Source organism: Centruroides sculpturatus, unplaced genomic scaffold (genome assembly GCF_000671375.1).
Source record: "Centruroides sculpturatus isolate CEXI.00-Female unplaced genomic scaffold, Cexi_2.0 scaffold155, whole genome shotgun sequence".
NCBI classification, from domain to species: Eukaryota; Metazoa; Arthropoda; class Arachnida; order Scorpiones; family Buthidae; genus Centruroides; species Centruroides sculpturatus.
In genome coordinates, this window is record NW_019384386.1 from 843408 (window position 1) to 972465 (window position 129058).

At 37.3% G+C, this 129058-nt stretch overlaps 1 protein-coding gene and 2 non-coding genes across 8 annotated transcripts; 1 reads left to right on the forward strand and 2 right to left on the reverse strand.

Annotated features, from left to right (window-relative positions):
• Positions 1 to 10722: 10722 nt before the first annotated feature.
• Positions 10723 to 108646, forward strand: LOC111618093 (homeobox protein cut-like). 6 transcript variants are annotated; one of them, XM_023359539.1, is made up of 17 exons: positions 10723 to 11229; positions 36582 to 36692; positions 40644 to 40770; positions 83410 to 83547; positions 87276 to 87343; positions 88838 to 88916; positions 89181 to 89247; positions 89321 to 89393; positions 97703 to 97873; positions 98127 to 98201; positions 98905 to 99181; positions 99899 to 100399; positions 101374 to 102329; positions 104614 to 104881; positions 105332 to 105657; positions 105726 to 105906; positions 106186 to 108646. In XM_023359539.1, the coding sequence occupies exons 1-17, from the start codon at positions 11152 to 11154 to the stop codon at positions 107268 to 107270; spliced, it is 4581 nt and encodes a 1526-aa protein (XP_023215307.1). In that variant the 5' UTR covers positions 10723 to 11151; the 3' UTR covers positions 107271 to 108646. The 6 variants fall into 6 exon arrangements, with proteins under 6 accessions (XP_023215307.1, XP_023215308.1, XP_023215310.1 ...); XM_023359540.1 differs by lacking the exon at positions 97703 to 97873; XM_023359542.1 differs by lacking the exons at positions 10723 to 11229; positions 36582 to 36692; positions 40644 to 40770 and adding an exon at positions 67339 to 67419.
• Positions 108647 to 114788: 6142 nt separating this feature from the next.
• Positions 114789 to 114861, reverse strand: Trnav-uac. Its single transcript has one exon. It is a non-coding gene; the product is annotated as a tRNA-Val (tRNA).
• Positions 114862 to 115177: 316 nt separating this feature from the next.
• On the reverse strand, positions 115178 to 115250 carry Trnav-uac. Its single transcript has one exon. It is a non-coding gene; the product is annotated as a tRNA-Val (tRNA).
• Positions 115251 to 129058: the final 13808 nt, after the last annotated feature.

Genomic DNA, 129058 nt, shown 5'->3' on the forward strand with positions numbered 1-129058 from the left:
TAATACGTTGTAATCGGGAGCAAATTCATAATCTGTAGTCGGGAATGAATTTCTAAATAATAGATACCTCTTTAGGGAATATTTCGAGATATCAATTTATCGTTTTCAAATTATTTACGTTAAAATTAAGGTTTTGAAACCGTAAGCCATACGCAGATACTTTAATGTACTAAACACGTGCCATAAACGGGGGTAAGAATTTTTAATTGTTTTAATAATTAAATGTAAATAATAATATAAACACAAGAGGAAATTTGAAAATGCCGTTTTAATATATATTTTTATTATATTTATTGTTATAAATTATTAATAAAATGCTATTTTTTTTTGTGCACTTCGGAATCGAAATTAAGCTTTAAATTAACATATTAAATAGTGATTTATTTTTAATTTAATGTTGAAATTGTAGATTATTAATTAATTTATTTATTATTTTCCGAAAAATAAATAAATAAATAGTATGGCGCTATTTGGAAATTTGTATCCGAGCATCACTGTTAGCAAGTATCGCTGCTAATCGCACGTTCTTAAATAGATTTTCGTATTTACGTGGAAAAGATCTTAAAACTGTAGGTTTTCAGTTGTGGAAATTCTAAACCTCGTAATCTGCAACTGAATAAAGATCGAGAAGATCTCCCTCTTAGTATAAAAGATGTTATAGGAAGAAGTTAGATATTTCGATAGGTTCGACGATCGTCTCTCGAATTTCTCAATTGTAAAAAAGAAACCACTTTGGGGATTTGTTCTTCCCTAAGAAGAAAGCAATATAGTCTATTAATTTAAGTATATCTTCGGGCAACTTCCGCGTATCGTCTTTCGTGAGATCGAAAAAGAAAATAAATTTCGGCATAGAAACTAACAAAGTCGAGGGTTCCAATCCCACGGTTTGTTCTTAAACAAACCAATTAGTTGCTTTGTTAAGTGAAGAAGAACATTCCCTTAATTGATTTTCTCCATTGTCTCGTATCTTATAAATTTTTTTCCTTCTCCCGGTGTGAAAGTCCAAAGTCTCACAGGATCGTTCGATCGCTTTTTAAATTTCTTTCCATATTAAAATTCTGGTCGGCTCATCTTTATTTTCGATCTTACAATTCGGGGTAAAAAAAAAATTAATTGGATATCCGTTCGCCAGATGGAGCCAGAGGGAAGGTTGGGATTTGCGGAGTGAGAATCAATCCTTCCTTAAAATGAAAAAACAAAGATAATTTTCATTGTTAACCTTTTATCCTAAACCTTTCGACTGTGGCGTGAAATTTTTTACAACACTCCTGACCTAAAATTTGAAGTTTAAACAGGAAATTTCTTACAAAAAGTTTTAAGACAGTTTAGCGAAAAATAGATCCGTAGGAGAAAGGTTATAATTAATTTCTTAAAATATTTGGAATATTTCGCGTAATTACAATGTTTTTTTCCATACGAGGAAGTGGAAGTGTTCTTTATAACTTTTTTGCTAAGAAACAGAAAACTTATCGTAACCACGGCAGAAAATCTTTTCGGACAAAACAATTTAATTGTAAAAAGAAAACGGGAGATAATATAATATTAGCGTTAAAATTTCAAATAAGAGAAAGATATAAAAGTATGGAGGAAATGGGAGAAAATAAGTGAAAAAGGATTCGAACATTTCTCATGTATTATGCTAGGGAAAAGACAAAGAGAAGAGTAAATGCTAAAGTTATCAACTTAAAAGTTTGCGGAGAAAGTTTCTGCGTCTTGGTCTAATTGCTGTTATTTGTCGAGAAGAAGACTAATTGAAGGAAATTGCCAAAGCCTTATCGAGGCTTTGGGTCACGTGACCAAGCAGCGTATTTCCATCAGACCGAAGCTTAAAGAGCGAAAAGGTCAAGAGATGGAGCGAGAGAGTTTTGGAGAAGTATCCCAAACACAAATTGCATGGCTTTGAGCGAAGTGGTCGACGGGGAAAAATTTTCATCTAATATTCACGAAATCCTGAATTGTATTCCGTTCGAGTCGAAAACCAAGCGGGGACATAATTAAATTGTGTTCTTATTACGTGCTAATTTTGTCTTAATTTTCCCGGTCGGCTATTGTCTTACTCTCACAGATTAGGTCCCGCCTAAAAGTTGGACCGTTGCCATCAGGACGCAAAAATTGAAACGAATGCTTCGGTGTGGCGCTTAAATCGAATTTCTCTCGGGAAAAAGATTGACGACCAGACATCACCTTATACTTAATTGATACCGATTCGCCATTCTTACTTCCTTCTCTTAACCCCACTCTGCCAACTCTATCGCTGCTCGGCAATTTCTTTCCGCCCATTTTGGACGACGGGTTCCACAATCTTCCGTTTACCTTTATTAACTCGCCTTATCAGTAGAATGTAAAATGAGGCTTCTCTCAACCCGAGGTTCGCGCCATCGTCTTAATTCCCAGTCAACGTTTATTCTAAAGCCATAATTCATTTCGACATAAACTTTCCGTTCCTTGCAAGTTTTTTTAAAAGCTTCTTTTTAGAAGCGGCATTACCCGGGAGGTGGTTCGCGATCCACCAGTTGGGAAATGCGACGTGGCGAAATTAAGAAGAAGCGAATGGTACGGCCATCATCGAGGCAGAGTCTATAAACTCCGACTAGCAAAAAGTCTGACGTCATCAGCTTAAAAAGCTGTGTAAAGTTAATATTTTCCCCACCGGCTCTAATTTAAGCCTTTAGAAATTTCGAGAAAATTTGCAAACCAAATTAATAATGAATTAAAAACTTTTGATAATTAATTCTCCAGATTGCGCTAATCAACGTTTTAATTTTTAAAGAGCACGCGAGCAATTAGAGTTTAATAGATAAGGAAACAATGCATGCGGGACGCGTTTCCCGCAATTCATTTTTCAGTTACTAATAAAAAAGGTTGGAATTAAAACTAATATCTCTCCGTTATATTTCTACATTTTACAACAAACTTTCAGTTAGTTACACTTGTTTCCGGAGTAATCTACAAAAATCTCTCTCTCGTTTCGACTGCGCTTAAGGGAATTGATGCCCGATCTTTCACAAATCTGTATCGGGATTCGGCCATTCTAAAGAGAAACTCTCTCTCTTTCTCTGCCTTTAAAACTTCCTGCGGGGATCGACTTAAAAATACATTCTCGGAAAAAACCAAGCTAAAACAGATGTCCTCGACATCATACTTAAGCGAGATTCCTAATCAAAATCCCATTAATTAAGTCAATTTGTTCTCGAAGAATTTTATCCAATTAAAAATCTCATAGCCTAAACGAATAGGACCTTATTCTAACTACGTCTATATGAAGTAAATTTCAGCATTTGGGCTCGATTTTTAGTTAAATTGTTTCACTTAACTATTCCCGAAGAGTTTGGAGAAAAGGAATAAGTTTCGATTCGATTAACGAATCGTACGAGAAACGAATCCGAATAAATTGAATCTACGTTCCTCCAGGCGTTTTTCTATATTTCATAGAGTAGGTGTTTTATATATTAATGAATTTCTCGTGTGAGAAAACGACTTGAATGTTATCTGTGTCGAAAATAAGATTTATACGTATATTAAAAATAGAAGTTCATATATTTCTTTTGAAAGGATAATGAATAATTACCGAGATTGATGAAAAAAAAAGAGAACTCTTCTTTCAAAAAATATTCCAATAGCCGTGATATTTTATTTACTTTTAGTTTGTTATACAAACGACTGTTGTTAGTGGATAGAATACTGTAATTGAAGGAGAAGACCACGTACCGGGCATAGATCAACTCCTCTTTGGATAATAGGCCTATTCTTTATCACCTCGATAAAATTCATAAGTGCTTTTTTAAAAATAGCATTTCACTATTTTTGGACGATAATTTTTCATCGGATGTGTTAATGAAATCCTTTAAAAATTTCAATTATTATTATCTACAAATGAATTTCTCTTAAAATGGTGAAATGATTTTTATCTTCCTTATCTAAGAAATAAAGAGTGAATTGATAATTCTTTCTTTATTTCCTAGAATATAAACATTATTTATTTGCGAAAAGTATTATAATAGGAGTCTTAAAGGCAAATCGTGATTGATAAACGGCTTTTAAAAAGGATATCGTGATTGATAATCGTTGTCGACTGATTATTTCTTCGGTAAACAAGATTTGGCCTAGTATTAAGCTATTGTTTTATATTTCTGAATTGTTTGTATCTTGTTCTCCATTCTAATGAGCTCTTTATTTATTTGTTTGTTTATAGAATAAAAAAACTGTGTTAAATATACGAGACGAATTTAAGTAAACGATGGAAATCGATAGGGGATGGTTTCGCGGATCGTAGATTTAATTAAATAAAGAGGTGAAAATATTAACGTTTATTCTAATAAAGAATCACTATTTTCTAAATGAAATTCTTCTCTCTTTCCCTACGAAATTATATTCTATTCATTCTATTGACACGCTAAAGTTATATTCATTACGCAGATATAAATATGAATTCATTTATTTTTTACGCGGAAATCGAAATCGTTAAGAAAACTTTTATAGGTTATTCCCCATGAAATTTTCTTCTTTCGATTTCGATATGTTTTCGGGGAAGTTTTTCATAATTCCTACATCACTCATAATCGAAGCAATTGAAAACTTTTATAAAAAAATAAACTCGTTTTGCCATTTCTCAAAATTTATTTATTCTCGTGAAATATTTACACTTAGAAGATAAATAAATATAAGTCTGTGTGATTCTCTCTGTATATGCCATAGCATAATAGAGAATTTTGCCATTCTGCGAAATCCCGATGACGTATTGTAAATCGTGATTTAAAATTTAGAAAATTAGGACGAGATAGGCCTAAGTTGTCTTTCGATTGACTTTATAATTTACAAACTACGGCAAGCTATTGTGTCCAGTGAGGCGTAACGTGTCTCTTATATGCCGAAACTCTTTGTCGTTTGTGTCAAGTGATAATAAAGCAAATGAGTTCTACATCCGGCATATTTACAATTACATAATAGTATTTATTACTAGTTAGATGTTTGGAAAGCGATCGATTGTGTCGACAACCACGACCCCTTCATGTCTGTAAAAGTAAATTGCGAGTCCAACCAGCTTATTCTTAATTCACTTCCTCCGACGCCCAACCATGCGATGGTAACAATCGTAACGATAGCATCCTGCTTTTATTTATCTCGACATTGGTCGTACATTAGTAACGCTAGAGACACTGTACGCATTCTGTTTCGTGTACAACATTCGTTTGAGGCTTATTTTCGGTATCGACTACTATAATAAGAAGTCAATTATCGATAATCCTATTGCCTATTCATAAATCTCGTGCTAGTTGTAGTTTATTGTACAAATAGTTTTTTCCCCTTGGAAGCAAAAACAATTTAGGATCGTTTATGGGTCATTTGGAGAAGTGGCTAAGCTATTTGATTAATAATAAATTAGTCTTAGGTTATATAAATTAACCCTTGAGATGTATGTCTGGAGTTTGTAAAGGCTTCGAAGTTGTAGGAATGGATGGAGTGTGTTTATCATATTAAGAGAATTCGACTGTTTATCGAGAAGGAGTCACCGAAAATATATTTTAAATTGTTCGTAAATATGAGAATGCGTCGAGCGTGTTTCTTTATTCTCTCGTTTTTCTATAGCACACGTGTTGCTCTCCTAGGAGAGGACACGAAAAAAAAAGCGAGTAAGGGAAAAAGGAAATTATTTTAAGTTGGGTATTGTTTTTTGGAATCCGTACACCGAAGTGTTGGCGATAACATCGGAGGATGCAGAGAGGAGCAAAAAAGAAGGAACAATGAAAGACAAATTGCTTTTTTTTGGGACGATCGAATCGATTGTGCTCTGCATCGATTTCCATATCCGTCTCTTTAAATAAAACCCCATTCATTCATTCGTTCATTGTCATGTGTTTACACAGCTATTGTAGACGCGTATAAAGTCACAGTCCTTTCAGCCATTGTGATTTTTTTGCTCTTTTTCTTTCTCCACTTCAGCAAAAGTGCAGCGCAATTTGCCGAGCTATCAGATTCTTTATTGTCGTCTTCGTTCGGTAACTATTTCAATAGAGATATTTCAGATTTTTTTCCCTATTTGCTTCGGAGACGAACTAATTGTTTCTCCTTCTGCTTGTCATCTTGACAAAGCATCGAATTTTCTTGGTTTGAAATTTCATTAATACGTTGCTGTCGCATTTGATATTTCTTTCCCCCTCCACCTTTTATCTTCGGAAAGTGGGAATGAAGGAGGAAAAACTTAAAGATTTCCGAAATTCGTCGAAGCTAAAAAGTTGATTGCTGACATCGTTATTAAATCGAGAAAATTATGGCGAATGTTTTTTTGGATAAGAAATAGATCTGATGCGGTCTCCGCGTACTTGTTTAATTGATAAATCTCGTTGCCGTCGACAATCATAAGGTCATAAACCTCTTCGAACTTAAATTGATATTAATTTCTGCAAAACTTTTGGAATTTTGAATCATCTCCAACCGATAACCGGACGGTTTTCGTCCGACTTGGTAAGAGCCATAACTTATAAATGTCCAGATATTCAGGTACGATCTCCAGACATCCAGAAACAATTAAAGTTGATTCAATTCACTTCACTCCAAATGCGCTAATGGCCAGTTGTGAGAGTTTCCATTTGGCATTGTGCCACCCCCTCCCCCTCAATCGCAGGTTTCGTCATTTAGGCTTTCTAACTTATTCGATCAAATGAGAGGCGTAATCTGAGAAAGATATAGCACTTAACCTTTTTCTACGTAAATGGAAAACAAATTAAGCTTATCTTATTAAGAAGAAAATTGCAAAAAAGAAAGACAAGTTTAGATTAAAAACTACCTTTCTTTAGGTGATAGTTTCTGATGGCTATTTTCCATCTACGAGATCCTTGTAGGGGTTGAGGCAACCGCGATTCGACCCTCTTTTATTCATCGAATGGAAATATCTACCTCGATACTAAGAATGCCCTTTTCATAAAAACTGTTTCCTCAATTAGTGAATATAGGGTCATCCACATATTTAATTAAATGGGGATTCCATTACTTTGAAGTTCGGCTGCATTATTGCAGAAAGAGGTTTATTATTTAAAGAGTAATTATGCAATTGTTTAAGTCGAATGCGGAGAATATGTCACGTGATAGGCCACGTGAACGGATATGACAATTGACATGGAGGCTGAGAGGGAATGCGCTTTAACGAGACTTAATGAGTGAAAACCAAGCAGCGACAGAAGAGGCGTTGTTTTGTATGAAAAGGTCGCTGTTGAGCTACAATTTATTGTTTATTAGGACGGTCCCGAAAGAAAAACTTTAGCCATTAATTCTAGATAATTGTCGATAATGGCTGTATCGTAGACTTATGATAATTGCGAGAATAGTTTGTATTCAATTCCTTCCATAGTTTTGCAGTAATCGCATCCTCCCAGCAGATCAATGTTTTGCCTTGTTTTTCCGCTTGTTATTTTATTTTAATAATAAAATTTTCCACTCATACAAGCTCCGATAATTATATTTGACCCTTCTTAACTAAGTGAATCCACTTAAACGGTGAAAATTCTGAGTAAAAAAGCTTGTATAAGGAGTTACAACATTTGTAAAATTCTGATTTGATTTCAAGCGAAGTATGCACAAGCTTCATTCATACAAAATGGATGATTTCTTGTATTTCTAGCTTGATAAAAGCGAAAGGCGGAGGAATAAGAATATCTTAGCAGACATCAACAAATGTTGTGCAATCTACTTCCAGTTACAAAGAGAGGGAATTTAAACAAAATGCACGAATTAATTAAATAATAACAAGCTTCGTCACGAAAATGCTTGGCTCGACATTGAATCCTATTAATAGACAGGAAATTTAAATTACAGTTTTTAGCAGTTTAATAAAGATACAATAATTTGTGTATTTTCCTGTTTTATTGACTTCCTGCTCCCCGTTGCCGTCATGTTAAACAATCGGTAGAATCGCCTGTTTGCAATTGTAAAACACGCTTATTATCCGGTATTAGGGGCATCTATCGCTCTCTTCTGCCGTCGTCGTGTTCCGAGGAAATCCAGACTTTCCTCAATTCACCTAATCCGAAGGCCTCGCCTATTTTCGGTCACGTTTTTTCGTGATTGGATTGAAAATTTCCCTATTGGACAGCCTCCCGAAGAGTACATCCTGAATCGAATATTGGGATTATTATACGATTTCAAGTTTTACGATTTTAGGTTATTTTCCCGCAGTAATAGAAGGCAAACCATATTTTTTTTTCTTCTATTTCTTGCGAAATTCTCCCCGTAGAACCTTATATAACTTGTCTGTTCCACTAGCTTCTTAATTAAATTAATTTAGATGATTCGTGTCTTCGGAACCCAAGACATTTTAAATATTAAAATAAAAAAAAATGAGAAAATAAATTTTAATTCCGATATTTAAAAGATTTCCTCGGGCAAATCCCTCGAAAGTATCGACATTTGAAAATGTTTTGCGTTGTATAGGCTACACAATCATCTAGAAGAGAATCGCTAGGAAAAAAATAGGATTTTTTTTCTCGTATTGGCTTGGTTTACTTTAAGAGGATTTCTTTTTTTTTTCTCTCCTTTTTCAGAATGCTGCGGCCATGCTTAAAAAAGTGTTTAGCGGAATTTTTTGGAGAGGTAGAGTTTAAATGTTGAGGGACAATACAGCAACAGGACCAGTATTTATCGAGGCGGGTGGGGAATAAATGTCATAAGAAGCGAAAGAAAGCAGTCGGTGCGTTGTCCCCTCTCCACGATCAGTAATGGAAGGACCTTTAACAAACATAACTAGGAAATAATATAGAAGCTAATGGGGAAATGTTGTACAAAAATTAGTAGAAAAAAGCGCCTCCCTCTTCCAATCTGTATTTCATTACATCAAGCGCTTTTTTTCCGTCTGACGGCTTTTCAAATCAATTGGATCAACAGTAAATGTTATTCAATAGCATTAAAGAATGAAAGAAAGGGCTATTTTTGCCTTTTAACAAAGAAACCCATTAAGGGAGGAGCTATCAAATCTTATGGAGGGCTTTAAGAGTACATAACTTGCCTTTCTCGGTGCTGCCACCTGGTGACACGAATGTCAACCAGGCAGAAATGCGACTTTTTGACATCGACTCCGCTCCACTTTTTCATCCCTTTTTTTCTCCTTTTCTTTATAAAATTGCTGCATAGAAGGAAGTTTCGCAAGAAATTTTTAAACAATCGTCAAATTAAATTTCCCGTATCCATTATTCCGCGGTCTATTACTTCCTACATACTATCTAATTATCTATTTATCTGTATTTATAGCATTCTAAAATATCTTTAAATTACAGTTTTGTTCTAATGATTTTAAACAGTGCGTTACCTACGAATAAAAGTCGAAATAAACATGATAAATTTTTATTAATGGAGGATTCAATTTGATTAATTAATTCAAAGAAATGACTAGAGACGATCAATAGTGCTTTTTGTATGAATACCTAAGAAGAATAGGTCAAAAAAGTTGCTTAATGTTGATTAATTAACAACCGAAGCATTGAAAAGTTTTATTCTGAAAACGGTGCTTATCAGGCGTAAGGCCCGAAGTTTAAAGCCTTCATTCAGTTTAAAGCCTTCGATGGGTTAGTGTATTTGGAAAACAGTAAGAATAACAAAAAGCTTCTATTAAAAATAAAAAATTAATCTTAGACTGAAACAAATTAGTTATATCGGTATGTCTAGGGATAATGTTTTATTCGCATTAATATAAGAAGCATTAAAGGACTCATATCCATAAATCGAAGATCTGCATTAAAGAAGGGAGTGGGCCTAATCAAATAGCACGAAACCTTCTCCTTATCAAAGGGTGAAATTTCCTCGTCGAATGATCAGAAAAACAGTCGAAACTTGAACGTAGCTTTTTTCCCCTGCTTCCCTTCATCAAAAAAAGAAAAAAAAAAGTTAATGAAAACAGAGCAAATATACAAAATCGAGTTCGTTCAACAACAACAACTGGAAAAAGCATCTGTTCAATTCTCACAATGCAGTCATTACCTTTGGCCCTTTTTACTTGACATGCCTGGCCAATTTTTCATGTAATCTGATTTGAAGTTGTTCTTCGAAATCGCAGAAATATCCAAAAATACGGAATTGAAAAAAATGCATTCCAACTGTTGTCATTTAGCAGCAACAGAGGATAATTTCCACAAAATATATCACCCCACCGAATTATCAAACCGTAAACAAATAGGAGTAGGCGGGCACAGGGGTTGAGAGAGGCAGAGACGGACGGCCAGAAGGCCATAGCGCTCTTTGTGCCTACAAAGAAGGCGTTAAGAGAAAATGAATAATTAGCGAATAGCGTCGTCCTACATACCGCCCGTGATTTATAGAGAAAGGGAAAAAATTAATTAATTCTGTAGATTATACAATATTTAATCGCTAATAATTAAAGTAATAAATCCTTGGTTAAGATAGTTTCGTCTCGAATCCACCACACTGGCCACCTCCTTCCAGATTCTCACCTCCAGTCGACGATATTTAATATTAAATTTTATTCATTATTATAAGTCCTTTTATCACACCCGAATTTAATTTTTCCGGCGTGAATGAGCCAACGACTGGCATGAAGAGTCTTCCGGAACCATAAGGACGTGGAAAAGTCGATTATCTCGTCTTTTAATTCGAGCCCTGAAATGCCCTTTAACGACAGGTAACGTGTTCGACTGATCCAGATAAATGTGTAAAATCGGACGATTTAGCCATGGCCCGCCCCATTGCGGAAGAATAATTAAACCCTAACCAACCCGAATAACAGTTAGTAATATCAACCCCAACGAGTGGATATATGTGTTTATACGACGCACTCTAACGCAACCTAACGTGGCCCCAAAGCCGAATGCCCAACCAGTTAAGTTCTCAAGTAACCGCACAACGCCGCTACTCCCCAGCAGATGCATTCAGCACATCCGAAGCGTACCTGTTAGCCGTTCGTCTGCGAGCAGATCAGTCGTCTGTTGATGCATCCTCCCGTCTATCCTCAGACCAGCAGATCGGCGCGCCTGTGTTTGTTATTGGATCGCACCGAATGAATCGGAGGGTCCTGCCATGAAAATTAGCCATGGCTAGCCCGTCAATCGAACTCGCACAAGCAGTCGAACACAAGAGCGAACGAGAGTATGATCTGACGGGGAACGAGGTTGCAGACACAGAGGTATTGTCACGTGCATCGCTACTTGTCATATGGCCGGGACAAAGATGGCTACTAACTTAAGGACTTTCCTGCAATATTGGAAAAATTTCGATTTGGGAAGGTTCCAGGTGAGTTGGCGTTAAGTCGCTCGAAAGTTGTTAGGGCCGCCGCCAGTTGCCAGCCCGTCGAACGGGTCCGAGACGACGTCGATCGACTCTCTCTCTCCGCCGACACCCCGACGGACGAGGTTCGGTCGAGCCGTGGCCCCGGTCTCTCGTCCTCCTCCCGCTTCTGGTTTGTTAGTAAACACGCGGGCCGCGCCCGGGGCGAAGCGCACGTCGCTGGCCTTTGGGCTGGTGTGCGGGCCCGGCGGTGGGTTGCCGGGCTCTGGCCCGACTCGACGGACTCCCTCGCACGTGTAGGGGCATTCGGGCCGTTTAACCGCCGAGAGGTGGAAAGAAGTGGACAGTGCGTGTCCAACGGGTCGGGTCGCGTGCGTGCGTGCATTATCGGGTCCAACCCAACACACCGATGGGTGATTTGCATGCGGCCCGCAGCCCTTCTGCACACAACCGGGGGACAAGAACACGCCACGTCTGTATTGATTTTTGAAGAATTGCCTTTGTGTTTCTTTCAACGTGGTATGCATATTAAAAAGTATCGATTTTGTCCGTCCCCCTTCACCCCACCACATACGCACCGCCGTTTCGGTAATTCCACCGAACTGTACTCGCTCCGAGTAGGGTGGGAGTCGAACTATCGCGAAAATTCTGCATGTCTTTTGCTGTGGGTGTCATTAGCGGGCACGGGCGACCATCTCTTTTCTTTTCATGATGATCGCCCTTGGGGCATCCGAGCCACTGTAATGTATTCAAACGACTTGTTTTGCACTACACACACACCAGATATTGATTAGAATATTAAATTTCGCCATCGGCTGGTCTTTCTGTCTATCACGCCGTACTATTCGAACGGGACAAAAGACTCGAACATGACGTTTTCTTATACGTAGCCCTCGGGCTCCAGTAAGTTTACTGTCCCTCTCGTATACACTAACCGTGTCGAAACTCATTGTTTATAACTTATTAAATACATCCTCCAGCTTGCATATCCCTCCCTTCATTAATGGGTGTAGCGGACTTAGTCTAACCCGACTTCTTACGAGCGAAAGGAGGCTGATCCGCCGGCATTCCGGTCCCATCGGCCACCCTCTGCCTCCCCTTCAATAGGACACAAATGGGCTTCTCATAATTCCATTAAGCAATCCATTAAATCATCTCTCTGGGTGTAAAAACTCTTTCAATTGTTTTCTTCTCCGGTTTTACCTTTTTTTCCTCAAATTCGCCTTCGACAGGTGCGCATTTCGCGTTTCTTCTCTTGGCCGCCCGTTGCAAACCGACCGAAGGAACCACCTTGAATAGTGGTCATTCGTTAAGATTTCCCATCTAAGAGGCGGGCAGGAATTTTTAGAATCGTGTTACAGCCATATGTGCTTGTCGACCAGTTCAAACGATAGGAATGACACTAGTTGTCAGGAATTATGATCTATGTACGCTCTTTTGCAGCCCTCTAACTAATCTTATTTACTAAACATAGTTTAGCTAATTGCGAGTCAAAAGATTCCTTATTTATTTTTAAAAAGCTTTACTAATATAGTCGATGTTTTTATTTATTGTTTTATTTAAACGCCTTACTTGCGACTAATAAACAAAATTCGGTTAGCTTTGTTAGAAAAAAGTTCCCAATGCGCTACTAACAATAGGATCTTAAGCTAGTTTATCAGTGGAGAAGCGACAATCTTATCTGAGACGAGCCGATATTTACCTTGCGCCTTTGACAGAAGAAAATTTATGGCAAAACTAACATTTCTGCACCTGTTTTATAAATGGGACCGTCCGGTGCTATACTAAATCACTGGTCCACTTACGTCTACCCTTCAAAGGGTGAGCGCAAGGTCCCGAAAGCGCTTTTGCAATTCCTAGAAATTTTTCGCAACGAAGTATAATTTATCAGGGTATTTTAAAGATTTTGAAAACATGTTCGGGTCAACAGACCTTCTTTCTCTCGATTCTTCGCCTTGCAAAATTATTAAAATGCAGCTTGTACAACGCTACGGTTAAAGCCCGGTTTGACATTATAAAAATTGTAAATTTATTGCTCTTCTTGCCGTTTGTTTAAGAGAAGTAAAAATAATGTGACACTTTATTTATTTTAAATAAACGGGATGAAACAAACTTTCATAAACTGATTAAGCCCCGTCTTACCGGAACACAATCGGCCTCGCCTACCAAATATCCCAATTTCCTTTATTAATAATCACAATTTTGATTCTTTTACCGAATAAATTGAATCGCTTAATATCCATTCTGCCCTTGAATCAAAACAAAATGATATTTTGTTAAATTCTGCTATCTTAAACATCTGTAAAACGTATTACTTCAGTTTTTATATCTCCCATTGTTAGAATATGACATGTTTTATTAGAATTATCAATTTATTATACGAGTTAAAGCATCAAAATACGTTTGAACTGCATCTGGTTTAGCCTATTCGTAGATGCTCAAATCGACATAAAACTCTCTTCGAATTGGTTCTTTTATCATTCCGCTTTGAAAACTACATTGTAAATATCGAATTTACTATTTAATATATTTTATATTCCAAACAACATATAAAACGTATAAATAATTTACCACAAGTATTGAATTGTGCAAAGTGAAACTGCTGCCTGCTCTAATTTATTCAGCAACTATCTTTTGTAATTTTATCTTCAAATTTTAAATAAACTAATCAATATTTTCATCAATTTCCTTTTTCACCTTTTAATTCCTTCGTTAAAGACTTATCATTCTTTATCCTGGAGACACTTCATCTGATGTTCGCATTGAGCATCTTAAATTCTTAATCAGAAAAAAAAATCTCAATCTTTACAGATTTTTCTTTAAAATTATAACGTTTTTCAAAATATAAAAACATTTTGAATTCGGACGTGAAGAAGAAACCTTGGAAATTCCGAACTAGTTTTGAAAGAATGAGATTCCGATCTAAAATGACTTTATATGATAGGCTATTGTGTTTCGATAATACCGATGTAATTAACAATAAAAGAGACATCGATAACTCGACATAACATTGTTAACTCGGCAATTAACAGACAATGATATAGGCCTATGTTAAAATTTAATTAATCCGAAGTTGCAGTTGAAAACCCGGATGTTTTCCTACGAAATTACAACCGGATAAGTGGTTATCGGTGAAAAACGTCCTAAATATCCGTGGAATATTTAAAATAAACTTTTTTTTTTCTACTTTACACAGGCAACTGACAAACAATGTGAATGAATCAAGTAAAATACAACGACAACCTACCTGACCTTTGCATCAGGTCAACGGGTTTCAGGCCTAGCTTTGTCCTACTTAACTGAGTATTGGTTTCGTCACTTTTGTGTACATCTAAATTTAGAGGGGATTGTCAGTCAGACCTTGTCTTCTTTGTGAATTAGACTTATGATAGGGATTTAATGTTTGTTGACTCTTTAAACGAGTTATCTATCCTCAAACAAAGTTGAATTCTCAGAAATTTTTTCACCTAGCAGTAATTAGTGGTCTTAGCTTTTGAACGTTAACCTTAAGCATTTACAACGACTGTGTGAAAATCTCCGACCGATTTTTTTTTCTTAACATTCATGACGATACTTAATTGTTGTTTTATAACTTATATGTTAGGTAAGACCGGCCCACACGAACCTAAATTCCTGCATTCGTCTTTGTATGCCTTTATAAATAGGATTTTAATAACTGAAGCGTGTGAAGTATTTTATTTATTTTCATACTTTAAAAGAAAAATGCTCTAAAATGCATTAAGACTTTAGACATGCTTTTAATTCGCGTATCATCTTCGGTATGAATTCGTCTTCACCATTAAAAAAAAAAACAGTTATTGTGTAACAGGCTAAAGTTACTTAAGCAGAAATTTCTTATTCTTTCTGATATTAAAATTATACCATTTGAATTTTTTTAAAAAAAAATAAGTATTATTTAAACTTAGATTTATAATCACGACAAAGTTGTAAAGTTAATTTTCGAATCATAAGATAAAGCAGTAGGTATTTTACTATTTTAATTCAAGGCAATAAAAGGGAAGGTTTGATATTTGTAAAATAAGTTAGCGAGGAAACGTTCTGGTACTGCTAATCAAGTAGATATCGAAAAGCATCCTATTTCCCTTTTTATAGAAGAGAATACATTTTGACCAAATACTTCTCCTCTTAACTAATTTAATATAAAGGGACCGAGTCCGATCTGACAATAGATTTGAAAAGAGTAGATGCGAAAGAGATACGTCTAAAAATAAAGTAGAAGAATTGGATGAAGAGAGAGAGTCTAGAGAACGATCGAGAAAGTTGTTGGAAGTCGATAAAAATTCTAATGCATTCGGTCATAATCTGACATAGGGGGTCTAACATGAACACAAAGTAAAGACATCTGTCGCTTTTTTATGGTATCTCCAGTTTGCTGTCAAGGGGTATCATCTGTGACAGAAATTTCGCCTGCCATGTCCAGAACATTTGTACAAATATATAAATAGATTCCTCGAATTACAATTCGGAAATGTTTTAACAATTCTGGTATAAGTTATAGGAGACATTCTAAGAATAGAATTCCTTCGTAAATAAGAATTGTTGAGTTTTTTTTTAAAAGGGTTTTAAAAGAGTTTAAAAATATCAAATTAAGCATTTACATTGCATTAAGTTTTGATATTTTTTAAATGAAATTTAATAGCCTACGTTATTTTAAAAATGAAGATATTGTAGTTGATTTAATTCAACGTAGAAAAACCGCTATGGGGCATAAAAAAGTAGAAAAACCATTTCTTCCCATATTCATTAGTATTAAAGTGTTTAAAATCTGTTAATTAGGTAACAATAATAACATTAAACTTAACTCGTATTTTATATATTTAAAAGTGCTTTCTGGTTTTCAATATAATTATTAACACGTAATTTCTAATTAAATCTTCAGAAAATTTTATTTTATGCATGGATTCTTTCAAGTTTTCCGCGAATGCGGTTAGAAAAGTTGGTCAAAAAATAACACTAGGCCTAATATTTTTGCTTGGAAAATGTTTCTTTGAATTTAGAAAGAAGCATTTGGTGAATAAACAGTTGATTATAATTGATAAGCTTATATAATCTATAAATGCATATACTTCTTTTATGCGATTATAAGAGAGAAAATTTCATTCAGTTGTAGACAGAGTTTGATCTTTAAACTTATAAGAAATTAAAGTATAATATAAAATTGTGTAAAATAAAGAGATGTCAATAAGAGAAGACCAAATATTTCCACATTTAGTCAAAGACAAAAAGTGGATAGAAGAAAACAAAAAAGGCAAAATCCAGACCGCCCAGACATTGATAGGGATGAGACTCATCTTACAATAAAAGCAAATACGGAATACATATAAAACGACAGAAAATGAAGACGGCAAGAGGTTCTAAAAGAGCAGAGCAATTAATAATGAATGCAAATTCGCAGTAGGGGGAAAGTCAGACACCATCAATAACTTTCGCGGAGGATGATGGGAGAAGTCATAACCAAACGAACGTTACTGTTTGCACATTTCGCCATTTTCTCCGGTTTTTGTTTTTTACTCATTCAAAAACCATTCAATTCTCTGCCTTTTCCTAATTGCTCCAGTTCTTTTTGGTCTCAAAATGTGAATGTTTCATCAACACTCATTTGCAGCAACTCGCCCATTAACTTAAATGTGCAAAGTTTTACCGACTGGTTTATCCTCTCTAAATCATTTTTTACAACAAACTTTACTGAAATAGAATAAAGCTTGTTGGCTGAATTAAAAACTAATCAGCTTTTGGATGCTCCTTTTTGTGGCTTTTAATATCTTTACTGACTCTTTCTCATCCCTTTGAAAAAAGTTGTTGGATTCGTATATCTTACGCCCAAATGATTTTAATAGAACATGTTCACCATGACCTCCCCGAAAAAAGCATTCACAATTAAATAATTTCTTTCTTTTTATGTAAAATTTGACCTCTTCTTTCTTTAATTTTAATCAAGTTCCGTTTAAATGTCAAACCTTCCGAGGCCTTTGAACTGACATTGTTTATCATTTCTATCGTTTTAATCAAATCATTCAGATCATCTTCTCTTAACTCTTAGTTAAGACAAAGCTAAAATCCGTTTTACATTAAATAAAGCTTCTTTACAAAAATTTCTAATAACTTATTACAGATTATTTAGAGATTTCAAGACGTGTCTCTCTCAGTTTTGAATCTAGAAAAACATTAAAATATCTCACTTAGGATAATAATTCTGAGCTAGATTATTGAGGACACTCGTAAAAAACTTTTTTTTTAAATAATTATTTTAATAAAACAAGTTACTGTAAACTATTAGAAATAAAAATATGAAATTCATTCTAAGAAGTTTACGACTGACTATATACTGTATTTAATAATATTAATTAAAGCGAATTATATTTTATTATCAATCATAAAACTCTATACAACATAAATCAAGAAATATACGAAAGTATCTTGCTTGTTTTATTACTTAATAAATTTTATATGTAATCGATTGCAAACCCAGATCTACATGAAATATAGGTCTAGGTATGAAACAAAAGTCTACAACATCTTGTTCTTGTTCTATATAAAAGTAGTTGTTTTGCAGGAAAGAGTCACGATCTGTGTGTAACGAGAGATAACCAAAGCCTATAGGCTATTTACCTTAGACAACATTTCGTTTATTGAATAGTATAAGACGAATTAACCCAAGTAAAATACGACTGAATTGTAGATAATCAACATCAAGAAAACCTGTTGGATCTACAATTTATATTAACTGTATTCGAAGTTAATACATTTCATCTATTTGATTTGATTCTAAATTTTCATTTTAATTAAATAAAAATGTTTCTGACATACTTTGAGTAAATTATTTAATGTTTCTTTATCGAAACTTAGTAAAATTTACATTTAAAATATTAAGTTGATTATTCTAATTATAAAGCTCGGGACTTATTTAGATGAAAATAAAGTGAATTTAAAACTTACTTTAAAATCTTTAAATTCTAGATTCGCATTGTTAATTAGATGAAATTGCTTAAGCGTAGCATTAATCAACGACTGAGATCCCAGAAAGCGCATCTACATCCAAATAGGTATCTTTTCGAAGGAACCACCATTCAAACCTCTTCTTTTAACATAAATTATCTATAATGTTCATTATAATTATAGTAAGTAAAGAATAGCGTTTTACATCAATTTTTGTAGACTATAAGAAACGAATAAGAACAGCATCTGGTAATTATGTTTGGATATGGACTAAGCTACATCTTGAAATATAGACCAATAAATAATTCATGAATCCCTGAAGAAATTCATGTTGAATGATAGTTTATTTTTATCATCCGAGCAAACACAAGCTTCAATTCCGTTTCTTTAATGGATTTTGTACCGAAAGGATTCAGGTTAGCCAACCATTATTTACTTATTTCAAATCTTCAAAAATGAAAAAAACATGATTTTCTTGAATTATAGGTTGTTCTCGATTCGAAAATAAATCTCTTGCCCATTTTGTTTCTGGAATTATTTCAAAAAATTCGATACAAAAAGTGATAAAATGAAATGTGTATCGTTTATAGGAAACTTTCGCCAAGGTTTTAAAATCCTATCCAATCGAGGCGTGGTGGGAGTTTTCTATATAGGGCTAATAAATAACATTTCTTTTGATGGCCTTATGTCCTCTTGACAAATCCCAATGACCCATAGTCATTTGTCACAATCCATTCTTCTATTCTCTTCTTCCATTGGCTGTCGGCAAAGGTGTCTTGCAGGTGACTTCACACCTGTGACTCTGCCAACAACAATATAGAGTAATAGGACAAGTGCAACAAAAGCCTCTTTTCATTCTAAGACATTAAAAGCCTTTAGACCTAACGTTACGGTCTCCTGTTTTTTCATTCCTGTAGCAAGACTCAGATTCTAATAGGATCCCAGAAAACAAATAAAAACCTTTTTATTTACATTGCTTTTACGATGTTGGATTCTGTCAATTATTGACTTCTTTCTCTTCGTTTTTTGTGTAAATTAAAATTTTTCTTAAACTATAGAATTTCTCTTCCTGTTTAACTTTATTACTGATATTTAAAGCGTGAAACATGCAATGTCTAAATTTAGCCTTTCGTACGCATAACTAATGTAGACCTACTACCGTAAGATAAATTGTTATAGGTTAGAAGATTATTTTTCTTCATTTTATATTAAGCATTATATAAAACTCGAAAAACAATAGTATTAAAATTAAGAATTTCAAGCGGAAGTGCTGCAGTATAAAAAAAAGATATAGGCCTATCACAGGATTATTGCAATTTAATCTTCAAACATTCAACTATAGTTTAATTTAAGATAAATATAGAGGAAAACGAACAATTCTAAAGTTTAATACGCATCACAAATATAAACATGGGACGATTTTATAATTATTTTTAAATTCAATCGTATATGACATTCCACGCAATAATAGTTTGCGTGAAGAGATCGTGACTGTCAAACATGGCGGAACGAAGCCATCACGCGACCATTCTGTTGTCACTTCAGAACTTAGTTAGGATTAAGAACACTAAAAAAAATTATGAAAATGAAAAAAATCCCTCCAATTAGTTCAACCTCGACAACGGTCAGTTACACTCGAGAAGTCATCGTCACGCAAGCAGATGTCACGTCACGAAGTTATAAACCACCTACACGAACTTATATTTGCTTACAAAAGTCTATTCGTGTTATAAGTCATTATTCTGTCTTTTACATAAAATTTTACATAGACACTCTCGTGCAGATCGACCGTAATTCGCTATTTAGTCTGCAGGGATCCTGACCTACAACCTGAGACTAAAGTTATTATTATTTTTCTGTAAATTATACGAATAAGAATTTTAAATATTTACATGACATTGCATTTTATTAGCTAAATTCACATAAGTTTGCGAGAAGAACTCTATAAAACTTTAGAAAATGGTAGTCTGTTGGCTAGTTTATACCGAGAAATTTTTAAATATGAAAAGTACACAAAAGTCTGCTCCATAAAATTCTTTTAAGGTTTATTTTAGTTAAATTTTAATCGTATATAATAAAGAAATAATATAACTTACTTTCCAAAGACATAATTTGAATCTATTGACTTATTCAAATAGAAATTCAGTCCTCACTGATCAAACTCAAATGCCATTCTATAAATAAGTGCGTACTTCATTATTTAATTACATATTTCAGCATAAAATTATTCAATTTGTCAATTAAATTATATCCTCATAAAAATGCCTTTAAATGATAGATGGTTCATGACAGAATTTTCAAATTAATATTTAAAATTAACCAGTTTATTTACATTAAATTGGCCTACTTGTGGATCCTTTAGAATATTTTTTCCAAAGGGAAAAAAATTGCATAATTTTCAGATATTTCCCCCCTTCAATTAATGAGTCTTGTAAATAGTTAAAAGTGAGGATGTATATTTTAAGGATCTAAAGACCCTTTATCTAATTGGAGAGAATAAGAACAATACGCGTGGACAATTATATCAGCTGAAATAGGCCTTTTAGCCTATGCTAATATATCCTAATGAGCCTTGCTAATTCTGTTTTAAAGAGAAAATTTTAAAGAAATTTAACAGATGCCGTAAGGAGTTAATTAGTCTTATATTAAACTTCTTTAAAAGAATTTAGAAACTCATTTATTTTGGACAAGTAGCCTAATGAACATTCTTTAATAACCATTCTTAAAAACCTAAATTTGTTCTTAGATAAATATCTAACAAAACTTTTCTGATTTGTAAGCAAATTAAAATTTTACGTTTTAATTTCTTCATTACGTAGACAAAAGTTAGAAATTTGTAGGGAAAATGTTTCCGCTTAATTCATTATGGGTCATTATTGTCATCTCATCAACATTTTTGTCATTGATAACCCCTAACGGCATAGCCTGAATATGTCACGTAAATTAATTTCCCGATTGTATAAAATAAATATCATTTTTGTAAATATCATCAAGTTTTCCCAACAAACTTTCTTGTTTATTTTGCTGCAAACCATCTCTTTCTCCGCAATGTCAACAATTAGCAGAATATTTTTCATTACTCTTCTTTTCATCCTCACAAGAAATAAAAATCGCACCTGCAACGCTTTTATTGGTTAAAAAGTCCTCACTATCCTCCAATAACCGATAGCATTTCGCTAACTAATCAAGCTTGACCAATCGTTGCATCATCATCGTCTTTTCAAATTTCAATCTTCCTCGTCCAATCATCAAATTTCTTATCGTTTTCGTCAAATAATACAATTATCCAATCTTTACGCAGTTCGTGACGATTGCTGAATTAATCTAGCAATACGATATCGATTGAATATCGTGTAAATATTAATGTTTACTCCATCATTCGATTCGTTTTTAAGTCCATCAATTCAGATATTAAGCTACTTAATTCGAATCTCTGGTCCTTATCACGAAAGAGAAACAAACAAGGAAATTACGTCAATTTTACTGAAAAGATTATTGAATAGACCACGTGGTAGATGATTGACATTATGTTATTGTTTAGGATGATTATGAATCGAGAAACGAAAAATAATAGTAGAACAAGGGGAAAAGGGGGAGTAGAGGGACCGCGACGAGCGTACGATTCGCTCAAGCGAGAGGATCTTTGTTCAGAATTGAGGAAGTGGTTTGTCGAGAAGTCCAAATTATTAGGTTTGGCTGTCTGTCACAGTTCTGTAAACAGAAACCTGCCTAAGTTGTTCTGAAATTATACTTTCTAAAATTAAACTGTCCTCGAGTAGGCCTACATCTTACATGTTTTGTTTTCCTAATCTAATTTCAAAAACGAATTTTAATAAAATCGTTTAAAAAACTCTAGAAATATTATCATATATTTCTGTTTCAATTGTCTGGGTTCTTTCACTCTATAAAAGTTTTCGTAACAAGCTGTTCTATTATAGGCTCGGCAGAAGCTGTATCGAATCGGACATTCCGACTGCCCCGGGGAATTCACGACCCCAGATCACTTCTATTGTACATTAAATCTGTCTTACATAGAAAACGCCATTATAGAAATTTCTGAATAGAGTCGTACCAACTAAGGGTTTTGTATATTAACATTGTTTAAATGATACGAACAGACTGGAAACTTGAAATAATTTATTAAAGAATTCGTTTGGGTGTAAAAAAAATCATATAATATATATATATTTTGTTTAATAATTTTATGGTTTCTGAACAATATCGGTTAATATCTTTGGTATTACGTTAGAGATAGGATAAATGAATTCATTATAAGTCGTTAATTGTTATTGTCGATAGCAATTTGAATATTAATTACTAAGTATTGATTAGATGAAGTCGATTCCTAAGACGTTATACTTTAATGAAGAAAACGATTCTTAGCTAATAAAGAGATGTGAATGTTTGAATGAAAATTTCCTGGTTTATTAAAGTTTCTAGGTCTGATAAGATCAAAATCCTTGTAACTTAGCTTAATTGAATTAGGCTAAACGAAGAAGTTGAATCGAAGTGGATGAATAGGATAGATAAGATACAGTTATAAAGATTTAAATTTGGTAATGAAAGTTTTGATTTCTTTTGTAATTTGACTATTCTTTTTAGTAGATAATATAAGAAATTCCTGAAAACAATCCTTCTCCGGGACAATCAAACGACCTTGTCACCTACCGGGCAAAAAAGTCTAAATTGAGGACGTGCAAAGGGATCCCAGACGTCGCCCCAGGTGGCCCTTCTAACCATCAACAAATCGTTGGGGAGGATGAACAAGTACTAAGTATTAATTTTAAGTTTTTTCTTCTTTCATTTAATCCCCTCGGGGAAGGGGGGTCTTCCAGGTGTAATTAGAGTGGCTTCGGAGTTGTCGCCTGCACCCGGTGTAATTTATGTGGCAAGATACGATAAATTGCGCCAACAATAGATGACGACTTTCTGCTGAATGCAATAAATTCTTCCAATGCTTTTTCTGGGTTGATGTTGTCATCTTTACCAGGTGGCAGGAGCTATAAAAATAGTCTGCCTTCTCATCTTTAAAGAGAATAAACAAATTCAAATTTACGTTTATTATTACTTACCGTTGTATAAGTAGTCGATCTTTCGATAGGTTCTGTTGACTAAACTAAAATCTGAATTAGAAATAAATGCAGCACGTTGAAACGATTAATCAGCTATTCTGGGGCCTTTTGTGGGCTGAATGGAATGTCTAGTTCGTTTGTTTGAATCTTTTTATCAAGACAAATGAACCATCATTGTGTATTATTTAAACTATGGAACAAGTTTAAATGATTTTAAATTTTTCCTTAAGAATTTAAAATGAAACTTTGAGGTTTTAATATCTAGAAAATTCATAGTAAAATACAAATATTGGCCTACCTACACGTGTTCGGGCTTTATCAAAAGAGAGTAGAACAGCTGTAATTCAAGGCAGAATAAACGTTTAAAGCTTTGAACAATCACTTATTGAGAATAGAGTAATTGCCATATAACTGCAATATCCAATTAATCCTTCTTGAATCTATGCTTCCTTTAAAGGAGAAACAGTTAACGTTCAAAATATACGAGAATTGTTCGAATAAGATTAGATATGTTGATAAGAATAAGAGAAGAAATAGGATTTTAAAACGTAATTAATTTTCTATTTGCCATAAATCTTATAGCCGCCTACATTTTTATTGTAAGTGCAACTATCGTTTCTGTAATTTAAACTTGGAAACAGAATATATACAAAGCAAGGAAATCGACTTAATGTTGAAGTGGATAAAGATAAAAGCGAACTACTTGTCTTTCACTCCCGAGTTGACTTGTTAAAGCTAGGCAACCACCACCGTGATGCACTATTTGCGTGCTTTACTTCTCACCGAAGGGGGAAAACGATCTGTTGGATTTCTGTGACCTCCTAGGCCTATGTGAAGAAGCTCCCCTATGTCAATGCGTGACTCTGGGTTAGGGGAGCATTTCGCGTGCAAATCCCGTTACGCTATTTTAAAGCATAACATTGACACAGTCACATGTTAATTCAGTTTTTATGCCTATTTACGGGAAAAATTTCACAAATACGACAACTTCTTGTTAGTCATTTTTTTTCTCTATTATTAATTTAACGTAATTATAGGCGTACATTAAATTATTTGTGTTATTCTCGACATAGTTCGATTTGATTTGGCAGCATAAAGCAACGCAACGGCAGTTTTCTAGGACTTTCTACGGGAAAATGGCTCTTATTTAGGTGTTAGATACGTGAAGAAGATACTGNTGATTTTAAAATTTCGGTTATATTTCAAATTTAAATAAACCAATAAGAGTTTGGGAATTTGAAATATTAACTCTAATTGGATGATTTTAGAATTAACAGATATATTTAAAATTTAAATGAACCAATAAGAGTTTTGTAATATATTAGATTAATACGAATGCAATTTTAAATTTAAAAAAAATGAATAAACTTTTCGACTTCTTTCTGTAGATTATTTTAAATTAACGAAAAAGTTCCTTGACTTAAACACTACTCAGCTTTAAAAGGTTGAAATATTGAAGATTTTTATTTCTTTTCTATCTGTTAATTTACTTCACTCTATTTTATTGCTCCATTCCCTCGTACAAATTTCAATAACGAATTTGCATACTTTAGTTAAAGGATAGGAGGTCGCGACTCGACACACTTTTAAACTCAGTAACCACCTGTACAAATATTTTCCCACGAAAAGGATATTTTGTTATAAAAAACGCATATTCCTTGATTTCAGACAAGGAATAATATTACAGTTTAGATTTCCCTTCCATTTGGCTTTCTTATCTGTGGACCCTCTCACTCACCGTTTTTTCGATCACTTCTCATATCTCGAGATCGACTGTGGAGACGGTAGCATTTCTGAAGGATATTCGGTGAGAAGTCCAGCTTCCTGTAAACATACTTATAGAAATATCCGACTGTCGTAAACTTGAAGTTCTTACTACAGTTATAAACAATGTTAGCTAAATCCAACAAACAAATACAGATAGTGCTAGAATTATTGGATTGATGTCTTATGAGGCCTTTATTCACCTTTACTTTATTGGGAAAATTATGGCTCCGTTTGCTTAACGCTGAAAATTCCCCAAATGCGTATCTTTTCTGTCTTTTCTTATCGAGATATGGTAAAGATGTTTTTATAGGGATAAGGTCCCTTACATTCCTCGCAAAACTTTATACTTCCTACCATAATGCTAATACTATATAAATTAGAAATGAAAATAGGAAAAAAAAAAGTCATATTATTCACCGACAACGAAGGGCAAACAAAGTTAAGAAGAGAAACAAAACAATTTTTATATCCTCCTTGTTATCGTAATTTTGATGTTAATGAATTAATTTCGACAATTACGCTTTCCTTTGATTGTTTTGATGGATGGATGCATTTGTTGATTCCGCAAATCGCTTGCCACAAATGGCCCACAGATGCTGAAATTCTATAAAGTTATATTAGAAACCGAAAGCCGATTTAAAAAAAAGTTCTCTGTCAGATTCATAACGTCAAAACAGTTAAATTGAGAAGATTAGAAAAAAAAAAAGTATATTTTTACTGTTGGCAAGCAAAATAAGGAAGAAGAGTTAACTCAATACGATGAATAATAGAGAAGATAATAGTAAGACGAAGCAAAGCTCGTTTAATTTATATAAAATCTTTAAAATAATTTTTAAAACGAAACGATTATCTTCTAGCATAATTAGGGTTATATTTCAAGTTGATTTGTTAGTAATTGTATATTATGAAAAATGTATTATTAGCAACTTTAAGTTACAAGTCTGAAGTTTATAATTAATGATTAATGCGACTTTTCCATGTCCGGTATTGTGATAAATTTTATTTGTATTTCGATCTCTGTATTTTTCGTCGTTCTAACCGATCATTTAGACCGTTCTTTTAATTTTCTTTGGGAATTTACTGACAAATTAAATCAACTAAACTCCGGAGACAATAATTCTAGAATCCAATGGTCCGGAAGCTAAGTGTTGGTCCTCTAGGGACTGGTTTCGCCGTAAAACCACAACCCACGCCGTTTACAAGTAGTGCTCACCTATGTCACGAGAAGGCACGTGACATGTGTGAATAACAGCGACGTCATCGACCTGCTGTAATCAATGAAGACCGCTTAAAGAGTCGTTTTTTATAATGGAAGCTTAGGAGCTCTTATCTGATCTAAGGAATTCTGCGCCTGGATGCGAACATCTGTCACATAATCACTCGCGACACCGAGTCACTCGTCACGAAACGAAACAAACAACCTGTTCCTCCCTTGACTTTTAAATAAGCTGGGAACAAAAGAACCGCTGTATTTACGATGACCTCGTAAACCTCTACTAGTCATCGAATGGGCTTGTAATTGGTTACAGAACCTTTAATTGCATCACCTTAACACGTTTTCAATACCAAAAACGCCTTCAAAGTTGTATAATGAATCTCTGGGCGTTAGGTAGTCTTCTTTTCTTGTTTTGTTATCCTAACTGCGTCCATCCCACAGACACTTCATTTCAAGATCTATTAATTGCATGTTTACGAATTATTTTATAAAGAAACCTGTTTATGAAATGATTAAAGAGATTTATTAGATATTTAATGTAAGAATAAGTCAGATTGCTCATAATATTAGTCTTTTAAACATTTAAGACCTAAGGGTCATTTGGAGCAAAATTCCACGTCTTTAAGACGTCACACAGCTGAAGAGTGCCACAGGTGACCATCTGGACTTCGCTTCGATTGATTTATCGACATTCTCCTTGACGGGTCGGAGAAGGGCTGAATAGGGGTCTAGTTTCCACGGCAACAAACCAATCGGTTTTGCCTAAGAGGATTTGTATTGATTAAAACAGGGGAAGTCGACAAGTCCCGGGATTAGAAGGACGAATCAACTGCCAATTAAAGTGGCAAAGCGGAGAGGAAGTGCAATATCGGACTATTATGGGATGAGCGACGATTATCCACCCACACTTCTTGGGGTCAGCGCCCTTGTTTTTCTATAAGCAATAGTTCGGTTCTTCTATACTTTTCTTTTATAAAGATTCAGTTTTTAATTTAGGACGGAGCATACGGATCAAAGTAGTAGGAAGACCTTTATTACGAACCGTACTGTACTGTACTTTAACAAATGACATAAATTTATTTATATAGCGTTTTTCAATAAAATAAAAACGCAGTAATCTCATAAAGTCAATATAAAAGACATCAGCTTACATCTAAAGTTATCGGCGACGGTTTCAGTAGATTTACCATTAAAATCATGCAGAAGATATAAAGTATACAAGGCTTTCATTGAGGAATTGAACATCGAATTGTTCTTTTGTCGGGGCGAGATCCGAATAAAGGCATCAAATGCAGCACTCACATTGCCACCCACGGAACATTAGGCATAAAACGAGTTATCCAATATTCCGATCTGTGTAATCACGGTTCTCGATGGCGGATTTCCATGGCAGGGGAAAGCTCAGAGCCGAACATCCGGAGTCTCCGGGCTATAAATGGAGGGCGCGAATGTCTTTTGATTGTCTCCTCATTGCGTATGCGAAGCCGCCGCACAGACGCCAGACAAAAGAGCTCCTATGCAAAAATCCATTCCGTTCCATGTTTGTTTATTCCGTACGCGTCCATGATGAAGTCCTCACCGAGATGGGGAAAGCTCCATTGATCATATTTAAGGGTTATATCACGGACGCCATCCTCTATGGCTGCCTAGAGACGGTTGGGTGCAGTAAATTTGCACGCGCGTTGCTTTCATTCTTCGTCTGACCGAGCAGACGACTTACGGCCTGGCGTCGTTCGAAATTGCAGGACCGTCGAACAAAAGGTGAACTACACTCGAGTAAAAAGTTGTAACCGAGATTAAATCGCAAAAAACTGATATGGGCATCGAAATCATTAGCGAGGGTGCAGCCGTTTAAGGCATGAATATATAAGGGAATGCAACACAGATATTCTAGTTAATAAAAACTCTATCATTTGCTTCACTTAAACTAGGTCTGTTGATACGGGTAGAAGTGTACTCCGAATTTCAGACTTTCGCCTAATCACAGATTTCACAGTGTTTTTGACCTACAAGACGACAAAAATTGACATCGAGAACTACCAGAGACCGAACGTCTAAAGCTAGAATTCGAAATTGTTTGAGAAGAAAAAAAATGAATCAAAAGTGAAATTATGCCTTGGGCCTTTCTCATCACGAAATTAAAAAAAAGAAAGCGAATTGGAAATTAGAGCTAAGCCTATTAAATTGAAGTTGATAAGTGAACATGCAGGTGATTTATCCAACTAGAGAATGAATAAATAAATAAATAAATACTGATGGAGCATCTACTACATCTTGGGAGGGAACTTATGACAAGCGATAAAATCGGGGCACGGCGGGTATTGCGCCAAGGCCCACCATTGAGGGAACGAAAACTCATTTCTAGGTTGGGACGAATCCCTCCCGGGGATCGAGGCGTAGAAGGGAAGTAAGAAATGCGGTTCCTGGACGAGTCCAAAGCAGAAGTGGATTAGTTGATAGACGATCCTTGCAGGTGATGAATGGATCCCGGTAGAGAAGCAAAGTCGCATGTGCAGCGAGGGGGGATGAATATGTATTGAAGGGATTATCTTACCGGCTGCTGGGGGGTAGCTGATTGAAGATGTGATTTATACCTGGTCCCCGGTTGGACATTGTCTTCAATATTTAAATATTTACTGTGATGAGACAATAAAGCTGCGAGGGTGATAGAACGGCTACGCAGTCTGGCGGACGGCGAAGCAACTACAGCAGAGTTGTGTTGGACTATCTTTATGACTTGGGGGAATGGCCCTACCAGGGTTGTTTTACTCTCCCCCGACAGCGAATGTGTGGTCGTAACCCATCCTATCTCTCAGCGCCGCATCGTACATAAGGTGAGATTCGGTCCCTATACTTTTCCTCTGGCAAACGGTTTCTTGGGGAATTCCAATCATTTCTTTGCTTTCTCGTTTGACCTGGATGGCGATTTCATTTTCCTTTGCTTTATTGGGTTAGAAATACGCAATATTTCAACCTTAAGTACAATGAAAATTTAAATTATGATATTGAAACATGCGCAGAGCTTCTTTATATAGTAGGGCCTCTATTCTATTTCTCCAGTCTGCTTACATTTCTCTTCTCTTATTAATTATTCAGTTTTACCATGATATAAAAAGCATTCGCATCTTCTCTGCCAGCAGTTTACATACGGTTTGTAACGCAATTTTAATTACAACGACGTTGTTTATTATGGAATTAGAAGAAGGAGCAAATTGTGAATTACACGATTAATCAAAATTTGAACTCTAAGCATTCATTGGAAAAGTTACTTCTCTAAATTGATAAGTATAACGGCTGTTGTTAACAGGTTGTATTAAAATATTCTTCTTATGCAGTGAATTGTAAAAATATGAGGAACAGAAACAAAATTCCTAATAATCCTTAAAAGAGAAACTAATTTATTTTAAAGATGAAAAATTCGCAGAGAAGGTGCGTCTGAGGGAGATCTATCCGTCCGAGCGAAAGACGTAATCCTATCCATTCTCATTAGGAAGTACGCAGAGTCCATCTGATTGTGACATACAGACTCATTGTTTGGTTTATTCAACACGCTTTCTTCACTTCTTGTCTCGGGTTCTTTCATTAAGCGAATCCCCAACCGCTCTTACATCTTGTCAATCAACTTGGGCACGAAATCCTCGGGGGGACCCACTTGCTGAATAACTAAACTCAATGGCAACTCAATGGCACAAATACACATCCGTGTCCAATTGTATCGCAGTCGCATAGGCCCCCGGGGACGAATCGGGCCGAGTAAATATTAAACTTGAGAGATAAACTTCATAAATAAAGGAACAATTGAACGGAAATTTTTTTAAATTGATAAAAAGAGTCCTTAATGTATGGGAGACCAATAGACACTCGAAAAGCTTCGTTTATTTCGAATTTTCTTTTCTATATCCAATTTAACTTAAATTTTCACGAAGAAGTCCCGTTTAAAAGTTTCGGCCACCAACACTATATAAGAATCGTTTTGTACATTCAAATATTACTTAAATCTTCTTTCATTTAAAGAAATAGACTTAAAATTCTTCTTCAGATTTAAATTTAGATTAAGAGATTTTGATAATCATAAATAGCTTATAAAGTAAATCTCGATCATAAAGGAAGGAAGATCTAAATATCAATAGTTTTTCATATGATTTCAAATAAACGGTCATAAACTCGTTTATTACGAATCATTTCTAAATAATTTCCGAATAAAATTTAATTATATCTCGGAAATTCAACAAAACCTTTTAATTAGGTTTAAATATATTTCTGTTTTTGAACAGATTTGTTGTGATAAAATCGAAAGATTATCCATTAAATTATCACTAAATCATGAGAGTAAGAGTATAGTTTAGTTTATTAAGTGTATAATTTTCTTTCGATATTTCTACAGCCAAAAATTCATTTCACGCCGATCATTTCCTCATCCTCCCCATAAAAGATCTGCCGATAGAAAAGACAAATTAAAGGAAGAGGGGCCAACGTCCTCCCTCTATCAGATCTGGTAGCAATGACGGATGTCAAGGAAAGGGTGAAAAGACAAGCCGGGTGCCCAATGGGGTGCCATTAGAAATAGGGTTCAATGCGCCATCTCGTCGCAGATTTATTGGACACACAACTCTGCGGGGATTCTTTGACGACGGAAATAAGACGTCAGGAGATTCCCTAATCTGTCGAGTTCAAAGATCAAGGCTGTTGGGTAACGGGAGGTCTTCAATATATCCTGAATGGATGATACGTGGTTCAAAACCGGCCTCGACTCGTAGACCTATCTATCTAGGATTTTTTAACCCGTAAAGGTCGATAATCTTCCATAATATCAGACCACGCACGAATTTACGAGATTTACAAGCTATTCGATTTGCCATATTAATTAACTTATTTGAAAGTTCCGACATCGAATTCTGATGGTTTAGTATTAAATTAAAGAAGAAAAATAATATTTTATCGATAGATCAGAAGACAATTAAAGGTAGAATTAAACATAGATTCTACGCATTCCAAAATTATTGAAATTGCCTTTATTATTTCAGTTTTAGATGAGAATAGATAATAAAAGAAATGGTCTCGGTATATTTTAGAGGAAAATTTTTATATGAAAGGCAATAAGGAACGATTATACTAAAAATCTATAAAATAAATCAGACTTGCCTCGGTCGAAATCGGAGACACTACTGTCAAGATCGGTCTAGCCAATAGAGTTACAAAAGAACTGATAAGGATCCGATGGTTTATGTTATAGCGATGCACTGAATCCATGATGGATGCCCTTATTGTTCCCTCAAAGTCCTTCAAGGACCAAGGTGATTCTTTCGAAAATTGAATTCGGTCACAAGGTTAAGTAATGAGCTCAGACTACTAAAGAAATTAATTCACTTTTCCTGGACCTGTAAGACATTATTATTCCCGATTACAACGAAATTTATATCGAAACGACTTTAATTTTGTTCACTTTTAAAGGAATGGAACCGATGGCTCTTAAAAGTAATGCGGTTGGATTAATTGTCACTTGGATATTTGGACAGTCGCTGGAAATTGGAAAATATTTTAGGCATCCTCTTTTGCATAGGCATTTTGATAATGTCGAAAAATAATGTTGGGAACTCTTCCGACCGAACTTTGATGTTTTCATCGCTGGAGCTTTTTATTTGTATACCCAACGAAAAACTATGAAAAGTCCCACCGGCAGGCGTAGGTTATTAAAACAGATGGAAAAACTATCCATCGGTCTGTCCGCAGTAATTAGCGAGCGGGGGCGGTGCTGCTGTAACCCTCCCAACGGACTCGTTCCCCGGGGGCCCCACAAGTTCCCCCGGTCCCCGCAGACTGTGGCGCGCGAATATTAATCCGGGGCTCCCCGCACCTTCGGTGACAGAGATAGATGAGGACCCGAGGGGGGAAAGGACCGCTGGCTCTAGACAAATCAGCATGCAAATGAATCGGAACGCAGCAATGAGCGCTCGACTGCCATGGCGCCAACTTGGAGGGCGGATGCATAGGCAGAGACGCATTGGCGACACTAGCGACCTCTTCCCCTCGCCCCTTAAAAAAGAATTGTCGACTGGTTAGGTTATCACCAATTAGGCCGTGTCTACTTAAAGGACTCGGTTCCAAAGGAAAAGATCGAGATCTAACTCTCGTTCGAATCTCGAATTTTAGCAACTCTTTACAGGGACAATTTTTCTTCCTTCCATAAAGATTATTGTCTTCGTCGATGCTAATGCAATTACAATATCCATCCACAAATCTTGAAAGAAGTCGAAAACCCACTACGAGGAACTTAGCTCGAGACTTCCAGAAGAGCATCGAATCTGAAGTTTGGCTCGTAATTAATAAAAACAATAATTTTGCGGGTGTCAGAAAAGAAAAATGGCTTTCGGATGTTGATTATTGGGAAGAAATTTGGATAGCTCGTTAATCCACAGGAGGCGGTCCTCCCAAAACCTGATAACCGGGGATGATCCAATTTCCTTAAACTAGATTGAATTTTCAATAAGAAGGAACGAGAACGATAAATCATCCTTACTCCGACAAAAGCAATAAATAATAAAAAATTTACTTTTATGAGTTCCCAGCCTTTATAATTGCCTATTTATACAATAAATAACTTTTCATAAATATCTACTTATTACAGGGAAAAAGCACTTTCTTTGAAGAATTGTCGAAGAGGACAAGATAGAAAGTGAATCCGATCGTTGGATTTTCTAGTCATCTTTTAAAATGAAGCCATCTATCTACGGTATAATGTGGCACGTGTGCAAATTTAAAATTAAAAAGTAAACTCCATAAATGAATTTAAACAACTTTGCAGGATGCGTTTTCTCCGCAATATTCTCTAGTCATGCAGTGAAGCATTGAATTTATTATTCACTTTACTTTCTTTCCTTTGTGCTAAAAAAAAATAAGATAATAAGATAGTCAATATCATGTGGAAAACATTGAAAGACTAATTTTAATTCGGACGAATTTTCAGCTAAATTCTCTAAACACTACGTAGGAAGAAACAAATTTGGGTTGTTCCGGAGCAGAATGCGTTTTCTAATGATAAAGTGGAGATGAAGAGCTATCAGTTATGAGAGTTAACTGATTGGAATGAATGTACAACACAAAAATCCAGGATAACACAGCCATGAATTATTTATTTAAACTGAGGATGCAAAGTCTTCCTCCTCTTCTATTCGAACTGCTGCCTTGCGCTCCTCCAGCTATTCATCTGTGAATAAATGAGTACGACCTTCTGATATTAACGTGCTTTACTATATCTTAGTTTCGCCAACAAACTTTTCCCAACATCTATTCTCATTTCCTTCCCCCTCCTGAGAGTGCAGGGAGACGAGTGGCTCCACCTGTCATCTACGTCCCGAGTTAATTTGGCAGCGGACAACCTCACCATCTGTTGCATTGTTTACGGCATTGTAGCCCTGATTTAAGAGTAATTTGAAAGAACGTGAGGAGGGAAAGGTGCGTGACGATGGCATGACGTCACACTACTGTCACGCTTTTAATTCGAAAATTCAACTTAACTTTTTTCGTTGGAAAAGTGTAACAGGTTTGTGAGGCCCTTCAGCCATTCGGACGCACTTAACTAATTTCGAGTTCATTCAATTATAACTTATTGTCTGCATATAGATGGACAAATTATATAGTACTCCGCCCCGTTCGGCCCGTATTGTCACGTGACTGCCGCACCCACACCGTACCGGATCTTCCCCACCCTCCGAAGGACCTCGCCTGCTCCCTCCATCCCTTTATTTTACACTTTGCTTATCTACCACGATAACGAATTAAGTATGCGCAACATCTGGCGTCATTTGCTTCTTTAAAATCTCCTAATTCCATCACTATTTTTGCATTTCTGATGGGCGCAACGGGGATTCGTGACGTCACCGGTCATTCCCGTCGAAATAGGCGTGGTCCGACGGGGGGCGACAGACAAAAGTTTTAATCGGTATAATGGATTTATCGCTATCTCAGCCCTTTCTGTCCAGTCTGTGGATATCGGATCGCCCGACCTACGTCGTTTAGAGGTGGTTTGTACCTCACCCCTCTAGAGGGGAGGGAGACCACCGTTGGGAGCTGCAGACGCGCTGCTGGTGTTAAGCTTAATGAGTCAGCAATCGATTGGCGCGCATAATATCTATATATCTCCCTGCATGGCTCACAATTTAGATTATTCTCTTAACCCATTATCTGTGCAACTTAATATTAGTGTAAATCCTACTAAAAATTGTTAACAATCGTAAATAACATCTTGTGTCCTAGCGCATTCAACTAACGCAATCCTTATCTGTCAGTCCGCAACGGTCTAACAGTTTTCGAAGAAACCAAATTCATTATCCGCTGTCTTTATTTACACCAAAAACCCGTTCGGAAACCGTCGAAATGCGGGAAGGGAAGAATTTAAACAGATTCGTAATTTGCCACTAAACCAGAGTTTGTCTTTGCGGAAGGGATGGGAATAAATATTCATTCTATCGGATTCCATTACAGACGGGACGGTTTATTTCGATAACGCTTTACGTAATTGTAGCGGGGGATGAGGATGCGTCGCGGACATCTGGAGAACAGAGGGGCGACTCCGCCCTGGCAGAGCCCGATCAGACCGGCAGCTCGTCGATGCGTCAAGCAGATCCTTTTGTGGGCCATAAAATTGATTTTTTTTTCTTTGCTGTTTAAAAGTGTGGGATTATGTGCTGCACCATACGTATACCCCGCTAGTAAAACGGGTAACGGGACTCAATAAAACACCACCTGTGGCCGTATTTGTTTTTATAGTTCTGCTGCTCCTTTTAATAGGTGACTTAATGTGTTGTTGTGAATGACTAGATACTGTTTTCGCACTCCATATTTTCAGTTTTGCTAAAAGTGCTTTAAACACTAAAAAAAGTATAAAAATCCCAACATTTGTCCGATGGGATTTAATATCGATTGAGTTTGGTCAAGAATAATTATGTGCTTGTTCGTGCACATCCTTCTGCCCCGTATCAACTAAAACAAAATAAATATTTAACCCTGCGCAGCAAAATAACATGAAAGGTGATTACACTGTATTCATATTAGCATGCTGTATCCATCGAATTTAAATACACTCATAGGCACTTAATGCCTATCTGAATCGATTGTGGCCCTTTTAAAATTTCATTTTTCTGATGGACGAATATAAAGCAACGGCTGATCAGTCCAAGGTATTTTTTTAAACTCTCTTTTTATTTTGATTAACCTCTTCATTTTTAAAACACTCTAGTTATTTCTATGCACATTTAAAATATCTTTTAACTCTATCGAGCTTCATCATAATTAATGGAAGAGTAATTTAATATCTATAAAAATAAATGTCTAATCTATCAATTAAAAGAGTCGATATTATCTTGGTTCGATGAGAACAGCGATAAGAAGAGATCTCAAATTGATGACGTCTTAATGGCATCCAATTTGTACTTTCCTCTCCTTCGCTCTCTTTCTTTCAGACAGCTTAATAATTGATGCGTTGTTTAATATAAGAGGCTTAGAATATTGTTCGACCGAGTTAATAGTCGAGTTAGTCCTTTTATACACTGCTAAGCCGAATAATCACGTGATTGCTGTTAGAGGGGGAACTCTTCTTCCCTTAGGACGTCGTGTCTCGTAAGCACTTGACAGGATTTCAACACTACATTAGTCATGTAGTCACGTAGTTTTTAGTCGGATCAAATTGGGCCGAATGATCAAATAACGATACACAGTTATTTAACTCGCGGAGTTCCGACAGGATATTTTATTATTAATTTTATCTCTCTTTAAATAAACGTTGTTTCAAAGTATACTCGGTTTGTTTTTCTTTTCTTAAGAGGGGGGAAGACCGACTGGTTAAAGTAAGCATCGGACGTAGTCGATTCGGTACAACGCGATGAATTGGGCGTAACAGTCCACGTGAAAATTTTGCAACCTGTTTGCACACGTCCAGCTCATTAAGGACATCCCTGGCGACACCTGTTCGACCCTTTCTTCCTGGGTTGGGAATTACAGTGGACGTTACCATGACAATAGTGAGATACAACGTATCATTAGGGGGCTCGCGTGATGCTATTATGTCTGCTAAATAACTCTACATCTTTAGATTCACATTAGCCATTCATTATTGATAAAATAATTCATTTTTGAAACCGTTTCTTATTAGATTATCGAGCCGAATCGGCACCGAGTATCGATAGACGATATTATTTGTAAGTTTTTACACTCCGTGGCATCGAGAGTCGCGATGACCCGTTCGATTTGGAGATTGGCTTCCGTGTAGAAGTGTTTATCAAAACTGCCAAGCCAAAGCTTAGAATACAAAGACTTTTACTCTTCTGAATTGGAATTTCTTTTTTTTCCAGAAAGAACTCGATATAATAGCCACGGAATTAGCGGACAGACAGGACGAGAGCGACCTTTCGCGGAAGAAGCTGGTGGAGTTGAGCCGAGATTTCAAGAAATCCACGCAACAGGTAAGGCATTTCCTTTATTAATTTTCATTAGGATCAGCTTAGGGTCGATCTACCTCTAATCCGAAGCAAAGTGGTTGCCAGGCAACCAATCTCGCTTCTTCTCATCTCGTTCGCTAACGACGTCGCTATTTTTATCAAAATGTCGGTTCCGATTGTTCATTAACACGTTTTTTTATCCTTTCTCCCCCATTCTTTCTTCTTCTCATCCCATTCTCTATTGTGACTTCTCCTTTCTGGCGCATTCCCGGAAATGCGGGGTGTCTTTTGTTTTCCGTTCCCCTTCAAAGTCCGATTAACTTCCGTTCTGGACGGCGGAAACGCTAAAAACGTTTAATGACCTCCGGAGTCTAACTCTTAACAGTCCTCCTCTTCGATGACGTCAAGGGGAGCGGGTCTAGTTTCCATGGTGACAATTGAAACCGGACACTCGGTTTACTTTCACTGCCCATTGTGAATGGACAATGGCTCCTCTCCCTCTCGATATCAAAAACGATGCCCGTGCTCTTTTTGCAAAAAGTAAATGGATATTTTCGCATTTCGCACGAAAAGTAAATGGAAAGGATAAGATTGTACTGTACTGTACCATCGCCTTCAACATAATGAAATAAAGACAGGAACTAGATTATGGCTTTTCCTACCAATCCTCCGGCAAGTCAGATAAAAATATACCAGGGCAACTTAACTGGAATGCATACTTCGATTCCTTGAAAGTTTCAACTTTAAAATGCCGCCATTTTTTACATGGAGATTTCATTAATCAAATAGAAGAGATCTTAGATTTAAACACCTAATTTGAAAAAAAAAAACATAACAATTATGGCTGGATTCGATTGCTATTAACGGTTAGTAGCACTATCATTCGGACAGACAACGATGGGATGTATCGGCAAAACGTACCCTAGTGTTATATTGTATTCGTCGTCTATAGATTCGCGGAGGGAGCTTTTAATGTCCAGTCATCAGGACGTGACGTAATGGACTCGTCCTCCTCCTTCGCCACCCGGCGGACTTCACTTCTCCCTTTCCGTCCAAATGGTGATATTGATAGAGATGATGATGTTTTCTCGAGGAGGAAATTGTTTGTTCGATTGAACGACTCGAGTGGTCGTGATTGCTATGTCTGGTCCTCTGATTGTTCCCTTCGAGGGCGAAAAGTTAAAGCTTAGACGCATTTAGACTTCAGCTAAATATTTCTTTCTTCTGCACTTATCTCTGATATGATCTCAGTTGAGATGTAATTAGAAGTGAAACTGTTATTTTATTTTGAACTTGTAAAATTCTAACACTATTATTGGCGTAAGATTAGGTAAAAGAGTTTGTACAGTGGAAATAAAATGTAAGAAAGTGTATCGAACTGATAGAAATCGAAGAGTAGGATAATTTCAATGTCTCGATTCGATGATGCTTGACAATGGAAAGTTACAACTTCTGTTACGTCTCTTTTTTAAAAGTAAACTTATAACTATGGAGTTAACTACTTTCTTTGGAATGATTCGGACACTAGGAAATTCACGTGACCGGTTTCCCATCATCCTGCGCGTCAGTAAGCGTGTCCATTAACCGACATCGTCATCATTGAGGCACATTAGAGTGGAAGAGGTTACAATGGAACCGAGTCATAAAGGCGAGTTGGAGGTGTTAGATTGAAGAAGATGTTGTCAATCTCGTTCGCTTTGACTTAATCTCCATCTGGCAATCCCTGTAATTGAATTTTGTGTTTCACTGCTTTTCATAGGCGCTTGAACTTTAATCCTGCCATGTTGGATTGATGGACGGACTTATCACTTCCACTGATAGTCAATTTGGATAAACAGTCCTTTGCTGGAAAAGGAAAAGTTATTCCGACTTTGGACATTTTCTGAATACCTCTTTTACTTGATAGAAGACGAGTATTATGGGATGAGAAGCAATAATTGCTACCGACTTGAGGAGAAGCTCAATAATTAAGATTCACACGCTGACACAATTAAACGCACGAATTTCAAATAAATGCAGAAACCGAATGCAAAAGGAAAATCAAAGCTTCATCGTTCTTAAAAGGACTCCATATCAATTCGATCTTTAGATTTAGAAAGGGAGAAAGAATCAAATTAGTTCCGGTATTGTATTGTTTATAAAAATAGCAGAGTTTTTAAAAGAATCCAAGAAATTCTGCAATTAATAACTTTGCAGTTATTTTGATTTTAGCTTTGCTTAAGACAGAATTTTAGAAAATTAGAAATATTCAGAAGAATAAAAACTGTTTTTTTCCCCTCCAAAATTACGTTCAATGTTATCGGGCCCTGTTTATCTATAGTTCACCGAGATTCCGATCAGTCGACCGGATTTTCCATTCCTTTTCTGCTTCTTCCTTTTCTAAACGACCCTCTTTTCTGCCGAAATTGACTTACGAAAGTCATAAAGGGCGAGTTAGTGGTAATGTCAGTCTTAAAGTGGAGCTATTCACCGTCTTCTTGTCCATCTGGTAGGCTATTTGATGGTTTTTTCGCTCGGGCATTTTTCGAATTTGCTTTGCACAAAATTATGTATGCTCTACCAATTAGGAACATTTTACAACGGCTCCAGGGCCATATAAAATCTCTAATTTCTAGGGCTTTTTAATGCTTAACCTTGGGCCAAAGTTCCGACTTTGCCATGTTAATTTTAAGGAACCAAGTTAAATATAGAAAGGCCAAATGCTGCTCTTCTTAGATGATGTCAATCGAAAGGAAGATTGTTATAAAACAGACGTCATTGACCACTGGTCCTCTCGAATTCTTACTTTATAATTGTTGTTGTTCTATTTATATTGAAATTATACTAATATTTATGCTTAATTGTTTTAATAAAAATTTCTTTTTAGATATTAAATAGTGGACTTTTCTGTTGAACAGAATTAAAATTTGAAACACAACTTAAATCTTATTGTTATTTGGAATCGTTCTGTAGTAAAAAAAGGCAGTTTGAAGCAGAAAAATCAGATGAAGGTAGTAGTTAAATCGTCGATAGTAGCTGCTTTTAAGAGATCGAAACATCGATGAATCATGCATCGGCATCTCAACAAATTCCATTGCAAAGTGACGACAAGCGAGTTCCGACAGGTTCGCTCTGATAAAGATTCAATTTCCGCATCAGAAGAAGAAGAAAAGGAGAAAAAACTTGTGGAGCTTGCAAGAGCCGCAGAGGTCTCTCCTTCTCCGGAGGGAGTGATGGATGAGGTGGTAGGAAGAAAGCGACGTCTCTTCCACACCAAAGTCTCCGCCACCGTTTTTCTGCTTAATGGCCCATTGGGTTTGCGGTTTTGCTTGGGTCGAGGTGTGGGAGGTTGCAATGTCACGCAAACTCCGGGGTCGTCACGCACTCCTACTTCCGGGTGTTTTAAATATTCATTGCAGCTTGAAAGAGCCTGTCTCTACCCCAATTGGGCATTCATAAATTCGTTGTTCGTGCGTTCGAATGAGAGAAAATGGGTAAGGGCGGTTCTAGGATAATTAAATAAAGAAATTCCATTGCTTCAGAAAATCTGGTGGCTCTCATGGTCCCCTAATTAATGTGCGGGAGGATGGGAAATGGCTAGTGCAAATTGTCACGAAAGAAGCAAAATGGGCTCTTCATCCATTCAAAGAAACTTTGGATCTTTTTAGGAATTAAATTTCTCTTTGCCACGTTTTAATTCCTCCGATTCAAATGAAGGCAATTGGCCTTATAAATAGCTTCGAGTTCATCTAAAGTCACAAGAAAAGTTTGATGAGCTGTGCCTTTAACTTACTTTTTATTCGTGCATCCACTCGACTTTTCTTTTTTATCGAAATTTTCATCACTTTCCCTCTGTATTCTGTATAAGCTTGCCTTTATTGGGAAGGTCGAGAGAAATCTTTATCCGAAACGCTTGTAGATCCAAATTTTACTTTTCATTTGTAACTTGGAAAATCTTTCTATATCAAAACGTTAAATAAAGATACTTTATTATAGGAAATTCGAAATGCAGTGGCTCCTCTACTCAAGAATTTTCAGTCTGAGATAGACAACCTCTCCAAGAGAAGCAAAGCGGCAGAAGCGGCTTTCTTAAATGTTTATAAAAAGATGATCGAAGTTCCAGGTAAGGCAATTTTCTAATTATAAATAATTATATTTAATAAGTTATTTGAGTAAGATGGTCAACTTTTTAAAATGAAATACGGATTCAATCTTTAATGAAATCAAAACAGTTGCTGAACTTAACCACAAAGATGTGAATCTTTCATTTCTCTCTTCTATAAATTCTTTATTTTACGAGAAAGTTCCTTTAAAAATCCTTTAATAATGTTAAATTACGAGCAAGGATCATCAATTCAGATCCAAACGCGACTTTGGAGAAGTGAACTTCGATATCATTTTTAGTATCAAAAACATGATTCGTGGTTCAGACTGGGATCAATTTTCATATTTGCGAGGCGATGTGGCGTTCCTTTCCTCTATTTTAAACGTTGTCGTACGATAAAGAAGATCTCACATGAGACAACGTAATAGGGCAAATTGCCCACAAGCAACGCTTAATGGGCGCAGATAACCCGATCGACTTGAACCTAGGTAAACAGGAAAATTGGTGAGACGAGGAGGGCGATGCCAAAACGAGTAATAGGGAAATTGCTCCTCTTGTATTGGGCAAAGGCGGCTTTAATTTGTTGTCCGTCACGTTTTGCTTCATCGTGACGTTGTCAGAGATGTCCAGAGAAATCACGAGTTTGACCGCACGCGCTGCCTTTCTTCTAATGGGCGAGATTTTTAGGTAAAGACGAGATAAATCTAGCCAATGTTGGATAAAATGTGTTTAATTAGACACAGTTAATTAAACTGGCGTTAAGTTTACAGTAAATTTTAAAACTTACTTTTGCTCTACTTAATGTGTTTTCAAATTATTGCTGAGATATTTTTATACATTTGGAAAAAAAAATTAAATATTCAAATTGAGAAACTTAGAAAGTAGAATAAAATAATTATTTCAGTCGATGACATGTTTAAATTTGGATCGTGTCTAGGCTAATTTAGAATGTCTAATTAAGCCACAGAACCGCAGGGACTACAACTTTATTCGTGGCTTTAATAAAGACCCTTGGGCACATTTCTAAACCTTTGCCCTTCGCTTTTCTCCGGAACGTCCAATTGTTTTATTTTTATCTGCATTCTTGCACTTCTTCCGAGATAAACAATTCTCTGAGTGTTACTTCTTCCGGGTGCCGGATCCTCATTAAAAACTTTCCTCGTCCCAATTAGGTCCCGTTCAAAAGCACGTTCGCAAGTTTTAGTGAATCCTCGGACACAAAGATGATTCCGATCCATTCTTCTCACGGCCAAGTTCAAAGGTTGATTTCGAGCCGGGTTCGTTGGCACAGGCCGGATGACATTGGCCATCCTACCTGCGCAAGTATTACTTTACTACGATCCTTCTCTTTAATATACCGACTCTAATGGTGGGTGGGTTTCTCAAACTATTTACTCCATCACGTTTCGGGAATGACGCGCATGCCACCTCTTGACCTCGTCCTTGAAATGACGTCATTGTAGACTGGAAAAGTGATGTCCGTCCGAACAATAGAATCATCATCTCTCGGTAAAAGACCCGGAGAATGAACAATCAAGAATTTCTTAATGTATGAGCTTATTGCATTTGATAGATTTCATAAAGTTAAAATGCATTTAGTTCTTAAACGTCTGAATGACCAATGCACTTCAATTATTCGGAATACAAATTACTTCAGGACAGATAAAATGCATTAAATATATATGTGAAATCTAAATTTTGCACTTCCAATCTGCCTAAGATAATACAAATGAAATTGAGATCCTTTGGCCACAAAAACAATATTCAATAAATAAGCTTTGAATCTTGCTTTTCATGCGTATAATTTGTATATATTAATTTGGAATTTTCTAAGTAGATTGTCGATCGTCTTACTAATGATAATCCATCTCAGTATGAATCGTCGACTTCTTAAATAACCCATGGAATTTAATTATAATTTCTAGCTTTAGAAATTTGCTTTGCGATATCACAATGTAATTACGCGAGTTTTATAAAGAGAATCACAACAATAATTTTCAATTAATTTAAATATTCTAATTTCGATTACAATAGAAGTATCAACAATTAGCTTATAACCGAATGCTAATAATTTGGCCTAAAATGTACTTTTGTATGAGATTAAGCGGATATTTTCATATGTAACTGTGTAATGTTGAGAAACGAAGAGCGCTTGTCTTGTACTTTCCGTTTTTCGGATATTTCAGTTGACAATAGCTTAAAACGAAAAGTAAGCCGTTAAACGATTTATTTTGCTTCGGCACATTTCTGATGGTATGAGGCCGGTCTTATTTAAAATTATTATATAAACATTAAGTACGCGATTGCAGACCTATAATTCATGTCTAGTTATCTGCATTGTCTGTCTGGTTCGGCAATTACGATTCTGCGCAGTTGCATTCGGTATCTATCTTAAGTGCTTTCTGCTGCATATTAAGATGGCGACAATTGCCATAGCCCGGTACCTATCTCGCAGCCTATCTACATCGGTAGGGGAGGAGATGCGATCCCTAAGGGAATGATGGGAAGGGAGGGGAGGGGAGCGAGGGTCAGAGGTCAACGCTCTGCCATCGACGTTCCGGTAGATCACATCGAGGGCAGGTAGTGATTAAGATGTCACCTGGACCTAATACAAGGTTGTCCAAACTTTGATTTATTGAAGACGTGGAAACGAATGCTGCTGGGGAGGGGGAACTATTCCCGGAATGGCCCCCATAGTTAGTGGGAGGGGGCGGGAGTTGAATGGCTGCACGCACGTCCTGCAACAACAATAGAACTTTCTTTGTCTAGAAGGCGTTTTTGGGCAATTGCTTAGGGTTTCGTGTGGCCCATGCTACGAGGAGAAGGCGGAAAAAAGGTGTTTCTTTCCAAGTCTACATCACGAGGATTTAAGGTCTTCTTACCTACTTTTACATTTATCGTAGTAATTATGTCTGTTGTTGGCGTAAAGGTTCCAACCTTTACAAACTTATTTTAAAATCTAAAACGAGCCTGTTAAATGGTTTTACGCTTCACTTAATATTTCTTTTCTAAGATATTTTTCACATCGTATAATTATCTCTTTCAGCTCGAAATCACAATGAATCCTAAACATCTTGTTAATAACAAAATGTGTATTTATAAAAAGCAAAAACATACTCTGATTCCTTTTGGTCCAGGTGCTCCAAAATCACCAATAGATCCTTTTAACCCTATTCTTCCAGGAGGTCCAATGGGACCAGCTTCTCCAGGTGGACCAGGATGGCCTTTGAAGCCTGGTAATCCAGGTACTCCCTATGATAATTTGTTATTCATTATTTATAATTTAAACACTCCAAATTTAATTTTCCATGTTAAAATAGAGTGAATGACATTTCAAATATGAGGTAAAGTCAAAAATAACATATATTGTAAAAAATCCAAAAGTTTGGATTTTTTACAATATATGAGACTGAGAGATAGAGTCAGTTTCTTGTAAGTTAAGATTGTGTAACTATCACTTATAGCCTCTATCTCCATTACAAGCAGCACAGCAAAAATGAATCTGGTACAGGAAACTACAGGTATATGAATTTATATAAGAAATACAGAAGTATCTGAGAAACTTATTTGATAAGAAGAGATGCATCTGAAGTAGCAAATAAGCATCAAATTTTATATGAAACTTCATATAAAATTTTCATACTTAAAACATTCACAAAAACTTTCAGTATGCTCTATGAAATAAACAGCATAGAAATCATATGATTTCTTTGTTGTGTACTGTAATACCACTTATTCTACTTTATAAATCTGTATTTGTATTAAAGTACAAGTTTATAAAGTAGAATAAGTGGTTTAAAAATTCAGAAACTGATTGAAGATAACCCTCATCCTGGGAGACCTGCTATTGTAAAGAATGATGAGATGATAAAGACCAAGGAAAGAGATTAGACAAAATGTTTGACATCAATGACCTAGCAAACAATTTGGGATTTTCTTATTGATCTGTGTACTCACTATTCATCAACAATTTAAACATGCATTATATATGCTAGTACTGTGTTCCAACAGATTTAACAGATAAAAAATATGAAGTTCATGTTTTAGTGAGTGATGAGTTGATAGATCAGGATTCCTATTTAATGAGTAGAGTGATCATTGGCAATGAAATATGATGTTTACTCTACAACCCTCATATAAAATATCAATCCTCAACATGGAAATCATTCAGTTCAACACAATAGATAACGTTTAGGGCTGATAAATCAAAAGAGAAGATAATATTAGTGGTGTTTTTTGATATCTGTGATTTAATGCAGTCTACCAATAAGTAAAAGTATATTGCAATTGTCAGTTATATGCATGATAAGAGAAAATTGAATAATTGAGAAAAAATAGCAATTTGAATCATTTGAAAATATTCTAAATAATTTAAACAAATATAAAATTATAAGATTACAAATTTCTTGACAAAGTTAATGTAATATATAATATGAAACCATTCTTCATGCCTTCCAACATTTGCCTTGCTCCACCTTACTCCTTCCAACTACATGTTTTCCAACATTTGAATTGTTTGAATTGTTCAAATTTAAATAAAGGTGTAACCTGTTGACTGATAAAAGTGTCTGAAAACATTTGTTAGTTTTCATATAAATTGCTGGAAAATAGGTTGATTACTTTGTTTTACCTTTAACTATCCAGCAATAAATAATGTTTAATAAAAACGTTTTCAACCGTTTTTAAACGGCCATTTTCAGTTGAACCAATATTAAAAAAAGGAACACTAAAAAAAGAACGCATGAAATACAAATTAAACAGAAACCGAAATGCGCATGCATACTTCATCGGACTTGTGTCTTCTGAAAATCTATAAATAACTTGCAAATAACAGAAAAAAATAATAAAGCCGCCAAAAAAGGGGGGAGNTAATTTAATAATATAGATTTAAATTACTTAGTCTATTAAAGAAATATTAATAAAAAAAAATTGAAATCTTCAAATCGCGGATATTTAAATGAGAGTGTTTTATATTAATAACGGGGCGATTTAGAGCCGAACGGGACGGGCAAACAGTCAAAAATCGTCATCTAACATATCGCATTTAATGACGTCCACGTAACTCAATTAAAGCCAGGAGTAATGAATTATTGGAATTCGCAATTGCGTCTTTTCACATCTCTTCCTCTTCGGCAGTCGAGATCGTCTGTGGCTGCTGGGTTGGGCCTCTCCCGGCACAAGGGCAATTAATGGAAAATGGCGGTCACTAATTACTTAATTAAGGCGGTGTGTCAATACCAATTAAGGGGCACCTCAAGACGCATACAGGTGCTGCCGCCTGCTGGGAGGTGTTGACAATCGAGTCTCGATCTGAGCCGGCGATCACGTGATCCGTTTCTTTTCTATCATTCTTTCTAATTTTCGTCGAGGGTTATTAATTAGTGAGATGTTAATCCCTTAATATCATCTTATATAATTAATGGCTAATTATATCTTTAATAGATCCTTAAAATTTTACTCTTTAAAGAATTAAGAATTTTAGAAAACTTTCAGTCCAGATATGTGAATTTTAATTTTAAAAATAATCAAAAATAAAAGTCAAAGTGTAGAAGAATTTATAATAAATTATATTCAATTTGATGGTTTATTGTTTATTTTCCTTACTGGCTTTTTAAATATTACAGTAGAATTAATTAGATCTACATGGATGATCTGAGAATGAGAAGTCGACAGAAGAATAAGTCAAATTAATCGTTATCCTTTGTAGAAAAAATGAATTTAAAATGATAAACATGTTTATATAAGGAGAAAAACTTTATCGTTAAATAATTAGGAGGTTTCCTAAGATCTCGTGTCACCAGTTAAACGAATTTGGTCGGCCAAGGTTGGCGTTACGCAGCCTTTCATCGCCTTTTATTCGGCCTTACTAAATCTTCCGCTCTTTAACGAATAGCCAGTCCAAAGCGTCATTAATTCTTCAAAGTAAGGATCGTAGGAACGATAAAGGGTCAGCTGATGGACGTAATATCTCCTGAACCAATTAGGAGTTATTCCATTGGTCATATGAGGTCTAAGCGTATAGACTTTGTGCATACGTCTCACAAATCACTCCAACGCTCGACATCAATCGGCATCTCTCTGGGGGGAGCGAGTATCCGAACAACAACCGGAAATGACGCAATTGTCGCCTTCAATCGTTGCCTAGGCAACCGGAAGACGGTCGTTGAGATGAGATCGGGCCCACTAATGACGTCTCATTACGTCACTGGCGTTTCCTGATCGCCTCTCGCGTCCATTTAGGACGACGATAAGCCACAAATCCCGAGCAAAGTATTCACCCCCCCTTCCCCCGGTCCGTAATAGCGGATGTGGTTAGTTTAGGTTTGCAACCGGTAATTTGACTAATTGCCCCCGTGGCGTTTGCCTGCCTGACCCCAAAACTGTCCAGTCGGGGGGAGGATGGGGATAGATAGGTTGGACATCCATCACCGACACGGTTTCAGCAGGCAAAACCCAGGGGAACGAGGCGGCCACTGGACATTGATGATAATAGCGCTAATTGCGTAACTTTGCGTTATCTCTCCCTCCGCCGCATACTCCTCTATAATGAGACCGGATGGACTGAAAAAGGCCTTCTTAGCCTTTATCCGCGGATGAGACTCCACGAATTAAGGACAATGTGTCAGTAGGGAGGAAGATGGTTCTCGCTAATCCTCAATAACAGTCGAACTAATAAGGAGGTCTTCCTAGATACAGTCGGAATTATGCTGCCCCGAGATAATTAACACATATTATAGAACAAATCCAAATTCTACATCAGTGTCTAGATTCTCTAATCAGATAATCCCTACTATATGATACGTTAAAGAACCCGGGCTGGTCTGTTTGTTATAACACATGTTAACCAAGGTTAATCCAAATAATTTTTTTATAACTTTTTAAATGATTCGTTAGAACATTTTTAAAGCGAGAAAAGATCGTCAGGGCAAAAACTAACCACTCATTCTAAACAAAAGTCATCAGGATTAAATTGTAACCTAATTGAGATTTTTAAAAAAATTTAAAATTTTATAGGAAAATTCAGAAAATATAAAATATTAATTTAAAAACGTCGAAAGAATTTGTGGCATTTTTAAATTATAAGCTACCGTAGCGATTAATCTTGACTTCTTATTTGTTTGGTGGTAATGTTGGAAGCATTTTATCTCGTTAATTGCGATGGACCGATATAGGACTTGCGGCCCATTTTTATTCCACCATCGTTTCTACTGTTTCGGCACACTACAGTCATTGATTGACACGCCCTCTGTCATCCCATTAGAAGTCTTTTATAGCTCTCTTCAACCCCCACCCTAGGAAATTTGCATTGTGAACTAGTAGACCTCGCCCCTCGTTTCGTAGAGAATTCACATCATTTAAAACAAATTTATTGATTGAGAAATTTTACTCTTTTATATGATAGTTAATGAAATTAACCTCGAATTTAAGTGTAATTTGCAAATATTTGTACTTTTTAACGTATTGTTTATCGTGTATATTACTGTATTTAATAAAAATATCTCGATCAAGGATGAAACGTGGTATCTGTAGACAGCTTATTCTCGATTAGTGATCGAATATATGATTTGAACGGAAAACAGATTTAGGCAAGTTTGTACTGTACTGTACGTTTGTTGGATAAAGATTTCAACAGATAGCCAGTGACTATCTGTTTAAAAGGATCCTCTATGGAGTTGAAACTTCTCCGTATAGACCCTTATTGTGCTATTTTCAGAATAGGCCCGCTCTGCCTTGAGAAAAAGCTTATTTCCAACGTCATTATCACACAATAAGAGCATTATCCTATTATCCGGAGGAAGTTTTACAGCATGCAGGACCATTAGCGTGAAGCGGACACCACCTGAAGAAATTACTTATCTTTCTCATAAAAAAGTAAAGCCAGGATAATTTTATTTAAACCCTGGTTGGATTATTCTATTAGAAAAGAAATTCGGCATCATGGCGGAGCAATCTGAGTGGGAGTCTTATGATGCTGCGTTTCTTCATGAGGCAAAAAAAAACTCATATTTCTCCCTCAAGAGACATTGTTCTACAACAAATAGCGTCTAACGTCACAGAAAAGACGGACGTTACGCGAGCATTCCAAGCATCACTCGGAAGCGGCGCAGGTCGGGGAGAAGGGGACAAGTCGCAACATTGTCATTAAAGAACGTGGACAAAAGAAGCGTCGGAAATAGTTGCAAACACAAAACTACTCTTTGGGAGGGAGCGGGGGAGAGCGATCGGTTGACGTAAGAGTGCTTTGGAATGTCGGTTGTTTTATGGCTTCCAACACTGCACTTGAGTATTTCCGTCACGTCTCGCGTCCAAACGTCCCGTCCCCCAATAACGACGCATATACACGGGGGAGGATGTATAAACATGCAAATTCGGGGAACACTCCGCGGGAAGCGAGAATGGGGGAGGAGATTATAGACCACCGGCATCGAGGCTACAAAAGAGATGGTTCTTTGCCGGGGGCGCCTCGATTGCATGCGGCGCGCTCAACAAGTGGCGTGCTCGCCGATCCTGCACACAGTTTTTTTCTTCTTCTTTTTTCTGCCTCATTGTTTGGCTGTTGTATTCGGTGATAGGATTTTCTGCTCGCATAGTTTCTATCCGAGGGGCTGCCAGATAGCGAGGACCTCTCTCTTCCGTTCTGATAAAGCCACGTATCCAATTTCTTCGCGGGACAACTCCAGTCACGTGGCGTCTCTAATGGCGACACACTTCCGGGAGAGTCGCTTCTAGACGTGTGATTTCCGGTGAAGATGTAGATGGAAGATGGATCTGATAGATCGATTCCTTTTTGTCTGATGTAAGATTATCGCCCGAAGATTACAAACGGTTCGCTCTAACAAAAATTAAACTGAGCGAGAGCTTTTTGTTCTGTTTGGAAATTTTTTATATTGTGCAAGGAACGGACCCTTTAACTTCTTAAAATCCGTCCCTTATCGCACGCGATCATTTAGACACGCACACAACAAGATAATAACAACGATAATCGAATTAAGAGGATAATTATCTAATATACTTACAATTGCATCATTTTAAATTCAATTAATATAGCTTTATCTTCATAAATAGAATTATTTTCAAGATAATTTATGATCTTTAATAGCCTCATATATAAGTGAGTCCTATTTTGAGTCCGTACTTCCCCATTATCCGTTGCTAATTAATATTGCAGGATGAAGAGTGATGTTTGGCTTTTCTATGAAAATAAATAACGGAATTTAATTATTGCATTAATCATTATGATAATAAAATACGGGTCTTAATTAATGGTAGACGGTTAATAAATAAAGTGGCCTCTACACCTGGCGCAGCTCCAGGACCCTCTATAATAATCTATTGACCTTTCTACATAGGTACGATAAGTTGAAAATGCGAACTTTTATCCGGAAATTAAACTAACTGATGTTAAGTTGTCGAAATCATGTCAGCTCTCTGTAGATGAGTTTACGTTTATACACGGACTATGTAGGATCATTAAAACACTTTCGATTGGTAAATGGTCATCGAAGGGTAAAGATCAGTTTGAGTTAATCCAGTCATAAAGGATGTCAGAGCCATTAACTGATTGTGAATGCTGAACTTTACGAGTCGCCCCGCCCTAAAGCCAAGGCCAGAGGCCATGACTGTTTTCTTTTAGGATTATGATAAATGGTCACTGTGAATATGTAAATTTGAGATGAAGCAGTAAACGATTTGGATAAAACTGCCTCTTTTTATTACAATAAAGTTTAATTTTCGCACTTTTGAAGATTGATTTGAAAATCGAAATAATGCCATAGTCCTGGTGGTATACAGTCCCAAATTCCAAGCAACATAGTACCAAAAGAATCGTCAAAACTTGACTAAGATATCGAATCGCCTGAGCCATTCTACAGCTCTATCAGAGATGTTTGCCTTATGATAGATCGGAGATCTCTAGTCACGGAGACAATAATGCACGCACTGCGTGCTGCGGGGGCATCCCTAAAGCCGATGATGCCCCCTCCTAGTTCAGTGTTTCCATTGTTTCGTCGGAATTAAGATATTCGTCGACGATTCCGGTTTGCTGGACGATACTATCGGCCGATCCGGGATGGGTAAGCCGGACCTGAGTTCCCCATCCCCTTAGAGAAGCACTCACGATTTATTCCCTCCCCAAGCTGTCATCCATTAGTTATGTCTGGTGGACGGGCTCTATTGAATGCATCGGTGTTTGGGTCACGAGCTCACTGGCCGACTCCCGCCTCTCGCTCTCTAGATAAGGGAACGGTGGTCTCAACATCTGCTGAGACTCGTGACTCGGTGAGCGGGGCGCGTGTACCATCCCGCCTTCGATGAGAGAAAGCCAGGCTCTCTTGTGCACGCCCAGTCCGAGAATCTCGGCTATAATCGTCTCGGCTTAAGTGTTTTTCTTTTTATGAGGTCTGAAAGTGCACATCGCATATCGAACAATAATTGTTCAAACATTAAACGTATTATTCTCTGTTCCAACCGTAAAATTTGCCAATTATTAAACATTTTTTCAAAATTTAAATTAAGACGGTAGAGAACAAATATTTTTGGGTTTGGAATGTAACAGACCGGGATTCGTTTTCTATGGATAAATAATTCTGAAAAGACAGAAAAGCTATTATTGATAATGTTAATTCTGAAGAGTTTTTTAGAAACTCTTGGAGTTGTTAAATAACTTTAGAGAAATAGTTGGGTAATTTTTGGATAGACAAGTGGACGGTTTTGACAGAAATGCTTTAATTTTTATGAGTATCGAGAAGCAATCAAGTGGGCTGGGTGCAACTAAGCTACCTGTACACAACAGGTGTGCAGCAGGGATCTCTCTCCCTTAATTACAGCAGACGGGGAGTAGATGGCGCTGCAATACGCCAGGAAATTGGTCCAAGAGGCGAGCGAGCGCAGCCACCCTTTCGGACAGGCGAGCAGATAGTGGAGGAGGAGAGAAATCTGCATTAGGTAATTAATTTAATAATTTCATTAATTTCCTTTGCGTCGGGAGAAAGGTTCTCCCCCACCTCATCCGGAGCCAGCTCCTGATACCTAATAACTGCAGTTCCAGCTCTTGTTTGGCGATTTCTAGCCCCGCTCCCCCTCGCGATAAGCGGTTTGGGCTGCAATAATCGTTAGTGGATGATAACGAGGCATTTTTGGCACTTCCGGTTGCGTTTCAATAGACTCCTGATATTTCAGTGTTCGCGGTCGGAAGCTGGAATCCTCCAAAACTGGCCTTATTAGTTTTCCACTTCCTCTCCTGCTGCACTGACTGAGGAGGGAAGTTCATTACCAAATCAGCCTTTCTTCGTGTTAGCATTTCTAACAATTATATCTTAAAATCGATCCATCGTTTCAAACTTAACGAACTTAAATTTTTAACCCTTTTCATACCCGATAAAGTATTAAGGTATTTGTCTCTCTCGGCTTGGCAAATTTATTATCAGCACATGACCAAAAATTAATAAAATTAACCCGCTTCAAAAAACTATTTATTAATTCGTCTCTTCAATATTCCTCCTTACTCCTATTGTAATTGAAACTGATCTAATTGATTTGTAGTTTTTTTTCTGTATAAATTAGGCCGAAACACAACGTTAACGGATATTAGAATCTAACTGATATAATTTTGAATGGAGGATTAAAATACCGTAGTGGCCAGAGAAAATTTAATAGTAAAACTGACGTAGAGGTGATCGACCACTACACGATTATCAGAATGAAATCTGGTATAGCTCCCTACACAGATATGCAAATGAGGGATTCAAAACAATTAATAAACTGAAGCAATGATCCCGGCATAACAATTCCCCATTTTCCAGCCCTTAAGGGAAATCCTCCCTCTCTTCCAATTCTTCGGCCGCAATCGAAGCAGTTGAGACAAATTATAAATGATCAACAGCATCCTTCTACCTCCCACCATTCATTTTTCATTCCATGTCACAACCGACAGGTCAACGTTGTGACGGGAATCACGAAAGAACTCATTAGCTAGAAAACAGCGACCCTAACGGAGAAAAGCAGAAACATACAGACGAGCATGCGCAGTTAATTAGAAAAGCGGAAACGTGGATGCGGCTTCATTGAAGCCTCGTCACACCAGTTTTTCCCTTTTCAAATCGGGCGTCGCTTCTCCCCAAATTTAGCCCAAGGCTATGGTTTATCGGGGCACAATACCTAAAATACACGTTTCGGCATCCTTTCATTTAATCTTAATAAAGTTAATTTAAATAAAACGTAAGCATGGAGGTTCCGCTCAAAATTTTGGACGAAAATAAAATTAATAGCTCCCCTCGCTGCGTTGTAATTAAATGCAAAAGTATTCGCTATATTACATTAAAATATAGCTCCGATCATATACAAAATAATTATTAGTTATATTTAATAATTATAATCATTATTTCTTAAAAAGTTTCGATTTAAACGTAAGAAAAACAAATTTTGTACCATTTTAATTGTCTATTTGCGAGGTGTCACGAGCTGTTTCTTAATGTAAATTTTTTATTTAAGGCATTTACAAGTATGCAAAACAGATCCAGAAATCATCTTTAAAACTCTGTTAAAGGCGGTAGCGTCCCTATTATAGAAATAGGTTTTCAGGTAGATGATTATCCGCGTGTTGGCACGTGTCGACATTCACTTTCAAATGAAAACGTTTGTATTTAGATCACAAGTGACGTAGGGAATGGGTTTATTCCCAAAATAAATACACATATAAGTTACGTGTAAAGGAATTTATAATTCAAATTATATTATTTAACAAATTAAATGTCCGGGGTTAAGTTTTCATCCGGAGAATAAGGATAAATTAAGCACTTTTTATTATTGAATCCTTAAATCTTTCAAATTTTTAAGTGATTTTTTCCCCTTTTAAAATGTATTTTTAGATTTAAAAAAAAAAGCATGATGAAGAGCATTATTTAGTTAGTTAAAGGGGATTCGGATGAGGAATAACTCGGGGTTATCAATTGCTGGAAGTTTGGTATCTCGTCGAAGAGACCAAGTTTACGGGATTTACTCGTCAAAAGACCTTTAAACGTTTGCCGGTGTCACAGCGAAGAAGCGACAGGTGGCGCTTTTCCCGGCCAGCAGTGCACGCGCTTGCTGGCCCACATTAACTGAAAGTCGACGATCGACCGGGGAGTAACCGTAACTAACCAGGTGACGCTGCGGCTACCTAAACCCGAGTTTACCAACGATTAAAGTGGCGAATTTAATCAAACGATTGCGTGTGGGGACTGACGGAACGGTCCAAGTTTCCGAGTGGATCGTGAGTGTGCGTGAGAGCCTTGTTCTCTCACGCGCTCAGCGTGAACCCAACATGTTTGTGATTCCAACGCGTCGAAGTCAACTTTCTCCTTTATTTACCCAAAGTTGACGGAAAAACTCCCTTTCCATGGCTTCGACTGTTAATTAACGAAAAGATTTCGGCCTCGAATGACGTAAAAACATTCGGCCGTCAACCCGATATAACCCATTTTGAATATTGAAATAAATCATTGTGATATATTAAACATTTAAAGGCAATTTATTATTTATTTGGAGTGAAAATTTTACAGATTGTGTATTTGTTCGGATGTGTGTTTTTTCGTAGTAGGAAATCGATATGTTTACTTTACTAATTGACACTTTTATTTCCGTTCGAGTGCGTGTTAATGATTAAGAGTGTTGGAGGATCGAATGCCTTAACTGCGATTGGACGGTCTTTCGACAACAGTTAAATAAATATCGGTCGGACAAGTCGTGCTCCTGATGCAGAATAGGAAAAAGCAAGGATCCGTCTTATACGGCCAATGTTTCGTTTTCTTTTTATTAATTTCTACCTCCGCTTGCATAATTAATTTCCTTCTGCTACTAAATAGCGGGGATTCTTTGCAATAACAGGAATTCTAGGGGAGGATCTACTTTTTCCCCACTCCGAGCTGTCATCATTATCATCGTGTCTTCTCCCTGATTAAAACTTAGCTACGATGCTAGCGCCCTTTTTTGCCTTGCGTCGGATGGTGTCTGGCCACTTGCCTTAATATAACCGAGTAAACGTATAAAGATTTTGACCTCGTGATCTCTTTCTGCGATTAGTCTCCGGGTGGATCCTGTCCATTTATGATCGTGACGCCATCTGTCTCAACCGACAGCGCCTTCGCATCACGGACTTGTACCTTCTCTTTCCTTATTGGCCCATTTTCGGATTACGTCGTCCCAAAACTATGTTGATGGCGACGGTCTACCGATTTCTTTTCCAGAAATTTCCGAATATGACGTCACCCGGGGATCACCTATCGACGTATTTTAAACTCGAGAGAAAAAGAAATTCCGTGGCGAAATTATTATTTTTTTCTTAAAATGAAAAACCATTTTCTCTCCTTTGTAGGAAAATGGGTCAGTTAATGCCCGTCTCGCAAACACGTGTATAAAATTTGATGAGTCGACGAGGTGTAAATTGGATAATTTCGTGTACGCGTCCAGTATTCAGACGGAGCATACCTTCTCCCAGATGAGTAGAAACAGCGTAGGCGGCAGAGTCCGACTTCATATTCGGGTGGGGTTTGACAAATGACTCCCTAGAGGGGGGAGGGGCTAATTCCCGCCCCATCTATACGTGAGGCATCCTTTATATGTATATAATATCCGGTGGAGTAAATAGACTATTTAGGACCAAGCGACTGGCTACGGGGGAGCGGCCCGTTGGCTCGAGGTCATAGATCACTCAATCCGTCTTGTTCCACAGTTTTTACCAACCGGACGGGGTGGACGTTCGGATTTGACCTCTGACCCCGACGGTGGAAGGTGTGGTTGAACAGTTCATAGATCTCATTATCTACTCCTTCGGCGTGATTGGGATTTGCACCTGGTTCGGTGTTTTGATGGTCACGTGTAATGTGCCTCGTGACTTGTGAGGTAAAATATTATTTAGGGTTAACCAAGAGCAAGAGAGTATTGAGAACTTCGGGTGTGGACTTGAGCATTAATGGAGAAATTTGGTCCGAATTATCCGATATTATATTCGATTTCTCTTAGCGGAATAAACCTAGTTTTTAAAAGCATTGTTTATTTCATTTAAAATTTAATATTTTCCAATTAGATATTTATTGATTTACTTAAACGTTAAATCTTCATTCTTTTCTAAGAATAATTCACTCTTAAAAAATTGCCAAGTTGCTATCTGAAAAATTATAAAATTTTCAGCCAAGCAAGAAAAAAATCTCGCATGTAACATAACATAAATCGTGCATTTACCCGAACCGAACATTATTTTGTCTACAAGTAAATGCAGCAATTCAAAACTTAAATGCCGAAAACAAAGAACGAACGATAAGCTGCATACCTTAGCGATAAGCCCTAGTTATGCATGCTTATGTCATTTTGATATTAACCTATAGGTTATTCGCACTCTTTGATCAGAATCATGTCAGACCGGGCACAAAATCTAATCTCTTGGGATGAGCATCTACTTATAATTATGAATAGAGGTGTACAGGTTTCGCTTTTATACTTGAATTATAAATATTATGCTCATAACTGGAAACGATGTAATAAGTAAGTCTATTTAGAATTTAAAAAATCGAAAGATGGTGTCATTTTTTTTTAAAATTAGTAATCGGACTAAAAGTAGAGATTAGTGATACATAATATGTAGAATCTAAGCGTCGAGCAGATGCCTGAGGGGGGTAATTAGCTTAGCGTGTAATTCGCGTGAAATGGAAAGCTGTAATTGATACTAGTAATCACGAGCCATACTTAAAAGTCGAGTAATTCCATATATTTTGGTTAAAATTGGACGATATTGTTTTCCACGGAGTTAAGACCTTATACGTGTGATTTGGAATTGCTCGCGATTTTTCACGGGCAATAACACAGTTTCTTAATCAAGGCGATCGATCAGAGGGCCCGAGGAAAGGGGTTTCAGAAAAGTTAATGAGGATAGGCCCACTAATTAAGCTATTTAATGAGTACATAACTCGGGATTAGCGTAAGGCATTCTCTACTGATCAAACAATAATTTATCAATGCTCATTTGTCAAAGTTAAAACTACATTTATATGTATAAAGTTGTAGAAAATATTATAATTATTTGCTTTTTGTTCTATATTTTAATTAATCTTCTTAGATTAATAGCTATTAAGTAAATTAATTGTAGAAAATATTTATTTGTATTTTTTTAACTGTATGATTCGGAGTTTAAATTATTAGAATACGAAGATTATAATAAGATATTTATATTATAAGAGTCGATTGATTTAAAACGTATTTAAGTCAAACAGCCTAATTAAGTCGATAGTTACCGAGACACGAGATTAAAGATTTCTATTCATCATCTCTTTATGGGTATTTCGTTGTGAGCGATGATGATTAATATCAAATTCAGTTGATTCATGCAGCCTTGCGGATCTCAAACTTGTCAAGATGTATAGTATTACCCCGATCTTAGGAAAGCATCAATTGTTATTTGTGTACGTGTAATACGAGCTTTCGTGTTTTAAAGTCATTATTTTTCGTTTCATGATAACTTAGATTATCGAAAGTGTACTTAATTAGCGCACTTCTCAATTTAATCCCAAATTAGAAGAAAATGAGTATCCTTTAAATTAAGAATAATTTTGCATTTTGTTTTATTTCCGTGCTGACAATTTAGACGTATTACAGTTGATATGCAGGAAGATAAAGCAGGATATAGGTAAACCTAGTATTAGAATAATGTACATCATAAAGATATGCAAGGTAGAAGTGCGGTAGTGAACTCTCCAGCAGCGATATCGCTTTAACCTGTGCTCGTTTGGTCGATTTTAACCCATCTGTTTAACTTCCATTTCACGATTCATCATCTTCTGTTAGGATGATTTCAAGATTCCGACGATGTCTCGCCCTGACCTCCTCTGACCTACCCGGAAAGAGTCGCTGAGGGAAACATTTTCGGCCAGATAGCATCTAAGCGCCCACCCACGCGGGGGGTGGAGGAGAGCGATGCTATCTGCAAACAGACGCAAATCGTGACGGACTCTCATTATAAAACTGCGTTCGAAGACTTTGTTTGACCCTCTCTCTAGGATTGTACTTTGTGGGAAGAGAATGCTGCCAATGTTTTTCCACAAAGCTTGATTTAACTCGAAATTTTATCGGTGCTATTGAGTCCGGTTCCTTTCAATTCTATTTTTCTACGTTTATTATTTTAAATAAACTTCTGATAAATGAAATAAACCTTAAATCCTAAATAAATTACCACTAATGGGTTTGTAAACTTTATTCGAATCTTATAATTCGGTAATTAGTATGATAGACCCATTCATTAATCATATATGACTTAAGATTTAGACTCTTACAGATAAGTTTCTTTTTCATGTTCTTATCTCAATTTACATGTCACGAATATCATACGACACCTAAAATTTGGAAAAAGTTGCATAGCGATACATTTTCCACACATCTTCTCCATAGAATTCTTAATAAATTAATACTTATAAAACTAATAACGTATTTTAAATTTTTTTTCCCCTGTAAACCTGTAAATTCGAAATAATTTTCAAGTAAAAGTCTTTAATTATTATTGTTGTTGTTATTATGAGAAATTCAATTTTAGAAGTCCTTCATTTATTATTACATATAAATTCGAATATTAGAATGGTAGAATTTCGAAGTGTTAATGTACCGTATAATGGCTACTTCTCCGAATTCCCAGAATCTCAATTTTCATGTTAGAAGCAATCATCCGACTGACTTATTGTAATGGTTTCATCCATTTGCATGTCACCACCTCTGATTCCTGTTCGTGTGAAGGTCACTCAGTTAAGTCACTCATGATATTCTTTAAGAGGAAGGACAACTCTAACGCCTTCAGCTAAGAAATTCCTGTTTGTTTTATGTAAATCCTTCGTTTTCCATTAAACAGTTCATAAAGCTACTTTACACTCTATTCTTCTTTAAACTATGAGGCATTAATTGAAGAAAATAGTCCTCGGAGATAAAAACTCAGATTTCAACTAAATGAACGAAATTATTATTAAGCAGGAGCAGTCGGAGTATTTTAGGAAGAAAAAAAAAATTGCAAAAATTACAGAAATAAATGACATCAATGAAACTTTGAGAGGGGAGCGCGGAACAACTTCATTTTTTTCTCCTTTTTTTTTCTATTAAATAGAAAGAGTTGTTTATGACCATTTAAAAAAAATCCAATCGTCATATCCAAATTGTGGTATTTAGCGAATTTAATCAAAAAAGATAACAAGATTGCTCTATGTGATGCTTATTTTCATTTTTAATAACCATCCTCGGATAAAATAGGTTTATAGAGCCTAATTTAGTGGGGCTTATATCAAAAGAGAATGGGGGTATAATTTCGAAGATATGTAATACTATCAAATTTATAGTGCATTTTAATTTATGCTTAGAAAAAAATTACTTAAAGACATTCACTCTTAAATACTTTGTTTTTTTTTTTAGATGGCTAGAAAGAAAAATTGAAGGGGGAAAATGTTAGAAAAAAAATGAAATAAAGGGTGAATTACATTCGTTATTGTTTCTTTTGAAAAATAGAATCTATAAATGTATCTAATTTAATTTTGAAAATGCTGTGCCAATCCGATTTATCAAATTAACAAGGTTCTGTACAAGTGGCACCTGGCGCCATTCTAGCGAACCGAACTCACTCAGTAAAATGTTTAATGAATTTTATAGTGTTTTATCACGTCAAATAGGCCCCATTTCAAGAAATTTGTGCAATTAAATCACCGTAATTTCAGTTTGCATAAAGCGTCGATGCGTCAACAGTTCTGAAACACAACTGGCGCTCCTTTAATCACTGTTATTAAACCATTGGAGCTAAAGTTTCCCATGTGAACATGATAATTATTGCTATCACGTGAATCTTTTTATTTCCAAATATGTCCGGGTGGGGCCTAGGTATTGCCTTTATATCATTTAAAAAGTCATTATTAAATTTTCTTTTTAATGTGAAATTTTAATTAGGATCGAAACTAATCACATTTCTCGAAAAATATGTAAAAACCACAAACCTCTATAGCTACAAAATTTAACGATCAATGTATTTTTTTACCGCTCCAGGCCTAAAAAATCAGTTAGTACACATTTTGTTTTGCTATTTAAATCATTCTTAGTCAACAAATCGTTTTATTTACCTTTCAAGGTGCTGTTTTTCAATCCGTTTTCCTATTCTAATCTATTCAACAAATACTAGAAACATTTAAAATATTTTATCATATACAATTATTTAGAAACAATAAAATCAAATGTCGTATCATAAACGCGTAAAAATTTTAATATTCTAATAAGTAACAATCCCATATCATTTTTTTTCTCCTTTTTTTTGCAGAAATATGGACAATACTTTCATTTAACTTTTAGGCAAAATAAGAGAAGCGTCAAGTGAATGTTAAATAGCCTATTATATTAGAGTTATGCACCTAGGCTTAAATGCCTGCATATCTCCAGGCGACACAGGTAGATTGATAAGCTCTGTTGAAATTACGGCTGGTTATTCGTGTACAACCTTTGATATCAGTTAAGTAAACTCAAAGAAAATGTTTAAATCTGAATAAGAAAAGAGATTCAATAGAACTGGTATTCTTTGGCGTTGCTCTTTTAATTCATTATAAAATTTTGATTATAGAATAAATTAAATGTAGACTAATATATCTTGCAGTGCTTTATTCAAACAGAATTTATTTATTTTATGTCAACTTTATGTATTCGAAGATACAGTCAATTACGAATGTTGGATTGGACACGAGTAAAATTTATGGCAAACTTTTGTAATTTATGGAATCGAATGGTAATTATTCTTGGTAATTGGAGTATTTGCTGTTAGATTCTTACATTTAAGTTATTTTTAAGAGGAATTTGAATAATCAGAATATAGGATAATGTACTGTACCAGAATCAATTAATATTAAATATATGCGATCCGGTTTTGAAAAGCGCAACTGCACTTTTCTGCTTGTTCTGGTCTCAATTACGACAATTGCTTTGCGCCTGTTCTCTCATATAAAGCTCCAGGCCAAGTTCTTCCATATAATTAGGGCATATTACGAGAAGGAATAGCCACCAATAAGGCTAATCAGTCGAGTTAGATCCGGCTGAGAGTAAGGACAGGGTTACTTTCTTCGGATAGGAGATTTATGATGGATGAAGTTATTCAGCATCTTTTCAAATTGCTTTTAGTTTCTACATTTAAAATGATTTTTTAAAACTTAATTTTTGATACTTAAAATTTTCATTTATGTACAGCACCCTGCTTACAGTATAAGCGTAAAGTATATTAAATTTTACGACTTTAAATTCCAACAAATTTTCTTTGTTATTCCGTTTAATAGAAAGTAAACAAATGAAAATAGTTAAATTATTGTATGAGTATTTGTTTAAGATAGTTTTAATGTTTGTTGCCACCTTCCGAATTATACACCAGGCTAAAAAATTAGAAGAGCGTGTCGAAGAATTGATCAAAAGATCAGTCTTGGCTATCAATGTATAGACGGATTGACGGCACCGCTAAGAAATGTTGTCGTCTGCCACCTGCGACGGGAATCATCAAAGAAAAACCCAACCGGACTTCCGGTGACTTATATGAGCGTGTGAGAGCAACAGGTGGGTCGAGTTTTGCCGCTACACTGAATCCCTCTCTAAACAGCGTTTGAGGGAGAGCGGGGCGAAAACAAGCGTTCGGTGACCTGTTGTCCCCTTCTGTCTCCCGTCGACGTTCCGCTACGATCGATGAAGCGTTCTTCTTCTACGCAGCCGATAATCGACGTCAGGAACTAGGCATAATGGCGCTTAGCATTTTGTGTGCTTGCGGGGGAGGAAGGGGAGCGAAGGGATCTGCTACCAATTATGCTGTTTAGAAGTCAGAAAGAGTAACATATTGCTTACCAAAAAAGGAAAAAAAGCACGTGCCTATAACCTACGAACAATTGCAGGTGCGCGCTTTGATTCCGAAAGAAAAGAAACAATTGTAAATGCACTCCACCGGAGAAAAAATTCAACAATTTAACAGAGTATTCCAAGAATAAATTTATAAACGCTAATTAGTTAGTTAAAAATTTCAACTTCTTATTCCACGCCAATAATTTTATTTTTCAATTACTTCCACACACACAAAAAAAAAAAAAAACATTTGGGTTTCCAAAAATTTATAAATAAGAGTTTCGTGCACGTTCATCAGATAGCTATTGCAAACGGTTCGAAATATTAATGATAAAGAATGAATCGTCGTCCTACTCATTGCTTATAAAGAAAAAAAAAAAACAATTGCACGTGTTATTGCTTGGAAAAAAAGAAAGTTCATTCAGATCACGTGCATCGAAGTCGGCGTTTATTGCACGAACTACATTGATAAAAGACACGCGATGAAATTGACATATTGATATGCACGAGATGCGTACTACAAATCAAATGTGCGCGCGCTCCATGACATGAATCATGCGCCTATTTAAATTGACATCGTCTGAGTTTAAATTAATTACAACGGTTTCTAATATTTATAATGTTTTGGTATTTTCCTCTTAACATTTTTATTGATCGATTTATTGATCGATAGTGTAAAACAAAATAACCATTCCGAAATAAACCGTTTAGCATTTCTCGTGTGTCGAAACGAGTATGCCACCTATTTAACACTTCAATGTATGTAACAGGGTCAGATATATTGTCGTGAGCATTAACGAAAGATGCTATGTAAATTTGGCAAATCCCACCCACCCGGTGCGTTCCGCTCATTTGCACCACCCCACCCTTCCGCTTTAAAGGGGAGGGAAAAAATAGTGATCAAGTAATGAAGAAGGATTTTTCGGTTTGATTTTTTTTCTGTCCTTGAAGGAGACTGAAGCAGGAAATGAAGGAGTTACGGTAGATTGCATCTGAAAGGAGGTTGGAGGTGACATGAGGCAACCGGAGGACCAAAATCGTTCTGTGACTTATCAATCGTAAAAGTTTCATTCGCCGTATCCCTGCAATACAATTCAAGAGTCTTATAGTTCTAGTTGATATTTCTTTTTTTTTTTCCTAGCTAATTATGTTTCAAATCTTGTTTTATATCTTTAAAATAAATCGAATGTGCTTCTCGAAAATGTGATAGTTGATCTAAACATTTTTCAATTATTCCCTTTGAAAGCGAAGCGCTGGAAAGATTTCTTGTTTAAGCAATTTATTCAAATAAATAAAATAAAATAAAATAAAGGCCATTTATTTTTATAACTCATTTTTCATATGTGTTATTACGAGCCAGCCTATCATTGAAGAGATGTCAAAATATTGTTGAAGCGATTCAAAATATTGAATATTATCTTCCTCTCAATTCCATATCAGAAATGATACGTCAGAGCGCGTGGCAGAAAACATCACCACTTTATATAAAACAATAAATCACTTGATGGAGTCTGTAAAGTGGTGGAGAGAGGCTAATTTTAATTTGATCGGATAACTTTGTAAAGCCGCAGCAACAATCGACCTTTGATATCATTCGATGTGACTTTTTGACCCCTTAGGTCACAGTGGCGTCGTTGTTTGCCTGATCTTCTTCCCCTCCTCCGCCATTCCCATCTTTCGGTCTCCTCAGATCGCGGTAAATTGAGTGTGAAGAATGGGAGGACATTAACGCACCCTCAACTCCGTACAGACGCGTTGATAGCGGCATCTTTGGCTTCTTTCCTCAAAATGAAGAGTGGCCAGCAAAATCGCGAACGAAAATTCGGTCGCACGCGTAAAATCCACCACGACGTTTGATCGGTTTAGTGGTGACTGATTTGTTGCCCATAACGTTACCAGATGTGAATTGTTGAAATGGTTTGGATTGGCAATCAAGATGAAAACTTGATGTTTGCCTCGATCGTTGGATGCCATTTTGGAGGGGACCGTTTTGATAGAATTTAGTGAATGATAAATATGGACGTCTATGTATTGAAGTTATAGTGGGTGTAAACTCAGCATCTTACACAAGAAAAGTGCTACTTAAACGTTACTAAATTAGTTTTTAATAGGTTTTTAACCGTTTAGAGACATTTTATTTCAAGATACTGTACAAAAAATTATCTACATCAAATCATAGATTTACATATAAGCAAATATTCAGCTTCATTTGTGATCTAAGAAAGTCTTTAATGTTTTGTATTATGCCTTTTTAGCTAAAATATATTTCTTAAAATTAAATAACAAATTCAGCAATAAAATATAGTTTATTGCATCGTAATTAAGAAAAATTTTAAATTTCGTACATTATTCCATAGATCATAAGTCATTCAGGATTTGTTATCAATCAACATTTTACTTAGATGATGCAATGAATAAACTCTATAATTGATAGCATCGAAATAACTGGTTCAAATTTGCTTACACAATCCCCTTATGTCGTCTTCTGCCGGAACTGATTGGTTTCAATCCTTTTCTCCTTTCACTCATTTTTTTAAAATCCTTTGCAGCCTTGACACATACAGAGAAGATTAACCCGTAAAGACCTCTGGATAAGTTGTATGACTTCCTTCGATTGTTTTGGTTGGTTTGGCAAGAGCACCTCTTTCTATAAATCATGCAGCAAATCCTAATAAATAAGAAAATAAATATCTGTGGTGATAAATGTGAGTTTTTCAGATTTATGATTGGCTATAAAAAATCACATTGATTAATCTTCTTTGTTCTATCAGGTTAACTCGGGCAGAAAGACCAATTTAATATTTAATAGCGGATGTTTCTAGGACCTTCGAGAAGCGATAAGATCCGTATTAAAATCGATGAAGTAAAACGATTAGATTTTAAAAGAAAAACAAACACTTCAGTTACCGAGACGAAACCGAAATAGGCCTCTGTTTATACGAAGCTAATCAAATAAATTCAAAACAATTCTTAACTATGTCTTTCACATAATTAATTTCACTGGAGAAACATAAAAATATCCATTTAAATCGCTACGTAACGTAACATAACGTGACGTTACTCGCGCTCTATATATCGCTATTCCTAACGATTATTCGAAAATATTCATAAATCACGTATATTGTTTAAGATGACCGAATTACAGTGTTAAGGGCAAAAGAAATCGCTCCACCTAATTAGGTGGATGAGTAGGGTGTAGGAATGAAAGATGTATTTGAAGCGGGATGACGCATCAACCCCTTTGGTCGGCGTCTGGTTCCCGTTCGGTCGGAGGACATCTGTCACCAATCTGTCATCTATTTCTACGAAATACACCGGAAGTGACGGTGTCGTCTACTTTCGGTTGATTCTTCCTGTTGGACATTTTGTTGATAGACCTTTTTTCATCAGACGTGATATTTGCTGGAAGAATTGAAGAAGTGAAGTTCGACCCCGATAATTCAAACAGTATCTTTTTTGACAAGAGTATTTAGAATAATCTCGATAATCATAAATCTATTTATCTGTATTTTAATCCATCTACTAAGTCGTCCTTATAGTCTTATATTAAAATTTCCGACCTATTTTCTTCCAAAACTTCTTCGAATTCAGATTCACTCGTAAATTGCATTTGGAACTATTAATATTTATTCCTAAATATACTTTATTATTTAAGTTTTTCAGATATTTACTTTTGAATTGGAAGAGTTATTATGAAGTTTTTGAATGCAAAATTTGAGTTTTTCTGTAATGATTTTAATTTTCCATATTTTGGACGCAAGAAGCGAAGAATGGAAAAGTTTAAAATAATAGGCAATAATTAAATTCAAATTAGGGACAAAATTTAAAGAAAAAGTAATTCGTAAACCTTCACTTGTTATTTAGAATATGCAAAGACCTTAATTCAATTGATTCTAACCAAAGATTTAAGCTAACTCGATAAATTTGATTAATAAAAATTTTTTTAATGTCTCGTGTTTTCAATAATTTTAAAAGTATATTAGCATCCATTTGCCTTTTATCGTCTTTCTCGTCAAAGAAGCAAAATACAGGATGTTTTAGATCCATTTAGCTAAAGCGATTTTAAACCTCATTCGATCTTGTTCCGTAAAAGAAATCAATTTATTTAGGACGGTTGCAAATAAGATGCGATAGTGGCCTAACTATTCTACGCGGCGCAATTTTCAATTTTATTTCTAGAAAATTAGATAAATTTGAAAGAGAAAGCTACCGATTTTGACACAAAGTAGGAGTGAAGGAGACGTCCTCTGACGTTTGTAGAAGTGCCGAAGTCCCAGTTGGCAGAGAGCCAAAGATTGACAAAAGATCGTTCCCCTCCTCTGCGGTTGTAACTTGTCTTTAGGGATTTGTAGGCGTTTTTGTTGGACAACATTTCTACCTGGAGATTTGTGTCGCCAGCTCTCAGATAAGAAACAAACGTTTTTCTTCTTCTCTTAACGTAACTGTTGCGTTCACGTCATCCTTTTCCGAAGAGCTGTTGCTTCTGCCTATCTCATTTTTTTCCCCTCCTTCTTCCTATTTGAAAGTGAGATTATCAATTAATTTTTATACAGAAAAATTATCAGAATATTTCTGATTTAATGTATAAACCAGATTTCATTAAAAATTCTTATTTTCTAATTTTTTACCATAAATCTCAACTCTATTTAAAAGTACCAGATAACTTTAAACAAGATTTACTTATTAAAAATATTAGGTGGAAGTTATGGTATTTCATATTTTGTATCGAAAATTAAACATGTCAGAAAAAATTTCAATAAATTATATTTACAAATCTTTCTCCATTATTAAGTTAATTAAATAAAAAAAAAGGAAGCATAATAAATGCAAGGAGCAGCTGGTAGGAAATGAACCAAATTGGCAAAAATTAAACAGAAGAGAATTTTCCTGCCCCGCCAGGACAGAAGCTCCCTGTTCTGTATATCCATCTCGTTGATGATGGCTCAATCCAGCCTCTATCTTCTAAATCCCGTGACCCTAGAGTCAGTAAGCACAGAAGTTCTCACGTTCTCTCGAACTTCAGTAATGTTCCCAAAGGGGTGAATTTTAACACCCTCATTAGGTGCGAAGTTTCATAGGGGGTCTTCAGTCACGACTTCAGTTTTGTAACTAGATGGGAGGGAGTTGAAGCAACCTGTTTGTTGCCGATAGGAGAGGGAGTACTCCCGACCCGGATATGTTAAACATTTTATGCTACTATGAACACTACCTTCGTTCAATTCATAAATAATTCGATGTATTCATTTATTCGATCTTAGAAATACACTTAACAATTGAATAGAACATTTAAACAAGAGCAGAAGTCGTATTATATGTTACAAATACGAGAATTGAGGAAAGGTAAAACATCTTTTTGAAATTACGCTGCGGAGAGAGTCAAACTTTCTCAATTCTCCGAGTATAAAAAGCCACAATATGCCAAAATATATGACCAATATCAAAAGATTTAGAGTATGACTACGTACGCTGGAAAAAGAATTTGCGGTTTATGTGAGTCAGTATACTCATGCTTTAAATTTATTTAACTCGACACCTTTAGATCCTCTCGGGGGAATTAGAAGTCTCAAAAAAAACCACACTTCCTGTCACAAATCCTTGTTTCTAAAAAAAAATTAGTCAAACGAAACAGATGTGGATTTTTTTCCCTCTCATTTTTTTATGAGAGTTTCCCAGACACACCACGCGGGGGCGTCCCGCCAGGGGGAGCCACCATGCCGTGACCGATTGCAGTCGATAATTGGAGCTGTTTCCTGTCCGTCAGTCTGGCTGATCTCGTCAAAAGATGGAAAACTCGCAGAAGGAGCAATAATAGTTCAGGTGAGTGACACTAGGGGTCGCTCTCGTAAGGATATATGATTTACTTCACTAGTCCATTTCGTGGATTGATGGCAAATGGTCCCATATTACAACCGTTATTTGCTCTCTAAACCTAGTTTTTGACCAGTTGTATTCTTTACAAAACGATACAACTTACAATAAAAGTCGCCATTTCCACTGTCAGTTCTTGGGTGATAAATTTGCTGGGGATTTTATTGACATAGAAATACCTACTTCGTCCGAATTATCTATTAAAGTTGTTCGTAATGAACTGAATTAAAAAATTGGCAGCTTACAAAACACTATTTCTATTTTCAAGTGAAATAAGTCGTGTAATTTCGCTGGTTATATTATGCTCGATAACTTGGTTCCCATTAAAATTAGGTCAAGTAATCTTGGTAAAACTCTACTATTAGTCGATCTTTGATTACACAATGCAATAATGGAATTTTTTTTTTCATTTTTTTTAATGATTTGTAAATATTTCTTATTGTGCTTAGACCTATATTTATTTTTAGAATTTTTACTTTTTAACACTACTTATTTCATAAGTTTTATACGAATTTATCTTTCACTATTTCGACCGAAATCGAGCGAATTAAACCGCACATGATATCAAATTAAGTGGACTAATAAGTTATTTAGAAAAGAATTCAGTTCGACCTTATTATACAGAAGATAAACATTTAGCAATTTAAAATTTAATATTTAAAGCTATTATTAATTCCACGTAAATAAAAATTTAGTACAGGCAGCGAATTCATAAACGTGTAGAAAATTTAAAGTAACAACAATATCAAATAACAAACAAGGTGGGAGATAGTCGTTTAACGATTAAGCACTAAAGAAAAACAGACGTGGGAGATCCGACCACTGAAAAACTGCACCATTTAACCCGAAACATGGAGGAGGACGGAGCAAATAATAAAAAAAAAACAATGTTTTTCTGCCTCCTCTTCTCTCGTCACCTCGCGCCACTAATCTGTCACTTCCGCTCCGATATAACTTCCGGTAGCGAGAAGGAAAGAAAAAAGGCAAACAAGAAGCAATCAGTCGAACGATTTCACATAAAAAAAGCGAACGCGGCGCGGAGGCGAAAAAAAGAAAGGAAAGAGAGAGAGAAAAAAAAGGCTCTCCGGAAACTGATCAGCTCGCGCGTTTCACCATAGTGACAGTTGCTAGGTTACTAGCCATTGCCGCGTGGTTTCTAAGCGACTATCTGTAAGCGCGTGCGGTTGCTAAGCGACCGTTAGAGGGCGTGTCGGCGGGGGGAGCGCCTCCTGTTGTGCGTTTTTTTTTTCTTTTCGCCTTTCGCCGTAGTACAGATTGGTTCGTAAATATCCGTTATTACCTCACCTTTTAAGCCAACAATTAAGACGGAATATTTTCCATCGTCGTTTTGCTTGGCTGATTGCGTTTCGGATGCTTGGTTACACACAAAAGACTTAACGGGAAGAAATATATATCCGTCCAAGTAGCGAACAGTTTGCGTTATTTTATTATTTTCAATTCGATGCCGTTTTCCTCTCGATCCCTATCTAAATTGTTGTCACGAGTGCCTCGTGACTGCCGTGAGATTCGCGTCGAGAATCGCTCGCTCAATAATCATCCATTTTTAAATGTCTACTTTGTCAACTCACTGTTGCCTTTGAGATAATAAATTTCGAGCAAATTTTAAAATTCTGCAGGTAGAAGCGTTGTAATCAGTCGAAACACGATGGAAAGACATTGTCCAGATGGCTTTGTCAAACAATTGCTGTTCATTAGGTAGTGGTGCTTACAAAGAACACTTTTCTGTAATAGAGCAGAACTCTTCAATGGTGGGCTTATTGTCTCTTGTTTATTTATCAGCATATTTCATCCGTAAAGATGGCGGCCAGATATAAATTCGTTTTTTAATTTCACAAAAACTGGCTTTAATTCTCGATCCCTCCCTCCCTTCTGTAGTCGTTAGATTTGAATTTATATTTTATAATCGTCCGAGAGCTTTTGCATTATGTTTTGAAAAAAGTAAAATGGAGTCCGGCTGTATGGGACCTATTAATATCGTCAGTCTGAGTCCGGCTAGAATAGTGTTAGAGACAGGTAAATTATGCTATCGACCCGATGTTAACGACACAACCAACTGGTGAATGACAAGATAAAAAGCACTTTTTTCGCCGTTTGTTGAATGTTTTATGAAAACGATTATCGTTGGTTAATAGATACAGGTGAATAACATCAGTTTTAAATGTTATTAAAGCCCGGATACTTTTACGCCTCGTATCGTTAATGCTTTCAGAAGTTGCCAATGATTAATGTTACTGTGCCGGTGCAGAGCGGTATTATGCACTGGCAGATTTACTGTCGCTTACCTGATGTCACTTAATCGTCGGCCCCCCTCCGCTCGATCCGACTTTTTCCGCTTAAAACTGAAAATTGTCGAGCGATAGCAAATTTAATTCCTTAGATTTTGCTTCTTGCCGGGGTTTAATTTGGAATGAAGGGCTTATTAGTAATTAATAATAAAAATGGCGCTAGACCTTATTTGTGTGTCTGGCAGATAGAGTTATCATCCCTCATACGTGAGTGGAGTCTCTTAGCGAATAAATGAACGCTGACGGAAACTAGGGATTTTAAATTCTCCAAAGCTATTTTTCTGTTCTTAATTGGAATATCGAGAAACAGAACCGAGTTGAAAATTCTTCCTCCATACATAATACTCGAATGCAATTGCCTGAAAGCAAAGTAAAACGCGAGCGGATAATTATTATGTAAATAAAAGAGGAGAAGAGATTGGGAATTTTAATTCCCCGGCCAAGAGGAAATTAATTGAACACAAGCATAACAGAAACACGCGATCAAGAAATTCTCTCTCTTTCCAGAGAATTGATTCCATCCGATGACACGTGACTCGGCTAGATACTTGATCGATTCGATCTTAACGATCTTTCTGCACATTCGAAACGATCTTTCGACCAATAAGTGCGAGGATCGATTTTTTTCCTCTTAAATTCGCCATCGAAAAAAAATCGAGCATCATCTATAGGTTTGTTACGATAACATTTCAAAATCGCTTTTGATCTTCTTCTTTTAGACTTAACATTTTCTTTTAGAATTGCCGAATGGGAAGAAAAAGATACGGTAATTGTTAATCGTCCGGAACAAACGATCGAACAATAACACGCGAGCGAGAGTAAACGATGGAGACAAATGACAATTAAAAACCGAAACGATCAAAAAATCGATTAATCAGATGAGATTCGCGTCGAATTCTCACGCATCGGCTAAATTGGACGATCTTCCCGAACGATCAATCTAAGAACGATCAATATTCGAATGCGTTCGGACGAGTCAAACGCCCGGAGTGAAAGATAAAATTTAAAAATTGACACGCGAAGCCGACGTAACAAGCGTTAGATTGATGCGAAAACTTGGTCAACGATGTTAGTAACTCGTCTGATTCGTTAATCGTCTCGGATGATCGATCGAGATCGAGTCCGACAAGTGAATAAGGCTAGCAGCTGATTAATTTCTCACGCGGGCATCTTTTATAAGTGATCCGATTGGCTAAGTGAAGGATCGAATTCGAGATTGACACGCGAACCGACGAAATTGATTCGAATGCGTGCCAACCGTGGAAAACGCGGACGGTTTAACTGCCCGAAATGAACGATTAAATCGAAATCGACACGTGGAACTAAATCGCCAGTTCACGCGCCGGCAAAATGCCTGGCGACGTCTTTATTTCCAAAACGTGACAGATGAAGACGAAATTTAGAAAAAAAAAATTGATCCGAAACGACTGGCGCAACTGCAATTCCGTCGGGAGGAAGACTTTTAATAATGTTATTTAAAATGTCAAACGTCTTTTAATCGTTTACCGACTCACCTCGCGAGAGGAATCGATGGATGCGGTAAACATTTAAGTAGCAGAAGTATTTATTTTCCATCGAGAAAGAAGAGGAAAAGGGCCACTTACTATAGCGGCCGGAAGTGGACGACATAAGTCAAATACAACCCGTTGTGTTCCAGTCTTCGGGTCATTGCTCGCGGCCGATGGTCCGTGACTCCCGAAAGTTTTGGTGTAGTGTCGCCATTGTTACGCCACCGTTGGCCACATCGTACCCCGAAGAGTACAACGTCCCCGGGCTACTTATATGCATTTCGGAACCTCCTTGCAAAGGATCGTCCGAGTGAGACGGGGACGGCGAAAGACGAGCGGGTGACGACCAAACCTTTTGCAGGATAAAAGGCATTTTTCTGGGGACGGTCGAAGGGACCCGTTCGGGTACGTTGTGTGATGCCGGAGGAACTTCCTGTCTTTCTGTAGTGCCACCCATCCGTCGCCTTCTCCGCAGAGATGCGATCGGTCTCCCGTCGACTGACTGACGACCCGAGGGTGATAAATCGGGACGGATTTTATGAAGCGATGCGAATGCTGCAAGCTCTCGTCGTTAGCTTTAATGCTGATAGGTTGAGCTGCGCAAGCGGTGATTACAATTAGGGTTAATGTCACGATTTTATTAGCGAGAAAATTTACTCCTTCTTTATTTTACAACTTTTTCTTTTCTGTGCATGGTGAGCTTTTCCTAACAAAATCCAACACTACAACCGCATCCTCGAAAATAAGTGCAACTGCCGACCGTCTAAAGTTCCACTTCTTCTTCTCCTCCGAGTTGCGAGGCCCTTCCGCTTTTAAATTTCCAATTTCGCCCTCTTTCTACGTTCGAGAGAAGAAACGCCTTTCTAAAACTTAATTAGAATTTAATGTCCCAGAAGAAACGCCTCAGTTTACTTAATTTCGTTGAGAGAAAGGCCCGATAACTTTTAAACTCGTAATTACGCCGGCCATCCGAACGCCTCGAGAGCACCTAACGAATAGGGCAGGGGCCCTTTCGGACCGATTAGTTCCCTGGAATTACGTCAGATGGCGCGTTCCGGTCACTTTTCACTCACCTGAAGGGTTTTTCCCCGTCGGCGGCAGATGTCTCGACGAACAGCTTAGCTTGACGTCTGATACCGCGACGGTTCGCTCCAGCGAACGCCGAAACGCGGGCCAATTCTCTAAATGTATCATAAATAAACCCGACATGACATTGAAAAATAAAATACCTTAATCGGAAATTTAAATTTATTCCAGACAAAAGGCCGAGAGGAAGACTAAGCGCCTTTCGGGAGCATTACCGTGATTGAGATATCAAATCTGAATTTTTCCCTTCAACAAAACTAAACACATTAATAGAATCCCATGCAGCCATTCGGTTCGATTCTTCCTCCGGTTAATTCTTTAAGATGGACAGCGCTTTATCTTCTCACTTCTTACTCCACCGCATCTCCACCAAAACTTATTCCTACCTCACCCCCATCATCTATATTCCTTCAAGATACAAGAATTTCCCCGTTCAATCCTCAAAAAAGTAGCAGTGATAAATATGAAAATCAAGTCATCTCCAGCCCATTTAATTGTATAAAACAAATTCTCCAATCATTAGCGAATACAAAGCATTATTTTTTTTTATATAAATTTCGTTTTTTGCCGGTTGAAGTTTAACTTTATTGTTGATTATCTCGAGTATCTGAGAAATTCGATTGATGACTTGATAAGTGTGTAAGCTTTATTATCTTTGGAAGAAAATTTCTACCGACCGAAAAATTTTTCCTCGCGAGAATTTCGGATTGATTCTTTCAATTAAAATTTTCCAAGTCTTTTCCTAGAGTTGCGAGACAATCAAAATTGGTCGGGAGTTTTCATTTTTAAAGGTCGGCCGGTGGATAATCTCGATAGGAAAAACGTCATTTCGAATGCAAATCAGGCTTTTAATTGTTAGCCGAAGAGATGCGGCAAATAATGAATTATTAAAAGGGCAAACCAACAATTTAAATGTTCAAAAACGCCTTTTAATCGCCTCCGATCGATTAGCCGCTTCCTTTCCAGTAATTAAGCTCGCTTCGCCATCTAATTGATTCCCGGTTTGGCTCCCCTTTTCCCCCTCGCCTTTTGTGCCTTGCTTAGGCTCGAGCCTCTATCATCGATCGATTCAAATTTCGGACCTACGAACGGCTTCGGAGAAGAATTATCGGCCTTTTCCTACCGTAAATTTCTATGTTACAACAACACGTCCCTTCCTCTTCTCGAATTATTATTAAGTTAGATTGACGAAGACTCGAAACGTCAGGTGGAAATTTATATAGAGGCGTTTTTTAGGAACTTGGAAGAACGAGAGGGTGGAGGCGCGCGTGGCACTTGTCCGCACATTCTTTGGGAAACAAGGCCACACGGCCAAATAATTTTCAACAAAACAAACTTTTTTCCCTTCTTTTGTGTCGAAAAGAATTATAAAGCTATTTAATTCATTGTCATAATTAATGCTATGTGGAACGAGAGAGTGGACTCGCCCCGGCCCGACGGGGCCAGGCAGTTTCTCCGCTTTCTACCCGTTCGCCTCCACTTCTATAATTGAATCGAGGGGAGGTGCTACCGCGTTCCGTTTCCACACTCGGGTGACTTTGTCGGGCAGGGAATACGACAATTTCCGGTCTCGTTTTCATTTTCGTGATAAAACACTCTCTTTCCGACTTTCGCTCGCCTTTTATTTTCTAGAGACCCATTGACCCCGTAACGCTTGCGGTTTCGACGGCGAAGCCCAACGTTGGCAAATTGGAACTTAGAAATCCTCGGAGGGAAAAACGGTAACGGAATTAAATTCCCCCTTTCTCCTCTTCCTCCGTTCGCTACTTTTATACGCGAAATCCCCGAAAATGTCATTCGATTTAAGAGAAAAGATCTCTTTAACGCATAAGCATTCGAAACGTGATTTGAATGAAAGTGTAAGATTACATTTCGCCCACAACTGCACAAAATACCTCTAGAGTTACAGTTTCCGTCCCGACAGAAAAGTCTCATCGGCGTACTTCTCCCCTCCCCGACGTTAACGAGTGAGTCAGTCACGTGATTTTTAGTCAATAGCGGACATTGATGGATTATTGAAATCCGACCACACTGTCTGGCTTAATGAGTAAATTAGGAGAAGGCCACGGCTCGATTAATAATTAATTTTCCTGTAATTAATCGAGCTTCTCCAATGCTTTTAGAATTTAACAAAAACATTTTCTATTCTCACTTCTTGCGTAACGAAATTATCACCATTCCACAGGTTCTTTTCCTGTGTTTATATTAAAAAAATACGAAATTTCGAGGGTAACTCGTCCAATTCTGTTTATTTCCAATCGATTCTAGCGATAGTTTTTTTTAAAATAAGAGCTGCTATATATGTATTTTTCATACGGCCTTGGGGCAAAACGCAAATTAAATTTGTCTAATTTTTTTTTAGCAAATAGGCCAATTAAACGTATGTAGGCTAAAATTCTGTAAGTCATGCATAAAGCCTATTTTTTTAAAAAAAATTTATATACAAATTAGTAGAATGGTAAACAACGCGTTACGCCGTACGTCATCGGTTTCTCTGGAAATAGCCCATAGGCGGTTCGGGACAAGGGTAATAATTGCTTTTACGCCAGCGAAATATCGGGTAAGCCAAACTTGATAAAATGACCCGATTGGAGTAATTTTCTTCTTTTTTCATAAAGAAGAAATAAAGTTGAGAAAAAATGGAATCGCTTCTGCTGAGAAAATTAAGAAAGTTGACAAGAGAATTGTACTCTTTCCCCAACAATACAGTCGAAAACAGGTAGAAAGGGCTTGATTAAAATACGCGCGCCTTCGATAAAGAAAAACAACCGAAATTAAACTAGTGAGGGGGGTAGAATACACCTTTTTTCCCTACCAATCTTGCGGGAAACATTTTAATTTTACGGATTCTCCCTGATTCTCGGTTTCTCCTCGTTTGCTTCCCCAAAATATCTTTGTTATAAAACTCTTCGCCTGTTTCTTAATACAGAATTAAGGAAGTATTCGCTATTAGTTTTATATAAGTTAAAACATTTATTATAAAATTCCAAATGATCTTATGCAAAAGTTTTTACTTGGAATATGTTTAAGTGAATATATTTTAAATTATGCTTAAGAATTACAAGCGTCGTAACTGGAAGTAAATGTAGTTTATTTTGCGCCTTTGAACAAACAATTTGAAAGGAAAAAAGTTAAAATGGAGAAGAAAGTGGGATCTAGTGTGGAATGGGTTGTTTAGAATATCTAAAAGAGAAAGAGAGGCGGAGGAAGAAGGTGCCTATAGGCAGAAGTAGGCCAGGCATTAGAGAATAAATTCAGCTTTCGTGTGTGGGGAGACCACCCCGATAGAGTCCATAACAGATTCAAATCTCGGTCCGTCACGAAAGCAGCTTAGTTCCGTGCGCCGGAGAGGAGACGAGGGGCGGAGCGTCTATCTCTCCGCTCATTACCGCGGGCGATACATATCAGCTCGGCACCCGAATCACAGTTATTACTATAGCAGCAAAGCGGGAGGTGTCGGAGGCACTTTTTTCCCTCCAACCCCTTTTATCGCAACGCGTCGGGTTGCGTGCAGTCCAGCCGTACTGCACCTGGCCTAACTACTATTATTAAACGGTTTCTCTCGCCAAGGAGACAGCAAATGACACCCCGAGGAGAACTTGCGTTGGAGGAGCGAAACTTGCGTAAATATTTATGCCCCGGCCGTCAGATGGCGAATTTCCTGCCATCGGTCGAAGTAATCAACGCCTTTGTGCCTTTTCCGATAAATTCTCCAACTCTTCTCGCAATTTCAACCTATGAGATGCTCGAATTTCTATCCTTCGGGGTGCAACACCGTTCTTTAACAGTAGAAACAAACCTATGGGCGCGATGATCGGGGGAAACAACTAACATTCGACATTTTCCGGTCGTCGGTCGAGTATAAGAGTGAATCTCTGGCAACATTTTCGGATCATTGGCACGGCATATTCCGAGATCCGGATTTTTCCGGTCGGTCGTGCGCTCGATGTAAGGTCAGAAAAAGAAGAATGAACTGTTGGCTCGCCTTTCGCTCCACAAATTTCGATTAATTAACATTTAGATTTAAATTTCGTTTTATTTAAATGAGATAATTAAGATAGTTTCGCTCGTTTCGCCCGCGGTCCTTTGACCTCCGGTTGGTCGATGGTATTTGAATCGCCATCCCGAGAATGCGCATCAGAATGAGTGTTCCAGTTATCGTCCGGGGCTACCAGATCGGCCGTCCGCGATATCGAGGAACAGGACCTAACCCGGAATCCATCGCTAAATTTAGATCTCGGCCTGAAAATTGCAGTAGAAACCATTGCGAGTAACGTCTTTTGGTTGAGTAAAAAGTTTAATCCCTTCCAGATTAATTTATCACCTTACTGGAATATTTCTTGTAGAGGTTAGGTAAATGAATGAAGATAAGGTTTAATCGAATTAACAGTCAAATGGTGTCGAGCGCGTCAATCTTCAGATATGAAACGTAGTAAAGAAGGCTGTCCGTTGGTCTGGTCCCTGCGGGAAAAGATAAAACCATTGAAAGCGATAAAGTCGCGTGACCGCGTGCCCTCGGGTGTCGGGTCCCTATTAAGCGGGCCCATTAATTGGAGTGAGAAGTGTCATTTATCCGCGGTCGGCGCCCCTTCGGCCCGCCTGGTCCATCACCTCTGGTAACAATTACGCAACTCGGCATGGCCGCACGCTCCAGCGACGATTAAATAGCAAAGAAAGTGGGACTAGAAGTTAATGAAGGAACCGACAATAAAACACTCCATCCCTCCCCGACAGACTCTCTGCCCTATTGTCTGACACGAGGTGTTATTTTGAAATGGGAGGGCGGCGATGCCCCCCTCTCTTCTTCTCTGGACCTAATGGGTTGGGGAAAGGCACGTTCTCTTTGTGGTCCAATGCTCGCTTTAGTGACGCCTTCTTTCTCGCCTCTTTATTCCGTCTCTGGCAAAGGCTGGTTTGTTGTTTCCGTTGCCTCCTCCTCCACTTATGTCCCTCCCGGGGATGCTCTTTTCAGCGTGTCCCGCCACCGAGATTTTTCCGCGGCTATTGTTGAAGCGCGCGCCATCGCACCGCACCGCGGGGCACGATTCAACACAGCCCGCTCATTAACGCGTTATTAAAAGTGGGTTGTTTTGTACGTCATTAAGCGAATGAAGAAAGATGCCATCGATCGGGCGAGGTGAGTGCACAGGCGCCTCCGGCCCGTGCCTGAAAAACACACTGGGCCAGACACGCGCGACCACTCCCGAAAGCGCCACGCTCCAGCGCCATCTGGTATGGAACGCCGAAATTAAGGTGGGCCACTCATTAAGCTTGTTTTTCTCTCGGCTTATTTCCGGTTAATTGATTGCGGCGGCCGAGAAGTGCGGATGATAGGTCTGGGACCTCCCAGAGCTAGCAAATGGCTGACCAGCGCAGCCGTTATGGCGTCTTCGGTTATTATACGTACGGTAATGGAGCTGTCCGTACTTCTTAATGAAACGACTCCTTCTTCCCTCCGCTAATGGGTTCTGGTCCTCTGGCCAGTCATGTCCGGCCGGTCGCCTTCCCAAATGATTTCTCCAACTTCGTAATCCCGCACCTACAGCGGGTGTCTAGCACCCGGAGTGCAACTGCAACTTCTTCCCCCCGCATTTTCCGACCAATTACACTTTTATTCCGCTCTCGGTGGGCTCCGCGGCATACTTTCTATCAAAGATTCGAATCCTCACCGGACCCTGATTTATTGCCCATTGTTACAGCTTTAACTTCTTTCTCGCTCGTCTGTTTCGGTCCAACTGGCCAAATAAAACTCTTAAAGACCATTTTCTCTTTCCCCTGTGGTTTCTCCATAGCAGTAGAAACGGCGGCAGCCTCGAGATTTTTACCTTTGGTAATTTGAATTCCCGACTTGAAAGATTATGTTCTAACTGCTTAATTTGAATTTGTATCGAGCCTCTAGTTTCAAATGAAACTGGCTCTCATCAGTCACCTTGAAAGACACGCAGACGCCTTTATGCCGATATGGGAAAGTGTCTCGAAAGTCTTCATAAATCAGTAAGATCTAAAATGAAAATTAAAGAGTCTTACATTAATTACCCTCTTCTTTTTCAATTATTTTTTAGAAATGTCTACCATCGCAGCTTCTTTCGACACGTCTTCGGTTCGAATCACGTCAATGACATAATAGAAAATAAATTTATTAGAATGTGAAAGTATGTCTAATTGAATGACTGCATTGTGTGTTAATTTTGTTTTACGTCACGTGTCCCCGATTTGCTCCACATGCAATCACGTGATGGCATACAGAAAAGTAAATTCTACTCGTCTGATTTTTGGGCCGCAGCGTGCGTAAATTCGATAAGATTAAAAAGTTCTTCCCCTCTCTTTAAAATTGTGCACACTTTATTAAACAGCCACGTGATTTCGGCGAAGCTTTTCTTTGGCGACCCTTTGGTAGGGAGGGTCAAACGGCCGCTCCCTTTAAGGGTGTGGGTGCAACTACACCACAAACAAACCCTTTCTTCGCAATAAAGAAAGAGAGAAGGGGCCTTGCCGGGGAAATGGGGGATGCCCCTCACCCCACAGTCAAGTCACGATGTATGCGGGGGTGGAGTGGCCCCAGGGGAGAACGTGAGGCCCCCACACCCATCCGGGTTCGAGCTATTGTTTTGGTCAGCTATGAAAATGGGGAAAAAAATGAAACCGTTTCGTAGAGTCAAGGTCCCGTTTCGAATTAACCTCGTCAACAGGAAATAAGAATTGTTTTGCTTTCCCGTAAAATTTTTCGAAAAAATTATTCCGCGCATCGAGGTCATTAAAATTCGAAATAAAGCACGATCGGAGGCTCGACGTCGCCACTGGATGTGGCCAAATACGAAATAAATATAGGATATCGATCAATCGGAGAAGATAAAAAACAAAATCTACACGGGGAAACGGTGCAATAAAAAAGAGCGACGCAAATAATTTTTGTTGATAGAAGAAAAAAATTCGAAAGCGTAAATAATTTTAATTTCTTTAATTTCCTGAGTCATTTCCTGGCGAAAAAGCGTCCTTGGTCCTCGTCTCGGTAGAACAAAAATGTTAGAAATTTGTGCCTCTTTTTCGCCTGGTCTCTCCTAGTATCCCCGGGGGTGCCTCTCTCCGCTTTTGTTTTACTCGCCGCCCAGGCCTTAATGACTGCTAATGTTTCCGCTGGGCCCCCGCAGATGGCGAGGCGGTCTTCTAATTATGTCGTAATGTGCCACTGTCGCCACTTGCTTTCCCCTCTCTCTTTCTCTCCCGCCTCCCCCAGGATTTCAGATAAAACATCCTCTCTACTATCACGTGATTCGGTTGACATATTCAATCTGATCGCGTGTCGTCTTCTAAGAAATCACAAGTTCTATTCTTAACGGAGTAACCGCTAATTCAGTTCACTGGTGGATTGTGTTATTATGTTTATTATCTGATGACTAATTACGCGATCAAGATTTTTAAAATAATTACGCATTCATTAATTAAATGTACACATCGTTATATATCATATTATAACCTTCTATTCTTTACATACAAGTCAATTGAATTAAACCATTCTCGTACATCTGCCATAACGCGGTAGGGATCCGTATGCCGACGCTTTAGAAGGAAAGAAATTCAATTAAGAAGTGATGATACGGGCTGAGACACTTCCTACATTCTAAGTTCAAAGGTCAGGAGGAAGAATCGCCATACCTGTTATAAGCATTAGGGGGCGTATTCCGACGTCGCGTCACGAGGTCGCATCACGTTTTCACGCAAACCTGTCACGTTCGGGTCGCTTTCCCACGTTCCACTTTCTGGCTGGCTTTCCATAGGTGGATCCCGTTTGTACCCGGAATAGGCTTAGCTTCTGTCGAAGAACGTGAACGCCCTCGCTGGTCCGAGAATGTGCAAATGACGACTTTCCCATCGATAGACCACATTGGGGGGATTTCCCGCCTCCACCCAAATGCACCACAATTAAATTCATTCTGTTTCACAGCGAATTTTCAAAATTACAAGTCCAGCAAAGTTACGTGATTGTCAGGGTTCTTCCCATCGTATATCATCCCGCTTGCCCTTATTATCTCGGTAACCCGATTTCATTTTTATATTTAATAAAAATTCCAACAATCACTTCATACGAAGCTAAACTTGTAAAATTTTTCTAAAACACAAAATCCACTAATTTAATTATTAATTTCCTTTGCTCCTACAGGATAGGGTGGCTGCATTTTCATTTTCCTATCGCGTTAAAGCTTAGAACAAAACGAGGAAAGTCATTCGATATCGTTAAACTCCTACAATATACAATAAATTTCCACCGATTCTACCAATATAGGCATGACTAATCCATTGTCTCGGTGTATACCTATACGTATTTAGGCCAAGGCATCAAGGTTACCCCGGGGGCCGAAGATGCCATCAGTTAAGTACGCCAACTAAAGGCATAGACAAGTTACCATTAGACCATCTGACCATTAGACTCAAAGGATAAATATTAAAATATATTTAAATCGATTTTTATATTAATTTCGTAACTGTATGGCCATCTGTAAATTACATGTAAGTGAGTAACTGGTTAATTAAAGAAAAAAAAAAAGGTCTTTCTTGCTCGGCGATTGCGATGATTGTTAATTAAAAATCTATCGAGGATTTGAGAACGTCATTGGAAGGGGATTTTAACCTTCTCGGAGTTGTAAGGATAAGACGTCGATGGCACCCGATCCCAGTTTAACGGGAAATCCCTGACGTGCCTTCAATCTGGATAAGAGCGAGTGCGTCCGTCTTCATCCGGAGAATGAATTCCCGGGGTGCACCACCCGCGGTGGCGGCTAATGACCGCGTGTTTTGTGGGCCGCAGAACAATCAGAAAGAAGAGGAAGAAACGTTTTTGGCGTTTTGTAGAGGAATAGTGTTGGCAGTCGGCAAATCTACCGGTCCCCCGGAGGATTTTCACTAGAACTGAAATTAAGCTCCGCACTGCCCTATCATTTGTCATCTGTTCTATCCGCCACTTCTGTTGCACAGAAGCTCCGCCAAATTCTATTTTCGACGCCGGCCCATCCATCAACCAGGTCCATCCTCACCCTCTCCGGACTGGGATTTCTAGCGCCGTATCATCTCTTAAAACAGACTCGCTCTTTCTGACCCTCTTTTAGTTTGCGGCTGGGCGGCGCGTCAGAGGCGGCGGGCCGTGTCGCTTTTTGGGGTCGGCAACACCGCAGCTCGTCTCCCGTGTCCGAGACTGCCGTTAAGTTGTGCTACAATACAATGCCACGCGTGCAAACGTTGGAGCGCACGTCGTCATGTGGACATTTTCGTCTATTTCTCACAGAAAGCCGTTGGAGGAAAGTAAAATTCCAGTTTAGAGTAATGGCGACGGTAATTGTAAGAGAAATGTTTTGAACGAATCCGGAATACTTTGGAACTTTTTAATTAAGATCGGCCGTAACTTTCAATTCTGACTACTCTCCACCCGGCCAAAGTGAGTTCTCCCTGACGTCACATCCTTCTCTAGATGGTGAGAATGACGAAAAAAGTTGGACGGCCACCCCGCAGGCGGGGAGGAGTCTATGTTCACGTGACTGGCAACGCACGAACGAGTGCCGGTAGGACGTGACCATACGAGGGGGAGCTGCGGTGTCCGGTCTCAGACAACAGGTGTCGCTGCCGGCAGTAGTATTCAGTGCGGTACCGGTCATCAGACAGGCCAGTGGATGACAGGCCAGACTCAAAAGGATACACTCGCGCGCCTGTCCGCCGTCCCAGCGTCCAGGTGAGTGGTTTGTTTCGTTTGTAGCTTCGCGCGCGCGCAATGGAGATGCCGCCGTGACATGCGCATCTTTGTGTGTGCCGATAGAGTTTTTCGGCCGAAGAAAGGTGGATTGTGGCATGGGGCGCCGTGTGTGTAGACGGGCGCATTAGCCAGTTAATGGTTTTCCCCTCAGCCATGAAATAAGTCGCTTAACTCTCTTCGCTATTCCGGTTACCTACACATCAACCCAACCGAAACGGGCCGGCGCGTCTCGCAAACTGCGTAGCATCCTAACCCGTCGATATACTAGCGCGGCACACAACGGGACCTACATACGGGGTAAATAAACAATTTGGCCTACAAACCCGCCCGTGGGAATAATAATAATAATAATGCACCGTTTGTCACGTGACAACAGTGCAGGCACGCATGTCTTTCCCCCTCGACCACCCGTCGAACACGACGGAGGTCGTCCAAGCAGAAATAAAGCTTTCTCTGTCGGATTTCTAATCGCAACACTAATTCTCATTGTATATCTCCTTTCCAATTAATCCAAAGTTTCGCCCGGCAATTGTTCTATTTCGGATCAATTGATATCGCGGAAAATCTACAGAATTGGCCCAGTTGTGTACGTCGATTCTTTTAGGACTGAATTACAGACAGGCCAGAATGAAAGACCTTCAGTAGGTGCGACCAGAGAAGTAAACTAATAAGAATCCTCGCAGGGTTTCGATAAAGTTTGGCCTAAAGCTTTCATTTTTAAGCGGGATGATGACGCTTAATGGGGATAATGAGATCTTTGATAATTAAGAGCCCTTAATTCTGCTAATCCCCGCGTTTCTGCCTGAATAATTTCTATTAGGCATCATTTTTCTCGCATCAGGGCGTCCGAGCAGATTAGGATCTATTGTGTGACGAAAATTGACCACATTTTGTATCGCATAATTGGCTTATGAGGTCTGCTGCTTTATTTTACTGGTTAAAAGCATAAAGCTCTTTTTTTACCTCTTGATCTTTCTTAACTTTCTCCTCCCGGCTGACGTTTAGTTAGCATTTACATTCGAAATCCCAATTTAAATAATTTGTTACCTATTTAATTATTTTCAGACAAATGCAATGAGAAAGAAACTCAGTTTTTCAATTTTCATCATATATATGATCTTATCAAACATAACACGAAAGTTTTGAACAAGTAGGTTTTCTTTTACGTACAGTACAATACATATACAGTATATTTTTACCGATAGATGTGATGTATCACTAAAGACTTACTGATGTCAGTATATCTTTAATGATTCAATACTGGTGTTTTTCAGATTGTAAAACTTCTTATTTCTTACAGATTGTGTTCCCTATCTGGAGCATTGTCTCACCCTTCACCAACAAGCTATGCGAGCTCAAGACGTGGAATTGGAAAATCAAAGGCTCAGAGAATCCCTAAGCAACTACTCTCAGGAATTAGACGAAGTAAAAAATCAAGGTGAGTGTCCTTTTTACTCAATGTTAGAAACTTTTGCTCGAGATAGACACCGATTAATGCTAAGCGCTAGTACAGATGGCAAATAGATGGAAGAGCTGGTTTTTGATTTGGTTCTATCTGAATTAGTCAGACAAATGTCACTTAAGAGCATCAGATTCGGCGATTGTGTCAGGTAGTTTGTCTCTCGGTTGACAGATGGCGACATATATGATGTTCTCCTGTTGCATTACTCACTTTTTGATGATGAAGCAAATCCGTCCGAGTGCTACTCTAGCAGTTTCTCTTTCCTATTCCACAATTATTTAACCAAAACTGCCAGCAACTCGTTTTTCATTTTAATTGATTCGTATTCCGCCAAGTTCGTAAAGAATATACAAAGAAACGGCGGTTTTCGTCTTTTTTTCATTAACTTAAAAGAGGGGAATCGTGTGTGGTTCTAAAGGACGGATTTCGCCATCTCTATTCAACCGCGACGACAGATAAGATGTGCGGAACGACATCCTTACGTAACTCGACACTTAAGCCAATCAAGGCCGCATTGCCACTATAGATTGAATTGGCCGCACTTCAGGTGAGAAAGACTTTCTTCCCGTCCCGGACAGAATGTGGGACCACACGCGAGAGCTGTAGGGACAGTCCGCTTCAATTATCATTAATTGATTCTATTGTTCCGTCTGACGTCTCTATAGAAAAAGGGAGGACGAAAGCTCCTCTATTCTCTAATGACTGCTTTATTTCCATTGGCATCGGTCTGCATAATGGACCTTAACGGATGGCTGCCGCTGGCCTTAACCTTTCGAAATCTAGAAACGGTCACCAGACATTAATTGACACTTGGAGAATTCCATAAAGAATTTATCTAGAAAAAAAAATAAAAATAAAATAAAATGCGAGATGAATGGGATTCCGACGAACATCGGTTAACGGATCCAAAATACAGGTTTGGATAGAAGTTGCGAGTAGCCCGACATAAGCAACAATGCGCGGTATTGCGAAACCCACTCGACCGTCCATAGCCATATATCTGTCCTCCGCCCTGTCGACGATTAGTTACGTCTGGTTTGGTGCCTCTACCTGGAAAGCCTAGCGGATGTGATGTCATTAGGCGTGAACGGCGGCTAATCCACAGCCATTTGCCACCGATGCGGGTCGGATTCGGGTGCGGTGGCCCGCTGCGGAATCCGGAACGATTTTAAATTTCCGAACTGCAAACATTTGTGAAAGGAAGAGGCGCTTCATTAGGCAGAGAGGAAGACCAGTTCGGAAGTGGAAGATTTAAACTGTGACCGGATGAGAGCCATTAAGTCGATATCGGCCGGACCGCCTCGATTAACCGTCTTGACCAATGAGTGGACCAGTTTTTCGTCTTGCCTCTAGGCAAAAAAACTGATAACAAATCGTAAACCAGTATTCGATCATTTGGCCCTCCCATCGAATAGCGAATTACCAAACCGAGCACGTGTCGATTAAAACATCGGCAAAGGATGGAAATGGCTTTCTTTTAGCTTCTCCTTTCTAATTATCCACTGAATAAGAAGAAACGGTAAAAATGCCAAAGCGCTTTTTCGCCAAATGTCATCCTCACCGGATGAAAAGCTAATCAGTGGTTTACCCAGGCCGCAGCACGTTGCCATGGCGATCAACAGCTGGAAAAAAGTCCCGAAAGATTCTCCCCTTTTCTTTACGCCGCCAAACACTTTCCGAGTCCAGAACATTCTCTACTCATTCAGAACTTGTTCGTTGGATTCACAATCTTCTTTTCATTCAGGAGTAATTTCTAGTGAATAAAATACAAGTGGACAAATTCCGAAAACTCGGAGTCACCCTTGAAAAATAAAAAAAGAGCAAACATTCTCGTTTTAAAAGTGAGGATATAGGATTTGGTCCACAAATCCGGTCGGCAAACTCGCAAAAAGGAGGAGGGAGAAAAGGCGAACAGGCCATTAATTACCATCTAATGGCCTTTATTGTAAGAAATGTGACCCAATAGCGTCCTTGAGCGCCGATTGGTCGTTCCATTGATTTATTATGTTGACCGTAGCTTATGGACGGCCCGTTATGTAGCGGCCTTGATTTATGCGGCTCTTTCCACTCCGCTTCGGTCCACCCATAAAGATCAATAATCGGTCAAACGAGCACGTTTAATGGGGCATCGGAGCCCGAAAACCTTGCTGCCGAGACGCAACAGCTGTCGTCCGGCGATTAAGTCCTGTTTAAGTAGGATTACGGCCATTTAATAGAAGGCCTCTACATTCTGACAGGCTCTACTGATAATTTGAGGAGAAATAAGCCTTTCTCTCTTTATTCCTCACCTAAAAACAAAGGCCTATACGCGAAATATTCGAACCTTCCGAACTTCATAACCGAACAAAATATTGTTTACACAATCCTAAATAGTTTTTTAAGATTAAATAAATTCGTGTAAAGCAAGACTTTCGAAGGGAGAAAACACGTCTAAATATATATTACAATTCCTTCTTAGAGAAGATCCGTGCAGCGTGTGGCATCGTTTTCAACGTCGCTTGCTCTTTCTTTTTTAAAATATTTTTCTTGTTGCAAGATTTCAATGAAAAAATGCTATCGTATACCCATTAATTTTTAATTGAAAGTGATTTTCTAATGAATACAAAATCAAAATATTAATTTAGTCTCACAGTTTTTGTTCGTAAGGTGTCAAAGTATCAGATTCTTCTTAAAAATAAAATGTTTTTATACAATATTTTAAAAATGATGATAACTTAAATTAATTTTCATCGGATTTAGCGGTTAAATATATAATGGAAACGTCGGCCTAAGATAACAGTAGTCGGGCCTAAGGCCCGGGAAAACGGGATAGATTGATAGGAAGGACACGAAAAGGCAAGATTTTAATTTCTCTTGCATCGTTAAGCCTTTATTAGAGAGGAATTGATGCTAAGAAGGCACTCGGTCGGAAGTCGTAAAGCAAAGACTATAATAAGAGGCTAAGTATCAAATTAACTAGCTAGAAGTATTTTAGGATTAGAGCTTCTCGGACCAAAAGTCGATAAAAGTTCTTCAATTAAAATGCGTGAATCTCCAATTAGGGCCCGAATACTGAAGGGTGTAATAACCTAAGATTAAAAATAAATTATCCTCTCTCTCTCTACTTAACTAAATTGAAAATGTTATCCTTTTTCTTTCTTTATTACAAAGAGAAAAAAAAAATATATGAATAAAGGCCCTTGTTTGTTACAAAGAAACAAAGTTAACTTAATTTGTAATACTTAAATTTTCCAAATTCAAATCTGAAGAGTAAACTTTTGATACGATCCCCGATACGAAAAGATTTTTCCACGTAATATTTAATATAATTAGATCTAAAAGTATATATGACTACTAGTTAAAAATATAGTTTTTAGTGTGTCCAGTGATGAAAAATAAGAGTCTACTATCTCCCCCTCGTTTAAAGCCGTAAATCTATCTTGTTTTTTCAGCTGGGTTATTGATAGGAAAGATGTTAAATGTCGGGAATGTGCAAATGTCCATTCTATCCTCTTTTAGCTTCTGAAAATAAAATGGGCTTTCCCATTCTAAACAAACACCAATCATTGTGGCACCTGTGTAGCGCGACGACCACGAAACAATGACCCTCTGCTTGATAAATGGGAGAGTGAGGCAGTAGATTTTTCTGATTTTTTTTTTTTTTTGTTGACAAGATTTCTTTATTTGAGCATTTCGAATTTTACGTGAACCTTTTTTCATTACAGAAGCAACGATTCAGGAATTGAGAGAGAAGCTGAGGGAATACGAACAAAAAGTTGAAACATTGACTCAAGTAAGTAATCTTTCAAATAACAACATAAATAATTAATTAACTGATATGTTATTATTGAGTTACTGAAAAATTAAGTTCGGAGTCTATATAATGTCTAGGTGATGTCATTAAGGGTGTAGATGAGGTAGTAAAATAACGTAACAATGACATCATCCGGTGGCATTCCAATAACTTTTGTAGGCATTTTAAATTGCAAAGACCCAAAATGTTAAGTATTTTCACCAATATAAAGAAATATTTCGAAATTTTTCTGTCAAATTTAATGGAATAAATACTTTTAAATGCTCTTTCAATGATCGAGATCTGTATAAAAATTGTAATTATCCTCCAACATCCTCATGCTAACATTTCCTTGCGTGATGTTTGCATAACCATTGTGATTCACCGTCTCATGATGCATTTTACGCCGTCATCATGACGTGAAATCGCTTACGAGGAAGCAGACGTAATATTAGATTCTTGTTTCTTTCCTAACTGTTAACGTTACGATACTTTTTATAAAATGAAGCTTAATCCCTTGCAGATTATTTTCGATTTACAGGCTCGTTAAAGGCGAGAAATAATTGTATAAATGACGCGAACATTTTAAAAACTCGACTATATAGACAATTCGAAAAAAAAAATCAATAGGGAAATTATAAATTGCCTAGAGTCGCGCCTGTAGGCCGGAAAAAGTAGAAGGCAAGACAGCGCGTGCCGTAGCAGTTAGAATACGATCCGGGGAAGAAAAAAGCAAATTATCAGGAAGCAACTCTGGTTTGAAACAAACAAACAAACAGAAGAAAAAGTTTTGCATTTTTCAACCTCCGACTCTAATCGGATTTAAAGAAACGAGCGGACTACACCCCAGAGATTTTTTTAGCGAAGAAGCGTAGAATAAAGTGGATAGATCCAGGACAGAGAGAGCTACCTGAGGTGAGAGAAGCACGACTAGTCAAATCGCATCTGTATACTGGAAGCGGGAGGGACGACAAAAAAAATGTACGCTTTTTTTCTTCGCCCCTCCAATGCATAATTAAGAGAGGGATCCGTAAAAGTAAAGCAAAAGGCGTCGTTCTTTGAATTCATAAATTCTGCATTTCTCTTTCTCTCATTGTCTTATCCGCATCCGAAAGAGTCGGGACCGACTTTACTTCATATTGAAATTTTTATGACTGACCAGAACTGCTTTCGGAGCCCGCTTTACTCTACCGCCTCTTTATATAGATATATAGGTTATGTGCGGGATGTGGTGCGGGGATTAACCGTGTTTTATACCCGGTTTGGGACCGACTGTCACCACAGGTAATTGTGATTGAGGTATAGCGAGCCAGGTGCGGCATAAATAAGAAAAAACTTAAGAACACCGAATATCAAATTGGATTGCACGGATAGAAATGGAAAACATTTTTTTGTCCCAAATATGAACTGATTACGACTGCGCCTCTCCCCTAATTTATTGATGCACGCTCTTTCCTAATGTAGCCTTAATTTTCCTTCTTTTTCCCCGTGTAGAATCTTGCCGATCAGCGTTCCTGTCAACAGAGGCTGAAGAGTGAAGAAGATCCGCGCGAGAAGAACGATTATCAAAGTGGTGAGTATCCCTCCTCTTCCTTCTCTTTCGCATTGGGGTCACCCCGAGACACTCGAATTGGAGGAGCCCCTTTAACGAATCTTGCGACATTATCCAATATTGTATATAGAAGAGGCGATTGTTTATACCAAGGTCGTCTTTTGTGGCGACTTCCGGCCAATAGGGCCGTCACGCCTTTTGCTTCATTCAGTTAAGGCCTCGTTTACCGTCCGGGTTCAAAAAACGGGCTTTTAATGTTTGTGTTTTTTTTATTTCTTTTTGTAGCTTTGGACGGAACGCAAGAAGAGAACGCATCCGAATCGAAGACCACCACCGAAGATGTCATTGCTAAGTGAGTGTTCATATTTCAATTCTGTCGCGTAAAGCAATAGGTAAATATTTTAATTACAAATTTCGTATTCCAGATTGAAAAACTGTCGTTGTGGCCAATCCGTAGACATAGAAATGATTATGAACAGTTTAGAGAAAGCCAATCAGGTAAGAAAGTGCATTTCTTTTCTTTTACCGGTGGGTAAAAGAAAAGTCAGCGATTTTGATCGTGTATATACCTGGGCGGTTTGTCTTTAATTTGTAGCCGGAGGGGATAAACCAGGTGTGAAAGAAAAGCGCTTTCTCACCTCTCGAGAGATGTCCAACGTGCGTTCTCTACGTCATTACCAAAAGAAGCTATTTAGTAGTTTGCAGTTAAGAAAAAATTGCGGTAAAGCTTTTTACACACCTGTTATCACGTGACAACAGGTAACGTGTGACGATGTCGGCGCAGACTTTGTCGCGCCATAAAAACAAGATAAGTTGGACGATAAAATGACATTGGAAAACAAATAAAAGAGGATTATTATTCTGATAACACGAATTACGAGACAACCCACTAAAATAACGGGACATATTCGATTTTCGTTCATATAGCATCCCTGGAGAATTTAATATATAAATATTATTGCATTCCTTTTCGTAAGAGGAAGAGATCCATTTATGGAGCGCCAAGATACTGTACAATATTACAGTTTTTTTCTCCAAGCTAATTAAAGACAAGCATGATATTTAAGTATTCAAAGGCGGCATCTTGTCTTGTGAACTTAGGTCGGAATAATCACTTTAATATGAACCCCGCAGCAAAAATAATACGGCAGGCCTTTGTGGAAGACTTCGATTTCCCTTCGAATTATCGAAACCACGTGTTGCATCGACTGTTATTGCGAGGAAGCATTTGGCATCCGGGACTGGATTTGCTTACCCCTTGGCCTTACAGGTAGAAATAGTCCTGGCGGTACTACAATATAATAAGACTAAATCAAATTTGGGAATTTGAATAACATTTACATTTGGTAATTAAATTCTTGAATTAGTTGTACAAATTGATGATAATTGAAGTGAGAAATCAGTTTGTTGTTGCAGCTCTTCATTTCGGCTGCTATTTTCTGCGGCTTTATCGGTGGGGCGGCCCATAGGCTAAGTTAGGTCGGCGCAGCTCATTTCGATTCTGCGGATTCATCGGCATCGTGATTGTGATGGGCGTTGTCCGTGCTCATCTGATGGATGAGAGCGGGGGAGGTGCGAGACGTAGGAGCGGTGCATCATGGGAGGACAGTTGGGTGACGATGACTGATTAGAGCTTCGCAAAATGCTTAACCCGCACGTAAAAGGGGTTAGGCATAAATAGGCGTAACCAGTTTGTACTTGTCGCGATGGGAGCGACAGGTATTTCTCCCAATAATATCCAATTCGTATCTCGTTCCTTCCGAAATTTCCATAGATTAGTGTCGCTTTCTGTAGAATACATCGAGACTGGGGTCATCCGTTCGGGTCCTATCTGTCATTCGAATGTCACGCGGATATAAAACGTTTTCAAGTCACGTGACGTACTAGATGACAAATGGAAATTTCAAAAATTCTTGAAATTTCAGCCGAGAGAATCTTGCGGAAAGTATGTGGGACAAAAAATTATTTGCGGGTCCTATTTGTCATACGTAGTCACGTTCTCTCGGGCTTTGTCAAACGAAACCGCCAAGAATATTTTGGGAGTCGGCGACCACCGATAGAAGATTGGGTCTTTACCAAAGGGTCAATGGGGATTTTACCGAGAAAGCGGGATCCGAGTTTCATCAACCGCGTGCAAATCGGTCGATATCAGGCCCACTATTCATATAGTTCTTGGAAGTTGTTATATCAGCTGTTTGTGGGGAAGAAGAAAAAAACGTTAACGGGCTCTTTTGAAGTGGGACTGCCAGCTGTCTCGCAGATAGACCGCCATGATTGAAGAAACGTGAGACCCATTAAGGCTAACTAGTCGTAAGTCGGACATGGGAATGCCTGGCGGTGGAACCAATCGTTGCTCGAACGCTCTTTCACTCCCCTGTTCGGCGTTAAGTGCCACCATCTTAACGTCATTACTGTGTTGTTTATCGTCACGATGTTGGCCAGATGGCACTTATTTTGTGACGTCACTTCCCGTTCTGTAAACACTAAAGTGCCGCCCAATGAAACAAATGTGTTTTTTATGCCACGTCCGATGCAAAAATCAAAAACGCGGCCCGTCTTCCGCTCTCTTATAAAGCGGTTTGGCCGTGTGCCCTTGATCTTACCGGAGGGACTTTCGGAACTTCCCCGATGAGGTGGGATCGTTTTCGGGTGCTTTCGGGTATTCGGGCATTCACCTCCTCCCAGATGGCGCGCCCGAGGCTCCTCCCCATCTCATTCCAACACGCCGAATAATCACGAAGTAAGCGAGATATGACGAGATCGTGCAGGGTAACCATCCCTATCTGTTACTTCGAACGGACGTCTCAATTACCGGACGTCTTTGTCCTGTTAAGTATGGGAACGGTCGACGTTTGGAGGGGGAGAAAAGAACGACTACGGATCGGGTCAGAGTTCGAACCCGTCGGCAAAGCGACGAACCGAAAAGTGGAGATGAATGTCGGTGGTCCGGAAGAGCCTGGCAACCTAGTTTATCGTTCGGCCGCAGAACATCGTCTATCAGTCCAGAACACACATTCAGACAGGTTTGCACTTAATGGAGCGGAGAGGCGCAAACTCATCCGTTTTGTCCACCGAACGGTTAGAGTCAGAGATGTTGATCTTAATCCCTGTCTCCGTACTGGGGCGGAAAGCCACTTCTGTGAGCTTCGTCCTCCTTGTGTGTGTCTCGACTAAAGATCTTCGCCGGACAGAAAAGCAGGAGCAGTGGGCCGGAAAATTGCTAGACCAGTTCCTCCGCAACTCACTCCGCGTTCATTACGTCAGAGAAACCGTCGGACCGGCTTATCTCGGGACATTCAGACACACCAATACTATGCATAATGAACGCTCCAATTGCACTTTTCATAATTCCTACCCTTCCGATTGCCTTTATTTATGGGGATGGAGTTTGCAAGCACCCAAGTCATCTAGAAAGCCTCTCCGCGTTGGTAGATGACTGACTTGGTGGATCGGCGTCAATGCCTGTGCATTGATACATTAATTTTGGTATGCGGATGAATGGCGCGGAAAAATGCCACTCATTAGTAAAGTTGGCTCGCCATGTTTTCGCATCTGTAGCTTTGCCATGTAATTAGATAGCGGGCCGGGCGGGTCGAGTTCACTCCGGCCGGGGAGAGAGCGCGTTTCTTAAGATTCTTCCTCTTTTATCAGATTTCAGCTTTATTGAAGAAGTCGGAGTCGTTATTAATAGAACTGCACTTGCGAATAATTGGAGAAGTTCTCCACAGCTGCATATTTACTAACATTATTATCCTTATAATAGGCCCGCAATTTGTCAGACTCTCTTCTGAAAGGCCCCCGATACTGTTGATTTAGTGTACGATCGCGGATCTCGGTCGCCCAAACAAACTTAGTTCCCGGAAATGATGCGCCCTTCTCCTTCTCCCGCATCGCACACGGTGGCTTTTAGTAGACACTAATGAAAGACTTTAGTTAGAATTCGATCGAAATTGTTTTGACAATAAAAGCACATCTAATTACCGATTTTTCTCCTTTTATACACAAATTTAAAAATCTTAATATTGTCGAGACGTTGGACAAAGTCAGTTGGTTGCTTTAATCTGTTTTGATGTCTAATTCCTGATAAATATTCATTGTATCTTCTAAAGCAAAAATCAAAAAGAATCTTTTCTCTACTTTAAAATTTATTTATAATAATCGGGAAAAAAGTACAAACACATGCAAAACTACCACATTACAGCATGTCTTATCTACTAGTTATACGTGCGAAGGACTTTAAAATCTCTGGCAATTTCAAATACCGAATTACGTTTAGAATCTACTGTAGTGAATATTAGACTAATATTGATAGAATTTAATCTCGAGACCTTGGGTTAGCCATTTTTGTACAAGTTTAGCACCAGCGAACGAATCGCAAGGGGTAGGATTGCGAGCGGAAAAGGGTGGCCCGGTGGAAGAACGGAGGAAAAGCAGAGCCGGCATTTATCTGTTTACTGCAAGTTTTCAAAATTGTACCGTGGCAGAGGGAGAGGAACGTGCAGGCGACAAATCCACACAATATAAATTTAGGCTTAACAAGTAGTCTTAATAAGATTAGCGGTTGCTGTATGGCTCCGAATCATCGGAGCTGGTTGGAGGGAAGTAAAGCATCCGAGGACCAACGGAGTGGAGCTGCTATGTAGTAATCGTCATCAGGTATTGGTATGGATAAATGAGGCAATCTACGGAATGAGCAATTCGTAATTACAGAAGGGAGAAGTAACGGAGATGCTGTTCAGTCCCTTTTATTCGGCCAAATTAAGGCGTAATGTTTCGACGTAACGGTGGCTTTAGGGTAGGTAATTAACTATGCTATTTCTTGATTAGCTTCGTGTGTAGGCTAACGTCGACTAATGTAATTAGCATTCGACAAACGCTCGCCTTGTGGAAAAGGGGAGCTATATTCAATGTACAAACTGAACCAAACAAACAATTAGGTCGTCCAAATACGTGAGGCGTTAAACAGTCAGGAATCGAGGATTAATATTTTCCCTGTTAAATGTTAAATTTTACTCCATCTCCTGATTTTCTCGCTGGCAATTTTAAGTGCTTTCTGCTTCTTGTTTTACTCTCTTCCTTCGCGCCCTTTAAGAGTTTAATACCCTTTCTCCCCTTATATTTCTCACATACATTGCCGCGAATAGCGAGAAGCTACTCGGAATTTTAAATTTGAGATCCATCAGACTTTAAACTTCTTTCGTTCTTGGAATGGAAGTCGTTAATATTCTAATAAATGGCCATCTTTGATAATTAACCGAAGATAATTGACTTATTTTTAATCTCACCTCGGCCGTGCCTCATATTCATAATTCGACGGTGATATATCAATCGAAATTATCGCCCGATAAATAATATAGATAACTTATATTTATTGCAGCGATAAAAAGTTATTATTTCTGAATTACTATTGCCTATCGATTATCTTATCAATTCTTTTATTGCGGGATACCGTCAACTATTGTAAATCCAAGCATCCGGCGCCGTTCAACACCTGTATGCGGTGTAGTTGGCAACTGCTTTCTGCATTTGTATGCCGATCATCTCGACAAAAGACTTGCATCTGTATGCCGAGTCCTTCTACTCCATTAGATATTTGTCAAAGAAAAAATTCAATACGAACGGCAACCGCCAGTGATGATTGTGTCTTGGTCTACTCTTCGAAAATGAATATTTTTTGGGGTAACGGGGCGTGAGGCACAATGCTTTCGATGGAAATTGTTGGCGCAATTGTTCCGCAAATGGTTTATTTATGAGCAACTCCTGATCCATTATTCGAATTAGCTAGTCTATAATAATAATAACGTGATTTTAACGGCAAAATATTATCATAAATAAATATTTACGCGGATTGGGTGAATTGTAAGACAACCGAATAGGAGAAGAGGCTACTTTTCTTTTAAATAATCTGATATATCAGATACAACCTCGTGACCCATTCCCATTTTGTTCTAAATTGATGTTGCAGGTGTTTTTCTCGCTGGCAGAGAGTTTTTTATTTCTACAATACACAAATTGTCACACATCATAAACTAGGAGAGCTCGCACTACTTAGTTTCGTTTCTGTTCTAATCAATCTTTTACACCCTGGATGTTACACGGCAATGTTCCACACCCTTCACCTTAATAGCGCTTTACGGTTCTAAATTACCAGACTTTGTTTCGGACTAAGATAGGAGGCTGCTATTGTGATCCGTTGGTATCGCTAATGAAGCCATCCGGACACTTACGCATCATCCCGTTCAATTACTCCATTCCTGGCCATTAAAATCATCCATTTGACGTGTTGTAACTGTTTGCGTTCAACAATTGACAGCGTCTGCGTTCTATTATCTTGATCACGTATCTCTACTTGCGGACAAACCGCCATACGCAAGTTGTACAGACTCGATGATCGGCCGGCCGTATCGCAATAACTATGCATAGCGTTTTTTGTCTTGTTGGCGTTTTTTTTTCTTAGTTGTCTTGACAACCGCACTCTCCTCTTTTCAGGTGAGCGGCATAATGACTCCCTTTTTTTGACGTTTTGTCCGTCTACTACCGGAAATTGCCTCCCCCAAACAGTATAATGAAGGTGAAATATCTTTTTGTTAATCGGTCTATAACCGATAGTTAGGGTCGGAACCCCGATTAAAATTGATAGCACTTTTTTTTGAAAGTCTTTTTGGCTCTATCTACACGTATTAAAACAAGAGCAATATTATACGTGGAGGCCGGATCCAGAAGAGTACAGGGCGCTGGCGTCTTAATCGTCAATTATTGGCAATGGCCGAGGTTCGCCAATCGGCTAGTCACCTGTGGCGCACCAATCAGCCACATTCTCAGGCGCACAGTCGTCCTGCCGCACCACTGAACAGATTTTCCATCCTTTGCAGTCTTGGGATTAATTACACAGCGTTTCCTCTTTTCTCTCTCCACTCTTTCCGAGCAGCGAAAACTTTGGCTCTGAGTTAATAGTTATTACACAGCGTTATTAAGGTCCATAATGAATATTCATGAGGCAGCCGGCATGAAAGCCTACATAAATGCACCACGCATGAACTGCCGCAACAACAAGACACCGTGGTTGTTCTAAACAATGGCAAATTAAAACCCATTTGGTTATAATGGAGCAGAAACAGGCCCTGATTAATGATAATCTCGGCGAGGACGCCTCGTCTCCCCTCTTCACCGAGTCCGTCTCTCCCCCCTCGGCTCCCGATCGCTGGGCGAAGGGGGGCTACCGCCAGCCAGGGAAATTAATGACGCGTGCTGTGTCCCCGGTCGCCCCTTACCTCCAATCAGAGTGTTGTGACATCGGGGGGCCGGGGGACTGTGACGATTGCGCGATTCTGCCGACCGGAACGGTTAGCGACAATGGCGACGACTCTCTGGTCCGAGACGAACGGACGAGTAATTAGCGCCGCCTGGCGGATAGCACCAGAACTATCGGAGTCCCCCCGGGAAAGGACTTGTCGCTGCTTTAATTGTGAAAGATCTGTTAGCCAGAGGAGATTTGTCTCGACAAGGACCAACTTAAGAGGTGCCTATTTAACTCCGAGCCGATATCGCCGATTAAAGATCTCATAATACTTGTTTGCATTTACATTTTTACACGAAATCCAGCAATTAAGCTTTAAAAATGCACAATTGAATAAAATGTTAAAAACTTTAAAACTGGCCAATGTAAAGAGACAACTAAAATATTTACTGTAAAGTAGATAGATTAGCTGCTCCGTTCACGTTGTTAATGTTATTTATCACCGCCGTAAGAATAGGAAAACTTAAAAAATGTAATGGAATTTTTTAGGATGCGATCTTCAAGAGGAATTAGCGCAAATTTCTCTTGATCAGATGGTGTGCGGAGCAGTTGTGACGGGGAACCGATCCAAACTACGTAGATATACACAAATGAGTTAACGCAATCAAAATAATTTTGCCTGTTTTTACATGAATAAAAGAAAAGTGTTTCCGTGATGAGTTTTCGCTTCAATTCCTAAGGGATCAATATCCGGTCCCTAATGTATTTATTACGAGAAATAACGGTAAATATTTAAACACGAAAGCAGAAAATAATTAATTATAGATGCAAACAATATCCGGCCATTCGTCTCTAGGCGGCCTATAGGCTAAACACTGGTTGTTTTCGCTAGGATGGACTAAAAAAAATAAATAAAGCGTGGCATTCTCAGGTAGCCATCCAACCGGGCTTCTTACATGATTGATTAGAGTGCTTTGGAGGAGGAGCGCAACAAAAGAGTTTTCCTACTTCCAAATTTGCTCCCTCTTTATTAAGGGCGGTTATAATTGAGTCAAACACAACTTGGCATCGTCCCAGATAAGGTCATGACCCCTACCGTCGGACCCGAAGAGTTCGGAAAGTTGGCGTCTGTCGGGCGCCACTCCAGGGGACCGGAAGTCAACTACCGACGCTTCTGCTGGATGGGAACAAAAGGCTTATCGTGATCAATGGATATGACATCACGTGATGGATCACTGACGAGACTCGATGACGTCAGGTGGATGTCACGTCCGCCGTCTGCTGGAATTTGGGTTAGAATCTTTTAGCAAGTGGTCATCTTACTCTCTGTCATTGTGTAATCTCTTTAAAGATCCTAACCCGATCGGTAAGGCACCTTTCTCGGTCTGTTGAATTTCCCGCTTCTTTCCGCGGAGGGAGGGAAGATAGAAGCGTCTAGCAATTAGCATCGGTCGGGCGAGTCTACTGATCGCTCCACCCGTGCTAAAAAGGCTGATTAGTAAGGTTAATTAACCTGTCGATTGACCGAGCTACACCGCAATGACGTCATGATGCCTTTTCTTCCCGACAGAGGGCGACACAGGCCGAAAAGGAAGTAGCGCAGCTGAGAGAACAGCTGGCGGCCGCCAAGCACTCCCTTCAGCTAGCAGATCAGATCCAGAAAGCACCGGATATGGAACGGGCCGTCGACATCGTCACACGCTCATCGCTCCAGGTGGAGTTGTCTGCCAAGGAGAATGAGGTGAGTCAGTGGCGACATCTGGTGGCGGGTTTTGCAACTGGGCGGGTCTCCTTCAGGCGTTGCGGGCGGGAGGGTCGGGCAAAAGTGCTCCAACGACGCTAGCGCCGCCTGTTCGGTGTAATTAAAGCTGTCCTCTAGTTTTTTTTCCCCTTTCGACCGATCGCGCAGATAACGGAAAAAATAAAAAAATTTATGGGTCGTTACCGAAAAATTCACTTTACCCTCGTATTTAACGTAGAATTTTTTTCCGCAGATATCCCAATTGATGGAAGATATTCAGCAGCTTCAATCATCTCTCAACACTCTCAAGGAGACAAGTGCCTCCAAAGTAAGTGTCGACACCACTCTACTTTTCAGACAGAGCAACACGGCTACTTGCTACTTTAAAAACAAATTATTATTATTATTTTTTATTACATCTGAAAAAAAAAGTTTTCTCGACTTTCTTCATTCAATTTAATTATTTAATTTGTCTTTAACTTGGCAAAAAAACAGAAGACACAATCCCAATGTTTTCGCATAAAATAATATATATTTTTTTCTATTTCATTTCATTTGTTTTTAACATAAATGTGTATTGACGTGGCTTTAGCACAAAGGAATTTTTAGGTTGATTTTAAAGAAGGAAAAAGTTTTCCTTCGATGAAAGTAACTGCTGCGTTACCGACAAATTTTAGCGGTTCCTCCTATTATCTCGATGTTTATTTCGAACATCCTCTATTTTCGTTCGCTGACCGACTTAATTTTTTCCGGTGAATCCAACGTGGTGAGGATGTCAGTTCATAACGAGGAAACAGTCAACAACAACATAAGCGGCCAAAAAAGGACTGATTACTCCATCCGCCGAGCATAATAGGTCTTATTATTAATCCAGTATTGAATCAATTTTATCCGTGAATTCAAAAATAAATTAATTCTGATTAAAAGAAAAGGAAGAAGAAGAAGAAAAAAAAAAAAAAAGCGATGAAAATAGGAATTATTTTCGCTTTTTATGTTAAAATATTTTCCTAATCTCTGGATTTCGTTTACAGATTGCTCAACTTGAAGAACTCATGGGACAAAAGGACAAGGTGATCGACGAACTAGGAAGCAAGTTAATGAGGCAGCACGATTATGAGGATATCAAAAGAGAGTTGGGATTAATAAAATCTATGGAGTTGGGCAATCACCCGCCTTGGCCTACCTCTTATGGGGGAAGAGACAGCCCTCGAGATTCAAAACCTTCTATCAAGTCTCTGGAGATGTTGCTCCTGGCTAAATCAAAGGGGTTGAATTCAGAGGGAAAAATTTCAAAAGTGGACATTTCAGGTAAAATATTCATTTATTGCTTCTTCACAATTTTTTACGTAATTAACTGACGAATTACATACTTTTGTAATAAAAAAAATTAACTGCTTTAGAAAATGAGTAATAAAAGTTACTACGAAATAATCACGTTAGGAATATAATATAAACAAAATACAATGAGTTTTATATCATATTTTATTCACAATATTTGAAAAATCAAATGCAAAGTTCATAATCATTTTTAAGATTTCTTAAAGTGCTTTTAACACATTGAAAATTTGTCTTGAATTCTAAAAAATCCTGTTTTTTTATATTACATATCAAGAACTTTAAACTTTCTAGTTTAGTTTATAACAATAAAACTCTATAACTTCTATTTTCGTCCTAATTTAACAATACAAAATTTCCTTTCAAATATTCTGTTAAAGATAAATTATAGACTTATTCGTTTATACGTTTAAGGGAATACAATAATTTATATTTTTTGAGATACGATCGGAAAAATAAGTCTTTAAAATGAGTTTAAATTTTTCAAATAAAAATAAAGATTATTTATTAACGAATAAAGTCTGGATAGCGAATTTTACTTAAACTTTTTCTATGAAATTGGAATTATTTATCTAATTTATAAATTATTAAACGATTCTCTATTATTTTTTAAATAGATTATTCGCCAATGTATTTATAACCACAAAATGAATAAAATAAGAATAAGATGAAATTGGTTGTTGTTTCCAGGTTCTCCGAATCAAGCAGAGAGTCCCGGTTATACTCCTTTTCAAAGTTTGGATACGTTTAGCTCCCTTCTGGGGGAAGAGATAGCTTCGACGTATAACAAAACTCCGAAAAAAGAATGCGCACCTTGTCCGACTTCACCGGAAGTGAATGAAGAAAATAAGCCTTTCGACCCGAAGAAATCTTTACTCGATAGATGCCCGACATTAGAAAGACTACAGATCTGTTTGAGGCACAATATCGATAAATATGCCAACGAAACGTTGAACACCTTGAACATATCGCGCTGTGTTCGCGAATTGTTGAGTGTCCATAACATTGGACAACGCCTCTTTGCCAAATACATCTTAGGTCTGTCCCAAGGTACAGTCAGTGAACTTCTTTCTAAACCAAAGCCTTGGGATAAACTAACCGAGAAAGGAAGAGATTCTTATAGGAAAATGCACGCTTGGGCTATGGACGAAAATTGTATCTATATGCTGAAGGAGTTAGTGCCAAAAAAGGGTAAGATTTTATTATTTTACGCCAATGCTTAAAACACAACTCGTTTATCTTCATATATTTATCTCGCTCACCACAATAAAATAGCCTTATTTGAAGATTTACATCTGTATGAATTCGTTTCTTATCTTGTAATTAAAGATTACAAATACTTTTGTTATAACTTCAAATTTTGGTATATTAATTAAATAAAAATAGAAAATTTACTTTAACATAGAATTTAATTTAAGCAAATTGTTAAGTACCGTACTTTAAAATTTAGGCCTATTTCCAACTGTTTTCCTATCGGGAACTGATACAATTAGTTCCTAATTTCCAAAGCTTTAAACAATGACATCGGAGTATCAGCGTTATTTGGAATATTTTATTTGTTAAGTTGAATAAGAATTTTAAAAGTAATAATATTTAAATTTTAAAGATTTTTCCATCTTTAGGGAAAAAAATAACTCTAATATTTTACAATGAAGAACAACAACTCAACATTTACTTTATAACAATCGGATTGTTTATTCCTAATAAATAAATCTAAATATACATAAGCTTTCGTAATTAGTATTTATGTATAGTTAATAAAGAAACATTTACAAATAAAAAAATACATTAGTATGTAAATTTTGTTTATTTATTAATTGTATGTTGGTAGTATACAAATCAATAATAGAGATATTATTTATTTATATTAGAATTATAAGTCTTTAGGCTTACAAAATGTTTAAAAAACTACAGTTAATGATTGTGTATTTTTCCTGTAACTGTTATAGATTATATTAAATAGTTTCTTACAGAATTATTGATTCTGCTTAAGATTTAGATCAGCATTTTAATGAATAAAAGAACAAATAAGATTTTATGTTTAAGAGACTTCTAAGATGTTTAAGGGAATCTATGCATTATATTTTTATAAGTTAAATGATCTTTATTGTTAACAATTTCGTTTCAAGTTCTGAAAACTTTAATGTATTTTATTTTCTTTTCAGGTAAAGATTCTGGAATATCTTTGTACAAACAAGAAGACAACGGGGCTGACGAGAGAATTGCTCAAATTCTAACAGAAGCTCATATGGCTATGGGTGTTTGCAATAAAGACAACAAAAGTCCTCCATTACAAAATGGAAATGCCTCAGAAAAACTTTCCGACGAAGGTCAAGATCAAGATGGAGATTCTTCCACTAGCGATTTTTTGAGGAAAATGAGGAAATACGAAGCAGACGATATCCCTCAGGAAATGGTAGCCAAACTGTATCAGGAAGAATTAGCCAAATTGAGAAGTCACCGAATGTTGGACGAAAGTTATCGCCCACCGACCAGAGACCAATACGAAAGGACACAAGAAGAAATTCGTCAGGCCTTAAGCATTTATCACCAAGAATTATCACGGTTGTCGCAAATGACGCCCGCTTCTTCTCCCGGAGGTCCCAACGCTTTTCATCGTATAACGAGTTCTCTAATGCACGGTGCCATGGTAAATGGAACGGGACCTTGCGGAGGTTATAGTTCCCTTTCTCACGGTGCGAGCGAAGACGGTCCCATAGACGCTACGGTTCAGTCTAGAAACAAACAAGACAAATCGGAACAGGAATCGGATGGAGTTAGACACCACGGTAGTGCCTTCTCCCTCGTCAGACCGAAAACCGAACCGGGAACAGCCAAACAACCGGGTGTAGCCTGTTTGCACAACCCAAATCCAAACCCGACGGGCGGAGGGCCTCCGCTTCTACCTCTAGCGGATGTTCCTCCCGTTGCGGATGATCTTTCGAATTCTGCATCTCCTCTGCAGAGGATGCAATCCATTACAAACTCTTTGCTCTCTCAATCTTCATTGCCAAATCTTCCAACTCCTCCTCAGCGTCCATCGAAAGCTGTGCTCCCACCCATCACTCAGCAGCAGTTTGACCAGTATAACAATCTTAACACCGAGGAAATAGTAAAGAAGGTAAGATTAAGAATCTGCCAGATACCGCTACTTTCAAAGGATCTAATGATAGGTTTGATATAATTAGAATGCAAATCATTATTGAATTACAATATAATAAATATTAATGCAAAGATAAATCCGCCATTTATAACGGTGGCGTTATCTGGTGACCGTTTTCGTAACTAATCAATAAATATTTAAATACAAACGATCACGAATTGCGTTCGTATCAACTAACATTCGTGTTTTGGAGAATTTTCCGAATCGAAATGATTAATAACTAAATTGCATTAAAATGGAAAAAGAATAAAAGAAAAACTTTTTTTTTTCTACATTTAACTTATTAATTNATTAATGTACAAATTTTTAATGTAAGTATATATGTCAAATATAAGTTACAATAATGCGAGTGTTATGAGATTATAACTGACTGAAGCTTGAACAGATAATCGTTATAAAGAATCCACTGCTTATTACGTTTACTAGTAAGCATTTAATGTTTACTTTGTAATGTTAAAAAACAAAAAATTTAATAAACACGAAAAAGTGACGTATGCAACACGAACTGTATTTATAAAAACTATTCTGTTTTAAACTTAGTATTATTTAGTTGTAAATTGTACTAAATAAATTTTATGTAAATCAAGTATGAAATAAAAGTTTGAAAGTGCGCAAAAAAAAAGAAACTAGTAAGGCCTTAATGTAAAATTTCACTCATCTTTGCATTTTTCTAATATAGATAAAGGTTATTGAATCTGTTTAAGTTTATAATACAGTCATGAGCCTTACATTCTAGTTCTTGTAATTTTTATATCCCTCTTTACTTAAAAGATGCATATTATGTAATTATTATTTTATAAATTAATCAATTGTTCTACATTATAGTTAGATTCAATTCTGTTATCGAATGGTTGTTATAAAATAGCCAATGCTGGTTTTCGTCTGGTCGTTTAGTTATAAAAAGGACTTACCTATAACGGGAACGTACGAAAAACAGATCAAACAAATTTATTATTTGTGACACGACATAAATTAGTCCAAATAAACATTAGAATAAGTATAGATACAATTCAATTTCACATTAAGGTTATTTTATCATTTATGAAAATGAAGGAAAGAGTGTAAATATCGACCTTTTGCGGATAAAAAATCCTTCGGGCTTTCTGCAGATGTCATGAATTTCTTGCCTCAAGGTTGCATAAACTGAAGGTTAGCATCTGGCAATTTCTTTTCGTATCTTGTACGTTTCTTCAGACTTTGATAGTTGCAAAGGAATGCAGGAAGTAAAACACTACCATTGATAATCTACGACAATAATATCTTGCTTATTTAAAGCTTATTATTAATTGCCTTTCTCTCTTTTTGCTATCTAAATATTGGATCTAATCAAAAAATGAATATCTAATTAAAAACGTTTTAAAGTAAAACTGATGTTAAACTCTAACAAAAGCAATATTTCGACATTTAATTAATTATTCATTTTAGAGGAAATTTATCAGTTTATATTTAACGTTAAACAATTGTATAGATCACATACATGTATGAAAGGACTATCATTTAGTCTATTTGTTATTTGAATATTTTAAACGATGAAACAAAATAATAAAATCAGCTTTTTACACATACCGAATTTGCTGGAAGTCTGAATAACTGATTAACATGTTATTCAAATTTTTGGATCTTTTAATTTAGGCTATATTTTAAAGTCATTCTCCAAGATATACAGGTGTTATTAATAATATTTTATTAAAAAATTCTATTATCTGATATTGTTACTGTTCGATACTGTACCGTATATCGGCGTTTACTGTCCTAAAGAAACAAGTATTTAGGAATTCTTGATTAGAAATTGAAAAAAAAATGAGCCGTCCTGCAAAAAACAAGAATGTTGTTCATGAACCACGTGAATCAAGCTAGTTAGTTTTTGTGAAATGGGGAAGTAGCTCAGACACGTGCTGCCCTATCAGCGGGAGTACAAGTGAAGCGACGAACCCGCGACCCCATCACTTCACAGTAAACATGAATCATTTGCTCCTACGCACTATTCCAGTTCAGTTGTTGAGTTAAAATTACATCGTCCGTTCTTTCTTACGTTCTACGTGACATCAAGCGAGTTGGAAAAATAACTCAGTGTTTTTCCTATCCCATTTTAATTAGTGCATAAATTTCTGTTTAATTAAAATCTCTACATATTTCACGGCTCACTCTTCACAACTCGGAGCAGCAAAGCGGCACAATCCTCCTCACAATCGGGACTTTACACCACAACTTGTGGTAAATCATAATTCTGTGCTATTTCCAGGTGAAAGAGCAGTTGAGCCAGTATTCAATCAGCCAGAGATTATTCGGCGAAAGCGTACTTGGACTGAGTCAGGGTTCAGTTTCGGATTTGCTCGCTCGACCTAAGCCTTGGCACATGTTGACTCAAAAGGGGAGGGAACCCTTCATCCGGATGAAGATATTTCTGGAAGATGATAATGCAGTTCATCGACTGGTCGCATCTCAATATAAAATTGCTCCCGAGAAATTGATGAGGACAGGAAACTATGCGTGTTCAAACGTCCCGACAGGTGAGTCCGTTTAATAATCCTTATCGCACAAAGAAATTTATCCATCTCTAGAAAACTATTTATTAATGTTTTTTTCTATGGACGATGAGACTTTCTTTAGCATCATGAGATTAATTTTAAATCTGCCATTTAAAAATGTTTAATTCGTCAATCGAAATCTTTTATTTCGATTGGAAACATTTGTTCGTTTTTGGCACTTTAAACTTTGAAAGTATAAGATTAAACTATTGATTTTAAATACTTAGATAAGTATTTAAATTTATTTTAATTCTAGTTATTTTATATTTCCTTTTAAGATTTTATTCAATGTAATTAAAGTCAATATTTATGGAAATTATATCTGAGCTTTTTTATATTTTAATATTAGAAAGTGGTTTAATTCGATAAAACTTAAATGTTACTTTACATCAATTTATGAAAGAAGTTATTAATTTAAAGAATTATTTCTAGGCGTTACGAAATTAGCACCTCAAAGACAGCCAGAGAACAATTATCCCAGAACTCCAGATTGCCGTCAGGGTAGCGTATCCACTTATCCTCCACTTCAGGATGCACCTCGCTCCACATCTTCCACACCAGATGGTCCCACTCTTCCAGTTATGTCCACTAGTCCAACATCGAATGGGGCTGCGAGAAGATCAGCACTCAGTCCACGAACTTTAAACTATATGCAGCCTTCCGTCTACGAGATGGCCGCATTAACCACCGATTTAGATACTCAGACAGTGACGTCACGCATTAAAGAGGCTCTTATGGCACATAATATTGGGCAAAAAGTGGGTAAGATTACGGATCTTAAATTCTCTTAAAAATCGATGATTCACGTGTACTTTTTTTTTCATAGATTTTTGGCGAGGCAGTTCTTGGCTTGTCGCAAGGATCGGTGAGTGAACTCTTATCGAAGCCAAAACCTTGGCATATGCTCAGTATTAAGGGCAGAGAGCCTTTCATTCGGATGCAACTGTGGCTTAACGATCCCCACAATGTAGAAAAACTTCAACTTTTAAAAAATGAGAGGAGAGAAGGTGAGTTAAAATTGAAAAAACGCATACATCTTTTAGACACGTGTTAGATTTTTCTTTATTTATTTTAAATATTCATTTTAAAGTTACGGTTTTAAAATGGCAACTATCGAAAAAACGGAATTATTCGCATTTAATTTAAGACAGCCGATGTCAAAAAGTTAATTAATTATAGAGTCATGTTACAAATGGGAGCGAAATCAGCAGATGACTAATGCGTCGTAAAGTCCGAAAATGATTTCAAACTTTTATTTATATGCATATTTATTTATCTATTTACAGCTAACAAGCGCCGACGCAATAACAGTGAACCAGAAGTTCAGAGGTTGCCCATAGACAATCATGTATTTAACTTTGCCGCACCTCCATCACCATATCCACCGGTAAAGAAACCAAGGGTCCTCTTTTCGGATGAACAGAAAGAAGCGCTCCGACTCGCTTTCTCTCTGGATCCTTATCCCAGTACATCCACAATCGAATTTCTCGCCAACGAATTGAACTTGTCAGTCAGGACCATAACGAATTGGTTCCATAACCATAGAATGAGGATGAAGCAATACTCTTCTAACAGTGAAGATTCTAAACAGTCGGATGGATCTCTATCTGTTAGGGAAAGCGTGAACTTTGATCCCGTCCAGTTTCGCATCTTATTGAACCAGCGGCTGGCGGAAATGTGTCGAGATCAAGTGACTGGATACGGCAATGGTCTGCCCTACGTTTACTCACCTTTTCGAAATTGTTCACCTGTTTCTTCACACGGAGACGAACCCGCTACTTTAGATTTAAGTATGTCTGCTCATCATGCGGGACATTCGGATGTCGAAGGAGGAATATCGAAAGAAGGTCTCAGTTCAACGTCCAGTGACGATTCCAACTTCTCCGCTCAGGATCAAGGAGGCGAAGCCAGTGATCACGAAGTACCCCAAGTGGTTCAAGCATCTCTCTCAAGCAGTTCTAGTAGCAGTAAAAGGCGAAAACCGGCGGCTCCTCAATGGGTAGATCCTGGTCTGGAGATGTCGGGAGATAGCGACGTGTGTGGTGACGAAGAGGACGAGGAGGAGGAAGATAAAATCATCAACGGAGTATGCGTCCGTCAGACGGACGATTTCGGTATGCACATGGAACAGGATCACACAGTGCGAGTGGAGCCAGCACCGCCTCCAGCCTGCGATTACAGACAATCTGGGGACAGTACTGACACTGAAGTAGTAGAATCTCCCGACGAGAACGAGACTAGGACAGCCGAAGAAGAGGAGGAAGGTCGCTCCAGGACGGAAGAATGGAACGACGAAGAGAGGCAAACCAATATCGAGAAACTACAGCAAAAACTCGAGAAGCACGAGGAAGGAGTCGACTGGGAGTTTTGAAGCTCCTCCGTCTCGAAACCTGACATGAAGTTAGGGAGTCGTGTGTCCTGGCGGAAATTATCCATAATCCGTCTTGCGACCTGTGCCTACCTGAATTAGGCTTGAGCAGTCGGATCCAAGACGAAAACGGTGACTAATCCGAACAGTACTGTAAATAAGAAGTTACGATCAAAGCGAATATTTCAAGAGTTTAGGCAAATAAAAGCCTGAAGTCACCTCATTCTCCATTAATCGGAGCGTCTGCAGGAGAACTGGAGTCGCCTGAGCCTAAAACTATTTCTCCGCGTAGTTATTACTTCGACGCCTCATGTTTGTCTGTGGTTGATGGCGATAAGAGCCTTTAGGCATCTTGTACCCACCCCATTTACGTCCAGTTGCGAACACGTGACTCACCATTTCAGAACATGTTTGTGCACCCATTCCCATTCGATCATATCTTCGTTAGGTTTGTTACAGGACCTAAGGCAAACGCAAGTATCGTTCTTAAATAGTCACGTTAAAATGCCAAACCGACGCCTGAAGGACTCATTTGAATCTTGGGATGAACCAAGTTCCAGAAGAAACATTTGTTTACCATCGAACTTTATGTTTAGTGTTTTATTTAAAGTATTTATACATGTATAAACTCATTCGAATGGAATATACTGATAACTGCTTAGCAATAATTGCTAGACGCTAGAGGTGCCACAAAGTGGCCAAGATTGTACGAGTCGACGTCAGCCTAACGAAGAAGTCCGCCATATATTAAATCTTCATCTTGTCCTTCCAACTTTGATCTTAAGATAATGGCCCGCAATTTTCTCCGGAACGAAAAAATCCCGGCCGAATCCGCATTAGTTTTAAAGAATAATTATTGTTGAAAGTACCTGAAAAAGCAACGCAAAGGTGCATTCGAATGCGAGACGAAACACGCTCAAAATTTTACTCATAATTTCGACGGCGGAAATTAGAATAGACTTGAAAAGTCTTGACATTTGTTTGGCCCCGGACGCCAACAAAAGTCCGGGACTAAAAGGGAGAGGTGCAAAATCAGCAACCGTTGTTATGTAATCTGTGATAAGAGGATGCAAATGTGGGCATTAGCGAGGCGAATCTCTACCCTCAACGGTACCAGGAAGATCCGTATGGTATTCAGGGGTTCCCTTTTACGTACCCAGCTTCACGTGCAATCAATCTTATCCATGTTTGTTCCATTTCTGTATCCCTGTGTCCAACGGCTTCCACCTCATTGTCATTCTCTCTTTTGTGTTTTCGAAGAAAGGAAACACGACTTGTGCAGTAATGTTTGATATATTCGGATTATTAATAATCACTATTTTTACTCCATCGTTCTCAAATAATATTAATAACAATAATAAAGTTGGAATTCTCTCGAATGAGTTTCGAGTGGTTATTTTGTCTCCAGATAAATTGTCCGAAGAACCGCGTTCGGACACTTCTCCGTCAGAAAAAGCTTCACTTCTCTTAATTAGCGATTAAGAATTTAATTAGTAAAGCCAGAAAAATATTCGCGAAATGCAGAATTTACGCAGGGTCCGACGCTAAAGGACGAGCTGTCTGCAGCAAAATTGACTTCTCAATTTTGTGAAGCGCAGAGAGGTAAATTGTGAAGGGATGTTTTCTGGCGAAATTGCTGTTCACCGTTTGTGAAACACACGAGCTAATGAGCTAATTAAGAGTAATGTATGAGCACTATCAACGGACAAGGTGGAATAGAAAGGGGATAGACAGATTAACAGCTGGACACATCTTCGCTCTTCGGATTGTCTTCGTCGTTCAACTCCAAGTCATAAAAGTTTTCATTTTATGTCTTTCTGCTCTAGATTACTTTTGTCAAAACAAAAGGAACGCGCGCTTAAAGATACAAAATACGTAAAATGTCGTAATTATGAAAACAAAAGTTAAATTTATCGCTTTTTTCGAGGTTGGCCGGCGTAACTTTCTTTTTAATTCTCTCGTAATTATTCCGGAATTTTTTAATCGTTTCAATAAAATTTTAGCAATTCCACAAACTAAAGTTATTTTATAAATTGTTTAGGCCAAGCTCTTACGCTCGCGAATATTTAAAGAATAAATTCGAGCTCATTCCATTACCCAACTCTCTACAATAACATAATACAAACCATTTTATTTTTTAATGGCTTTGTATTCGATCTTCAAAAAATTATTATCCACTTATGTAAACTTTTCATTCGTTTTATACCAATACAATTACAGCAATTAATAGGATTTAATAAATATAATAAAGACATATTAAGTCTACTCTATCATTTTTTAAACATTTATAAAAATTTTTAAACACGTTTTACGCATTCATATCTTAAAAGTTACGTGTTTTTTTTAAATACGTTTTACGACGTTTAAATTGATAACATCCGGAAAAATACAATTAAAAAACTATAAAATTTAATTATCACATTTTATTTTAAGATTCATTTTTCGCGAATTATATTTATTTTAGCTTTAAATGCTTTTTTTTTTCTTTTATTAAATCTTTTAACAATATTAAATCAATACAGAAGAAATAATGCTCTAGGATGTCCACAACATTACGAAATTTCATATAAAACATATTTGGGATAAGAAAACTTCATAGAATGAAGACGTAAAAAGTTAAGGAAAAAAATTGCAAATTAAGAAAAAAAAAGATTATGCGTTTTAATTAATAAGTTAAGCTGTTATTAAACAAAGAATATCATTGTTCCAGATATTAAACAAAATACTTTCGCAGTTGGAAGTATCAATAAAATTAAAAGAAAAGTTTTAATCAAATAAAAGAAAAGGGGAAAAAACATAAAAAAGAGAAAAATTACCTCCAACGTGCATTTTTCAAGAAAATACATATTAAATTTTTTTTCTAACAAACTAGAAAGTTCTGTTTTGGTAAAAAAAAATATATATATATAAAAAGAATAATTCTTTTCAATTCCAACAAACCAAACATTTTAATCAACAAGAATCAAATTTGCATGCAAATGATTTGGTAAATAACAATCTTTGTTCCAAAATGGCTGACGGCATGCACGAAATAAACCAATAGGAGTAAGGCACGCGACTGGGCGTGGTTATAAAGGTAAAGCGACACCAGGCGTCACGAGCGACAGTAGCTTTCCCGAGCGGTTTGAAATAAAAAGTGAAAAGAGCGCCTCATGCGGCCGAAAAGTAAAACCGACGTAAAACTCTTTTTTTTTTTTTCGTCATTTTTTTTCGTAAAGTGCGGCGTTCATATTTACATCTGTCAAAGAGGATGGTCGTCCCCGAGCATGTCATTAATCAAGGAACTGTGACGCCAACCGTTTAACTTTCTTGATATTTGAACGTACTTTCGCTCGGATTGTTTTCGATTTGAGTGAAAAGGCGTGTTTCTCTTTAACGGCCGATTAGATGGCCGACTATCTCGTCTCGAAGAGGATAAAGGGGAAAGAAATCGCTAAATATTAATGCAAAGATAAATCCGCCATTTATAACGGTGGCGTTATCTGGTGACCGTTTTCGTAACTAATCAATAAATATTTAAATACAAACGATCACGAATTGCGTTCGTATCAACTAACATTCGTGTTTTGGAGAATTTTCCGAATCGAAATGATTAATAACTAAATTGCATTAAAATGGAAAAAGAATAAAAGAAAAACTTTTTTTTTTCTACATTTAACTTATTAATTTTTCAAATTTCCCCTATCATATTTCTTTCCCGTTAATTACAGAACACGGCCATACAAGATAATAATCGATTATTTATAATATATTCTAGTGTAATTCGAATTTAAAAACTTAAGATACTTAAAAACAATAATAATAATAAGCAGAATATTGTAGATTTTTTTTATATGATAAAAAAGCGAGGTGGAGCTTGACAAATTCGGAGATTGGAGTAGATAAGTTAAATTAGTGATTATTATTTGGCGCACGCCAGGATGATCCCCAAATTATATTCTCGTACGGGTTACGCGAACGGGTCTCCTACGTAATTCATTAATTGCGGAGAATTCTCGTTGACAAAAGACTTTTGTTAAACTAATTGCCAAAGACTCGCGATCCGGGACTGCTTCCATTTATCAATGCCGTTCGGCTCTCGCGGGACTCTAGCCAACAGCGGGACCACCTTAAAAATATGGAGCTGTACTAATCATCGCCGTCTTAAGTATTTTGTTTTTTTTTTTTTCTTTTGCCTAGCGTCTTAATCTGACTCGCTTTTACGGAGAACGACTGCTTTTAATTGAAGCGGGATATTGCTAACTTGTAATTAACAGATTCGAGTAAAAGTGAGATGCTCGTATGCGCCGCGGGGAGTCACTCGGATCGCTGACGTCATTAATCTTGACGTCGTCCTCCGATGATAGATGGGCCCGGCTTCGATATGATGCGCCCTTTGACGGTAGAGAAAGACGACGATTGTGGGTCATTTATAATATAGTGGGCTTCATTTTCTCGCTTAGTTGATGATGTTTTGCTGCATTGATTAGTAGTTGAAATGTGGGTTCGTGCACGCCCACACATGATTGTAATGCATCATTTGAATGGGGGTGAACTTTGTTCAACGCTTCACAAACTCATTTTAGCAACAAAACTTTTATTTCTTCCCTTAATTTGTCCTGAATTATAAGAGTTATTTAAAGTTAGTGTCAGATCCGTCTATTTCTCGGACGAAACGGGATGGATAACTGATATGTAATCAAGAAACTTACGTGTTTTTTCCTTTCTTGCTTATCTAAGAATCAAAAGAATCGTTTTCTAGTGTCATTTATTTATATTTTGTTTTGTTTTTTCTATGGCCAATCTAAAAACTGTCTTATTTATTCGAAAAGTTGCGAGTGGACAGAAATGAGAGCGAATGACATTTCTGGCTTAAGGAGTTCGAGAGGTCTATCCGAATTGATTATATACCTCTTGAATCCAAAAAACAAAATTTTCATGCCGAAAATTCCTCTTAGGCCATAGATTGTCATCATTTTATCTCCCACTTTAATCAACTTTACTGGAGATGTGGACGTGTTGGCCCGTTTCTGTTAAAGGAAAACAAAACACGAATTTTAAAAATAGAACAGAATATGTTTAAAGCGAAATTTTAAACATTACTGTTATATATCAGAAGTGAAAAATGCGATAAGGGAGAGAAATAGGCACGCAGTTCGGGTCTCGATGGACTTTAGTAGGGATCGCCTGGCCCTTACCTAATTTTCCATTCGTAGAAGTTCGATAAGTAACTCCGGTCACGCAACCCTAAGACAGAACCAATATTCGAACATGCCATTACCAACAGAATTCAAAATCGACTCGATAGCACTTCATCCAGATAACTGAACGGATGACGTAGCTTACCCAGAAGTATATCGTAGGCGAAGGAAGCGATACGAAAAAACCCTCCGAATTAGTCACGTGAATGCTGAATAATCTAAATATGTTTTAGTTAAATAATTTTTCGCACATGTCCGTGAGAAATTACGGATTCATGTATGCATTTTACTTCCTCCAAACCATTCGTTTTACTCCTTTCGAGTCACGCAACCTCAAAAATGCAGACAGAATATTCCAAAAAATTTAAATTTACCCAATTAAAAAAATTCTAACTTTCTTAATGATCATTATTCAAAAATATAACAAAAATTGAGAAAATACTTTTGAGGAAAGTTTCCGAATAATACAATTCTTTGTTTTTTTCCCTCTAAAATCATCTTTCATACTTCTCAAAGTGGAAGTAATTCTACAATAAAAATTTTAAAGCAGTTTTTGCGAAGAAAAAAACATAGAAAAAATAAATTATTGTTAATGTTTTTATGAGTAAAACCCAAGCAAAAACTCAAAGAAAGATGTTAATTAACTAAATGAGATTTTCTTAATCGATTAATCCCGATTAAGAACGGAGAATCTCAAGGTTTAGAAACGAGAAGATTGCGGAATAGGTAATTATATTGATATCTAAAGCGTTATTGGTTGGTTGATTTGTAGTTACGTCATACGAAATTGATATTCTTAACTAAAGACACACACCAATTGTAAACTGTGTTATTATCCACACGAAAATGGATTTAATATCATGTAAATGACGTCGCTAATAGCAACCAATGTCACGTGTCATGTGCAGTAACGATATTGATAACGTCATTTCCACTTTATGTGCAATAAATCTCCGACTAAATCCGAATTGAGAAAACACTTTCCTATTGGTCCAAATTTGAAAGGGAAGTAGTCAGACTGTGCAAATTTCGGCATTAATGTATTTATAGTTAAGAAAGAAGGAAAAGATTTCTATATTTTAATGCAAATTATACCTGTTTTGTTTTATTTACTTTACATGCGAGCTAATTTTAAGCAAAACGAACTGGCGCATAAAGGCTCCACGTTTTGTTTCTAGCCCAAACAATTTATCTATGATACACGTGGTGCCATCTGTTTTTGGAATGACGATTATTAGGGATAAGTTTGAGTGATTTAAAATTAAATATACAAATTATTTATTAACAATTCTTCATGTAAGTAAAATTTATAAATATAAATAAAATAAATTGCTATAATTAAGAAATTTCTAACGGTTTTGTACAAGTATCAGACATTAAATATGCAAAATTGTTGGAAAAATGCACATTTAATAAGAACTTTCAAGTCTGAAAAATGCCGTTAAATGAAGAATTATCCGGAAAAGGTATCGAGACAACAAATGAGAAAAGATTTCTTTTCAAAAGTAGCCGCAGCAAGAGCAAATATTTCCTTAAATTATGACCAAAATAATAAATTAATGGTTATAGGGTAATAAATAATTACCAAGTCCACCTGGCCAAGAGAGGCTATCTGTGGCGTCACCGGGCGGGTATCCCGTTTCGGGCCTGGCAATTAATATATAATTCGCAATTAATACTTCCAAACCGGAAAGTCAGTTGTGTAGAGGAGGGTGACGAAGACGTCAAAAGGTTCCATTGAAGGGTGAGATTGGCGAGCCACCTGTGTCGACTTGATTTACGAGCATTTCGGGCTCTACTGAGAGGGCGAATGGTCCAACGACGATTTATTGCACTCTTTTGATCTTCTAGCGGTAAAGTGTGAGTTTTCCGACCAATAAATCCAGCCGAGACTGACTGATGATGAAATTAAAGCGTGCGATCTAATGAGGTGTTCGTCTAGAGTTCGAGGGTCAACCGACAAAGGTCATCCTATGTCCGGGGGCTGCCACGCTCCGAAATCACGCCTGCATCGATATTTTTACTTTTTTGATAGGTTTCGATTAATTTTTCTGCACTATCAATTGAAGCGTGTAACTAGCAACCTTACCAATCGCCATTAAGCCTATATATTAGAATAAGGTAACGTTATACGAAAAGACAAAATTCCTTACCTGCAAATTTCCTCATTCAAAACGCCATCTAGTAACGAAAAACAGTATTACTCGTCCTTAAGTTAATAATCAAACATAAAACGAACAAAATAGACGGTAAGAGACCGAATCAGATAACAAGTAGTTGAAATACAAATGGGAATAAAACAGCGATAAGAAACAGAGAAGGGAACAAAAAAAAATTAATGTGGTTCCGCCCGGGATCGAACCGGGGACCTTTCGCGTGTAAAGCGAACGTGATAACCGCTACACTACGGAACCACGTGCAAACCTCCTTCTTTAATACATTAAAAAGAAAACCCATTATTAAATATTAATAAATTTTATATATAAATAAACGATTCAAATACTTTTTTTGTCTACATATATACAAATTGCATTATCGAATTATTCCGAAAGTCATTTGTGAATAAACTCATTTCACCACTAGATGGCTCCACATTCAAGCTGCATTTAAAAATAATATCAAATAATTCGTATTTTCAGAAAATTGCAAATAACAAGAAATTTTAAAATATTTACACCTTCGGCAAAAGTTATGAGAATAAGAAGAAATAAACAAAAAACAAAAACCTTGTGGTTCCGCCCGGGATCGAACCGGGGACCTTTCGCGTGTAAAGCGAACGTGATAACCGCTACACTACGGAACCACGATACCTCCCTTTTCCCTAAACATCATAATGAATAATCATGATCACTTTTATGCCTATTATGTTATTACATTAATTAAATTGCGAATTACATAGCACAATATACAAATTTCCTTCTTACAGCAAAAAATTCTCTTATTAATAACTAACAAAATAAATCGCAAACACTTGAAGTTGCACGTGTAATCACAGATGTTATCAGTCATTTAATGTAACCAGAAAGCCACCTCAAAACATATAAATTAGTAATAATAATCATTATTATAACTGTAATTATAATATTAAACTCGAATACCGTTAATGACAATAACTGTAATTAATAAATCTTCAAGCTATATACTTTTTAATTGTTATGACACGTCCTTTTAATGTCAGAGTCAATGAACCAGAATTTCCGTTAATTTTAGTCTTATTCACTTACCTCGTTTAGTTATCATTCTGTTATTCACCATCAGTATAGGCAAATCCCTACGTGATTACAATAAACGGTGTCTAGTGTATAAGACTACGTGATAATTTCTAGGAAAAAATCATTAATTACTAATAATATAAATCACATATAGCTTATTTCTTATGTTCTAAAATCTGTTTTAATATATTCGGCTTAAGTCTAAGAAAATTATGAAGTTCTTTACAATCAATTTCAGTATTAACTTTTGTGATTACCAATGACTTTAAATTAATGTTGTTACCGATGATTGTGCCTTTACTGGAATCCGTATTCTGTGAATAAGTTTCCATTTCTTCTCAGTAAGGTAACGCAAGTTCGACGATCTACACCATTTTTTTATGTTTCAAGTTATTGCTTTTAACGTTAAAATAACTCAAGATGTCAATTCTACGATTTTTTAAGGTTCCATTCATTTAAGTTTTCATAATCTATACTAATATTATAAAGAGGTAATGTTTGTATGTATGTATGTTAGTTTGTATGCAGCAGGTAATCTCCGAAACTACTCATCTGATTTCAAAAATTCTTTCACCAATATTTAGAATGGAACTTCAGGGTGGACACAGGCTATATATTATTCCGTTAAACATGGGGGATGGACAGTTCTTTATGGTAAGCCTTACGGAAAAGGTTACCGCAAAGAACTCTGCTTCTATTTATACCATTTTAGATGCAGTTTTTTTCCGTTTTTGATTGCGTTTTAATAGAGTACGTCAACAGAATGTACACTAAGAAGGGATTTTTTGATATTCCCCCCGCGGGGGAGAGAGACAGGATTAAGGCTTACTCTGAAAAACTTGGCTTCTATTATACTATTTTAGATGCGGGTTTTTGCGTTTTTGATTGCGTTTTAATAGGGTACGTCAACAGAATGTACACTAAGAAAAAATTTTTCGAAAAATTTTCCCCCACTGGGGAAGTGTTATACATTTATAATAGATACATTTTGAACCACAACAAGGCGTGGCGGGGTCTGCTAGTGTTTACAATAAATATGTTACTTATTTCAGAAAATAATTTAATGTCATTGTTAACATCAAAGAAATGACTTTTTGCAACATATTTCTTAATGGCTTATAGTACAGTACTTTTCGATGAGCAATTCAATTAATTAATATTTTCAAATTATAGTCCGATTATTTACGGCAATCGTGTCTATTTGCTAAGCATCAGGTTTCTGTAGATGTTTATAAATCTGTATTTACAAATATTTTTGTATACTGTACACAAAAAATTCATCTGTATACATAAGAGTCAAGGCATCAACTTGCCAGCACAAATGGTTCATATATCCAAACAGTTCTATAGTTGCGCTTATCCCGAGAACAAACTGACTTCGTACACCAAGGAAATCTGTTAACTATGCTCTCGAAATATTGCATATAATCTATTACCATAATGAAACAGCAAAGAGTACCAATGGTTTCGCTGCTCCACTGAAAAAGATGTTACAATTGTTATAGTTTACATCCCAAATACAGAGACTGCACCTCTGTAATTGATGGCCGATCTGCTTTTCCTTACCTAGTTTATACTCCAAACGACTTTTCAAGCTTTAACTGAAATAAAAATAATGCCTTGGTATTTGTGTGTGCAGCTCCACTTGATGGGAGAGTTGTAGAGATTTATACAAGGTGTTGAGTTTTGTATCATTTGGAGAAAAGTGTAGCCACGGGTTTTGAACTTTAAAGAAAAGTTTTTTTCATGTATCTCCAGTTTGCAATTTAGTAAGAGCTTCCTTTTACTAAATTAGTATATATACCAATACGGTTGTGTTTTCCGCTTGGCACGCAACAGCAACATCGAAAGCTTATACCACGCTAGAGATGAGAGATATTCAACAGTAAAGAATTTATGGCAATATTTCACAAAAAAACGATAGCATTCCACCCTATAAAAAAATTTCTGTACTGGTTTTTCAATTGTTGTCACACGAACGGAATATAGTTATTCGTTTTCTAAGCCAAAAAGTAAACTATTTTTGTGAGGTAAGTTGGACAATTCACTTTTAATAGTGGTTTATATTGCTGGGATGCCATATATTATCACAGTCATCGTATCCACCCGTTTCTGAAACTCTTAACTAATGAATTCAACAAATTAAAGAGTGCACCACCCTCTGTACTTTTCTCAGGATCCATCCTGAGAAAAGTACAGAGTTTGGAAGTAATATTGCTTCTCACAGAGCCATGCCTTATAGTTCGTCTCCCATGTAAACTTGGCCAAAATGAAATGTTGGCCATGCTTACATGGAATCTTTAAAAAACGCAAAGATTTTTGCCCATAACCCAGAGTAAGCTGCATGGACGTATTTAGGAGTGTGCTTATGGTGCTGCAACACCCAATGATACCAAAGCAATCAGTTTTGTTTCTTTAAAATAAAATAAACACAGTACCAGACAATTATCTTACAAGCTTGGGACCAGAAGTGATTCGGATTTCTGGGTTTTCCGGTTTCTGGACACGAGCTAAATACGATGTCTGTCCGAAAAGTTCGCAAACTTTTTAAATTACTCATCAACCGATAATTGAATCTGAATGCACAGCTCTCTAGCAGCAACTTTTGGGTACTATCTGCTGAAAATAGTTTGTTCTATCTTCATTTGTGTTACATTCATTTCTGTAAACACGTGTTGATTGCGTTTTGTGATTTTCTTCCAGTGAGTGAAGAGCTTCTGAAACGGGACAGGTCTGATGACAATTTCATAAAAAACATCATCACTAGGGATGAGACATGGGTCATGGGTACGACATAGACAAGAAAGTCAGTCACCAGAGTAGGTGAGAAAAAAGGTTCAACGAGTTTGGTCAAATGTGAAGGAAATCACTGCTATTTTCGATTCTGAAACTGTCATTAACCATGAATACTATCTGGAGGCGATGAAAAGATTTCATAAAGCAGTAAGGAAGAAAATACTGACTGCTTAGAGAGAACATCATCTAGACAATGTACCTGCTCACATCTCACTGTTGATAACAGAATCTTTGGCCAAGGACGGCAGGATGGCCGAGCGGTCAAGGTGGTAACCTACTATTCTGGTGGGACCTGGGATCGAATCCGGACTGGTCGAAAGATCTCCAGGAATTTTTCATCGGTGGTCTGGTATATCGGGACCCGTCCCTCATCACCCGGTCGCCCCATTGTGGGCCTGGCCGAACCCATAATATAAAACCTAAAAAGAGGCCCTCTTAGTTCCCACAGGGCAGAAACAGTTAAAAAAAATCTTTGGTTATGAACTCGACGCCACTTATTCCTCAACCTCCATATTCACCGGACTAAGCCCCAGCATCCTTACTTTTGTTTCCCAAATTAAAATTAAGTTTTGAATCCATTGACACCATATAAGAAAATTCGCCAGCAGAGCTGTGCATCGTCTCAATAGAAACATTTCAAGAAGCGTTGTTTTCATTGCAGAAACACATCAGTGCATAGACTGAGGAGGAAACCAGTTCGAAAACAACAAAACCGACTAGCTTCTACGTAAATGCAAACAACTTCTATTTGAAACTTTCCGGACAGACCTCGTATATACAAAATAATCAACGGTACGTAAAGAATGAAATTGTGTTTAACAGATACAAATTAATACACTTCTAAAGCAAGGTCTATATAATCATTTTTAAGGTCCTCTTAAATTATAAAATATCATATATAGTGCACTATTTATAGAAGTGAAGAATACAATGGAACTGGTGTCGCGTGACATGTCCATCACGAAATCCAAACTAAAGTGGCGAATTTCAACTGTGCTACAGCTGGCCAAATTCAAAACCTGCTACTTTCAAAAATAGCCGGTTTTCTGGTAATTACGAATTTCTGGAGGCCGGATATATATATTTGATACTTTATATTAATGCACATCGCATGATTTGGAAGAAAGTAATCTTACACAAACATAAAAATGCAAAAATATTTTAGGGTCATTCGTAATAGTATCAAATGTTTGAATAATATTTGAACTTTGAAGTTATTTTTTAATTATGACATTCATAAAAACTATTATTTTCCGCTCCAATTTGTTTTTAGTGCGCTTTTTTCTACGAGTGTATTTAATACATATGATTGTTGTTCCACATTAGAATTCCTTAGAAATGGTCGCGTTTGTTAATACTGTATAACAAAATAGAAAAGAAAATCTACTGATTTTGATATGCCTTAGGGTATGCTCTATTAAATGCATTAGTTAGTAACTTTTTAAATCTTTTTTATTTTTTAAGGAAATTGGGTGTCACGACATAGAAACGTAATTTACTAGTAGATGTTTCAAGTGTGTCTAGACACTATAAAAAACATCAAAATAGTAATTTATTATGCAATAAAAATGACTCCAAGACTTTATACCAGATTTTTAATGGTATAAAGTCCTTTCGTTAATTATTTTTATCATAGGTGATGTCCATTTGTTTACGGTAACTTGACAAGAAAATTTTCGCGAAGTAACATACGTTAATGTGTAGAGGAGAGTACGTACTGGCTAGGATGATCATATCTACTGTTTTCAACTAGATAATTCTGCTTGAAAACAAAGTTTGCATTGTACAGTACATCTGGAAATATCAGTTTAAAATATTTTTATATTCTAGTCCATACTATCTATAACATTCTAACTATTCGGGTGTACTGTACATTCATTCATTCATTTTTATTTATTACTAGCTTACCCGTCGCGCATTGCTGCCAACTCAGAAGAAACGAAATTCAAGCAAACTCGTTATGATAAAATTAAATTTACATTTTATCATTTTTATTGAAACTTATTATTATAATACAGTATTATTATTATTCATTTTCATCGGGAAAACATTTCAAAGTGTCGTTTCAATTCTATTTATTTATTGGAGTGCTTGTGGATACACGATATATTTTGTTTTTCCGTCTGGTGCGTACACAAATAAATCAGATTTTCCGACGCGTGAGCTGGCCACATACAGTTGTCCATGCGAGAAACACGGATTCTTTAAATTTAGCCCACATACTCGCAGAGATTGTTAGAAGTACGATATTCCCCATTTTTATATATATTTTTTAATCCTTTACAATTTTAATTATTTAATTGCTCCTTCCTCTCTTTCTTGGCACGTTGTGAAATTTCTGATAGTTGGATAATAAACCGTTTTATTGTAATTTGTCTTTAAAAAGCTCTACAAATTATTTTCCTTAAATTTACGATTTTATGTATCCGTTGTCATAAAAATTTGTCTTTCCACTTTTTCCCAGGAATACAAATATTCAAGTACAAAGTAACCGGTTTCAACTTATTTCTACTTAAGAAGTAGTTAAATAATTAAGAAATTAAGGAATTAGAGATATAAAATTCTGCTGAAAGAGCCGGAATTTTACTTAAAAGCTTAACCGAACCAATCTCTAGCCAAGTACAGTGGAGACTGATTTCTTCGTAATAATAGATGTAATAAAGACAGAAATTTTTCCTGTTCAATGAGAGTGACTGAAAAGTATATTTTGGAAATTTCCGTTGATAACTGGTCCTAAAATGAATTAGATTGGTTTGTTTCTTTCAGTTATGGCAACGCAACACTTGGGCGATGCCTTCCGGGAAGTCTTTTCAAGGGAAATTTGTCTCTATTTAGGCGTTACAGACGTAGAGAAAACCCGAAAACTCCACGTGGCCAGCCCGTCCGAGCGAGGCGCGAACCCACGACCCGAACTCCCAGTGTTCAGGGTACGAAGACAAACGACGGACAAGCTATAAAGTTTAACATATTTAGATTTTTACAGCTATGGTGAGAAACGTTTAAAATGTACAACAACCGTGACGTTCCTTTGAGGTATACGAGTGATGCGACAAAAGAGGCATTTGACATTGACCGGTTTCGGCACCCTAGGGATTTGACAGTCCGTGACGCATTGCAACCGTCTCTGATTCCATCCATTAGCCCAGTGTTCTCAAAGCGGATGCCGCAAGTACGCCACAAGGGTGCCCCGAAATTTTTAAATAATTAAATTAAAATGACTTAAAATAATTGAATTAAAGTATTAAAGTAAATAAATAATTAAAACAATTATAAAAAATGAATATTGGTTTTTCTACTAATCTTGTTACGTCGCCACTTGTCTCAGTGACTCGGTAATTGGAGACACGTAAATACTAGAAACAAAACGAACTACAGTAGACCCCCCCTATAACGTGGTAGATACATTCCACTTTATAATAATTTCACGTTGTAGGAATCCTTAAATATATGAGCCAATCGCAGCCCGACACGTGTGAAGTTTACGGACTACGGCTGTTTGAAAGGTTTTCTTCCATAAAATTAATCGATTCTAGACTAATTCGACTAAACATTTCCAAAACACGTATAATTTTTTGGGAATAATCCGTATAAACTATGCTATAAACAAAAAAAATTGTAGGATTACTTACCGAGTGTACACAGATTCAGATTCAGATTCATTTTATTAATAAAATACTGACTTACAGTACATACCTGGTGCCATAGACATATAACTAGGTGCAGACAAGAACATATTGGCATTATTACAGATCATTAACATTAGAGGCTATAGTAACATTACATGTGAAGAATATACAAAAGATGGGGATAAAATAACAAGTTGTATGATACAGAAAACATATGTATTAAAATATTATATAGCAGAGAATCACAAAATACAGAATGTAAATAACAAAATACAATACATTATAGAATAATAATGCAGACAAAGTATAATGCAATATTTCAGTAGAAAACATAATACAATAGCAATTAACTAAATTTACAATGACTTATTTGAGAAAATTAAAATACATAAACAATAATATAAAATTCAGTAAGCAAAACATATAATACGTTAAGAAATTATAAAAAAAAAAAGAAAACAGTGTGTTACAAAGTAATAGTACCTGTAGCAATAAAAATAAGACAATACAACACCGTTAATGAGATAATGAGAAAGGTTATTTGTATCCAGGAACGGTGGTGCGATAAAAGTATGCACTGATGAGCCTTGTGAGGGCCTCATAGGCGTCTTTATTGTCCAGGATACCGTGGGATTCATTGGGCCAGCGGTATCCGTGCGCCTCCATAGAGGACCTCAGAAAGTGCCTTTCGTGATCCAACATAGGACAGTTGAAGATATAATGATCCGAGCTGTCGTCCACACCACAAAGAGGACAATCAGAGTTTGCAGCTCCGATAAATCTGGCCAGGTAAGACTGGAACCTGCCATGATTTGTTAAAAATTGAGACATACGATGACATGGTTTGTACCAATTGTTTGAGAGAAATAGTTCAATATTGGGAATAAATTTGTGAGTAATTGGATGGTTAAGCGTGTTCCAATCATGTTGCCACTGCTGAAGTAGGTCTTTCCAAAGCATATTCTTGATAGTTTTAATGGTAGGGCTATTATAGCAGATCCGGAGATTGTCGTCTTCACTGGCAGTCTTTGCAAGTATGTCGGCCCTCTCATTACCAAGTGTGCCCTGATGGGCACGAGTCCAGCTGACGTGATAGATATTATTGGAATTGTTAATGATGTCGTGGATACTAGCTGAGATAGGGTGAGAAGCTTGACTATTGAGCAAGGCTATAGAGGATTGACTGTCTGAGATGATGGACACTTTAGTATTGGTATAATTTGAGTCAGACCAGGCAATGGCCATTTTGATTGCATACATTTCAGCCTGAAAGGCTGTGCAGCCGGCACCAAGCTTGAACTGCCCTGAGGCAGTCTCCACATTGTCCCGGTAGACCACATAGCTACTGCCCACATTAGAATTGGTCTTAGATCCATCTGTAAAGATTTGAATATCAGCATCATCAGGTCGCGAGAAGTTTAGTTTCTTAAGAGAAGCAGGGTGTTTAGTATCAGCGAATTGGACTGGTCGTTCTAACTCTTGACGATGTATTTGTTGATTATTGACATGGATGGTGTTGCCCCACTTTAACTGCCAGATTTTCTCTTGTAGTCGGATGTAACTGTCAATAGGTGCCTTCCTCGCAAGGATTTGAAGAGAAGGGTTTGGGGTTGTGGAGTAAGCTTTGGTAATATGCATTAAGGCAGTTCTTTGTGCAGCAATAAGTTTGCGCTTGATGTGCACCTTGCGAACAGCCCACCCCCAGCTGCCGCAGGCGTATGTGATGATTGGGACAAAGATCTGGTTGTATATGGTATCCATGGCTTCCGAGTTCAATCCCCAACGTTGCCTTGCAATGACAGCAAAAGTATGAAAAATCCTGCCAGTCCGTGCGGTGATATACTCAGTATGGGCGTTCCAGAGCAGCCTGTGATCCAGAACCACACCCAGGTACTTAATGTTCTTGTCTACAGGAATTGTTTGTCCAGCCATTTTAATTGTGGGAACACGCAAATAGAGATTTCTGTTTCCGGGTTTATTGAACACAACGCACTTGGTTTTTCGGGCATTAAATTCCAGTTTGTACTCTTTCCCCCATTTTAGTATTTTGTCCAGGATATTATTGCCATTCTTTTCTAAGGCTGCTCTAGAGCTGCCTCCAAGAAGGACCAGGGCATCGTCAGCATAGGCCACGATGCAATGCTGTCCAAAGTCTTGAACAAAAAAGTCATTAAAAATCACATTCCAAAGAATCGGTCCACATACAGAACCCTGAGGGCAGCCGCGGACGATTTTTCGTCGAATGATGTGTCCTCCACATTGAAGAGTAGCCGTTCTGTCTTTTAAATAATCACGTAGTAGATTATATATATTTGCCGGGCAGTTCATATTTCTGAGGTTTTGAAGGANTTTGGAGACATCATTAATATAAATAATTTTTATGGCCATTGAATAAGAAATGTTTCTTTCACAAGAAATGTATAAAATTAGTGCTGTATTAGACTTACGGTACCTAATTTACATACTGTACAGACGATAGTAAACTCAACTTACTCGCCTAAACTCTCCGTAGCGTGGCGCTGGACGGCGGAAAGTATATATATAATTATAATAAAATTAAAATAAATTAAGTTAATATATAATTATATATACTGTACCTAATTTATGTATAATACTGTACAGACGAGAGTAAACTCAACTTACTCGCCTAAACTCTCTGTAGCGTGTAAGTAGTTCGGCTGCTCGTCTACTATTGGTCCAGATTCGACCAATCCTGTCGCGACACGTTTTACGAGTCCCTTTTAGCGTCTTTATACTGTCGCAATTTTTTCGCTACGTTATAGAATTCTCCGTTATAGGAACCCGCGTTATAGGGGTCTACTGTAGTTACTAATTGTCTGTTTTTCTGTTCCTGCAGCGAGTAGAAGTGCAATATAAATGCGTTGAATTCAGTAAGTAGTTGTTTTTATTATTGTTATATGTTCAGACAATAACGAAAAAGCATCATATACAAATATTCTTTCTTCTTTACAGTAAGAAAAAATAAATTATTAACTTGTAATTAAATTTTATAATAAAATATTGAAGTTAATTATGTNTTATTAACGCGTGGTGTTAACATTGTAGTTCAGTAGTAGATTTGAATGACTACGAGGGTACAGCCACGGACTAAGTGTTTCTCGTCTTCTCTGTAAACACTTTGATGCTCTACAGATAATTATTTAGATGATTGTACATGTTTTTCTCATATATTAGGGCTTGTAGAGGACACGGCCAGTTATGGTTGATGAGTCTATCTCTGTTGCTGTTGAAGAGTGGACAGTCAAACAACAGGTGAAGGTAGTCGTATTTGGTGTTCGTGTTGCACCTACAGGTCTCGCTGTCCCGTAGCCGGAACCGGTGGAGGTAAGCGTTGAAGTTCCCGTGGCCAGTGAGAACTTGAGTCATGGCAAAGTTGGGAACAAGATGCCTGCATCTCAGCCTGACAGAGATGTCTGGAATGAAGCCATGAGTGGGACGGCCTGTAGCGCAGTTGTTCCAGTCTTCTTGCCAAATTTGCAAAAGTTGGTCATAGATCCATTTATGGATAGTGGAAGGCGGTATCTTACTGTAAGAACAATGAAAGCACGAGACCGCAGCTCTTTTGGCGAGAACGTCAGCTGCTTCGTTCCCTCCACCCCAGAGTGGCCACGGACCCAGTNTATCATGAACACATATTTTAATACAAATGGTCTATCTTGGAAATCTTGCGTGGGTGTATGCACAGATGGCGCCCCTTCAATGATTGGAACTATAAGAGGATTTGTTTCATACGCTAAAAAGAGAAACGAAAACGTTGTAACAACTCACTGCTTCATTCATCGTGAATCATTGGTAGCAAGACAATAGGCTCTGAACTCAAAAGAGTGTTAGAAGAAATCATTAAAATGGTTAATTATATCAAAGCTAGACCATTAAAATCGCGTATACAGTATTTGCAAAACTATGTGAAGAGATGCAATCTCATCATAATAGCCTGCTTCTTCATACCGAAATGAGATGGTTTTCGAAAGGTCGCGTAGTAAATCGTGTTTTTGAACTTAAAGAAGAAATATTAATATTTTTCAACATGAAAACAAACCAGAATTTTCTGTATTGTTACAAAATGATTCTTGGTGTTCCAAACCAGCTTATTTAACAGACAAGTTAAACTGAACAAGTTAAACTCAAGCATGCAAGGTAGAAATGAAAATATATTAATATTTGTAGATAAAATTAAAACTTTTAAAGATAAAATAAAAATGTGGAAGATAGAAGTAAACGCAAATAATGTAGAAATGTTTATTCAAGTTGCCAAAACAAAATGTAGCAATACAAATTTGCAAAAACTTATTTACAGTCATTTAACGTCGTTAGAAGAAAAAATTAACCATTATTTTCCCGACATATAAGTTGATTTGTACGACTGGATTCGAAATCCTTTTGTAGAGACATCAGAAATAAGTAAGTTCAGTCTTGCAGAACGGCTTCTGCAAGAATTAATTGATATACGTAACGGTCGTACGTTAAGATTGAAGCATTCAGAAATGAATCTGAATTCATTTTGGATAACAATTATGAAGGAATATCCCAATATAGAATTCATAGCACTTAATATTTTATTGCAGTTTTCCACATCGTATCTCTGTGAAGTGGGATTCTCTACACTCGTAAATATTAAAACAAAGAAGAGAGAAAGACTAAAGGCCCTTGAAAATGAGATGAGGGTATGTCTCTCAAAAACACGACCTAATATCAAGGAAATATGCAAACACCATCAAGCGCATACTCTACATTAAGTTCACATTTTATCACCAGATACCTTTATAATAACAACTTTTGTTTTGAATGTTTTTCTGTTGTTTGGAAATAAACTTACTTACTTTAAAAAACTTTTATTTTTTTCAAAGACTTCTCATCCTTCATATCTTTACTAACCGTAAAAAAGCAAAAAAATAAATAATAATAATAATAAGAGGTGCCGTGAATTTTCAGTGTGCCACCAGATAAAAAAGTTTGAGAAACGCTGCATTAGCCATTCGTAGGGAGCTATTTGATTAACTTGTAAGTGGATTGTTTTAAGATTTAAAAAGTAAAGACTATTTTATGTTATTTTTATGTACGTTTCTTTACAAAGCTATATTTAATTGTAATTTTCTTTAAAAGTATATTCATACAATTGAAGAATATTTTATACCAGGTATGTACAGTACAGTACATCCACGCACATTTTACCAAGTAAGTTTTTATTATTTTATTTTTAATTGTAGCCATTATATCGTGGCTAGCGATTCAGAATGTAATTGTGATATGAAAAATACGTTTAGAAGTCTACGGTTTTTACTGGCTTATCGAACAAAAAAAGACAAATGGATCCTTGACCATCACGCGCAATTAACTGATTGCCCCTGAAAGTCGGCTTCTTACAGAAACACAGCTTCCCTATCATCAAATGTCACGAGGCACGCTACTGGACGAGACCTCCTTGCACCCATAAGTTGACTCTCCGCATGATTCTGGCATTAACTGAGAGATTAAAATACTTGGAGAGACCAAGAGCTGAATCATCTTTGGACGAAGGCAGGGCAATATCTGGAGTATTTTCAGATGCTATATAAGCAACAGGGCACCCAGTTGACTGCAAGTAGTCTTCGTTGCTTCAAGTTGCTCGTTTGTTGGATATAGCTCTACTGCCTTTTGGAACTGAGAAATTTCATCTTTAGATAAATAGGTTATATAAATAGACGCTGCCATGTAGAATGGAACTTTAGTCAACTCATTTTGATCTCTAATACTGAAGAAAAACGTGACCTTCGTTTTGATCTCTATCTCCAGTTCTATAAAAATTGATCATTTTTGAGAGTTGAAATTTTAATCAGTTCATCCTTGAGTGATGATGAGTCTTCCTAGAAAATTTCATCAAGATCGAACAACTCATTCAAGAGTTATGATGTTGACAAGGAATGCACGAAGTCAAGTGTTAGTTGTCACTCAGCTTCGCCTCGCTTCGACAATAAAACTTTATTTTAACTTTATTAATCTATAAAAATCCTTTATATTTGTTGTGTATCTAGTTAGCGATAACATTTACCTTTCAAAATTACCATTTTAATGCTTGTCATATTTTCCAACCACTAGATGACGCTTCTGCATGTGCGTGCAGGAAGCAACTATGGGTGCGTTTACTTCTGAGCAAATTTTACTATCACCACGCTCAGCCTGTATACTTTCGTCCGAGTGCCACGCTCATTGGCGTTTACTTTAGAGCTATGTGACGTCTTGTTTAGCGAAATTGGTAAGCTCGTTGTCGAGCTTTGTGCTAATTCAATATGGCTGCTCTCATGAAAAAATTACTTTCTGTACAAAGTACTAAAAATAGAATTAGTTCTCGAAAAATAAACGGCAGAAAGTATTTTTATTGGTAAATTTCAATTATTTGTTGTGTAAAATGTTTATAATGATTTTTTTTCATTGTAAGGTTCAATAGCTTTAGATGACTTTTTTCATAAACAGAGTTAATGTGAAAAAAATTAAGTTCGATTCATTATTTATGATTAAAAGTGAGGTTTACCTAGTATGCATTTGGAATCTTCAGAAATGTTATGTTCGGAGCATTAAATAAATCGTAAAGAAATGAACAGCATTAATAATAATCCAAAATTACATAAGTTTGTATACTTGAATGAATTTTCATTTACAATTTCTTGAGAAGTCATTTTCCATATGTATCATTTGAATACCATTTTTTCATTACAAACTAAACTTACATGATGACAGAATAATACTTATTTCTATTGAAATAGGCTACTCTTCTTCAGTTGATGTCTTAATAGCCATATGCTTTTCATCAATAAAGCCTCTAACTCCAGGAAAACCAGATTGGGTATAAAAAATTCCATTAATCTTACATCATCTTGCCGTGTGATGGCCAAGAGATCATTTTTCATTTTCATTTAACACTAACTTGTAAGAAAGAATTAACAACTTTATTTAAAATATTCCACGCAGTCCGTCTAAAC

Coding starts and splice junctions, on each gene's coding strand:
- LOC111618093 (XM_023359539.1), top strand. CDS start 11,152: ATGGCCGGGACAAAGATGGCTACTAACTTAAGGACTTTCCTGCAATAT. Junction 11,230..36,581: donor TCGATTTGGGAAGGTTCCAG/GTGAGTTGGCGT, acceptor TTTTTTTTCCAG/AAAGAACTCGATATAATAGC. Junction 102,330..104,613: donor CCGAGGAAATAGTAAAGAAG/GTAAGATTAAGA, acceptor TGCTATTTCCAG/GTGAAAGAGCAGTTGAGCCA.